Raw genomic sequence first — 144,179 nt, forward strand, 5'->3', positions numbered from 1 at the left:
TGGAGAGAGTGTAGAGACGTGCAACTAAACTGGTAAAGGGGATGGAAGATGTAAACTATGAGGTTAGACTGTCAAGGTTGGGTTGTTTTCTCTGGAAAAAAGCCACTTGTGAGGGGATATGATTACTCTGTACAAGTACATTAGAGGGAATTATAGACAGAAAGAGGGTGTTCTTTTTTCCCTTAAAAATGGCCAGCGCATCATAAGCCACCCTAGAGGAACAGAACTTTCATTTGAAGCAGAGTAGGTGGTTTTTCACAGTAAGGGCAGTGAGGCTGTGGAGTGCTCTTCCGAGTGATGTTGTGATGGCAGCTTCTCTTAATGCCTTTAAGAGTGGTTTGGATGATTTCTTGAAATATAAAAATATTTAAGGTTACTGGGATACTAAAATCTAAAATTAGTATTGATGTTGGTTTATATAGTTTAAGCACAGTATATGAGAGTATGGATAGGTCAAGATAGGTTTATGTGTGCTGAGGTTCACTCGGAGGGGTTGAACTTGATGAACCTGAGTCTTTTTTCAATCCAACTAAATTATGTAACTGCCCTTACTGTAAAAAAAACACCTAAACTGCTTCAAATTAAAGTTCTGTTCCTTTAATCTAAAGGGGTTGCCTCTGGTGTGATGTCTTATATACAGGCACCCCCTATCTGTATATACTGTAATTCTGAAATCTAGCTGTAATGTTGCCATTTCATCAGTAAAACTATCTCTTCCTGTCCCTGCTTAATTATTCACACTGGGCCTAAAGCCACACTGAATTGCACATTTTTTCAAAAGGTAAGTGGCAAGATAAGAGGCATTTGCTTTCACCTCCATAAGATAATTGGACCCTCCAGCTATACACCCATGTTGTTTTTAGAATTAACATGGCTATTAGGTTTAACATTGAAAGAGATTTACACACTCCAAAGTACCCCTATGGCAAACATTCACCTAAAATGTCACTGTCAAAACAAGACACTAAAGACAAACACCAGACAGCCCTTCTAAATTAGACCCTCACATATAGTGCAGAACAGACAACAGAAGCAAAAGATGACTCATTTTAGAAAAACCTGGCAACAAAAATTGAGAAGGGCTGGAAACGGCCCTGCATTGAGGAACAGCCTACCTATACCACATGATTAATTTGAGTAAGCTCCTGCAAACCATAGGCTAGCCTATGTACACAAAATTAGTACAAAAAAATTATAATTAAAAGACCACAGACCTTTGAAAAAGAGCATAGGAGGGGCTATATATGCTGATAACGATAAATGGGAATATCTCGCTGTGTGCAGGCACCCACCCAGCAACAATGAAGCAGAAAAAAACTGGCTGGAGTGTAAGAGAGAATGTGTAAAATGTCAAGCAGTTACAGAACAAAGCATGATCATCTGCAGCTACAGCATCATCTGTTAAAAGCACAGCAGACTGCATTCGAGCTCAGCATTCAAATTCTGCTGCTCCACAGATTCAAATAAAGGCTGTCCTTTGGGTGAGTGACAAAAAAATGCATTGCATTGTCTAGCTCAATTTCTAACACACTGTGAAACTGTTTTTTTTTTTTTTAATGAAAAGCTACTGTAAAAACCATAGGCAATTAGGAAAGAAGGGATTCAATAAACAAATAGTTAAACAAGTAGAAATCACAAACACATACGCTTGTGTGCTATGCTCTATGGGTGCACATATTACAGAAAATAAAATTACAAGCTATTGAGTGAGGTTATTATGTGGATGCCCATGAACTGACAAGGGAGGCAGTACATAAAAAGGGGTGGGCAATAAAAATAACGAGAGAAAACCAAAACACAAGTCTATTTTGTACTGGGTAGGATGCTCTTTGTTCATGCCAATATGTTCCTTAACGCCCGCAAAGTGCCATATTATACAATTTATAAATATTATTCAGGATATGTTGTGACTAAGCATTCAGAAAAAAATATGGCTGACAGCACACTTGCTTATACATTTAGACAAAATGGTTTTCAAAATATAATTCAGCCACAGGATCAATAGCCATTTAAATTCCTTTTTAAACATATCTTTCACATACAAAGAAAAAGTATGCAATTGGGGATTTGCTTGCAAATTCAAACATGTGATCAGCAGTGCTTCACACACTGTTAGCGACTGTAGCTAAGAAAAAACTAACAAGCCGTTATATTGTAACCTCCACTGCAACAGGAACTGATGAGCTGTTTAATCTCTATAAAGCTCTTGGGAATGTGTCAGCACTATATAAAGGACAATAATAATAACAAACAGGGCTAATTTGCATGGGCCATATGCCTAAGGCTGATGTCCCATTGAGAGATTTAGTCGTCTGCAACAGATCTCTGCTAACGGAGGCAACTGATCTCTCCAAAATGCCATTCCACCAGTAACAATACAAATTGCTTCAGTTTTACTTCTGCAGGCAACTACGCTTCATTTGTATTGCTGGTAGAAAGGCATTTTGGAGAGATTATTTGCCTTCGGTAGCAGAGATCTAAGTGGAGAGCTGTAAATTTCCCACTGAAGAACTACTTACAGCTTTGATAAATATCCCCCCTGAAACGATGGGGATATTTATCCCCAGATGTAAATGTATTTTTCAGTGTGCTTTAATCCCTGGGAGTTGTTTGCAATGCCATGTACTTTGCACTGCCATGTAACTATTATGCACTTTGAGGGTTACAACATGAGCAGTAATGGATAGGATACCTGGACATATACATATATGTGATTTTATATAATTGCTTCAGTCTAACAGACAACTCTGGATTACGCAGATGCTCAGAGAACACTGCCCATCACAATGTATCATGATGACATAAATATTTGGTTGAGGAAGAAAAGTCATCTGGGGTTGTTATCTGTAGTTTGGGAAAGAGCTCCTGGTTACAGTAAAAGGAAACCTTAACACACCAACATATACTGACATTCTTGAGAGTTGTGTGCATCCTACTATGAATATTTTGCCATGTTTTGAGTGGAAAGTCTGCTTCCCCTGTCTAAAGGGGAGGCCTCTTGTTATTTTTCCTGTATTTTTTTCTGTCAAAAAAAAGCTCCTGTTATCTATGTAATGCCCTCTAAAGTACTTATAAAAAGAAATCATGTCCCCTTTTCACCAGAGAAACCAACTGCAACTATAATAGTCTTTCTCGAAGTTTAATTATGCTGTTTACCAGTCTAGTTGCACATCTCTGCAATATTTACACCTCATTTATACACATCCTACTCACTGGGGCACATAACTGCACTGTATAATCAAGAAAAGGCCTTACCAAGGATCTATAAAGAGGCAAAATTATATTTTCAACCTTCAAGTCAATGCCCTTTTTTATGCAAGAAAGTATGTTGTACTAGAAGACAACGACTGGCATTGCTCAGTTGCAGTCTGTTGTCCTCAAAAATCCCCAAATTCTTTTTAGATAATAAGACCACTTCCTTAATTTGCTTCAAGAAGCTATCTAGAAACCATATTTCAGAGAGGACTTGCAAAACCACCAACAGTGCTCTCAACATGTTAGAAAATTCATTTTCCATTAAAAAAAAGTAGAAATGCCTCTGTAAAAGCTAAATTGATCTCTCTGGTCTTCTTCCTGGTTTTCTGAAAGGATGTGTGTGGCCTATTTTGAACCTGACACACTGAGAACTTCCTATATTCTTACATTTTTCCTATTAGACCAATGCATTGGTTGTTTCTGCACTCAGTTGCATAAATTAAAAGATCATTGGTTAATGTTTCCCGTGGCATAGGCAAACAGACTCAGGATATCACAAATTTAACATACTGTTATGTTAGATTGGCAGCACTCAGCAGGCACAGGAGCAATGTCAGACTGAGAGGAAACATACCCAATAAGAATTAAGTATGTTGCCAGTACTATGCATGACATCATATAAAGAAGTAAAAAAGTGAATGGAGTGGTTATAGGGGTCACTGTTACAGTGTTACAATAAGTTTTACAGGCCTCTGCCTCTCAAATTCCTAGCAGTTATGGCTTACGACAGAAATATCAATCTGGGGGATCTATCTACCAAAGCAGATACTGATCTCATTAAATCTACCCTGGGATGTTTTGGTACCCCAAAAGTATATCATTTTACTAGCCTTTCTTGTGTACATTGTAATAGTTTTTATATTTTCACATCCACACCTAGGAATAAAGATTCCCTTTAAAGACATGCAATATATTATACATGTAATTAGTCATCATATATTTATAAATACATAAAAAAATAAAATTAAACAAGATAAGTAAAATATCAGATGTGGACATACATGCTTCCCTATTCCTGCACATGGTAGACATTTTCCATATGCTGGTGAGTGGGTGTGTCCTTGGGGACTGAATCTAAAAATAAACTGTATATATACCTTCCATTTGCTAATCTTGTTGTGTGTTTCCCTTTCAACAGATTGGACAATGGAAGATTTTGTACCCAATTGTGATCTTGTACAGGGACCATGTATTTGCATCTCTGATGGAGAATGTGACATCCCAGGAGAAACTAATACTTCTGGAAGCCAAATGTTCATAGATCCTTGTAGCTTATTAGAACAGCTTGACCAACCATTAACTGCAAATGAGAAATACAATTTTCATGACACAGATACTTTGAAATTTGCATGCTTAGTGTCTTCAGAAAGTTTTAACAACCCAGATCAGGTGCAACAGAAATCGTGCAAAAGAAACAAACATTATAACTGTAGTACATGTGGGAAAACATTTGCTCGCAGTTCTAACTTGGTGATGCATCAGATTATCCACACAGGGGAGAAACCCTACGTTTGTGTTATATGTGAAAAGAGCTTCACTCATAGTTCTCATCTTGTCAGACACAAAAGGTTACATACTGGAGCAAAGCCATATGTATGCAAAGAGTGTGGGAAAAGCTTCAACCAAAGCTCCAATCTTGTAACACACCAAAGAACCCATACAGGAGAGAGACCATTTTCCTGTACAGAATGCGGAAAACGTTTCACTGACTACTCTGCTCTTGTTAGGCATGTGAGAGTTCACACGGGTGAAAAACCATACTCCTGCAAGTCTTGTGGAAAAGGCTTTTCAGATCGTTCCAATTTGATTGTGCATCAAAGAACACATACTGGAGAGAGACCATATGTGTGTATTGAATGTGGTAAGGGTTTTACTGACAGCTCATCCCTTGCCAAACACAGAAGAACCCATGAGGCAAAAAAGCTTTATATATGTTCTGAATGTGGCAAAAGCTTTATTGACTACCAGTCACTTGTTAAACATCAGAAATCTGAGACATCAGACTGCTCTATTTAAACGTGTTCCCCTAATGCACAGTAGTGCAGTATGGAATTCATAAAATGAGGCACTCTTTGCACTTATTTCCTCATGTTCTGGTTCTGTTCTACATAACTTTATGAATAAACCACATTTGCCTGGCTTCGATTACTATTAAAAAACTATTTGTTTTGAATATGCAAAAAGTGCACAAACCCTGAGCTGCAAAAATGAGGGTTGAAGTAAAAACACACCCTATTTTAAAAGCATGGCATATAATATCCAGTAACTAGTGCATATCTCACTATGTATGTCCAGTAATTATGACAATATTTGATATATTTGATTCACTTTCTGTGTTTGCAACATATTACTTTTCTGCATTTCTTTATTCATATTCAAGAACCACAATATTGCTTGCTACAGCTGTGCCATTGTCCATACATGTTAACAAATTATCACTAATACTGCTGTGAATGCTGCTAGACAAGGGACTTTCAAAAAGGAATGTCACCAGAAACACTTGACCACAGAATGCTGAAGGCACATATATTTCTAACTCTTAACGTAATATTGAAATGAAAAAAACTACTTTTCAAAATATTATTGTACATTAAAAGTTACCTATAGATCATGTTGATCATTTGTCACCGACAGTTTTGTTTTTGTAATTGTTACATTCAAGTTCCTAAACCTGACTGTTTTTCCAACCTGAACCTGTCACTTCTCAACCTGTCAATTATAGCTTCTAATGCTAACGGACTACAAATGCAACTTAAGGGATGGAAATTGGAATTTGAGGAATCAGATGAGTAATATATAAAAAAGTTTAATTATGTTTAATTTATGTCTCTTAAAGGAAACAATCTTTGTTTTGAGCTCAAATTTATTGCACCATGTAACAAAGTTGACAAATTCTCTCCCCTTTCAATGGTCCTTTACCACAAGGGGTACTAATCTCATAGACCTCCTCTAACTCTCCCTAGCAGAGAGCATGATAATTCAATGTCCACTCTTTCGTCAGTTTAATTGTCTTCTAAGCAGTATAGCGTGTTTTTTGTGCAATAATAATTTTGTTCATGACAACCATTACTACATTAAACAAATTGGGACATTTATGTGTAAAGTAGTGGTTGGCTTTCAGGACCCTCTTCAGTTGGTACTAATTCATATTTCCATTTGAGATGCAAAACTCCCAGCCCTGGTGTGGACAGGTTTGCTCGTTCCTGTAAGTGCAATACTGTTAATAAAACTTCTTCTGTCTTGCTGCCTATAAACTCAAAGCATGAAGTTTGGTCATCTTGAAGTCTATATAACATGTATGAAATGTTTCCCACAAGAATTACTGCCAAAACTTAGCTCTGATTTTGCCATACACTGTTACATATTTCATGCAATGTAGTGGCTGCACTGCTTGAAGGACCAGGATTTTTTACTTGCCCATGATAACCAGTCAGTGTATTTCATGGCATCTTCGCCTGATATCTTTTATATTCCTTAGTGCCTCTGTCATTCCTCTGATTAACCCTGCAGGTACTCTCCTGCTAAAAATGGGCTCATTCTTTTGATCACCCCCACTATTTATTCTCATAAATCGGTAACATTCCACAATTATATCTCACCCATTTAAAATTAACGCAAACCCAAAAAATGTGAAGTCTTCCATCTTTTCGTGGCCTCCCTATATAGTATGTGCATTCAATTCACACAGCGAGTTTATATAACCTGCCTTAGGGTTTATGGTACGCCACTAGAACTTGCAGTCAATAACATTACTATTATCAATGCGCTGCAGTGGATTTTGCAGCCTACTACGTAATGAAAGATCTGGCATCCAGCAGACTGCAGCCCTCTATAAGCAGCCATCCTTACGGTTTGTGTGACTGCCCCCTCCCCCCCACCTTCGCCTGTACAAGCCCGGCCAGCGTTCTGTTCATTCACACAGGCTCGCAGACACAGCAGGAGAAGAGAAATTCTCCTTTAACCTCCCATCCCAATCCCCGAACTGGCAAGAGAAGCCCGGTTAATCACGCACAAGGCAGACATTGCACAACAAGAAATGCAGGGAATTAACTTCCGGTTTGAACCGGAAACCAGGAGAGGATGCACGAAGGGATCTGCAGTCTGAAGGGTGCCTGACTGCTTTATTTGTTTTGTTCTCTTAATCTATGGTAATGTTTTTTATTCAAAAACCACATCATATAGAAATGTCTTTATGATATAAGGTTAAAGAGTTTAGCAGAGATTTTTTTCAGGTAAAATATTTGTTACAGTTCTTTAAATCTGACTTTGTATTTTATTGAAGCTATCCCTTTTAATATCACAAATGTGATTTATTTTATTTAGTTGCTCTCTTTTTGATAGTATTAATTTTGACATTTGTATGGTAATTATCATTCTCCTTACAAATAAGGAGAATGTAATAATGTATGTAATAATGTAAACAATTCTATAACCATTGTTATGATTTCCTTTTTTTTTTTAAGTTGCGCCATTTCTAATAATCACAACTGCTACACCTCTGTATAAAGTCGTTTTTAAAGATGGAGGAGATTACTTTGATGAAATTCTGCACATGGAACAAGGATGAGATGGAAACTGAAATATTAGCTGCCAAGGTATCTATTTATCTATCATCTATCTACACTATACACATTATACTAGATCAGTGGTTCTCAACCTTCCTAATGCCGCAACCCTTTAATACAGTTTAATACAGCCATGTTGTGGTGACCCCTAACCATAGAGAAGCGGTGTTTCGGTTCCTAAAACCATTGGAAATATGTATTTTACGATGGTCTTAGGCGACCCCTGTGAAAGGGTTGTTCGACCCCCAAAGGGGTCCCGACCCACAGGTTGAGAACCGCTGTACTAGATGATACATACCACACTTACAAGCACCAAACTAGTTTTAATGGAATCATGGGATTAGTGGCATGCTTATTTGGTGTATATATAATAAAAAGTGTGACAAAATATTTAGAAAATTGAAAACATATTTCTACATACTGTTCAAAGAAAGGGGCATGCTGTCACTCACTGAAATGCACACATTAAGATTTTTGTAGTAATGCAATGTAATGTAATACTAGACATTTCAGTAATGCTCAGTAATGCTAAAACATTTCAGTAAAGGTACTTGCATCAAACATTTCCATATAGCTGCATTCAACTACATTCAATTCAATACCTTCTGTCTTAAAGGAGACATATTGGATTAATGGGAAAAACCCTAATTTTGTAGGCAATTATGAATAATATCCGGTGCTGGTTTCACTTTGTGCTAAAAATTAACCCTATCTGTAACAATGGCCCCTTTATTGGAGCTCCCTATAGATCCTATCACTTCTCCGTCCAGTGTGAAATGAAGAGTGGGCGTGTCCTAACGGTCCCTGCCAGAAGCACAGTAGGAGGCGGAGAGCCAATCACAGCCCAGCACTCACTCAAGCAAAGACAGGCTTCAGTTCCCTATCAGGTCAGCCTAGCTGCTGATTGGTTCCTATCCTACAGTGCAGTGTATGGAGGGCTGCCGGCTCCCCAGCTCATCCAGACAATTCAGCCAGCAGGAAGTGGAACAGATGGGCGGGACTAGTGGGGTTTTTGTGGAATTTCTCAATAAATCAGTCAGAAACACAACTTTTTAAGCACAATCCTTCTATATCTAGAGGAGTATAATTCACTGGTACATTCATAATTTTCATAGGATATGTCTCCTTTAAATTGAGGGCTGCTGCACCTATTGACTCAGGGAACCCTGGAGCTAGGCGGTAGCTTCAGGGATCCCTTCCTGGCCAAATTCATTAGGCACAGTACACTTGTGCCTAAAGATTTAGGTGCAGAAACTTATGCTATCCAGATTGCTTGGGACCTCAGGTTTTTTCAGATAAGGGATCTTTCTGTAATTTGGATCTCCATACCATAGGTCTGCTAAAAATCATATTAAATAATCCCAATAGGATTGTTTTGTCTCCAATAAGGATTAATTATATCTTAGCTGAGATCAAGTACAAGGTACTATTTTATTAATAAAGAGAAAAAGGAAATCATTTTTAAAAATTTGAATTATTTGCTTATAATAAAGTCTAGGGAGATAGCCTTTCCATAATTCAGCACTTTCTGGATAACAGGTTTTCAGATAAGGGATCCTATACCTGTATAAACTTTGCTAAAAGGTTTTGACATTTTTCATGTAATTTTTTTTGAGCTACTAAAAATACAGATAGGCTGAGAGAGCATGTATTCTGCATACACTAGTACCTTGATAATTTATTTGTATTGTTGTTAGGATCTTGCTTCAGAAGAGCTTCCTCCAAAACGACGAAGAGGAAGGCCAAAAGGAAGCAAAAATAGGGGTTCCTACAGAAAGGTAAGAAACCAGCAGCAGAAATATAATAAAAGGGTTTAGTATATTCAAAATATGATGCTATGGATTCTTTTTTTTTTTTAATTTGTAGGTTCATTTATTAGGAAACCAAGGTCTTGGGGCCACTTTTTAAATCTTATGGTTTTACATGCATGGGGATGAAGAAGGTGGGGCTCATAAAGCAAACTAACAAATGCGTTGACCCATCTATCATCATTAGACAGTGACAGGAGACCAAGCGGCATATTTACTAAAGAGGGAAAGCTACAATTTTTTTGGGAGTGAATTATCTTGCACTGCCCAACATTTACTTATTTTTCCTAGGTGAAATTTCTCCAGTTTAAAAACTGGTTGAAAGGTTGAGCTGCAACTTTGGTTTGTCATTGTCTATGTCATCTTCTCCATGCTGACATCCCACATTTCTTTATAGGGTACATTCTAGAGCAAAAATTCCACACTACAACTGTATGGGGAAAATACACTGACATAAAAAAACATGTGCAACATTTCTCTCACAACAGCATACTTAAAAGCTTTTTGTAAATATGAAATGTTGTGAAACTATGCCTGCTGTATTAAAGCGAACTTTGACAGAGTTAGATGACCCAATTTTAGATTCATGTCTGCTGAATATTCACTCAGGATAAATTAGTCCTATAAACTATTGATATGCATCATTTGGAAGCAAACAAGTAATTAATAAGAGGTTTGTACTATAGATGAACTTGTGCTACTCTACTTGCTTGTACAGTGGAAGATGATTTATGGCACAAGGGTGGGGAGGTCCCCACTGCACAAAAGGTTTTTTGCATTCCTGGCTCCCTGCCCAGCTGCCTTTTTCATCTTCCGGAACGGGGGGGAGGGAAGTTTCTGGGGGCCACCATTTGACCATCAAGTATGACTGATGGCAAAGAGGCCACAGTCATCATCTTAAGCTGATAATTTTGCTGGTAGGTTGAATTACTTATGAAAGCATAATTTTGAGTGACAAGCAATACCTTTCTCCCAGCACAAACTTCAAGCAAAAACTTCAGCTACAGGAATGTTAAATAGATTTAAAAGACAATACCTGCCATACTGGTTGTCCAGAGGTTAATAGAAAGGCTGCAACATCTCCTTAATCACTTAGATTTCCTTCTCCTCCTGTAACTCACTCAGCCCCCCCTCAGGAATTTGTTTTGATTCCTGGCTTGCCAGACATGCTCAGTTGTTCTAAGCTCAGATGACTAAACACACCCTGGTTCCCATAGAAACTCAGATCTAGCTGGCTGCTTCAATTTTTTTCCTCCTGAGCTCAGCTTTAACATTACAGTGGTCAAATAAAGCAGAACTTTTATCAAAGACAGTTCTGCCTGTGTGAGCCTGTATTCTTGATGAAATGTATGCTGAATTAAGGTCTTTGTGTGTGTATGCTGCTTGCAGATTTAAATGTAACTGATTATGTATCAGAGGAAAAATGGCCACCGGGCTGCTATTTGCTTTAGGAAAATGTGATGGAGCTGGCAAGCAGAGGGGATATCTGCAGTACAAATTATCCCATTTGGGTGGGGGAGATGTGCCCAACATTGTAGGCAAATGTAGGCTTTACATGTCCTTTAAATATTTTTGTGTTTCAGGGACCCATAAAGTTTGAGGATGTGGCAGTTTATTTCAGTGAGGATGAGTGGAATTATTTGGAAGATGGACAAAAGAACCTTTATAAAAATGTCATGATGGAAAATTATTATACCGTCAGCTCAGTTGGTGAGTGAGATTTAAAGAAAAATAAAATATATCTGCATTTCTTAAGGTTTCTTAAAATTTACCTTTCTAGGTGTTTGTATTACTAACATTGAAATGTAAAAAGAAGGTCGTTCTTTTTACATTTCAATGTTAGTAATATAAACATGCATGCAGATCTTAATAACAAATACTTATTACAAAACTCTTTTCCGTATTACTCTACAGGTTGTGCAAATGAAAAGCCAAAGATTATTGTTAAAATTGAGCAAGGAGAGAAAACTTATTTAGGTCATACACCTGAAAAAAGTAAGTACTTATACTCATTATTAGCATCTTAGAATTTTAATGTGCTTACAGCAATATAAAAACCCAAGTGGTACAGAGCCAAAAGAACACTATGCAGCTGTCCAGAAAAAAAGAAAACATGCATTAACACTAAGGGGCTGATTTACTAACCCACGAATCCGACCCGAATTGGAAAAGTTCCGACTTGAAAACGAACATTTTGCGACTTTTTCGTATGTTTTGCGATTTTTTCGGATTCTGTACGAATTTTTCGTTACCAATACGATTTTTGCGTAAAAACGCGAGTTTTTCGTATCCATTACGAAAGTTGCGTAAAAAGTTGCGCATTTTGCGTAGCGTTAAAACTTACGTGAAAAGTTGCGCATTTTTCGCGTAAGTTTTAACGCTACGCAAAATGCGCAACTTTTTACGCAACTTTCGTAAAGGATAGGAAAACTCGCGTTTTTACGCAAAAATCGTATTGAATCCGAAAAATTCGTAAAGAATCCGAAAAAATCGCAAAACATACGAAAAAATCGCAAAGTACCGATCATTACGAAAAAAACGCAATCGGACTCCATTCGACCCGTTCGTGGGTAAGTAAATCAGCCCCTAAGATTAGCATTGTAGGATAGACTCTTAGAGGGCTGCAATACCTACTGACACCGTAACACAGATAAATGATTTAAAGGGAACATTTAGATCTATGGTGTAATAGTTCTGAAAAAATGGATTATGGGAATTAGCTTAGCAAAAGCCTTTTTGGATTAAAAGGTAAAAGAAGGGTATGGAGAATAATAATAGTCAGTAGTAGTAGGTTGTAGTATTGATCTGACTTATGAAAAAGAACTGCATCATTGCTTTGGTTGCTTTTTAATGTAAGACTGCTTCTTAGGTTCTGTTAGTGTTACATAGACAGAAGTGTTTTGAAGTGCAAACAAGAACTTTTTTTTAAAGGTGATGGTAACTTGAAAATATGGTAACATGAAATATTAACCAGAGGAAAATAAACTAAATTCAAACTGAACTTGTAACTAGGCTGGAAAATGGCTAACTGTGGAGAGTAATTTTGCACATGACTGGGACAATCAGATGTAGAGTTTAAGGGGCAGATTTACATTATCTTAATCCTGCTCACTGCTTCTTGCATTAATTTCTTTTTTTTTTAATGATTGCTGTTTTTTTGGACATAAGTTTGTTTGCTTTTGACTGGCAAGCTTTTTATTTTTGGGATAAAAAATTGTCTATTACACAAAGTGGGAGACAAAAGCAATTGATGCAAGGAAACATTAGCAAGGTTAAGATCACTGTCAAGTTTTCTTACATTAATATAAATGGACCTACAACCAATAGTTTACATGTTCCATAGATTTCAGTGTTATCTATGTAAAGATTCGTAAGAGAACAGATTTCACCAGACTGTTTTAAAACAGTTGCTAGAAAAGGATTATTATTTTCTTTTCACTAAAGGTGCCTGATTTTTGGGCTGCCAATTGTAAAAAATATATTTACTAATGTTCAAAAAGTAAGAGTGAATTGGCCCTGGTTGACCAAAGGATTAACTTTGATCCCTTTTTTTATATTAGTTGTCATCATGAATTGTGAGGCACACCCTATATGCATCTGCCCTTTAGTTTTTAAATAAGCTTTATTACTAAATGCACACTTTTTCCTTTCAGCAAAATATGTTTCCATGCTGCGAAATGCTAGAAGAGATCAGCCTTTAGAATTACAATCCTCAAACTTGAATTTAAAAAATGTTCAGACGCATAGACGAGAGAAAAGATTAAATGTTCCAAAACAGTTACCACAGGAATGTGAATCTTCTCATAATCCTCAAGTGACAGATGCCAAATCAAACCATCCTGATGTATGTACTGTGGCTAAATTGACTCATCAGAAGAAAGGATTTAATGCAAAAACTCCAGTAACCTACCAAAATACTCAAGGAAATGAAGACAAAGGTTTTACTGATGATGATAATGATGATGATGATGATGATGAAGTGAAGGAGGAAGATGATGATAATGATGATAAAGATTATGTGATTAACTCAAGTACCAAAATAAAAAGACATTATATATGTAGTCAGTGTGGGAAAAGCTTTGGTCGCAGCTCAGTCCTTCGGAGACATCAAAGAGCTCACTCAGGTGTAAAACCATACCTCTGTACTGAATGTGGAAGAGACTTTGTCCAAAAATCCCAGCTTATTGAACACCAACGAACTCACACAGGGGAAAAACCATATGCATGCCCTGAATGCAACAGAACATTTAGCCTCAGTTCACATCTTGTCCAACACAGAAGAATTCACACAGGAGAAAGGCCTTACATTTGCTCAGAATGTGGGAAAAGTTTTATTCGGGGTTCCGATCTTGTCCAACACCGGAGGACCCATACAGGTGAAAGGCTGTTTGCTTGTACAGAATGTGAAAAAAGGTTTACCCATAAATCAGCCCTTCGCCAACACCGTAGAATCCACTCGGGGGAGAGGCCATATTGCTGCGATAAATGTGAGAAGAGCTTTAATCACAGCTCACACTTAGTAAGACATATGAGAACTCACACTGGAGAGAAGCCATACAAATGCACAGAATGTGGGAAAACCTTCACTGATAGTTCACATTTGGTTAATCACCAGAGAACACACACCGGTGAGAAACCATATATTTGCAATGAATGCGGAAAAAGTTTTACATACAATGCAGGTCTTATACTACACAGAAGAACTCATACTGGAGAGAGACCATATATATGTAACAAGTGTGGGAAAAGTTTTAAAGGAAGCACACACCTTTTAAGGCATATGAGAATTCACACAGGCGAAAGGCCATATGCATGTTCCGAGTGTGGGAAAACGTACACTGACAGTTCTCATTTGGTCAGTCATAAGAGAAAACATACAGGAGAAAAACCTTACTCTTGTTCCATATGCGGAAAGTGTTTTGCTATGAAAGCACACCTTACACAACACCACATTATTCACACTGGGAAGAGACCATACGAATGTAGCGAGTGTGGAAAAAACTTCACTTGGTACACTGCATTAATCCAGCATCAGCGAATTCATGTTGGAGAGAGACCATATGAATGCAGTGAATGTGGAAAAGGATTTGCTCAGAAATCCACTCTTTCTGTTCATAAAAGGACTCACCGGGAACAGTTGGCCATGTGCAGTATTTAATATGAATGTTTTATTTACATTTACTTGGGTAGGATAATTTGCCTTGTAACTGTATTTTTTAAACCATGACACAACCACCAGTAAACTAAACTTTAGAGCTCTTGCCTGAACTGGTTCTCATCCTTTTTTCTTTAAAGAGCTTGTTCACCCGTGCATTTGATATAACGAGTAATATTCTGAGACTATGTGCAATTGGTCTTCATTTTTTATTATTTGTATTATTTTTTTTTAAATTATTTCAGTGTTCAGCACCTCTCCAGCTTGGAGTTAAAGCAGTAATTTGGTTGCCAGGATCCAAATTACCTTAGGGTGTGGTTTGAAAGAAAGGCTAATATATGAATAGGCGTGGACCTGAATGGAAAGATAAGTAATATTAAGCAACAATAACTATTAAACTGTAGCCTCATAGAGCAATAGATTTTTTTGCTGCAGGGGTCAGTGACCCTGTTTGAAAGGTGCAAAGAGTTAGAAAAAGAAGGCAAATAATTAAGAAACTATAAATAATGAAGACTAATTGGAAAGGTGCTTAGAATTGGCCTTTCTATAACTTACTAAACATTAACTCAAAGGTGAACCACCCCTTTAACTGTCAAGTTATGCCTCAGTTCAAAACATTCTGGTGGTTATTTACCAACATGCATATATTTTTTGGAATTTGAGTTTATTTGCATTATTAATCATGATTTTGAATTATGGTTTTAACATTTATTTAGCAAAAGAAACATGAAACATCTAAAAACTCTAATAAGCATCTGAAAGACTGGCGCGTCAAGTAGAAATCAGTGGGAGCTGTCCTTGGCAAAATGTAAACAATCTCATAAATGTGAGTTTTAGAATTTATCAAACATTGCAACACATTAAAAATGAGACAATTGTTGAATTCTAGGTATTTGGGAATTTTTAATGAATGAGGTAACAGTCATGTTTTTAAAAATTTTGAGGTTGTTCGAAGTAGAAACAAAATACAACAATTTCACAAATATGAATGTTGGTAAACAGGCCTTCCTGTGTTGTAGTGCTGTAGCCCATATTTATTTTCAACATTGAGCCATAAATATACCATGTAGTCATTGTAGCATGTAAATACATAATATATATAGGGAAAGTATACAATAGTAAAAAGTAGAGTTTTGTTATTTATTGACTTCATTATATGTGCATTCATTCCTTCTTTTTATTATTTTACTGTTTGCTTTTACACCTATATCAGTGGAGAAATAATGAATTACTAAACTATATGCTATGCTATACAGATGATGGTGCGGTTTGCACCAATCACAAAACTTTCATTTTTGCAGTGATTGTTCACTCATTCGCTATTGGTGCATGATGTGCTAAGATCCATCTGTTGTATTGTGCACCATTATTAGATTGGCTTACATTGTTTTAAAAAGCTTTACTATGTTCCGGTTTGTTATCATATAACTTCCTATGTAATAAATTATTTTTTATTTTTCAATGCAGTTTTTCAAAGATTTTAAGACACATATGCAAACATTACTTTAACTCTTAGGGGCCAATTCACTAAAGGTCGATAAGACTTATCGCATGCTTTTTTCCGTTAAAAAGCATGCAATAAATAAGTAACGATTCATCAGTTACAATAAGTAAGTTCGCATGCGTTAATCCGCATATCGCATGCGCGAAAAAAACCGCATTGTCGCAAAGCGTTATTTCTAATGCATTGCGTTAATTAGCGAATATAAATAGTACTAACGCATGATTCACAAACATTGCGGTTCGTGAGCTTTTGGCAACACAACATGGAGTTTGCAGTCGGATTTTTTCAAGTATGTCATCGTCCTAGAGTGATGCATCCTCCAGTTTTCAGGGAAATTGTAATTTTCAGAACAGTAGTTTTCAGAAAGTAATGTTTAGGTGCATAATATCGTGCGCTAATGTTGCACGCGGTACTAGCAGCAAGCGGCACTAATAGTGGTCCCAGTGGTGTCACCAACTCTAACTGACAATGCAGTCAGTTAACCCTAAGGTTGCTGAAACTGACTTTCAAAGACAGCTGCTGAGCTGAGAGCCTGGAAATAATTTAAAACTGCTAATATCTAAACATAGACAATTGTAAAAGTCCACAGAGAAGCACTGCAAGCAAATTTACAACAATTAATTTTGGGGGTTTAGAATATATTTCATGTAGGCAGCTGTACTATCAAATCAATACAGCAAACTGTAAAAGTAAAAGGATACTTTGGCACCTTTAAGAGGAACCATATGAAATTATTGTTCTTTTTACATAATATCAAGTAACTTGCAATAGTTGGATCAAACTTGCAGTTTACCACAATCTTGGTGATGGTTTGAACGCAACAGCATAGTGCAGGCATATCGGTAGCAGTAATAACAGCAGGTTCAGCATATATAACTGCAGCTGTATAATACAGGTATGGGACTTGTTATCCAGAATGCTTGAGATCCATAGTTTGTATCTCCATACCTTAAGTCCACCATAAAATCATTTAAACATTAAATAAACACATTAGGATTGTTTTGCCTCCAATACGGCTTAATTATATCTTAGTTGGGATCAAGTATAAGCTACTGTTTTATTATTACAGAGAAAAAGGGAATTATTTTTAAAAATTAGAATTATTTGCTTATAATGGAGTCTATGGGAGACAGCCTTTCCTTAATTCAGAAATTTCTGGATAATAGGTTTCCCGACATCGGATCCCATACCTGTAGTAGCTGTGATTGGAAAAAAAAGACATTTTTCAAGTTAAAACTTTTGTCCAACAAAACCTTCCTAACTGATAATTGATCTTTTGTGTATTGCATGTATGCAAGGGGCATGGTCAAAAATGTTGATACACTATTTGTGTACACATGGGGGCCCAGACAAACAATTTGTATGGGCCCCAAGGTTTCTGATGGCGGGCCCTGTTCATCCATGCCTTTCCTATACTTAATAACACTGATCTTTGCTGCAAGTTATTTCTTACTATGATTAAAGGATAACAATACTATAAGCCCCCCGACCACACCCATGTACTGAGATATCTTTCTTCAATACCCAAAGTTCAGATTTTAAAGGAGAAGGAAAGGCTAGTAAAGAGTTAATCTCAAGCTGCAGGCATACCTTCAGTTGTCTCAATAGTGCCCTTAAGTCTCCCCATATTTTGCCTGTTGAGAAGATCTGAGGCAACACAGGAACAAAAAAACACTGTGCTGTGTATTACAGATTCCCATAATTCCTGCACCCAGACCAAGACCAGTGATACAGGCTATGAGGATGCGCATGCGCATTTTGCACAGTGTGTGAGTGTGTTTGCAATATTAAAGCAGGAGCACTCGCCCTCCAAGTGCATGTATGGCCCTCCCACTACGAGTGCGTACTAATAGTAACCGTCCGGTTGCTATGGTAATGCGCAATACACGGCAGGAATACAAACAGCGCTCACGTCTAGGGGGAGGGAGGAGATTTGCGCAGGCGCATTTGGTTAAGCAGCGCCATGTTGAACTAATTTAAATATCCAATATGGCGGCCACAATAAGAGATATATAGTGTTTAGTTTAATTGGACAGTGCAGAGAATATACAGGATATAAAGGTAAAAAAATTTAGCGATCAGCTACAGGGACATTAGGGGGCACATTTACTAAGCCACGAACGGGCCGAATGTGTCCGATTGCGTTTTTTTCGTAATGATCGGTATGTCGCGACTTTTTCGTTACGAATACGATTTGTGCGAAAAAACGCGAGTTTTTCGTAGCCATTCCGAAAGTTGCACAAAATCTGGCGATTTTTTGTAGCGTTAAAACTTGCGCAAAAAGTTGTGCTTTTTTCGTAGCGTTAAAACTTGTGCGAAACGTTGCACCTTTTAAGTTTTAACGCTACGAAAAAGGCGCAACTTTTCGCGCAAGTTTTAACGCTACGGAAAAATTGGGCGATTTTGCGCAACTTTCGGAATGGCTACGAAAAACTCGCGTTTTTTCGCGCAAATCGTATTGGTAACGAAAAAGCCGCGACAATTTCCGAAAAGTCGTAAAGACGCCGAAAAAATCGCAAAAAATACGAAAAAGTCGCAAAATGTTCGTTTTCAAGTCGGAATTTTTCCAATTCGGTTCAGATTCGTGTCTTAGTAAATGTGCCCCTAGGACTTTGCATTAATGGGGTCTAGATTTTAACCCTTTCCTTCTCCTTTAAACCCTCTACAGATGACAATGTCGAACTACATTTTGTGAGAAATAAGATAAGATTGCAGATTCATAAGTATGTGAATGAATTTACTCAACTTGCATGCCACATGCTTTATGTATACCATTATGGGACATAAATCAAATTGTATGGGTTATATTTGTAATTTTTTAAGGCCACACATTGAAAACACACCTCGAAACCTATTGGCCAGTAATGACAAAGGCAATTTCCTTTGCCAGTTGCAGGTTAACCATGGAAATGTAATTCTGTATTCAGGGTGGGTACTGCACATGTGTTTTCATTCCCTCCCCCCCTCCCCTCTGCCATATCCGCTTCTGATTGGCTGGTGGGCATGTGTAGCTCAGAACAGCAGACAGGATCAAGTTACACACATGCTCAGAGAATAGGAAGGGTGCCGCTGGCAGCCTACAGGAAGGGAAGAGAGATTTCAGTGATGTCACTGGAGTCTTCACACTGCTGTAGGCTGCCAGCACCATATCTCAGAGAAGCAAGCAGGGATCTGGGAATTTAGATATGCAGTAAGTACTTAAAAAGAATGCCTTTAGACTTACTTTTAATTTATATTAACCTTTCATTGTCCTTTAAAGGGGAGGGCATTTCTTGGTAGCTTAATGCACAGAAGGGTTGATTCACTTAAGTGCGATACCGCATATCGCATGCTTTTTTGCGTTAAAATTGACGTGAAAAAAACGCGATTCGCTAAAGTATTATCGCGTGCGTTAATTAGTGTGCAGCCCTATGCGTTAATGAGTGCGCAGAAATAATACTAACGCATGATTCACAAACACTTAGATGCGCTAAATATCGCATTACTATATGCGAAAATTAACACCTACTTGGAGCAGGCGGTAATTATAGAAAAGTACAGTTAATGAGCTTTTGGCAACACAGTATGGACTTTGCAGTGGGATTTATTCAAGTATGTGTTGGCCCTAGAGTGATGTAGCCTCCAATTTGCAGGGAAATGGTCATTTAAAAAAAAAAAAGTAGTTTTCCGAACGTAATGGTGTGTATGGCTAATATGGCGTGCGCGCGATAAGTAGCGCACATGCGTTAATTAGCACGCGCGACAAGTAGCGTACTGAGTTAATTAGCACACGTTGCATCAATACCACACAAAAATAGTCTTTGCGACTTAAATAACGCAAACAGCATTGCGTCTAAATTAACGCAAATATACTTTAAGTGAATTGTGCGTTGACGCAAAAAATTAGACGTGATAAAATTTTTAACGCATGCTATAAATAGCGCTCAAAATATCAACCTTTAGTGAATCAACCCTAGAATGTCTTAATGTCCTATATATATTGATAATGGGTGAGTGCAGAGGATTTCTTGTTGTTGTCTATTATATTTTATGGTCACAACCTCATTGCACCCCCGCCCTAATGGTTTAAAATGTAGTGGTTGAGCACAACTCTTTTTTTTTTTTTTTGCTATATCAATAGATTGACCACTACTATGGAAATGCTTACATTTGTGCTATAAATTCCCTAGTGAGTCACTCGTCCCGATGTGACAGAACAGATGCAAGTTATTTAAATGTGTAAAAGGCCCCTTAGCACTGAATGCATATTGGCACTACTGTATAAAAATTATTTTCTTAATATAAAGCATTACTTTTTTCCATACATCATCTGGCTTTATTAGTATTATTTTATGGGTGTGAAACTCCAACTTCATTGGCAGCTGGCATGCTGTAAACAACATACATCTGTTTAAAGAAGGCTTTTCTTCTACTGCCAAGGTACGATTGAAAATGTTCAATACAGGCTGTTACTTTATATGGTCTGCTTGATATACTGTGACTTCTCACAACTTATATTAGTAGTGAATAAGGGGAACGCCTTCATTCACTTCTCAGTGCACAGTAACTTACATTATGTATTTAGTCACTTGTTAACCTTCATTGTAGTAACTACTTTTGGGGGCAAAAGTCAGGACTGCCCCAGCAACAGATAGACAGATGGGAGGTATGCAATTTTGATTAAGGGTTGTGGGGTGTATAAAGTTGTTTCTGTTAGGCCTTTTGCATAAACTTGATCCATCATTCTCCTAAAGGACGCTGTCTTAAACCAAGGTCAGAGTATAAGGATCTGTGTCGATGAGAGCATAAATGCATGCCTACTGACAGCTAGACCCACTGCCAACTGTCCATTTCCACAGGGGTTTTTTTCCTGTCCTGAGTTTTGAAGGATGCCCCACCACAAAATACTAGATATTTTATTAAAAAGCATTAATTTTTTTTTAGAATCAAATACTTTCTCTGATTTTGATTATTAGAGAATATCAGGCATCTCAAAGCCTGATATCTACACAGCTAACTGTAATAATAATGTGGGACATTTTATTTCTTTTATCCTGAGTAAAAGGTTCCTGGGTTGCCAACTGCAATTTTCAAGGGTTGGTGGGCAACTCAGCAGAACCTTACCTATGAATCAAAGACATATTATTACTCCAATCTTATCTAATTCGGTATAGTTTTTTACTTTCAAGGGGGACCATAAATTAAATATTTAGCAGCTTCTGAGTTTTAGCAGTTTCATCATTGAATCATTTGTATTTAATGCTTTTGAAAGGTTGAAATTTTGTACAATTTGTTTTCCTGATGATTGTTTTGGCTTAATCCCTCTTCACTTTATGCTTTAAAGTAGACATATCCTATAAAAATTAAGAATGTACCAGTGAATTATACTCCTCTAGATATAGAAGGAATGCGCTTAAAAAAAGTTGTGTTTCAGACTGATTTATTGAGAAATTCCACCAAAACCCCACGAGCCCCGCCCATCTGTTCCACTTCCTGCTGGCTGAATTCTCTGGATGAGCTGGGGAGCCAGCTAGACTTACCTGATAAGGAACTGAACCCTGTCTGTGCTTGTGTGAGTGCAGGGCTGTGATTGGCTATCCCCCTCCTACTGTGCTTCTGGCAGGGACCATTAGGACACACCCACTCTTCATTTCAAACTGGAACAGAGAAGTGATCTATAGGGAGCTCCAATAAAGGGGCCATTTTTACACATAGGATTAATTTTTAGCACAAAGTGAAACCAGCACCATATATTATTTTCATTGCCTACAAAATTAGGGTTTTCCCATTTATCCAATGTCTCCTTTAATTTGCACCCAACAAAGTAGTTTAGTCTGCCTGAAAAGACATTCAGCAATGCATTTAGCAATATTAAACCTATGAATCTTTACATCTGTAATGTTTCCTTTCAAATGTTTTCTGACCTGAAACAGGAATTTTACCTGAGCCCTCTATAAAAAAATGTGGGTTGTAAAAAAGTTGCAAGTTATTTGAAGGCTTCTTAAGGGATCACACTCAAAATTATGTTCTGGAGAATGGCATTATGAAGGACCGTTACAGAATAAGAGGAGAGCACCTTCACGCAGGTCAACTGCTTTAGCATTTATTTAAATAATAATAACCTGCGTAAAAGTGCTCTCCTCTTATTCTGTAACATTCCAAAGGGCCAGGCGGTGAGACATTGGGGATTGATGTATCATGTTTGTGAGCAGTAAGGCTGAGCACTTATTTTTGGATATGAAGGACCGGTCATGATAGACAAATTTGATTGCTTTTTATAATGAAGGTAGTGAGAGGCTGAACAGTGGGGTTACAGTAGATGTGATCTATTTGAATTCTGACAAAGTGTTTGATACCATGCCCCATAAACAACTGCTTTCTAAACTAAGGACAGTTGGTCTTAGTGAAGTCATTTGCACATGGATAGGAAACTGGTTACAGGATCGGGTACAGAGAGTAGTTGTTAATGGTACGTTCTCTACATTCATTAAGGTTCTTAGTGGGGTCCCTCCACATTTATTTAACTTGTTTGTTAATGACTTAGGGAAAGGTATGCAAAGTAATGTATCAGTGTTTGCAGGTGACACAAAATTTTCCAGGCCAATTAATTCCATCCAGGATGTGGCATCCTTGCAGCAGGATCTTGACAAACTGGCAATCAGGGCAGCTAAGTGGCAGATGAGATTTAATGGAAAAGGACCTTGGAGTCCTTGTAGGGCAAACAAGGTTTTGAGCTGTATTAAAAGGGGCATGGATTCACAGGTGGAGGGGGTTATTCTTCCCCTTTACAGAGCGCTGGTAAAGCCCAATCTACAATATGCTGTGCAGTTTTGGTCTTCAGTGCTCAAACGGGACAGAAGAAACACTGGCCTGGTATGGATTGTTTACACTGAAGGATGGCACATCAATGTGAGCTGTGGCAAGAAGGTTTGCTGTGTCTGTCAGCGTAGTGTCCAGAGCACTGCCAGAGTAGGAGGAGCACTGCCAGAGCCCTGCAAAATGAACTCCAGCAGGCCACAAATGTGCATGTGTCTACTCAAACGGTGCATGAGGGTGGTATGAGGGCCCGACGTCCACAGGTGGGGGTTGTGCTAACAGCCCAACACTGTGCAAAACACCAAGATTAGCAAATTCACCACTGAAAGCAGGTTCACACTGAGCACATGTGACAGATGTGACAGAGTCTGGAGATGCCGTGGAGAATATTCTGCTGCCTGCAACATCCTCCAGCATGACCGGTTTGGCAGTGGGTCAGTTATGGTGACCCCTCAGGAGACCATCCACCACCTCATCAGGAGCATGCCCAGGTGTTGTAGGGAGGTCAAACAGGCACATGGAGGCCACACACACTACTGAGCCTCATTTTGACTTGTTTTAAGGACATTACATCAAATTTGGATCAGCCTGTAGTGTTTTTTTTTTTCACTTTAATTTTGAGTGTGACTCCAAATCCAGACCTCCGTGGGTTGATAAATTTGGTTTCCATTGATAATTTTTGTGTGATTTTGTTGTCAGCACATTTAACTATGTAAAGAACAAAGTATTTAATAAGAATATTTCATTCATTCAGATCTAGGATGTCTTATTTTTGGGTTTTAGCAGTTTATAAAGGGATCATATATACAATCTCTCTAACGCTTTATTTACCAGGTGGTCCTTCCCAAGGGCACCCATATACTGATTACAAATATTTTTACTGTGCCTGAATCAGTCATACTAGTTGATACATTATAGCTTCAAAGTATTGGATGGCTTTTTAGCAAGTGAGAGAATACAGGGTTATGGGAGATAGCTCTTAGTACAAGTTGATCCAGGGAAATTCTTTTCCCTTTAATTCTAGTCACTAATTATATTGTAATATATAATGTGATGCATTCATATTACTTACATGCTTTGATTTAACCATCCTAATTTTGCCCAACACATTGGTTGCCAAATCAGATTGAAAACAAGATGTTTGATATCGCTGAATGAGGATATCTTATAGCATAAGCCCAGTGGTCCCTTAGTTGTGAAAAATATCAAAATAACTGAAAGCCGGTTTATGGGTAACCAAACTCCTCCATGAAACCCCTGCCACCACCAGTGTTCACTGACACCCATTTGGGAATGTACAAGGAGTTTGCACACTTTGGAGTTAGGACAGAGTAAAGGAAAAATAAACTATTTTATTTAGACAATTTCACCCAGCTTTTTCCTAAATTAGCACTTGTTCTATCCCTGTTTGCACAAAAATCAGCCATTGTTTTTTCACTTAATTGTGAAAAATCTAACCCCTGGGGCCTTCCAATACCACCATGAAAAAAAAGCATAAAAAGTAAAGATTGCTGTTGCTATATTTTACCCATTATATTCACCTAAATCAGTGCATATTTTGTCCCTTAATTTTGAAAAGTATTGCCCCAGTCTTCATATAAAGTAAAAGATTCCTTTTGGTAAATATCACCCAGTCCTCTTGAATTAACCCTTGTTCTTTCCCTAAATTGTGAAAAATCAGCAAAAACAAAAACACAGGGACCCACCAACACCCCCATAGAGCCTAAAATGAAAGATTACTGTTAGTATATTTCACCCATAACATTCTCCTAAATAAGCTCATATTTTGTCTTCACATAAAACACAGGACCTCAACTCAAAATAATGTCTGTTTATGAGTAACTGTGGGTGGCAGCTGTTGCTAACTCCTCAGAAAAACCCAGGCCCATCTTTACCAATGCCCTTTTCGGGCCCTGGAACGTTCTGCTGCAGAACTTACAGGGAACCTGTGTTAGTGATGTGCGGGTCAAGATTTTCTCGACCCGAACTGGCTTGCTTCCTTCATTTATAGACCCGCCCTGCAATGACATCACAGAAGGGGCAGGACTTTCAGTCATGTGCTTATAAATAAAGTAGTCGGAAGAAGAAGTGAGCAGTGTAAGGTTGTGGGCGGGGAGGGCGAGCAGAAGAGCTCAGCCCGAACCCGCCCACAACTCGCAAATGATGTGCCGAGGTCAGCCCGAACCCGCCCGACCCGCAGGTATTGGCCTGGCCTGCACATCTCTAACCTGTGTACTCTAAAGTAGGTAAGAGCACTTTTGGTCAATTACACCTAGTCTTCTCCTAAATTAGCCCTTGCTCTGCCTCTAAATTTAAAAAAAAAAAAAAAAAAACCTGGAGTGCATATTAAAAAACCCACAATTCATCTAACCCTAGTTTGCACGAAAAAAAAACTTTACTTTTTGGAAAAAACTGGGAGAAGATCTGATGGCAGCAGAAACTCTGAAAAACGGTACTTTAGGAATAGAGTTTCTGAAAGTGGTATAGCTGTCAACCACCAACAAAAGAATGAACTGCAAGAATCGATATATTTGTAAACTGAGGACCCCAGTGTCATTCCCAACACAGACTAAAGTGTAAAGTCAGCTACATGTAGTGTCACTACGCTTATATATGTTTAGCTGTGATGGCATATGACATGGGCAGGGCTTAATACCTGCCCCTCTCCCCTAACTACAGACCTAGAAATAACCACCAATTACAACTTGGTCTTAGTTGGAATTTGCATTAGCCCAGCTTTATTACATGACAAACAACAATACATAACAGGTACATAACAGTATTGTTAACTTGAATATTAACAGTGTTACTTAGAAGCTCTAAAGTTCCTGGCTATGGACCAAACTTGGTGCATGACAACAACTCAGTTTCCCTGCCTGACATCACTGTCTGCGTGGAAAATATTAATATAACCCCAGTTCCACAAGCTTGCTGTCTAGGAGTCACATTTGACTCTGCTCTCTCTTTCACTCCCCACATTCAAACGCTCTCTAAATCCTGCGGTTTCACCTCAAAAACATTGCACGCATTCGACCTTACCTCACACATGAGACTGCCAAAATTCTCATCCATGCCCTTGTCATTTTTTGCTTATAACCTAAACCCTCAGAAATGCGATTACCCACTGAGCACAGGGATGCTTTCCTCAAACATTCGCTAACCATTGTTTTTCACCTCTCACTCCGCACTTACTGTCACTTTACACACCTACATAAACTCTAACGCCGTGCTAGTTACCCTGACCTTATGTCTCAGCCCTCCCTTTTAGAATGTAAGCTCTTGCGAGCAGGGCCATCCCCCTAGTGTCTCCGATCCTCATTTAACTGAAGACCATTTTTGTGAATTGTTTATATGTACATGTTAACTGTTCTGTCTTTTGTACCCCTCTATTCTGTAAATCGCTACGTAAATTGATGGTGCTATATAAATAATAATATTATGTCACTTTCACCAAAGCCTTTGTTGAATGAAAAGCCCCATAGATGATGGATCAGGCGAAATTTGCCAGCCTCCTTCTCGGGCATCATGCCTAGTGGTGACGAAGGCAGATTAGGTATGGGAGAATCCTTAAAAGGGCCTGCCATTCTGCCCAGCTTTACTTCATTGCCAAGTTTTTCCTTAATTACCTTTGGGTTGTCTGTCATCATACTGCCAGCAGAGGCCAACAAACCTGCACTGGCAGATCCACCAACGACCTCCTGAAAGGGATTTTGACCCATTCTTATCTCGGGTTTTAACTCCCAGGGGCCCTCAAAGCAAATGTAGGTGCTGTCCTTTGCCGAATCAGATCGGTAATGGCTTACCAGCCTGTTCCTGTCCTTTTTTTGATCAGACTCCTTGGTAGCCAGAGCATGTTTGCCTCAGCAGCCCACATATTGCATGCCTGGACAGGTGCCCTGTTGATGGGACAAAGGATTATGATCGGGTGCCATTGAAGGCACCCAAGCAAAAGCTGCACGCAGGGCTGAATCAGATAGGGGTAGAATTCCTATTGTTTCTACATCCATATGGGATGATTCAGCCCTGAACATTAGTGGAGGGTACGAACAATATTTCCTGCGACCAATAGTCGTAATTGTAACGTGTATGGCCACCTTTAGGCTGGTCTCCCCACTTACTACTGCACCTCCTGCTGCAACCCCTTCCCAAACATCCTAAGAGATAACTCACCCACTGATGAACCTGTAGAAGACCCTTTTGCCACTGTTTCCCCACATGCCAAAGATGTTTTGTGCACTGCTGGTGCTGCTGTCAAGCTGGGTCCTGCCACTCCTCGTGCTGGTCCTGTGCCGTTGTTCTGTTCCTGTCCACTTAGTCCATGTCTTAAAGCTGCCTGTGGAGGCAAAAGAAGAGCGGCAACCCCTCCAGCCCAGCTATCCCCAACAGGAGGTTCTTCCATACTCACACTTGCTGGCTCTCCTCTCCTTCCACCTGCTTCTTCATGCCTTGATGTAGGCCTCTTGTCCCTGTGCTCATTTCAGCATCTCACCAAAGCGCGTTTGCCTCATCTGCTGGTCTAGTCTTCCTTTTGCTGCTGTCGCACCCTCTCCTGCCTGCCACCTCCTCCCCCCCAACTGCTGTCGCTTACCAGCTCCTCTCCTCTTGGCTGCAGATGTCTCATCACGATCTCCGGGGCCTTCGATCAGCAATTGCGGTACTGGGCTTTCCTCTCGCGATAAGATCTGTGATGTAAGGATTACTTGTCAGGCAGTAGCGAAGGAGCTGGAAACCAAATGCATTTTGGGATGCTAAAGCAGCAGCGTTTAAGGGTTGTATCTACCAAAACGTGATCAGTAATTGCGTCAGTAAAACAGAAAAAAATAATTGTGCATGCACTTAATGTGAGGGTCAGAGAGGGACCTTGCAGAGCCAAAGCGTTAATACGAATACACTTATCGTATATGCTTAAACGGTTCTGTGCAACTGAATGGGCAGAAAATGCTGAATCTCTAAAAGTCAAAATACTATTCTTTTAATAATCTTGTTTCTGTTAAAATACCTAGTTCCTGCTTTGTGCCCTTACTTTCTAGGTGTCACGTAAGCATTGAATGCAGCTGTTACTTACATATCTCCAGAGGAAATACATAAACCTAGAACAGCCCATCTAATCTCACCACTGTACCTCCCACACTAGACTAAGTACTAGACTAAGTAGACTAAAAGGCCCCCATACACGGGCCAATATAAGCTTCCGATATCGGTCCCTTGGACCGACTCGGCAGCTTATCTGCCCGTGTAGGGTCAGAAACAAGCGGGCTGGCCGACCGATATCTGGCCTGAAATTGACCAGATATCGATCAGCCAGGTTAGAAAATCCAGTCGGATCAGGGACCACATCGGCTCGTTCATGCGGTCCCCGAACCGACTGCCCCATTGCCGCCTACATAATAATAATTTTTTTTGTTTGTTTAACTTCAACCTCCCCGATATCGCCCACCCGTAGGTGGGGATATCGGGGGAAGATCCGCTCGCTTGGCGATCTCGCCAAGCGAGCGGATCTTACCATGTATGGGGACCTTTATACTATCTAAATAGTCCCTGTAGGACTCACCCAATACACCCAAAAAAGGGCAACAAAAAAATATAGCAAAAAAAACATCAGCACACTTCAAACTTCTTCCCCACAGCTCAAAATTTTGCAACACATCAACCCAACTTCACCTGAAAATACCAGACTACACAAATAAAAATCCCCACCACCCCACCTTGAAAAAAAAAAACAAACCTTTACCCCAAAAACTACAAACAGTCCGCGTATAAGGAGGCTGAAATAAGCCCCTAATAGTTGGGGCACATTCCTTAGACGTGGTAGTGTGTAATAGATCCACAGCCACCACCGAACAGCAAGTGCACCAGTATTCACACAAGAACCGGATAAAGTCCTGCATTTAACCCTGTCCAAGACAACAAAATTCCTCCCCACCCATGCACTAGTAACCACTGAAGGCTAAGCTCCCTCACATGTAGTTTATTTATACAGCCATTGCAAGAAGGCGTGGCTGCGGAACGTCACGTTTGGAGATCGGTCACGTGATCATAACGTCACTACTTGCGGCCATTCGCAACTAGGAACTAGCGCTACCAACGTTTAAGGGACTGCGGGCTGTGTAAAGAAAATGATGAGAAAAGCGGTATTGTTGGGCGGTATGTAGTCATAGCTTACAAGAGGAAGCCTATGGCATTTGATATAGTTACAAGTGGATGAAATAAAGCATGTGTGTATTTGGTATGGTTGCAGACAGATCGAAGAGAAGTCTGTGATTTTAGTGTATTTACATGCAGACTGAGGGAAACAGGTGTAGTTACAGCCAAGTAGAAGGGAGCAGGTAGAATATTATTTGCTTACAGGTAGAAAGAAGGACCAGGTGCTGCAAGCATAGTAATATTGTAAAATTCAATAAAGACAAAATTTCACAGGATTCTTTTCAGGAAAAATGATATATAATAACACAGTAACTTATATAAGCACAGATCTGATGTCTTATCTAAAGGTGGCCATACACGTGGCAATCTGACGATTCCCACGAAACATCGTCAGATGTGCCACACACCATTCAGGGCTTAATCGGCAGGTAAGGAGGTAGAAACAATAGGATTTCTACCTCCTTCTGCCGATTCAGCTCTGAAGGGAGATTTTGATCTGGCGCCTTCTATGGCGCCCGATCAAAATTTTCCAACTGGTCCGATCGGCGAGTCGGCCGATATCAGAAGTTTCCTGCGATATCGGTCGACTCGCCGACATACCATACACGCACCAAATATCGTACGAAACGAGGTTTTGTACGATATTATCGGTGCATGTATGGCCACCTTTAGGGTAACTACTATTGCTGAAAATGAACTTTTTGACATATCTTTGTTTATAGGATGCACTTTGGTTGCTGTTCACTAAAAGTGAAAATGGATGCCACTTTACCAGATCTGCCTAGCCTAGAAATGAAGGAAAGCCATAATGATGAAGATAATTCTAGAGCTGCTTCAGAAACCAGCAACGGGCAGCCAGTCTCTTCTAGAAATTCCAGTGAAGGATCAAATTCACCAGCTGAAACTGGCTCTGAAGCAGAGGGAAATCTTCCAGGGCAGAGTGAAAACACGGACAGTGAACTCTTGGAAACGCCAGATTTATTTGATGATGATGATGAAAGCGTAACTGGAGAAACAAAAAAGAACGATATTTGCAAGAAAGTGCTGGCAAAATATATGTGTATGGTGTGTGGCAAAATGTTTTATAGGAAACCAGATTATACAGTGCATCAAAGAACACACACTGGAGAAAGACCGTATTCATGTACCGTTTGTGGGAAAAGGTTCACACAAAGCTCCAGCTTAGCTCGACACCTTCGAGTTCACTCTGAAGTAAAACCTTTCATGTGCACTGACTGCGGCAAAAGCTTTAGCCAAAATTCGCATCTAGTTACACACCAGAGAATTCACACAGGTGAAAGGCCCTACAGTTGCAATGAATGTGGAAAATCTTTTAGTGGTAGCTCAAATTTGGTGAAGCACAAAAAAGTTCATGCGGGAGAGAAATCTTGGCACTGCCCAGGATGTGGGAAAAGCTTTACTTGTAGCTCACAGCTCCGTACACATCTTCGGGTACATACAAACGAAAAACCATATGCATGTGAAATATGTGGAAAATGTTTCAGCAGTAGTTCTAACCTGGTAACTCATCAGAGAGTTCATACCGGGGAGAGACCTTATAGCTGCACAGAATGTGGAAAGAGATTTACTCAGAGCTCAAGCCTTGTAGTTCACTGGAGAGTCCATACAGTAGAAAAGTTGTTTACATGTTCAGACTGTGGAAAAAGCTTTAGCCACAATTCTCTTCTCATCAAGCACCAGAAAACTCACACTGAAGAGAGGCCCTACGTTTGCATGGAGTGTGGGAAGGGTTTTACTGGCAGCTCAGCTCTTGTTAGACACCAGAGAGTCCATACAGAAGAGCGGCCTTATACATGCAGTGAATGTGGGAAGAGGTTTAAGGACAAGTCGAGTCTTGTTAGGCACAGTAGAGTGCATAGTGAGGACAAGCCTTATGCATGTGCTAGCTGTGGGGAAACTTTCAACGATGGCTCTAATCTTTTAGAACATCTCAGGACCCATACCGATGAAGAGACTGTAACAAGTTAATTAATTACATACTTGTATTTGGGCATTTCTCTCAAACCCTTTAATTAGGTTATTAAAAACACAAGGACAGAATTGCACAGTAGACAGTTTTTTTGACCCAAGGACAGCATTGCACTGTAGAGAGAATTTTTTTTTAGAATTGAACGGCAATAAATATCATCTCTCAATCCCACCATTGTCTTCTCAGTTTTAATGAAAATGGAAATATAGATTCGACTGCTTCTAATAACTTCTGATGATCGGAAATGTCCGCTTACGAAAAAATCGTAATAGTCACGATAAAAACGCAGAAAATACGCACAGTTCTATAAATTAGAAAAAATAGGAATTTTTTGTATTTGTAATCAAGCGTACTTTGATAAATGTGCCCCTATATTGGTGTGATTTGTTCCATATGGTAGATCTATGTTCAAGAATGAAATGGTATGTAGGTAATCACAGATGCTAAACTTGGAGCTGCATCTATTATAAAAATAGTTTCACTGATAATTAGATAATCATATACTGAACTAAATGGATTAGGGTGATGGCCCATGGAGAGATTAGTCACCCCGTGGTTAATCTCCTATATCACTGGCAACTAATCTCCCTGAAATGAATTTCCCCTGGCAATAAAGTGAATCACAGGTGGGAAGGTATACGTGTTGCTTCATTTTTCTGCAGGAGGAAACTTTGTGCAACTTTGGAAAACAAAGCAACGTGTATGACTTCCCACCAGCGATTCATTTTGTTGGCGGTGGAAGGCATTTTTGGGGGAATAGGTGCCTGCGGTAGCCAAGATTTAACTGTGGGCAACTAATCTACCCTTGGCCATCACCCTTAGGGGAATCCATATTGCCAACTTCTCCTAATTTAAAAAAAATGTAAATATATTTATTTTAAATGAACCTATTAAATTAACTTATATTTTTATTTAAGTAATATGTTTAAAATATATAAAAATTTAAATTAAATATTTTAATGCCCCAACATCCCCTAACAGCTGTAGTTTAATGCCCACAGGTTTGAGAGTCTTTAATGAACAGTTAAATATGACTGCCACCAGTTTAGTGCTGAAAAATCCATTAAATAGAGAAGGTAAAAGCAAATGCTTTACAAGAAATTCTCTGGTTTTAACTAAACATCAATGTTCAAGAAATAATGACTTATTATTCTTCAGTATTTATAGTTTGATGAATTCTGTAGCTACAGTAGACAAGCACACTTATTTTAAAAACTAGGAGAAATGTTTGAAATGCCAGTTAAACCAGTAATGATAACTATAGGCCCCTGTATATGTTAATGCTTTTGTGTTGTGTTAAGGGCACCAGAAAACCTATAACATTGTTATTTATTTTTGTTAAATGTAAAAATCCAGGTGATCATTTCTCACATTTAATGTGGAACATAGGTAGTTATTTTCCTGTAGTAATTAGAGTATTTATTATAATTTTTTGTTCTGTGTTGCTGCACTGATCTAGGGAGAATGTAAATCGCCGGTGGGATGTCATACGTGTCACTATGATTTGCCGAAGTTTCCTCTCAAGGCGACTTCGGCAAATCGTAACGATACATATGCCATCCCACCTGCGATTTACATTATTGCCAGTGGGATGGCATTGCGGGGAGATTAGTTGCCCACGGCAACAAAGATTTGTTGTGGGGCTACTAATCTCCCTGTCTGCCACTGCTCTTCGAGGTCTGGGTTATAAAGCTATGTCAAATTTTTGCCATTTATCTTTAAAGGAGAAAGAAAGGTAAAGTCACTTGGGGGTGCCAAAATATTAGGCACCCCCAAGTGACTTTAATCGCTTACCCCGTACCCTGGGCTGGTGCCCCTGTATGGAGAAAACCGCACCAGCCCGGGGTAGCAGTGATCGCTTCCTCCTTCCTGGTTCCCTGCGCGCGCATGCACAGTAGAGTGAAAAAACTTTTAACAGAAAAGTTGGCTTTTAACTCTACTGCGTATGCGCCGACCGCTGGCATTTTCAGAAAGGAAGGAGGAAGCGTTGCGCTCCAGGTACCCCGGGCTGGTGCGGTTTTCTCCATACAGGGGCACCAGCCCGGGGTACGAGGTAAGCGATTAAAGTCACTTGGGGGTGCCTAACATTTTGGCACCCCCAAGTGACTTTGCCTTTCCTTCTCCTTTAATGAACAATTGCCTTAACTCAGCTCACAAGAGACAAAGGGAGGCAAATCCCAAGTAATGTTTTTCCAGTCAATGTTAAATGAAGAATATACTATATACATCAGATGTCTCTCATCAGAAGATATGTATTATAATTATAACTGTTTAATAAATGTCTTTAAGATATAATCATATTTGCGTTGAAATAATGTTGTATTATTGTGCATCATTACACTAGTAATGAACTCAATGGTGGCACTCATGAAGCAGGAACATGCCTACTGGGCTAGAACAACTGGTTAGCATTCGTGCCCCATGCTGTTGATTGCCACCATAATTACCAAGGGGTCTGCTCTCAGTGTAAGTAATGTCTGACCTGTATGTATTAAACAGATACTGGCATCCAAGTCTCAACAACTAATTGTCTGTGTCACCCACACATTCATAGTCCATATCATAACTTGTATTGCCTGCTTTGCGAGTGAGAATGTATAATTTATTTATATAAGCAGTCCTTAGGCCTCAGTGTTACTTAACATTGCCATTCTGGCAGCTACATTGCAAAAGATTGGTTTCCATGGACCTGCACACATTAAGGAGCAGATTTATCAGAGTCTAACGGTAAAGACACACAGAACTACTTAGCAGCTACATGTTATGGCTACTAAATGCCAGAAAATACCCTGCCATAGACAATACTGAGAATTGCCTCTGCTAAAACACACAGAGACAATTATCAGTAAACGATCAACATTGTCTGTTTAGTAGCTGTGACAAGTAGCTGCTACTAGTAGCTGTGTGTCTTTACCCTACAGAGAGAAAATTCAGAGGTCCCAATTTAGCAAAATTAGCATATTGTGATAAAGTTCATTATTTTCTGTAATGTACTGATAAACATTAGACTTTCATATATTTTAGATTCATTACACACAACTGAAGTAGTTCAAGCCTTTTCTTGTTTTAATATTGATGATTGTGGCATACAGCTCATGAAAACCCAAAATTCCTATCTCAAAAAATTAGCATATCATGAAAAGGTTCTCTAAATGAGCTATTAACCTAATCATCTGAATCAACAAATTAACTCTAAAAACCTGCAAAAGATTCCTGAGGCTTTTAAAAACTCCCAGCCTGGTTCATTACTCAAAACCGCAATCATGGGTAAGACTGCCGACCTGACTGCTGTCCAGAAGGCCATCATTGACACCCTCAAGCAAGAGGGTAAGACACAAAAAGAAATTTCTGAACAAATAGGCTGTTCCCAGAGTGCTGTATCAAGGCACCTCAGTGGGAAGTCTGTGGGAAGGAAAAAGTGTGGCAGAAAACGCTGCACAACTAGAAGAGGTGACCGGGCCCTGAGGAAGATTGTGGAGAAGGACCGATTCCTGACCTTGGGGGACCTGCGGAAGCAGTGGACTGAGTCTGGAGTAGAAACATCCAGAGCCACCGTGTACAGGCGCGTGCAGGAAATGGGCTACAGGTGCTGCATTCCCCAGGTCAAGCCACTTTTGAACCAGAAACAGCGGCAGAAGCGCCTGACCTGGGCTACAGAGAAGCAGCACTGGACTGTTGCTCAGTGGTCCAAAGTATGTCATTCGGAAATCAAGGTGCCAGAGTCTGGAGGAAGACTGGGGAGAGGGAAATGCCAAAATGCCTGAAGTCCAGTGTCAAGTACCCACAGTTAGTGATGGTCTGGGGTGCCATGTCAGCTGCTGGTGTTGGTCCACTGTGTTTTATCAAGGGCAGGGTCAATGCAGCTAGCTATCAGGAGATTTTGGAGTACTTCATGCTTCCATCTGCTGAAAAGCTTTATGGAGATGAAGATTTCATTTTTCAGCATGACCTGGCACCTGCTCACAGTGCCAAAACCACTGGTAAATGGTTTACTGACCATGGTATTACTGTGCTCAATTGGCCTGCCAACTCTCCTGACCTGAACCCCATAGAGAATCTGTGGGATATTGTGAAGAGAAAGTTGAGAGACACAAGACCCAACACTCTGGATGAGCTTAAGGCCGCTATTGAAGCATCCTGGGCCTCCATAACACCTGAGCAGTGCCACAGGCTGATTGCCTCCATGCCACGCCACATTGAAGCAGTCATTTCTGCAAAAGTATTCCCGACCAAGTATTGAGTGCATAACTGAACATAATTATTTGAAGGTTGACTTTTTTTGTATTAAAAACACTTTTCTTTTATTGGGCGGATGAAATATGCTAATTTTTTGAGATAGGAATTTTGGGTTTTCATGAGCTGTATGCCACAATCATCAATATTAAAACAAGAAAAGGCTTGAACTACTTCAGTTGTGTGTAATGAATCTAAAATATATGAAAGTCTAATGTTTATCAGTACATTACAGAAAATAATGAACTTTATCACAATATGCTAATTTTTTGAAAAGGACCTGTATATGCAGTATATTTGGGGAGGATATAACTGCATGACCACCAATGAATTAAAAATCTTAGGTAAACTCCACAGACCAACAATGAACTGACTGGCTTATTAGCACATTCATTAACTGAAATATTTATATGATCTGTTTAGTTAATTATATAATCTATCCACACATGAAATTTGGAGCGGTTGAATGACTGTAAAGGCATATACCCCCTCATTAAACATGAGTGCAATGAATAGGGCTTGTGCTGAACATACTATTTGCCACATATTGAATCCATATTCACCTGGATGCCTTCACAATAATTACAATTTATCTAATTCTGAGATCCGTCTATCCTTGGACATATATATTCTGAATCTGTATCCACCAATGGGACAATTAAGATAGCCGGAAAAGGAATACACTACTGCTGCTAAAGGCTAAAATGATGCAAGTAATCTGACAGTACATAAGGTGATATCTAAAGATGGTCCTTGATCCTATAAAATATAGTCAATATGCAAAGTAAGGAAAAAAATATTTTCATTTATCACGGCATATGTTCTCATCAACCAAGATAAACCCACATTATAAAGGGATGAATAAATGAATGAATTTTCATTTATTATCTTTAATTTATATTCTATAATTTAATGGACCCGGCATTTAGGTATTAATGATCCTTAGGATTACATTATTGAATCACATAAAAAATTCATAGCTTAATTTAAGTCATTCAATATAATATTGCTGAAAATTAAGGTTAATGTATATGTATTTAAATGTATAAGTGAATTGAACAAAAGCATTACCCTACTGAATTAACCTTGTCAAACAAATATCCACTCCAGGGCATCTTATAATTAACACACAATCCACCCTAAATTGGTTTAAAAAAAGGCTTACACAGGCAGAGATTCTTATCTGGTATGGTTTATTTAACTTGCTGTAATTAGCACAGGCTTTCTTACAATTCCTAAACACAATCAGACCTATAACAAATATTACTAAATATTTGGTGGAACTTTGGCAGAACGGGGGGAGCCGCTGAAGGAAATGTGGCAGAATGGGGGAGCTGCTGGTGGAACTGCAGCAGAATGAGGAGCCGCTGGTAGAACTGTGGCAGAAGGAGGGAGCCGCTGGTGAAACTGCGGTAGAATGGGGAGCCACTGGTTGAACTGTGGCAGAATGGGGAGCCGCTGGTGGAACTGCAGCAGAATGGGGGGGGTGCTGGTGGAACTGCAGCAGAATGGGGGGGGGTGCTGGTGGAACTGCAGCAGAATGGGGAGCCACTGGTGGAACTGCGGCACAAGGAGGGTGAGCCGCTGGTGGAACTGTGGCTGGCAGAAGGGGGGAGCTGCTGCTGGTAGAACTGCAACAGAAATGAGGAGCCGCTGATGGAACTATGGCAGGAGGAAAGAGAGCCGCTGGTGAAACTGCGACAGAAGGGGGGAGCCGCTGGTGCAACTGAGACTGGCAGAAGTGGGGGAGCCACTGGTGGAACTGCGGCTGGCAGAAGGGGGAGCCTTTGGTGGAATTGGGGCTAGTAGAAGCAGGGAAACCGCTGGTGGAACTGCGGCTAGTAGGAACTGCAGCTGATACATGGGGAGAGCCGCTGGTGGAACTGCAGCAGAAGGGGGAAGCCACTGGTAGAACTACGGCAGAAGGGAGGAGCCCCTGGTGGAACTGCAGCTGGCAAAAGGGGGAGCCGCTGGTGGAACTTTAGGGCAGTAGTTCATGGTAGTGAAGATTTATCGCGGGCAATTAATCTCCCCATGTGCCACTGCCCTTAGTCAACCACATCTCTGTCTCTCTGTCTCGGCTTTGTGTATTTTATCTTTTTTCTTTTGCCTGATGACACACAGGTAGGGGTCAGCCATTTGGTCACGTGAGCCCTAGAGAATACCAACAGACATTAAGGTTTTAAGTGTTTTTTATTAAATCCACATGGTTCTTGCCCTGCCCACCTATGGGCCATGTGTTTTATATTTACATTAAAATGTACTATACTCTACTCAGAGGAATTTAAATCTGAGGCTTCAGGTGGGTTTTTACCTTCCTCAAGATCCGCCAGCAGTTAGACAGCTTTCATTTTCTACTAACCTACTATGTTATACATGATATAATGGGAAAAATGCAGGATCCTTACCTTAATCCAGGTGCCTTATAATAGAATGAGCAAGGTGTTTTGTGCACTAGGAACAGAAGCCAGATGGATAATCTTTCTCTGGCACTTTTTCGGTCGCTGACGGTCGCTTTCTGATGCACATGAAATAGCAAAGATTCTTACTATTTCACTATAAGCAGAGGAAGTGAGAAATACGCCTGTGAGCTCTCATGAGACTGACCCTCTCTGACATTTATTGCAGTATGGGGTTCCTTTTTGCTATCACTCCCATTTGTACAGCATTACTGTATTTGTTTGCTGCTCTATAAATAACCAGTATCACCAACTGGTTTAAAGGAGAAGGAAAGGTGAAAACTAAGTAAGCTTTATCAGAAAGGTCTATGTAAATACAGCCATAAGCACTCACAGAAAAGCTGTCCTGAGTCCTCTATCAAATGAAACACCGGATTTCTTGTCTCCTTTTTTGTAAACATGTTCTTAGGGTTCTCTTTCAGTGCAGCTCTCTTCTCTCTCCATTCTCCTGCTTCCCCCTCCCATAAGAATTCATAGAACTCACAAGGGATTCTCTGGGAATATAGAGATGATCCCTGCATTAAAAAGACAGATAGTAGGACATTGCAAGCTTGAAAGGCCATTATCTAAATATTATACTTGTACATACCACCAAATGAAAAAAATGCAATCTACTCAATATTGTAGGCAGCAAATCTCCTTCGGTGTCATTGCCCTAATGGAAATTATAATCAGAGAATGTTACTATCTATCTGGCATCGTGGCCTTGATTTTTTGTTACTATCTATCTGGCATTGTGGCCTAGATATTTCATGAAAATGTCATTCTGTTCCTCTTCCAAGGCCATTATCTAAATATTATACTTGTACATACCACCAAATGAAAAAAATGCAATCTACTCGATATACAGTATATTGCAGCAGGAAGCTAGGAAGACCAAGCTAAAATGGCAGCTGCATTCTTAAACAAACAGAGGGAGCTTCTAGTGCTCTCTATTCAGGTATGGTAATGCTTTCTGCAGAATAAATATAGCATTCTAGGTGGCAAACTCCATAGTGATATGGAGTTTGCCACCTAGAATGCTATATTTATTCTGCAGAAAGCATTCACCATGCACTGTGACTTCTATCATACAGAGGTGTTAGTAAATTAAATAAAATTTATCATGGGTAGGCAAAATTTAGCCAGTGGATACACAAAAAATTAGATAATGGCCTTTCAAGCTACTATTTTTTAATGCAGGGATCTCCATATTCATATAGTAGACACAAAGTACAAAGCTACACATTTATTTTTCTGATCTTTGCTACTTCTCTTTCTACTCAAATCTCTCTTACCCATCATTTACTCTAGTGCTGAGGTCCTGATTGTCGCTAGGTTAAATGGGGCCTTAGCAACCATATGTCTATTGGCATTGAAAGCTCTAATTTTTTGTGTATCCACTGGCTAAATTTTGCCTACCCATGATACATTTTATTTAATTTACTCAGTGGCATAGTAAATTACTGAAGTTTAAAAACATCAACAAGTAAACAGGAAACACTAAACACATTGTGTAAAACTCAGCCACTGGAAGTCACAGGGGATGCTGGGAATTGTAGCACAGCAAGCGTTAGAGATGCACTGGTTTAAGGTCAGTGAGGCAGTGATTATGAATTTTCAGTTTAACTTTTTTCTGCAGTTCTCAACTTTGGGATTTAAATAGTTATCTTTTTTCTAAGGTCTCCCCCCTAGCAACCTAAAAGTGGAGTGACTAATAGGAAGGGAAACAGAATTACATTTTTATCCAAAAACCAAGGCCACGATGCCAGATAGATAGTAACATTATCTGATTATAATTTCCAGAAGATTTGTTTCCTACAATATTGAGTATATTGTCTTTTTTTTTTTATTTGGTGGTATGTACAAGTATAATATTTAGGGCCCTTATGCCATATAGACAAATACAAAATTTTGGTTTACAGGTCCAAGCAATGATAGGGCCCCCTGCAGTTCTACACTCTGTACACTATGATGGATACCACTTAAAATGACCCCTGTTGCCAGTTTGTCAAGTGAATGTAAATAACAATTTCACTCGTACAATTAGTACAAAGGGGAAAGAAAGGATAAGTCACTTGGGGGTGCCAAAATGTTAGGCACCCCCAAGTGACTTAGATCGAATACCTTGTACCCTGGGCTGGTGCCCCTGTTAGGAGAAAAAAGCACCAGCCCAGGGTACCTGTAGGAAGCGCTTCCTTCTTCCTTTCTCTTCTGCCAGTGAAATCCGTCGGCCGGCGCATGCGAAAAGGAAGGAGGAAGCGCTCGCTGCTACCCCGGGCTGGTGCTCTTCTCTTCGTACAGGGGCACCTGGAACATGTTCAGAGCACTCATATTACTCATAAAGTGTTTCTTTTTTACCTTGGACATCTGGTGGGGATTTATCCTGTTTGCTGATTATTTGTCTTTGTTGCAAGCCACTTCCAGTCCCCCTTACTATTACTATTGCTTTATGCAAGCAGCAGAGTTAAATAAGTAATAATGCTCTAAGGGCAAATTGTGTGCCACTACTGCAGAAGAAGTGGAGTGTAGAGGACATCAGAGGCCCAGGACACACCTTCAGCAGCAAGATGGTATAAATATGGGGCCTTTTTACTATGTCCCAGTGTTTTTATCTTATAGTTTGTTCTTATCTGCTGTGAGTATATTTTCACAGGTATGTGTGTATTTGTGTCAGCCAAACAGGCATTCATTTCAATTCTGCTTTCACTGTGGCTGTGCCCGTACATTAGCAGTGTTTTGGACCACAATTATAGCATGGAAGCTTGGGGAAATAGGACATGAGTTTATAATGTGAAATGAGCAACTGAGTATACAGATAGAGCACCATCATCGTAATTAGGAATAGACAAAATTCTTTATAGGTTATCACTTGGTGTAAGGATCTTGACTGCAGACACAATTTTCTATTCTGTACAAATGTTTAATGTCAAAATCATGTAAGAATTTAAATACGTATAAAACATGACCTATGTTTTGGCAACCAGACTCTTGTACACAGAGAGGTCAATCCACAGAAATAACACAGATATTGTAGCAATGTTCTGAATTTAAGAGGGATTTGTGCTCTAAATAAAAGAACATATCAGTTCTTTGAATGCACAACAGTGGAAAATTTAGTAATAACAAATGATTTCATTGGAACCAAGTAATATAGGCTAGTATTTTACCCAAAAAATTACATCAGAACATGTCACTGAAAAAGTATAAAATTCTTACTTTTAAGGAGCAAAACTTTGAAAAATAATTTCACCATCCACAAAAATAAATGCATCCTATTCTATTGCTGGCAACTGAGGGAAAGGAGGTGCATACAAAAAGTTTAGGCATTCTCCACAACACTTTTCCAGGGAGTAACCTAATCTGTATTTCAGACTTACAACTCCTAAAGGCTACAAAAAATCTATTTGCTGAGAACTGTAGCACAAAGTTCTGGCACTCAGTGTTCTTTAACAGAAGTTCTGGAATGGCTAAACTGCTGTAACAAACAAATTTGTGTTTTCACCCACCAGTCCTTTCTTGACCAGTAGCTAAATACTAGTAAAGTTCACCCTGAGGAGAATAATTTGGGTTTGATCATAGTGGAGTGCAACAGGCACATGTGGGAGAGAAATGATTCTCCAATTAAATATAACAGGAAAGTAATAATTCCTCTTTGTTCCTGCTGAAAATGACCAGATGACCAGTATTGGCGGCTCAGTCTTTATCTCACTTCATCCAGAAAATTGGATAGAAAACATGTATTAGGGAGGGAGGGAGGCAGTACAAAGTAGAGAAGATGTTGAGAGGAAGTCAGATAGTGCCATTTCTGTCATAGAGAAAGTTGATAATGGTGGATCCTGAGCCTTTAAACCAGGCAGCAGGGGCAGAGTTTGCTGAGAAAAGTTGAGGCTGATGAGGTCACCAGTGATTGGAGGGGATTCTTGATAGCCACTGGAGTTAGCACCAGATTGCCTTCTCATTCCACAGGAACAATGGTCTTTGCTGCAACTGCAGGTGCTATAGTTTGGAGAGTTTCTCTGTGTAATAGCTAGAACCCAAAAGTCACCAATCAGTAGGAGATAAATATGTAATAACTAATATTCAAATTAGCATCAAAGAAAGGTTTTGTGATAATGAGAAATAATTTAGTTAGGAAGTATCAAGGGTGATGGAAAATACCAACTAAGAAGCAGTTGGAAGTATAGACAGAAGCAGTGTGTTTTGGAAATAGTTTGTATGAAAACCTCCACTACCTGTTTGTCCTAAAAGTTCTCCTCTGAATACAGATTTGTGCACCTTTGTTGGACATACTGGTTCTGGTAGTTCAAATTCATTCTCCCTACAGGGGGCATTAAAATATTTAATTAAATCACCCATACATGGCACATTAAGTTCTGCAGTTTATACTTATTTTAAGTATCACAAAAACTTACACAGATGGTGGGTTCCCAAACTTCCTCTTCCCCAAACGGGACTGTCTAAAAAACTCATAACGTTCAGACTTCTTCCAGAAGTAATAGTACTGAACACACTCACCTACTGATCTTGTTCGAACCTAGAATATAAGAAAAGGTTGGTTTTAAAAAACACATAGCCAACACGGCCTTTGTACAAAGAAATGGCAACTTTGCTCAGAGATTAGGAGACTATAATGACATTATGGACCTACTTTATTGAGCTGCCTGTCAGTGCAATGCACAAAAATGTATGCAGTATTGTTACCCCAGGAAAACCACACAGAAAAGTATCTTGCCATAACAATGCTGTATTGTGAAAAAGTTACTGTATTTGAAATAATCAACTAATATATCCATTTAACTCCACATCCTGGATTTTAGGGAAACCCTGGAGACAGAAAAGAACCCCCTGCATCCACCGCCTAACCACTGATAAGATTATGTACTCAGTATGCCAAGGAAAAGCTATTTCTTACTTGTTTAAGAACAACAATTTTTAAAAAATTACTGCATTGCACCAAAAATACTATATAAAAATTGTTTTATCCTAACAAAGCTGGGGTGTTTTGGCCCAAAATGAGCTGGTTTTACATTCTGATACTAGTCTGAACAACAGTACTGGCTGACCATATTATTGCCTGAGGCTTTGGGTGTCTTGTCAGAGAGAGCCCAATAACCAAGTCAACTATAAATGGCACTCTGGGTGTGGCCTAGTAAACCACAGACTGGTAAGCTTGTGTGTCCTAAACTTTAGCCCAATACATACAAACTTAGTGAAATTCTTTCTTCTCTTTTTCAGCTTCCCTTTGGGAAAAATCATCATGTTACAACAAGTTGCTTTTTATTAAATTATTCCCAACTCTGTTACTTGCCATCAGTTTATTTCTACCACTTCTCAGCTCACCTTGTTAGCCTGGATAAGGTGGAAATTCTTGCCATGAACACGGAAACCATGCTCAAAATGTCTGCGCTCATCCTCGCTCCAAGCACTCAGTCCACCTAGGTGAAACACAGGAAAGCAGAAAAGAAGGTAGAAGAAAACATCAATTATAGCATTTGTATTTGTAAATATAAGTCAACCAGCAGGTTGTTCTGCTTATGTCTTACAGATACAAACAGTGCAACATTTGTCTGTTCTAGATTTAACACTACTTTATTAATTTTATTACATTTATTTATTTCTGCGAAGTTATCATGCCCCCCTCACCTTGTACAACTTTCACATTAAAATGCAACCTTCGAAGAGCTTCCTCTGAGTTAAATCCACACTTGACCAACTCATAGAGTGCCTAAAACAAATAAAACCTTTTATAAAGAGGCTGAAGGAATTGTGATTGTATTGGAGAAGAGGTGAGAGCCTCAAAAACTGAAATAGTCTAACCCAGCCAACCAGAAGTAAAAATAGAGAAAACAAGGAATGTAAAGCAAATAAAAGTTGAAAACAACATACCATTTGGGTAATCAAAGTATAGCACTTCTTCACTGTTGACCATTTACCTGCTCATTATCTGCATCACGAACATATGCGCCTCCTGCTCTGTGCTGAAGCTCAGAGACACGAATCAGGTATTCCTCCACCTCTTGTTCAGGGAGGACATTAGGATCCCATAACAGCTGGTCCTTTTCATCAAAATCTATAAATAACATGCAAGAAAATATACTGACTATTGATCTCTACAAAGGACGTAACACTGGAATAATTGTGTATTACAAGACTGCAGGTTGAGGACACAATTTGAGATAGAATGAGAGAACTCAGATTTTGCCAAATGGATATGAAATGCTCAGAACTTATATTTGGACTCAAGAGAATGTACACTGCTCAAAAAAATAAAAGGAACACAAAAGACATCCTAAATCTGAATAAATTAAATATTCTTATTAAATATTTCATTCTTTACATATTTGAATGTGCTTACAACAAAATAACACAAAAATTATCAATTGAAATCAAATTTATCAACCCATGCAGGTCTGGATTTGGAGTCACGCTCAAAATTAAAGTGGAAAAAAACACTACAGGCTGATCCAACTTTGATGTAATGTCCTTGAAACAAGTCAAAATGAGGCTCAGTAGTGTGTGTGGCCTCCACGTGTCTGTATGACCTCCCTACAACACCTAGGTATTCTCCTGATGAGGTGGTGGATGGTCTCCTGAGGGATCTCCTCCCAGACCTGGACTAAAGCATCCACCAACTCCTGGACAGGCTGTGGGGTTGTTTTATCTGGAAATTGGGGTTGTTTTCTCTGGAAAAGAGGCGCTTGCGAGGGGACATGATTACTCTGTACATGTACATTAGAGGGGAATATAGGCAGATAGGGGATGTTCTTTTTTCCCATTAAAAAGATCAAGGCACCAGAGGTCACCCCTTTAGATTAGAGGAACTGAGCTTCCATTTGAAGCAGTGTAGGTGGTTTTTCACGGTGAGGGCAGTGAGGTTGGCCCTGGGGCCAAACGATCGGATTATGTGGGCGGCAATGGGGCAGTCGGATCGGGGACCGCATCAACGAGCCGATGCGGTCCCCGATCCGACCGGATTTTCTAACCTGGCCGATCGAGATCTGGCCAATTTCAGGCCAGATATCGGTCGGCCAGGCCGCTCTGCTCTCCCCATACACGGGCCGATTAGCTGCCGAATCGGTCCAAGGGACCGATATCGGCAGCTATAGTCGGCCCGTGTATGGGGACCTTTAGATAAATCCTTAAGACTGCAAGATTCTTTTTAATTTTAATTTTGTCAGAGAGTGTGAGTGTGTATCATTAGAGTGAAAATGAATGCCTACATATTATGATCGTACTACAATACATAGAGCACCAAGCTCCCTCCATATACTGTATATTACCTGCTTGAAACGGTGTACTGATTATTATTCCAATATGCAGTCGTATGAAAACGTTTGGGAACCCCTTTCAGCCTGCATAATAATTTACTCCACTTTCAACAAAAAAAGATAACAGTGATATGTCTCTCATTTGCCAGGAACATCTGAGTACTGGGGTGTTTTCTGAACAAAGATTTTTAGTGAAGCAGTATTTACTGTAGTTGTATGAAATGAAATCAAATGTTGAAAACTGGCTGTGCAAAAATGTGGGTATCCTTGTAATTTTGCTCATTTGAATGCATGTAACTACTCAATACTGATTACTGGCAACACCAAATTGGTTGGTTTAGGTTGTAAAGCCTTGAACTTCATAGGCAGGTGTGTCCAATAATGAGAAAAGGTATTTAAGGAGGCCAATTGCAAGTTGTGCTTCTATTTGACTCTCATCTGTAGAGTGACAACATGGGATACTCAAAGCAACTCTCATAATTTTTAGGCTGATGGCAGACGAGGAGGATGAATGGAATACGCTCGGGTGCAGGCACATGTAGCCGAAATATGCATAAAAACTCGAGACTCCGGCTACATGTGCCTGAACCCGAGCGTATTCTATTCATTCGGGTGCAGGCACACGTAGGAGGAATAGGGCGGTATTTTCAGCAAGCGCTTTTCCGCTTGCTGAAAATATCCGCCCTATGCCTCGTCTGCCATCAGCCTTAACTGTGTTATGCAGGGGTTAGATATTCCATCAAGACAATGACCCCAAACACAGTTGGAAATCTACAACGGCATTTATGCAGAGGGAGAAGTACAATATTCTAGAATGGTCGTCACAGTTCCCTGATTTGAATATCATCGAAAATCTATGGGATGATTTGAAGCAGGCTCTCCATGCTCGGCAGCCATCAAATTTAACTGAACTGGAGAGATTTTGTATGAAAGAATGGTTAAAAAATACCACTATCCAGAATCTAGACACTCATCAAAGGCTACAGGAGGCATTTTGGGGCTGTTACATTTGCAAAAGGAGGCTCAACTAAGTATTGATGTAATATCTCTCTTGGGGTGCCTAAATTTATGCACCTGTCTAATTGTATGATGCATATTGCATGTTTTCTGTTAATTCAATAAATTTTATGTCACTGCTGAAATACTACTGTTTCTATAAGGCATGTTATATATTAAAAGGAAGTTGCTACTTTAAAAGCTTAGCTAATGAACAAAACTTCAAGGAATTAAGAGGGGTTGCCAAACTTTTTCATACGACTGTATCATGCAGAGGGCTGCAAAATGATGAAGAATGTCTAATAATGACAATACCTTATTACTTAATGTCAAAAATTAAGATCTGTTTAGTGCTGTACTCAAGATGTACACACTTCAAAGCATTATAGAATATCTAATCCACTAACACACTAATAAATAGTAGAGTCCCTCACCTCTCTCAGCAGGTGGAATATAACGCAGATTTGGAAGCTGGGCCCGACAGCTGTGCAATGTCTCCTGAAACAAAAAACATACTGCCATTGACTTATTTAAAAAACTAAGGCTTCTGACACACAGGGCATCTGACCATTGCAGTGCTCACATGGAGAATCGCTTTGGCCTTCCGGCAGTCACTTCCCATTCATATAAATAGGAATGTGCCATCAAAAACTTTGGGGCTCTGTACAAGTTATATGTCTGTCTCCCACCCCCATGAACAAAAGCATGTAGTACAAAGATGTTTGGCCACCCCTCTTGTGTGAACAACACAAAAGTTCCACTAAAAAGTAGGCAGGTTTTGCTAGGAAGAAAGGTCAAATTTGATGAATAGATCATTAATAGACAATTACTGAAGATTACAGGGAAGTATTTAAAAGAAAAATGAACACAGAATGTGATTAACTGATATGTCAAGAGACCAGCAGCATAAATGTTTAGTACCAGCATAGAATTTTTAGACATCGTAGTTAATAACTTACTTCTTCAACCCTAGATGATTCCAGTGTCCAATCCTCTTGAGCTACAAGAATAAAAGAAAACAAAATGAAAACTAGTATTGAATACTCCACAATCGATTTAACTGAATAGTAAGGGCGAAGCCACATGGAGCTACTTAGTGGCAGCTACTTGTCACAACTACTAAACGCCAGAAAATACCCTGCCATAGACAATACTGAGAATTGTCTCTGCTAAAACACATGCAGAGACAATTATCAGCAAATGATCAGCATTGTCTATTTTTGTAGAAATGAGAAGTATCTGCTACTAGTGTCTAAATGTACTCAGCCCTAATATGATCATTCACATTTAAGCTAAATCAACACATTATTTCATTTTAAGATGTCCACAGTCACATTACATAGTCCTATAAAACCAAAAACAAACTATGGATTTCACCAAATCCGAATCCTGCAAAATGTGCTAGGATACAGCCAAATCCCAAACCAAATCCTGCATCTAGTGCATCCCTAAATTAAAACCAGCTTTAAAACCCATGCTAAACAGCACCATTTAACGGGTCTGAATATTACAGATACACACTGCAAACTGCTTTTCAACTGACTTTCCCTTTTCTCAAAGCACCAAAAGGAATACACCCTTTGCCTGCAAGGGTGCTGTACATTTGCAAGAATGTTTTTTTTATTACAGAGAAAAAGGAAATCATTTTGTAAAGAATTGAAAATTATTTGATTAAATGGGACTCTATAGGAGATGGCTCCCATAATTTGGAGCTTTCAGGATAACAGGTTACTGGATACTGACATTTACTGTCCACAGGGTAGTAATTTTTTACATATTTAAGGACCAGTAACACCAGAAAATATGCAATAGAATAAAAAATCTCTCTCATTGAAAATAGGACATTTTTAAAGAAATAATTTGTAGGTGCTCAATCAACAGATACAAACACATGTAAAAAAATATACTTTCAGCTAGCGTATTTCACTATGGTTTTACTGTTCCTTTAGGGCCGTGACAGACGGGGGATTAGTCGCCCACGAAAAATCTCCCTTGTCGCGAGCGACTAATCTCCCCGATATGCCATCCCACCGGCTAGAATGTAAATCGCCGGTGGGATGGCATACGCGGCACGGAGATTTGCTGAAATCGGCAAAGTTGCCTTGAGAGGAAACTTCATTGATTTCGGCGCTGCGTATGCCATCCCACCGGCGATTTACATTTTAGCCAGTGGGATGGCATTTCGGGGAAATTAGTCGCCCGCGACAAGGGAGATTTGTCGTGCGCCGACTAATCTTCCCGTGTGCCACAGCCCTTGAGAGCGGATTGCTCAATAACGCAATCTACAGTTAGTAGGCATTGACTGCTTCTAGTATTTGACCCTACAGCCTGAGGTTAATTACATTAAATCCAACAAAAAAGCATTGCAGCACTTAAAGGTTATTGGATGAGACAAGTAAGATAAGGGTTTATTAGCTTGTAGGTGCCTAAGGAATAGATTTTATTGTACACTTTTACAGTGTAATTAGCACTCATATTGCTTGCAATCACCCTGGATTGCTGCAATACCTTTCTCATGGATCTAATTACATACAATTCCACCAGAGCGCCTTTAGGAAAATAGCAATCTTTCAATATTGTCAAGCTTTCACTTAAGACAATTAAGGTGAACCAAATAAATTGTACATCATAAAATTCAGTTTACTATTAACCACTGAAACAAAACAACAAATGTACAAAATATAGCTAGGTTTACAAAAAACTTGTGCATTTATGCATCTGCTAAAGACTCCATAGCAACGTTTAGTGTACAGTTGCCAGTAAGGGCTCATTTACAACACACCACACAGTGTGCAAACTGCATTTTAAAAACTGCTTAGTGCATTGTGTACAAAGCCACAGGCCTCAGCGCTCCAATTCACAAGTGCTCTGTACGCACATAGGGGTGCGGTCTTGCACCCCTGAATTTCATAAATGACCCCTGCATCTCCCCCAAAACTATGTAAGAATGAAAGTTCACGTAAATTTGCTTAAAGGACATGAAAAGTCTATTTTACTGGGGGGTGCAGAATATTAGGCACCCCCCAGTGAAATAGACTGCTAAGCATTTCCGTGGGCTGTTGGGCACTAGCCCATGGAAAAGCTACCTAAGCATTGTAGTAGCATCTCTATACCTTCAGTCTTCTATTCCTTGGCGCTTGGCCTTCTGCACATGCGCAGTAGAATAGATCTGCTGGGTTTATATTACTGCACATGCATGAACAGGAATTCTCATAATGGATGCCTGGGACACCAGTAGAAGGGTAAGTAAAATACCAGCACAGTGTTTATGGAGGGTTTTCAACAGACTTATGCAGTTCTCTCCCAACAAGAGCACCAGCCTGGTGAAAAAACTTAGTGACCTATTTAACTGGGGGGGGGGAGGGGGTGCCTAATATTTTGGAACTACCCAGTAAAATACACTTTACATGTCCTTTAACTCCTCAATCCTGACCAATAAATAAGTTAAAGAGGATACAGACCTAAAAACCTGGCTCTAACATTTTAAACAATGTTGCAAAACTCAGCTTGCCTCAAAGACAGGTATATTCACTAGCCTGCTTCTATTACATTATTTAAAGTCAAGCCACCCTGGCAGTAAATAGCAAAGGGATAGTGATGTGTGGGTCAGGAAAAACTCAACCCACACCTGACTCACCTCTGACCCTAACCTGCAAAATATTACCATAGTAGGAATCGCATCCAACCCATACCTGCGTCTCTCCCCTCTATATGATACTTCTGCATGCACCTTAGGTTCCAAGGCAGGGAAACTTCAGGAGCAGGGCAACAGCCCCAAACTAACCCACACCGAACCCAAACCCACAATGGTCTCTCAAATTTCGACCTAAGGGTAAACCCACACAACTCTACAAGGGGCAGACAGTTGCTCCTCATAATGACAATTACATTCACAAATACCTTTGAAAATCAATACTCAACATTTAATGGAAAATTTGGCAAAATATAATTTTTGGCCTGACATCCCCTTTAAAATATAAAAAACATCCATAAAAAAAGTAAACATTCTACCAGAAGACCAGGGTGAGAGATTAAGTGAGTCCCTGGGAGGCAAAGAGGGGGACATCGGTTCATCTTCAAGGGGCACATCATCTACTGGTTCCTGCAAGTAAACAATAATAATTCATTTGTCTAGACCATCTCAGGCATGGGGTAATACAAGTCATAGTTATGAAGAATGATGCATTACTAATTAGTAGAGAAGTGCCCTTTGTATAGGCTAGTAAATTGTACCAGTTCCTGGCTACTGTGGTGCAGCTCAGAATCAGATCCTTTGATGTCACCCTCTTGGTCAGAAAGGGGATCAGAAGCTTCATAACCATAGAAGTCCAGTAACTCCTGGAATGCCAGATCATCCACCTAAAACCCAAGTAAACTGATTAATTCCAGTACTGTACAGACACCATGCTACATTAAAGGTGGCCACACACGTGGTGAAGGAAGGTAGATTTTGCTCAGGCACCTTCAATGGCGCCCAATCAAAATCTTTTAACCCGTCCGATCAGCGAGTCGACCAATATCCGCAGCCTTCTGTGATAATGATCGCCTCGCCGAGTCGCCATACACGCAACAAATATCGTACGACATCATTAGTGCGTGTATGGCCAGCTTAAGGTATCCACTGTCTCTATTCCCTATCTCCTACCTGTGTGCCTCCATTACCCCAGGATGACTCCTGCTTCTCCAGGATCCCTGCTATCTTTAACTCCTTGCTGGCTGTGACCAGTTGTTGATCCTCTCAGGACGCGGGCGGAGGGTTGCGCAGTGCTGCAAACAGGCACCAGGTGTCTCCAGTGCTACACAACCGCTTGACAGGTAAGGCAGGTTCCTAAAAGTAGCAGGAGGGTTTCTTGTTAAGCCAAAGAATACAGCTACAATTGTTCAGTATTACAGGTATGTCACCCTGCTAAAGCCTAGGATATCTGTGAATTCCTGGGGTGTTCGTGGGGTGTAGGTTATGAACCCAGTTGAAAGGTACAGGTTATACATATATTCGCTTTCCTAGACCCAAAAGACTTTGCCTCCCTTCTAAGCTTACTAACTTATCAACTCTATAGAATATCGCATTTATTAGCCCTTTACCTTTGAGGTCAGTTGAGACCTAAGTAAGTAATGGTGTATTGTGTTTGTATGTTCGCTTGTCAAGATAGTCTAAGTTAATATGGAGGTGGCGTCATTATGTGCTGAACAATTTATGCATAGCGATACACACTGGCTTTATTGCTTAGTGCCTGTCTCTTTCCTTTAATGACCGTGACGAGCCATTAGCACTCAGAATTACCCACTTGTATAAAACAGATACTGACAACCTCCGACCCAATAGGGTGCCCGAGCGAAACAATAAGTCAGCCCCGCTTCTCCACAACCACGGTACCGGTTACCTCCAAAAGCAGAGCATCAGACTAGGAGGAGCAGCGTTGCCCGGATGTGAGAGAGAGCGCTGGTTGGCTGCTGAAATGAATGAGGGGGTGTGGCCCAGGTAAGGAAGTCACGCGAGGCGCTGGGGAGGGAGAGTGGAAGAACTCGGTAATGGGCACAGGAGAACGTATAGTTACATTTATGGCACTGGCGTTGTTAGTTACGGGGCACATGCCCCGGCTTCAATAGTTATGTTCAACAGTATCAGGGCAGTCGGAAAAGCGCTCTTTAATCTAGAAGTACCATCTCCGAAAACGTGTTGTTTGCAGTTTCTTGATATTATTACTTCAAGGTATTGCTGGTGACGTACTTAATTGTTACTTACTCAACGCGTAAGACCCGGCGCGGAGGAGCCTGTGCAGCAATTGGGTAACCTGAAGGTAGAACTGCGCCTATCCAATCGCTGTGAGCCTATTGCGCGCAAGAAAGCAACAAGAGTAGTACCTGCAGCCGTGCCCGCAAAACTAAGTGCTTGTGGCGTGTTTGGGAAACGTAGTGCTCTCCGCCAATGCGCTAGCGATATGTATCAAACAGGTACCTTTGTACTCAGGTGTCTCAGGTGGGGTAGGTCTTGTTTAAGGGTCAGTAACTTGGAGAGGTTTGTTATCAAGGAGCAATATTTAAAAGAGGAATGATGAATTTACTCTGTGGTGACTTTGGCCCTCAAATTACAGTAAACCTATATATATATATATATATTTAGAAGAGGAAGGATGGATTAACCATTGTGACTTTGTCCCTCTATTTACAGTAAACTAATTTATATATTTAGAAGAGGAAGGATGGTTTAACTGTTGTGACTGTCCCTCAAATTACAGTAAACTAATATATACCTTTTAATACAAAATAAATAAGATATACTAGTTATACTATTGGTTTAATTATATGTAGAGAGAAAACTAAACCAATAGTTACAGTCAGAGTGGGATGGCAGGGGCCCAACAGAAAACCCTGGACAATCGGCCCACTCTCAAAACTTTAATTCCTCCTCTCCTCCCTCAAACTATTTATTATCCTATTCTCCTTTCTCTACATACTCTATTCTTCCATCTATTAATCTTCCATGGTCCCATACAGAAATAGGGAATGACCATGAAATAGACTAAATAATTAGAAGCAAGAGCGTCCACCTGGAGTTTTCCTGGTATACTGGTGGGCCAGCCCGACACTGAATAGTTAAACCTTATAGCTTATTCATTTTGTATTAAAGGTTAGTAACCTTCAAGGGGCACCCATTATACTGTTTCCATTATGCTGGTTTGCCATTTAAGTTCCAGTAGGGCTGCAAGTTCCACTTTTGCACAGTAGATAAACACAGGTCTGCCAACTCTCCTATCAGGAGCCACCCTTTAAAAATACCAAGCCAAGGTGGAGCAAGGTGTGTGGTCAGGGTGTGGCATGCCATGGGCCTAGACTAAATCCTGGAGATTGGTCCAGGGAACAGTGTCCAAAGAAAGACCCCCACCCTTAAAGGAGAAGGAAAGGCTAATAAAGAGTTGCTCTCAAGCAGGCATACCTTCAGTTGTCTCAATAGTGCCCTTAAGTCTCCCCATATTTCTCCCATTCAGATGATCAGAAGCCTCAGAGGAAAAAAAAACACTGAGCTCTGTAAAGAAAGTTCCCATAATGCCTTGCTTCTGCACCAAGACCGGTGTACATGCTCAGTTAGTAAGACTGTGAGGAAGCTTCCTGCTGATTGGCTCAGACCACACATTCCTAAGGGGGGAGGGAGTTCTTAGCATTCTTAAGGGAGGGGGGAGCAGGAGAGAGCTGTGTGTCTCTGGCACAGGAAAACAAAGAGACAACAAATCCTGTTTGTTTTGGCAGAGAAGTCAGTGCAGTGTTTCTGTGAGTGCTTATGGCTGTATTTACATAGACCTTTCTGATAAAGCTTACTTAGTTTTTACCTTTTTTTCTCCTTTAAAGGACAAGGAAAGGACAAGGAAAGGCAAAAATGTTAGGCACCTCCAAGTGACTTTAATCGCTTACCTTGTACCCCGGGCTGGTGCTCCTGTTAGGAGAAAACAGCACCAGCCCGGGGTACCTGTAGCGAGCGCTTCCTCCTTCCTACTCGTGCTGCTGCTGAATGTCTGGGTCAGGCGAATGCGCAGTAGAGTAAAAAGCCGACTTCTCTGTTAAAATTCGGCTTTTCACTCTACTGCGCATGCGCGCCTAGCGAACAAGGAAGGAGGAAGCGCTGCAGCTACCCCGGGCTGGTGCTGTTCTCTCTGAACAGGGGCACCAGCCTGGGGTAAAAGGTATGCTATTGAAGTCACTTGGGGGTGCCTAACATTTTGGCACCCCCAAGTGACTTTGACTTTCCTTCTCCTTTAATCGCTAGATAGCAAAGTGATGAAAGGGGCAAAACTGGCAATGCCCAGCGGTCACTACCAGAAAGGTTAATATAACTCTGATAACTGTATGTCACAAGTGTTGCACTGCCTATTTGAGCATTTTTAGGCCAAAATCCACTTGTGACCAGTGGTGACATCAAAGGGTGATTGGTAATGCCAAAAATAAAATGTACTTGACAGACAGAACAACAACTGCAATAAATGCCAAGTGGATACAAGAAAAGGAGAAAGGTTTTAAAGAATAAGTAAACCTTTTTTTAAATCTCTAAAATTACTCTGTACAGCCCCCAGAATAACATACCTTTCACCCTGCATGCAGACTTATTTTGTTTCTTTATTACAAGCAGCTGGAAAGTTCTTTTAGATAGTTCCTTGTTTAGCATAAACTCCACCCCCTGCTTTCTGAGCACTCCTCTCTCGACTATGATGACTTTAAAGAGATTGGAGCAGAGGCAATGATTATGCCCTGTAGGTTTCATAGAGAGGTCTGCTCAGAAAGCAAAGGGGGGGCAAAGCTTCAGAGGAGACAAGAAAGTAATGTTATTCTGGGGGCTGCTTAGAGGATTTTAAAATAAAAGTTTACTTATCATTTAAAGTAGAAGGAAAGACTAAGTCACTTGTTGGTGCCAAAATGTTAGGCATCCCATGTGACTTTAATCGTTTACCTTGTACGCTGGGCTGGAGCCCCTGTTAAGAGAGAACCTCACCAGCCCGGGATAGCAGCGAGCGTTTTCTCTTCCTTGTTTGCGCCTTTCCACATGCGCAGTAGAGTGAAAAGCTAACTTTAACAACAAAGTCGGCTTTTCACTCTAATGCGCAGGGCCCAGGGATTTTGCCGGCAGAAGCCATACAGAAGGAAGCGCTCGCTGCAGCTACCCCGGGCTGGTATGGTTTTCTCCTAACAAGGGCACAAGCCTGGGGTACAAGGTAAGTGATTAAAGTCATCGGGGGGTGCCTAATATTTTGGCACCCCGAAGTGACTTAGCCTTTCCTTCTCCTTTAATGAAAATAACATATGAATGCGTGTGATATAGGATCAGTCAGTGCATCCCACAATCCTATAATACACACATTTGCATAATGATAAAGGCGGTCATTTGCTCATTATGAGCATGTGCCCCAAGATAATCTCTTGCACTGTAAGTTTCCTCCTGGTGTAGAGGGAAGAGCATTTGCTTCTTCACTTGGGGGGAAACAATTTTTAGATGATTGGTGCCCTTAAACCCTTTACTGTCAGTTTTTTTTACTTTTTCTGCTGTTTCACTTTATAATCAATATAAAATTCTATATTATTTCTAAAATAAAGCTATTCTTCACTTCGCCCATTCGCAATTCTGCCTTTCTACATGCAGGTTTTATTGACAGTTAACTCTAGTAAATCATTCTACCATGCTGCATTTGCATAATTATTTATTGAAGCTGTCTTTCACAAAATTGACACAGCCTGCAGGTAAAAAAAACAGACTGCTGAGAGCAGCTTTTGAAGTAACTTAATTATTTCAGAAAGAGTATATTTTTAATTTATTATATATAGAACATTTCTTTTTACATGAGATAATGAGCTTATTTTGTTTTTTTATTTTAATGACAGTTTCCTTTTTACTACAGTTTGATGTTTTAAAATTAGAGGTTATTCTTCCTTGACTAGCTGGGAATTGTGATGATCTTGTGCAGATTATCTCCAACATGCTGTGAACAGCTGTAACGAACAACAGAAAATTGTTACAATATCTAGTGTGGCAAATGACCCTGATTTATGTTGCCAAGATCTCTGATGTCATGAAGGGGGCGGGGTGGAATAGGTGCATGCCTACCAATACAGGCTGCCGGATGTCTGGTGCATTGTAAAGTTGTATTGTGGTGCATTGTAAACCCACCTGTTACCCATAAAGAATGTGACTCCTGAGCAACTCCTTAAACAACAAATAAAAAACTATATAACCAGAACATATAAAACAATTAATAATCTTCCACTGGTCATTTTTTTGGAGAACAGTTTATAATACTGACCTTAAAAGGATAGGGCTATCTATCTGAAAGAGAGTTTGGGGTTTGGCACACCTGGGTATGATATGTGCATAATGGGGGCCTTATCTTTAAATGCAAATGCTACAATAGCAAAATGTACACCTCAAAGGGGGAAATCCCTTTGAAAAATTAGTTTTTTTTTTTTCAAAACAATGGGGTTTCCTCACCTTTTTGACCATTGTGTCTGCTTTAAAGGAGACATATTGGATAAATGGGAAAACCCCTAACCCTGTAGGCAATTATGAATAATATACGGTGCTGGTTTCACTTTGGGCTAAAAATTAACCCTATCTGTAAAAATTGCCCCTTTATTGGAGCTCCCTATAGATCCTATCACTTCTCTGTCGTCGGAGTTTGAATGGGGTGGGCGTGTCCTAACGGCCCCTGCCGGAAGCACAGTAGGAGGGGGAGAGCCAATCACAGCCCTGCAGTCGCAGAAGCACAGACAGGCTTCAGTTCCCTATCAGGTCAGCCTAGCTGCTGATTGGTTCCTATCCTACAGTGCAGTGTTACTGAAGGCCGCCGGCTCCCCAGCTCATCCAGAGAATTCAGCCAGCAGGAAGTGGAACAGATGGGCGGGGCTAGTGGGGTTTTTGGCGAATTTCTCAATAAATCAGTCCGAAACACAACTTTTTTAGCACAATCCTTCTATATCAAGAGAAATATAATTCCATGGTACATTGTTAATTTTTATAGGATATGTCTCCTTTAAACAATATGCTAATTTGCATTGTGAACACTGGTGGTATGTATATGCAATTGTTTGTAATGTAGATTTATTGTATACATTTTTGTTTTTGTATATACCATGGTGTGTTAAAATTGCTGAGATCTGCATTGGGCTATTGTAGAAGTTGTATTTTGTCCCATTTTGGTCATAACTGACCTAAGGAAAACAGTATGTACCTTTGCACTAATACTAAAATATGAAAATATGTATATGTTTCTAATATAGAATATGAAAAAAGTAATTTTCTGTTTGAGTGCTCTCCTAACTTCAAATTTGTCAAGTTGGGCTTATATTTAATAACTTGATCCACCCCTAAAAATGAGCTGCACTTCCATTGAACAATCCAGTCAACTGGCTTGAAGCCCCATTATTGACCATACTACATTAAAGAGATACTGACACCAGAAATTAAACCATTTTTACATCTGTCATAACATTGTCTTTGCATGCTATTTATAATTTTGCCATAAAAGTATTTGTCCAAGCTTTTACATTCCCTATCTGATCCCCCATGTTCCTCTATGAGGGGGCGGCCATATTTGTCCAGCAGGAGGCCGTTAGCATTAGAAGCTATAACTGACAGGCTGAGAAGGGACAGTCAGGCTGGCAAAACAGTCAGGTTTTGGGATTTCAAGTAACAATTACTTACAAAAGCAGCCCTATCAGTAAAAAATAATCAACATGACCTATAGGCAACTTTTTATGTAGATTTATATTTTAAAAAGTTGTTTTTTCGTGTCAGTATCGCTTTAATATGCAGCCAATCAATCTGTGGGATGACTAGTCAGATATTGCTACAACTTTCATACATTCATCTTGAACTGACAGTAAAGGTTTAAAACAAAATATAAAAATATGAAACTATATTAAAGGAATACCGTCACAGGAAACATTTTTTTTTTTCAGAACACATTAGAGCTTCTCCAGCAGAATCCTGCTGTTAAATCTGTTTTTCCAAAAACACAGATTTTTTTATGTTTAATTTTGAGATTTCATATGGCCATATTCTTCATTTTCCAGGGTACAGCCATGTGACCTGTGCTCTGATAAACTTCAGTCACACTTTACTGCTGTGCTGCTCCCAGCAGCTGATCTGCAGAACAATAGGAAGGTAGCAAGATAGCAGCTCCCAATCAGTACAGCACTCAATAGTAAAAAATCAAAGTCCTGCTTTTGACTCCACCAGTTACATTGGAGTATGGGAAACAATAGGTTATTTGAAAGCAGTTCTAATGTGTAGCGCTGGGGCTTTCTGAAAACTCAGAATCAGAAACAATGTAGTTAGTTCTAGAATGCATTTTTTAATGGCAGAGTGAATTATTTGCTATATTACCTGTAATTTAGAAATAAAAAGTACACCATAAAATTTATGACAGAATCCATTTAATCTTACACAGTAAAACTATTAATCTTATACAGTACTGACAACATACTACAGCCTAAAGATCTACATTTCAAATTCTTTGCAAAAATCTAAGCCTCTTCATGACTTTATTCTCCCTACACATGAACACATCATCTATCCTGGCAATCATTGATTGCAGACTCCATGTTGCATAGAACAAATTTCCCTTTGGGTCAGTAGATCCAACTAATACAGGACCCCTGGCTATACTGCAGAACATACAGAGCATGCACCAAGGCAAGTCGATCGTTATCCTCACTATACATCCCAAAAACACTTCATCTGGTGAGTTTGTGCAATGTAATTTGCAAATACCTTCTTACCTTGTTATTGCTGAAGTTTTTTTTACAGTGAACACAGCAGTAGTTTTATTTCCTGTGCAAGTGAGGACATATTACATTTTCTCAAAAAATTCAGATTGGTATTTCGCTTGAGTTAAACATTCACCATTTATCCAAGTATCAAATACACTACAAAAAGTAGCAAGTTCTGCAACAGTGCTATAAATGGTTAACCTGCAAGTGCACCTTTCACTTCACTTTATTATCACAAAACCTCTGAGTCAAGGTAGTAGATGATGCTTTTAATGGATGTAGTTAAAGGTTTTGAAGAATTTACATCTTTTTTGAACGCTGTCTGCGGGCTGGAGGAGTGCAGAGCTCCTGGATACGGGGTGAAGCCTCTGCGTGTTTGGCAGCAGGTGAGATTTTATATGGGTCATACACATCAGAGATTATCCTACGAGGGCTGGGTTTAGCAAGCTGGCAAACTCGATCTGTTGCCTGTGTGTGAAGGGCAGATGACGGTACTGGTCTTACAACAGGTAAATCATGCTGGTACTCAGGATGCTCTATCTTATGAACTAGGAAAGAAAAAGTCATGGTTAGCTTTTAGGCAAATAGGCAATGCGGCATGTCCAGCAATTGTATTCTGTACCACCCTACCGTCAGATATTATGTCAAATAGAAAAGCAACCATAAGATAAAGAAATAGCTTCTACACCTTGCTTCAGAGGTTTGAGCTCTCTGTTCTTGTGTCTTTTGGTTGGTTGAGACAGGCAGCCCAGAGGAGTGCATGCTCACCAAGCAACACTCTATTTCCAACTATATTTCCAGAGATAGAAATTCACAGAGAAGGTATGTCACACATACAGAGAAATGTCACACATTTTTTCACTGGCTTAAAGAAAGGGTCTTGGATCTAAGATAGAAAGTGTTACCATATAAGGAAGAATTAAGAAAATCACGTATCTGCGTTACCTTGGCAAGATCGCCAAGTGAGCGGATCTTCACCCGATATCCTCACCTACGGGTGGGCGATATCGATGTTGCCTCCTCTCTGGGAGGCCGGATGACAGAATAACAAACTGCCGGGAGAGCGCCTCCCTTTTCCCAATATTAGCAGTAGGTACAGTTTTAGTGACCAAGCTTATTAGAGATTACTTAACAATATAGGGTGGGACTCCCAGTGCTATCTCTATAAAACAATTTGACTATATCACTGTCCTGCACAGCTGGTTTGCATTGGCATTCGCCCTGGAAGTACTTTATCAAGTGGGCTTTATACAGGAGCCTTCTTTTGTAAGAGATTAAGCCATGTGTATGGTTTCCTTAGTTCATCTGTTAATAAATCCGTCTCGGGAAAGGGACAGGTTCGGGAAAGAATAAGGAAGTGGTTTAATTTATTCAAGGGTGCAAGTGCTAAAAGTGCATTCCCTTTATTGCTCGATTAAGAAGCACTTGAACCCAGGAAAAGCTAAATTTTGCTCCTTGTGCCTTATTCCGCATTTTGGGCACTGTGTCCTGCAATGTAAACAACTGAACATGGCTGTCCAGGTGACAGATCCTTATATAGCTGTGAACTATAATAATAATGCATAATAAAAAACTGAAGAGGGACAGCTGATATAGCTATGAACGACCTACCTCCTAGGAAACAGGATGACAAAAAACTGAAGAGGAACTGCTAATGCATCCCTATAGTATCTGTGCTGTTAAGGGACGCTTCAAGAAAAACAATTCTTGAATCTGCTGGCAGAACATGATTTTTGTTCACTGAAATCAATTTATGAATGATTAAGGCCACCCTTCTTAGTTCAAAAGATGTGGTAGAGAAATTGAATGTCAGAACCTTTGTCTGGTTATTTTTTTCTGCTCAGAAAAATATAGATTTTTTTTTTTAATTCCAAGAAATTTTATCTCTAGGGATATAAGAACAATACTTATCTGTGAAGGTAAAGTTTACTTGTCAAATGCAATGGAATATGTCTTGTGTGTGAAAGGCAAAACCGGGGCACATGCAATTGTGATAACACTTGCATAATGTACCATATACCTGTATAAGTGAAAATTAGGATGTAATATGATGTAACAACGTTCTTAAAAATATGCCTTATTTATAAGTAGGGTTATAGTAATACTGACACAGTTTTCCACACATAAGTTAACCATTAAGTATTGTTGTTAGCCTTAGGATGGTAATTTGCTTTGTTATAATTGCTAAATGTTAGGTGCTGTAGCAGCCTGAACATCCACTGCAGCGTACAAAAAGTCAGGTTGCTTCTAGTTGTTGACTGTGGGATTGCGGCAGCCCAAGAACAGTAATACCATGTTACTAATATCACTTTAACTGTTTATTTTCTTTTGGGAAATGCAGTAATAGGCATTTTGGGCCCTTCTGGAACCAGTTTTGTAGAACTGTAGGCCACACTTAATAGAACAAAGTGCTAGCAAAACTGCTGCACATTGGTGCAAGATTATTGTTTTAGTATGAGATTTGGTAAGTAACATAAGCTTATTTCCTATGCCTAATGTGATATGATTCAATCAAGCCACATCTCTGACACCTGTACTAACACTGTCTTTTGGTGCTGTATTAGCCTGCTGCATCCATACAATAACCCACGTCAAGAGACACTGAGATCATAAAAGGATGCTCTGTGGGCAGATTGGGGGTACTGTATAGCACTGGGTGCAATTTGATTTCTTGTTACTTAAAAATAAAGCCATAACAGTAGCTAGTATTCAGTACAGAATGAACCTTCGCCTCCAGATTTTTTTGTTTAATAAAGGACAGGTAAAAGTCAAATAAAATGACGGTGCATGTTCAGCTTATTGTTGTGGAAAGGCATTTTGGAGAGATTAGTCGCATGTGGTAGCAGATATCTATCGAGGATGACTAAATCTCTCTATGGGACATCAGCCTAAAAGTATTTGTGCAATGCTTTTACATTACCTATCAGATCCCCCATGTTCCTCTATGAGGGGGCTGCCATATTTGCGCATTAGTAATCCATTAGCATTAGAAGCTTTAACTAACAGGTTGAGAAGGGACACTCAGGTTGGCAAAACAGCGAGGTTTAGGAACTTCAAGTAACAATTACTTATAAAAGCAGACCTATCAGTGAAAAATTATCAACATGATCTATAGGTAACTTTTAATGTAGATTAATATTTTGAAGAGTAGTTTTCTGGTGTCACTTTAAAGGGGACCAGTCACCCTAAGAAATAATTCCAAATTATTTTTATTGTGTTTGTCAAGCAAGATAAATTTCACTTGCACAATAAAAACTAGAAAGGGACATTTGAAAACAAACTTAATGTTGGTTTGAAAAACATGAAGTCACTGAATGAAATCTGATCTATTGTTGGCTCCACCCCCTTTTTCTAACCTTGGACCTTAGTTATATAGTAAAAACCACTGTTCAAAGTTTGTGGACCCTGGTTTTAATAGCAGCAATTTAAATTTCCCCACTGAAAGTCAACGAGTGACATCTGATTGGCGGTTGGTGGCTCTGCCCACTTAGTCTAACCTGGAACTGCAGTTACCCAGTAACTGACTAACTGCAAAGTTAGGGACTCTAGGATTAATAGTTAAAGAACAGCAGCAGTTTAAATTTAAACCAGTAAAAGTCAATAGGTAAATTGTGATTGGTATGTGTGCCCCCTTTTTCTAACCTTGAGTCGAAGTCACCTAGTGACAAACAGTGAGCACCCTGGTATAAATAGTGTGAGAATGACAGCATTTTAAAATTAAACCAATAAAATTCAATGGATAAAATTTGATTGGCAGTTAGTGGCCCAACCCACTTTTCCTATTTTTGAACTGCAGTCTCCCAGTGACCAACTTTGCAAAGTTTGCATAAAAATTGTGAGACTGACAGCATTTTACATTTTACCATTGAAAGTAAATAGGTGAAATGTGATTGGCTGTTGCTGGTTCCGCCCACTTTTTTTTACTGGAAATTAATACTTAAATAATGGCATCAATTTAAATATAAACCAATTAAATTAAATGGGTGGAAATGGATTGGCTGTTGGTGGCTTAGTCCACTTTTTCTAACCCTGAATACATAGTCAGCCAGTGACTGACTGTGCAAAGTTTGGGAACCCTGACATAAATAGTGTGAGAAAGGCAGCATTTTAAATTTATACCAAAAAAAAAAAATCAATAGGTGAAGTCTGATTGGCTGTTGGTGGCTCCAACCACTTTTTAAAACCTAAAAATGCAGTCCCCTAGTGACCCTGGTGTTAATACTGTGAGAATGGCAGCAGGTTGAATTTCCCCATTGAAAATAAATAGTTAAAATCTGATTGGCTGTTGGTGGCTCCACCCACTTTTTCTAACTCTGAACCACAGTTACCTGGTGACTAGCTCTGCAAAGTTTGGGGACCTTAGTATTAATATTTAAAGAATGGCAGCAGTTTCAATTTAATCGTATGAAGTCTATAGGTGAAATCTGATTGGCTGTTGGTGGCCCGCCCACTTTTCTAAACTTGGAACGTAGTAACCCAGTGACAAACTGCAAGATTTGGGGACCCTGACATTAAATATGTGAAAATGGCAGCAGTAAAAATTTCCCCACTGAAAACAATGAAAGAAATGTGATTGGCTTTTGGCAGCCCTGCCCACTTCTAACCTTGAGTACGTAGTCACCCAGTGACTGACTGTGCAAAGTTTGGGAAGCCTGGCATCAAACCAATAAAATTCAATAGGTAAAATCTGATTGGTTGTTGGTGGCTCTGCCCACTTTTCAAAACTAAAACTGCAGTCCCCTAATGACCAACTGTTAAAAGTTTGGTGACCCTGGTGTTAATACTGTGAGAATGGCAGCAGTTTGGATTTCCCCATTGAAAGCCAATAGGTAAAATTTGATTGGCTGTTGGTGGCTCCACCCACTTTTTCTAACCATGAACCGCAGTTACCTGGTGCCTAACTCTGCAAAGTTTGGAGACCCTGATGTTATTACTGTGAGAATGGCAGCAGGTTGAATTTCTGCCAAGTCAATAGGTAAAATCTCATTGGCTGTTCACAGCTCTGCCCACTTTTGGGCATCCAACAATCATCATATTGTCATTCAGGCTGAGCCCATAATGATGTGATTCAAGTTTGGGGAATGTAGCTTCAAAGCTGTAAGATTGGGAGCAGTTTCAAATTCCCAATTAAAGTCAATGGGTGAAATTTGATTGGCTGTTGTTGGCCCCTCCCACTTTGGGTCATCCAACAAATGTCACTGTTTCATTCGGGGTGACCCCATGATTACGTTATTCAAGTTTGGGGGGTGTAGCTTCAAAGCTGTAAGAGTGGCAGCAGTTTGAAAATCTTCCCAGTCAAAGTCATTGGGGAAAATTGGGGTGTTCGGAGCAGCGCCACAAAAAGACGGGGGGCGGAATCGGTTATAAAAGCACAAGCAACCTGCTCTGCTATAGGGCGAAGAAGTGTGGGGAGTTTGGGTGTTGTACCCCTAAATCTGTAGGAGGAGTAGCGTTTAGAAAATGGGGGGCGCTAAGAATAAGAAGAAAAAGTGGAAGAATAAGTTGAAGAACAGTATGTTGGGTTTTTTAACCCAACATTATATCAACCTTGTTTCCATCAGTCTTGGAATTACACAATCACAGCAAGAAGGCAGGTGCGCTGCAATTAAGACAAACTTTGTATCACCCCAAATCTTGTTTATGTGCCAGAAATTGGGAACCTAACGCCCATGCACAGGCTACACATTTAGATGGTGAAGAGTAAGGGGAAAAAGTGAGTGCTGAATGAAAAGTGTAGGTAATTGTCTGCTCACCTCTATGCTTAAAGCATAGAGGCAGGGAAGGCTATATATAATAAAAAAAGGAATTTGGGTTTCATGTTTAATTTAAAAAATATTTTTATAATATAATTTTTTATGTCTGGGTGACAGGTCCCCTTTAAGCATTTCTGTAATTAGACTCTGAATCCTTTATTTACAGTGGCTTGCAAAAGTATTCGCCCCCTTGAACTTTTCCACATTTTGTCACATTACAGCCACAAACATGAATCAATTTTATTGGAATTCCACGTGAAAGACCAATACAAAGTGGTGTACACGTGAGAAGTGGAATTAAAATAATACATGATTCCAAACATTTTTTAAAAATAACTGCAAAGTGGGGTGTGCGTAATTATTCAGCCCTCTGAGTCAATACTTTGTAGAACCACCTTTTGCTGCAATTACAGCTGCCAGTCTTTTAGGGTATGTCTCTACCAGCTTTGCACATCTAGAGACTGAAATCCTTGCCCATTCTTCTTTGCAAAACAGCTCCAGCTCAGTCAGATTAGATGGACAGCGTTTGTGAACAGCAGTTTTCAGATCTTGCCACAGATTCTCGATTGGATTTAGATCTGGACTTTGACTGGGCCATTCTAACACATGGATATGTTTTGTTTTAAACCATTCCATTGTTGCCCTGGCTTTATGTTTAGGGTCGTTGTCCTGCTGGAAGGTGAACCTCCGCCCCAGTCTCAAGTCTTTTGCAGACTCCAAGAGGTTTTCTTCCAAGATTGCCCTGTATTTGGCTTCATCCATCTTCCCATCACTCTGACCAGCTTCCCTGTCCCTGCTGAAGAGAAGCACCCCCAGAGCATGATGCTGCCACCACCATATTTGACAGTGGGGATGGTGTGTTCAGAGTGATGTGCAGTGTTAGTTTTCCGCCACACATAGCGTTTTGCATTTTGGCCAAAAAGTTCCATTTTGGTCTCATCTGACCAGAGCACCTTCTTCCACATGTTTGCTGTGTCCCCCACATGGCTTGTGGCAAACTGCAAATGGGACTTCTTATGGTTTTCTGTTAACAATGGCTTTCTTCTTGCCACTCTTCCATAAAGGCCAACTTTGTGCAGTGCACGACTAATAGTTGTCCTATGGACAGATTCCCCCACCTGAGCAGTAGATCTCTGCAGCTCGTCCAGAGTCACCATGGGCCTCTTGGCTGCATTTCTGATCAGCGCTCTCCTTGTTCAGCCTGTGAGTTTAGGTGGACGGCCTTGTCTTGGTAGGTTTACAGTTGTGCCATACTCCTTCCATTTCCGAATGATCGCTTGAACAGTGCTCCGTGGGATGTTCAAGGCTTTGGAAATCTTTTTGTAGCCTAAGCCTGCTTTAAATTTCTCAATAACTTTATCCCTGACCTGTCTGGTGTGTTCTTTGGACTTCATGGTGTTGTTGCTCCCAATATTCTCTTAGACAACCTCTGAGGCCGTCACAGAGCAGCTGTATTTGTACTGACATTAGATTACACACAGGTGCACTCTATTTAGTCATTAGCACTCATCAGGCAATGTCTATGGGCAACTGACTGGACTCAGACCAAAGGGGGCTGAATAATTACGCACACCCCACTTTGCAGTTACTTATTTGTAAAAAATTTTTGGAATCATGTATGATTTTCGTTCCACTTCTCATGTGTACACCACTTTGTATTGGTCTTTCACGTGGAATTCCAGTAAAATTGATTCATGTTTGTGGCTGTAATGTGACAAAATGTGGAAAAGTTCAAGGGGGCCGAATACTTTTGCAAGCCACTGTATGTAAAGAAGAGTTTGAATGGGTAGCCCACTCTGATCCAATCAGCACAGTTGCAATAGTCTATGGATGTTGACTTACTGGAGAGGTAGAGGAGTGCCTAGGGCACCACCAAAAATAAATCCAGCACTGTTGCAACCCAAAATATTACCCATTCAATAGAGGCAGAGTTTGACATCATTATATTTTTATACGCCAGAACAGGTAGCAATTCAGACTACTATATGGGAACAATTAAACAGCACTGTTCTAAAGTGTCTAAAATTAAAAAGCGAGCCCATTAGTGATGTGCGGGTTGACAAATAGCCAACCTAATTATAACTCACTCAAATTCTGCACCCAACCTGAACTGCATCTGCATGTCTATTTATAGACCCACATCAGATGATGTCACAGAGGGGTGTGTGACTCGCTTCTGATGTGTGGATGTTGGCCCGAACCCATCTGACCCGCAGGTAAACCCACATGTCCCCTGGATTCAGGCCAGCCCACAGATCAATAGAGCCCATATCAATATCTTTCATATTGTTAGCTCTTGTATCACTTGCTTTTTGTATGTAATTGGTATGTTCAATGAACACGCTTATTTACTGTACACAGCTTTAAAACAAGTATTACTATTTCATGGGACAGATGGAGTCTTCTTGCTGTATGCCACCACAGGATGTTTATAAACATGCCAAGCAGTGGTGTGCAGGTGTTCTTACCTGCTAATGATTCAGTCCTTGCTGTTGGGGCTGACTTTATAGATCGGGAGGATTCCTTCCCAGAGCTTTGGTGGCTGTTTGGTGTCCCTGGCAGGGAACAGGAAGCCTTGTGCTTCGGCTTTGCTAGATGTAAGGTGCGCGGGCTGGCTGAGGCTTTTTTAGCTCCTTCGGAAACCTAGTGGCCAAGACACAATGATTTAATGTAAATTAAATGTAATATGTGAAAATGGCAATTGTTTTTATATGCTGGTTAGATTTACTCACTATACTGTAGGCAGGTCGATCTTCCATCCATTCTTGACTAGTTTTCTTTGGTTGTGCGAGATTCTGCACACGGGCTGAAGGAAAAGCAGAAAGGGCGCTGGAACTCACTGGCCAAATGGGTGATGGTCTGCACGGAGAGAAATAAGCAGTAATTCTTAGCCGCAAAAAGGGCATTCAGGCTCCAAATTAAAACCCATTTTAATTATGCACAAAATAATATTATTTTTGCAATAAATACATATTACTTTACTTCCCATTAGTTCTATTGCATCTGGAGCTGGAGCAAATGAGCCCCTACAGGTCCACATTTTCCCCTTTACATCACTCGTTCTATAGTTCTTGTTCAGGCTGTTTGATTTTTCCTGTCAAATCAGGGACCTCATGGGGTCCTTGGTCAAACGGCCCATATACCTGTTGTTTTAACTGCGCAAACAATTGAATTAGCCTGATATTAGCATATTGATAGAAGAACCACTCATTTGGCGACCTCACCAAAGGAGCGGATTGGTGTTTGGCCACCTTAAGCTGAATGTTTTTCTATGGGTGTGACATGAGTCTATGATATGACCATTTGCATTATCATTGCTGAAAGGCACTGGCAGGGAGGAAGCTCCTAAAGTTGCTGCAAGCAAATCAGAAAGCATTATTCTCAACATCAATAATCAAATAATTGTCACTATCAAGCTATAGTTGCCTGATCCACATATGCCTTTAAATGGTTAATAAGATAATTGAATATATTGGAAATCACAATATGAATATGTGCCAGCAAGGTTTTATGCTTTCTATGAGGAGGTGAGCAGGAACTTAGACTTTGGGATTGCAGTGGATGTGATCTACTTAGACTTTGCTAAATTATTTGATACAGTACCACACAGAAGTTTAGTGGTTAAATTTAAGGAATATTGGCTTGGGACATAATATTTGTACAAGGATAGAGAACTCCTTTCTAATTGGACCAGTGTTTTTAGTACAGTACCACAGGGGCCTGTCCTTGGCCTTTTCCTTTTTAACTTGTTTGTTAATGACCTGGAGATAGGCATTGACAGTACTTTCTTTTTTTTGCTCATTTCCCCATTGCACTGAATGTAATTTGTAATTGTGGGCAGGGAATATGACACCTGTATTTGTGGGAAATAGAATATCTCCATTGTTAAAATCTCTAGTTATTACTTGTTAGGAAAAGACGAGCAATGTGTCACTGAAACTCGTTTTTAAAAATCACAGCGACTAAATCTCCCCGTGTGACATCTTGCCGGTATCTTACCAAACTCTATTACCTAATGTTAGGATGTCATATGCAGCCACTAATTCAGCCCCCAATCACCCTGTGAATGAATGCAATCCCCAGTGACTATGCATATGGGGATGATTTGTCCCAAAATACACATTTTTGTGGCCTGAAATCTGGTAGGAGGTAGTTTTAGTGGCTGCATGTGACATTAGCCTTATCTTCAAACAATGGGAATCTCACCTGTCCTCATTTATTGCTATTACTTTCTTGGGATTTGCCAGTTCCTCTTGTCTTTGACTCATTCCTATAAAAATTAAACAAAATATGTTTTTCATTTTTGCAATTTAATGGCTCATAACACACTACTATATTCTCTAGTTTTCTGGCTTACAGTTTACAAAGTATTCATTTAAAGGACAAGGAAAGTCAAAATCTATTAAGCACACTATTAAATAGTACTACTATTGCTGTGTAAAAACGCTATATTCCTGGCTTGCCTAATGAAAGATTTACAGAGATACACATACTAGAACCTACATACTTGTTTCAGTGAACGGCGCCGCCATCTTGTCCAGCATGTCTGTATGGGCTATTGCCCACCGCTACTCGCTCCCCCAGAGTTTAGCAACCCCCGCTCTCCATGTCACCTCTGCCACCCCCCGCTACTCGCTCCCCCAGAGTTTAGCAACCCCCGGTCTGCATGTCACCGCCACCCAACCCCCCCCCCCCACTCGTTCCTCCAGAGTTTATCAACCCCCGCTCCCCGGTCTGCATGTCACCTCCGGCCACGACCCCCCCGCTCATCGCTACTCGCTCCACACATCTGCCGCCTGCTGGGTCTGCATGTCACCTCCACCGCTACTCGCTGCTCTCTCTGCTGTCGGCTGCGTCACTATGGCAACTTCCAACACTCCTGCTGTTTGTGCACATGCGATCTATGGATCTGGTCGTAGTCTTAGTGCAGGAGCGATGCATTATGGGAATCCTCTTTACCCAGCTCAGCGTTTTTTCTCCGTGTTTGGCTTCAGATCTTCTGAACAGGTGAAATATGGGGAGACTTAAGGGCACTATTGAGACAACTGAAGGTATGCCTGCAGCTTGAGATTAACTCTTTATTAGCCTTTCCTTCTCCTTTAAGCTTGGATATCAGCGGAAATAAGACACCTTTCTCCAGCAGAAGTCTGTTCGATGTGACAACAGCTGCTTAATGAATACAGAAAGTCATACTGTAATCACAAGTTTAACCCTTGTCAGCAGTTTGGCTAATTTCTATCATAATGTATAAACATTTGGGCATAAATGGCCAGATGGTAGAGATGCTTTGACAGACAATTATGTGATCCTGGTGGAGAGATCATTATTGGTCCTGCTGAAAAATTTTGGTTAGTTCCATACAGGTCAAACTGTTTATGGCCACTTTATGGTTCATACACTTAAAGGGGATGTTATGTCAAAATCTTAAAGGGGTTGTTCACCTTTGAATTAATTTTTAGTATGACGTAGACAGCATTATTCTAAGATAATCTGCAATAGTTTTTATTATTTTTGGTTTTTCAATTATTTAACCTCTTGTTCAGCAGCTTTCCAGTTTGGAATTTCAGCAGTTTTCTGGTTGCTAGGGTTCAAATTCCTTAGCAACCAGGAAGTGGTTTGAATGAGAAACTAGAATATGAATAGGAGAGGCCCTTAACAGAAAAAGGACTAATGGAAAGTAACAATAACAAATGAAATTGTAGCCTCATGGTGCAATAGTTTTTGGCTACTGGTGTCAGTGACCCCCATTTAAAAGTTGGAAAGAGTCTGAAGAAAAAGGTAAATAATTTAAAAAAAAACTATAAAAAATAAATAATGGAGACCAATTGAAAAGTTGCTTAGAACTGGCCATTCTAAAACATGGTAAGCGTTTATTTAAAGGTAAGCCACCCCTTTAACTTAATGGCAAAGCAGCTAAAACACGGTTAAACACAGCTAACTGGAGCTCTGTATTCCTCAGTGTCTGCAGCTGAATGAGGAGTGGGCGTGTCTCTCTGCTCATATTTCACTTTCTTATCTGTGCCTGTCTTGCTCTTATCAGCAACTGACCAATGACAATCCAGTAAGAAAACTCTTCTGTTTTGTTTCAAGTCTTGTATAGGATAATCCCTGCTTTTGTTTTTTTCATGTCTGGTACTCTGGTACTTTTTTCAGTCCCCTGCTTTTTTTTCACATCAGAAAGGGCACTGTAGGATTCCAGATGCTGTGATCAAAGTTCATTTCAGGGGAATAGCATGAGATGCAAAATACAAACGCATCTAAATGAAAAACAGTAGAGAATTTTTAATGGGTTGATATTTGGATAAATATATATGGATTTATATTTCAGTTGGACTAAATAACACACACAAGGCTTATGATTTTTTACTTCATAGCCCCTTTAAATAAGTGGTGCTTTCTAGTTCATATGCAAGGCCTACACAGCTGAACCGATCAGTTTTTATATGACTAGTAATAAAAAAGATAAGTCTTGTTGGATTAGTAAGTAAATTGAATAAGTAAGTAAGTTGGATTAGTAAGTACAGTAAGTGTAACCAGATGTTTTTGTTTTTTTTTAATTTGTTAAGACATTTAGAATCCTATATTTTCCATAATATAAACTAATATACCAGAAACAAAAATGATTTTATGTACAAAAATAAAACTGATTTGGAAAGTCCCATGTCTCTTGAATGCGCCAATACCAAATATATATCATTTTATGGAGATTTCTCACTTGTATAGGTTAAAAACTCCCAGCAGTACACTACTAACTTTTCAAAGCACTGCTTCAGAAAGCTGCATACTTTAGATTTCAAGGGCAAAAGTTAACAGAAGGTTTATCCCAGAAAATTATACATTTTTGGAACGATCAGATTCTGGGGAATCCAGAATAGGTAAAACTGTCTGCTCCAAATTACCAAGTTGCAATGCTTTCCTAAAGTTGTTGGTTTTTATCAAAATTTGAGAAATTTTAAGTCTATAGCATCTTATCTCCTACAGGTTATATGGTAACTAGATAAAACATCCTAAATATGAATGCCAGTTGTCCACTGAACAGTTTGATGCCCAATATGTATAGTTTTAACTAAGTATGTGGAATGTAGGGGCCCTAAAATGAAATTACCCCTATATGATCTATCATTTCTTTCATTTCAACTCCTGCAAAATCAACACATTTACATCATTTTATGTGGGATAAAGCTACAAAAAAGTATGCTCACCCCAGAAAGCCATATATTTATGGAAAGTACACATTCCCCTGAATTTAAAATGGGTAAGCATGTCTTTTTACTCCAAGTACCAAGCCGTAAAGCTTTCCTAAAGTTGGCAATTTTGAGGACATTTCCAAAAATCACCTCAAAGCTTATTCTTTGCAGCATCTTATCTCCCACATATAATTAAGTACCAAGATAAAACAATTTGAATGCCAGGGGTCCACTGAACAGTTTCATACCCAATATGTACAGGCTTACCTAAGTATGTGGCTTTTAGGGGTCCCAAGGTGAACATACCCCATATTATTTATCATTTCTCTCATTTCAGCTCATTTCAGCATTTTATGTAGAATACAAAAAAGTATGCTCACCCCCAAAAGTATGCTCACCCCCCAAAAGCTATATATTTTTGGAAAGTACACATTCCCCTGAATTCAAAATGGGTACACATATCTTTCTATTCTAAAGTACCAAGTGTCAGCGGGGGCCTTCGGCACCCACAGGGGGGGTGTTGTCAGGATCAAGGAGGAAGTCCTTTTCCAGCGAGTCCAGGCAAAGTACAGTTTCAGGGGAATCCAATAGAGAGGTCAGGTTCAGGCAAAGGTTCAATAAGGCAGGCAGCAAGGTTCAAGGTCAGGAACAGGCAGATGAACAGCAACAGATGAAGCAGGCAAGGCTAAGAGACCCAGGAACACAATAGCAATATTGAGCTATACTCGGGCATTGAACCTGGGTCTCCGGCGTCCTTTTATTTTTGAATTTGGCGCCACAACGCGTGACGTCACCGCGCCGGCGCTCTGGCGCCCACGTGGAGTCCTGGGCGCCGCCATCTTGGATCCTGCGCCGCGCCAAGAAGGAGGACGCCGCCGATCACTCGTGGTGGGTAAGGAGCGGCGATCGCTCGTGACACCAAGCCCCAAAGCTTCCCTAAATTTGCCAATTTTGATGATACTTCTAAAAATCGCCTAACATTGTCGCAATTTATCTCACAGAATTTCTTACATACAATGACACATCACCTCAAATATGAATGCTAGAGGTCTTCTGAATAGTATATTAACTAATAGATTTACCAAAGTATGTGATATGTACAGACCCCAAATAAAATTAGTGCAAATGAATTTTCTTGGGTGCCAACTCTACTTTGGCAAACAAGACCCCTTGCTTGTGTATTATGTGTCATAAGACCCCCTAAATGTACAGTGACCCCTGAAAACCATATGTTTTTTTAAAGTAAACGTTCTGATGAATCCAACATGGATAAAGGGTCCTTTCTACACATCTGCAAAGCTTTCCTAAACTTAGCGGTTTGAATGACATTTCTGAAAATCGCTTAAAAATGTTGCAATATGACTCATTTATCTCACACATTTTCTTGCATACAAAGGCAAATCCCCTCAAATTTGAACACCAGAGGTCTACTAAACAGTTTGATGCCCAATATATATAAATTTACCAAAGTCTACGGTATGTATGGACCCCAAAATGAAAATAGTGCATATGGATTTCTCACCTGCCAAATCAGGTTGTAAGACCCCCTAACTGTACCAAGACCCCCAGAAAACCATATATTTTGGAAAGTACACATTCTGATGAATTTAAAATAGGTAATGATAGCTTTCTACACCAAAGTACCACATGGCAAAATTATGCTAAAAAAACAGATCAGGAACACTAATAAAAAAAATACATTAAAACCAAAAAGATTGTGCAAATCAATAAAATAACAAAATAAGTCACATGACAGAGTAATTAGTGGTCAGAATACCTGATCCAATAGTCATGCTGTCATAATAAAATGTTTTTAGGGGGAAAACAAAAGACAAAGGGGTAAAATGAATAAGTGAAAAAAAAGTGTGAGTTTGTGAGTGTTTGTGTATACATGTGTGTACACATCTAAAAATTGTGTGATGGTGTGTAAGTGTGTATATAAGTGTGCTAAAATGTGCAAAATGAAAAAAAAAAAATAAAGTTGTGTGCTGTATTTGTGTGTAAATGTATGTAAGTGTGTGTAATAGTGCGAATAAATTTCACTTACCAGTTCTGGAGCAGGAGGGATGCAGGGATCGCTTGGGGGTCTGAAGAGTCATTTCTGCAGAGTCCTCCTGTGCAGCAGGAAGTGAGTGGGCAGTGCTGGGGGGAGAGAAAGAAGCAGAACAAGCTGCAGACAGGATGCGATTGCGTCTGCTGCTTGGAGGTCGGTCGTACAATAATCGCATTGCAGGACCAACATGACAGCCCCACTGGCTTGTTTCCCAGGGCGCCGTCATTGCTCCTGACTCTTTGCAGAGGTGGAACATGCTGCCTCTGCAAAGAGAAACCTCTATCTGCCCAAGATAGGCAGATAGAGCCTTTTTCTGCCAGCAGGTACAGCGTATGTGCTTGGCAGTGAAAGGGTTAAGCTATAAATCATAATGATAAATATAAATTTGCACAATCTAATTCATTTGTAAATCAATGGTAATAGCATTCCCCCACCCTCAATATAGCAAAGAATGGTAATGCGTATAACAATATCAGACCTAGTTAAATACTGGACACATTAAAAAATATTTTTAACTTGAAAACTCCAGGCAGAAAGATATTCCTGAAGATATGTATATACTTTAGGCACTGGTTTAGAGCACTGCACTGCTGTGGCATTTCTTAGAGTTGCTCAACGCCATTGTCTACCATAGGCACAGCATTTCTTTAGTGGAAACCAGTGCCAGGTCATAAGGGCAATTGACCTGAGTTTTCAGACGGAGCAAGCACTACACAACAGAACTGTTTTCAGATGGGATATTGTGTCTCCAACTCAATGCATTTTCAATATGACTCAAGTCACATAATAGCAAGACAGATGTCTCCTTTTTGGCTGCTATTCTCATGTTTATCATTAGGTGGGGCATGTGAGCATGTTTAACAATGCAAATGATTTCTGAATTCATTTGATCTCTACAATGCTGAAATCTTATCCAGCCTTTAGGAAGCCTGCTTTTTGAAAGGGTGTTTGGTGTGTCAGAAATGATTGCCTCTCATTGTATTTCATGTATTTGGGGTTAAAGTTCCCACTGCTTTTAACTGTAGTTAATGTATTTTATGTCTCACTACGCTCTGTCTCTCGCTATATTTAATGTTTTTGGGTGCCACTTCTTCTGCCCCTCAATGTACAATGTACTTAGGATCTTGAGTTATTGTTTATAGATGTTTACAGAAGTCAGTTTACCGTTACTGTGTGTTTATATCTATATATACTTTACTGTACAAGCTAATTGAGGCTAATGGCACAAGGAACAGTTTTTCCACAGTGTATTTAGCTGGCAGAGAATTGCCTGAAGCCACCATAGATTATTGGGAGGCAGAATAGGCAGTTCTGCCTGTATACCCACTCGTTAAAATTCAGAACTGTACCAGAGGTGCTATTAGCCCATGGAGGGATCAGTTCAGACAACTAAATCCTTCAGAAGAGGTTCAGAGAATTGCTATCTTGTTACCTGCCCATTTTTCTTCTGATCGGCTGTGGGGGAGTGGGGGGATGGGAGTGATATCCAACTTGCAGTGCTGCAGTAAGGGTGAAGACACACAGAGCTACTAGTAGCAGCTACTTTTTTCGTGGCTACTAAAAAAGACAATGCTGATAATTTTCTCTATTTGTGTTTTAGCAAAGGCAACTCTCAGTATTGTCTATGGCAGGGTATTTTTTGGCTTTTAGTAGCCTTCAAAAAGTAGCTGCTACTAGTAGCTCAGTGTATCTTCACCCTAAGAGGCGAAAACAGATGGGGCGATTAGTCACCATGATTTAAAAAATTTCCTAGCTCAAAAGTCACAGTGACTTGTAGGCTGATGTTCCACAGAGTGATAGATCTTCAACAATAGGAGTTGCTGGTGGAAAGTCCTTTGCATCGCTTCAGTTTTCCGAAGTAGCTCTAAGTTGCCTACAGGAGGAAACTTTGCAACTTCAGAATACTGAAGAGATGCAATGGCATCACGGGGGACTAACTCGCTCCTTGGGGCATCAGCTGTACCGCTTAATTTTTAGTCGCTGGTTGCAGGTTTTACATCTTTTTAAATCTGAGTACGTCACATAGCTGTCACCTGGGAAAGTTAAGAAAATGGCTAGCTTCATATCAAATTTCAAAACTAAATATATAAATCTATTTTGACTTGGAATGGGATCCATTATCCAGAAACTTGTCCAGAAAGTTCTGAATTACATGAAGGCCCCATAGACTCCATTATAAGCAAATAATTTTAATTTTTAAAATGATTTCCTTTTTCTCTGTAGTAATTAAACAGCACCTTCAACTTGTTCACAAATAAGAGTCATGCATTAGTTAGAACAGGGATCCTCAAACTATGGCCTGCAGGCATAAAATGTTCTGTATTTTACATATTGTTTTAACTTTTAAATGAGGTTTTAATATAAAACTGCTTTGTAACCCATTTTTAATTGGGCGCAGAACCCATTTTTGATTGCACATGCACTTAGCCTGCCATTCTTAGATAACACCAAAGGCCAATAACACTATATAAAAGGTAAGCAGACTTACCACATGTAGAAACTGAAGGCACCTTGTCCACCCAATATACAGAAGGCCTGCAATCACAAATGTACAGTTGACAAAAGTATGTGCTATAAAATATATTTAGGCTATATAATACACATCAAAAGTTGCAGGCACCAAGGAGATTAATAATAGATTCACAAATCCAGCTGCTTTCTGATGCAAGCTGCAAAGTCCAAAACAAAGGGGCTTATATACTAAAAAAAATGCCATATCCCTCATGCTGAGAAGATGTTTTTTTTATTACTATTGACATGACCAAGAACTTATAAGCCTGCACACATGCTTTGGGCTGGGCTGTAAAGGTGAAACTGAATGAAAATTGCATCCTCCATCTTTAAAGATTGGAAATGGTCCTGCCAGTGTATTAAAGATTAGGACCTCAAGGTTTCTACTGTATATCATTTACAAACACTTTTCAGATAGATAAATTTAACATTTGGCCTTTTGATAAAACACACCTTTTTATAAATACACCATTTATTTGACTTTGGCGAGAAGCTGATGTCCCACGAAGCGGTTTAGTTGCCCGCGATAGATCTCTGCTATCGTGGGCGAATAACCACTCCGAAATGCCTTTCCACCGGCAACAATAGCAGTCACCAGTGGAAAGCGCATTGCTTTGGTTTTCCAAAGTCGCGTTAAGTTGCGTGCAGGTGGAAACTTTGGCACGACTTCAGAATACTGAAATGATGCAATGGCCTTTCCACTGGCGACATCTATTGTTGCCTGTGAAGGCATTTCAGAGCGGTTAGTCTCCCGCGATAGCAGAGATCTACTGCAGGCGACTGAACCACTCCATCGGACTCAGCCTTAAGGGGCATTTGTTTATGCGTTTACAAACACATGCCAAGTGTGAAAAAACAAATGTTGTTTTTAGGTGCAACTAAAGCTGGCCATACAAGTATTTTTCTTTGCTTAACTACCAATTTCAGTCAGACAAAACCATCTAATAGTGTGCACCAAATGATCGTACATCACCAATTGATCTTTCATCCAGTCGACTCCGACTTCTCCGTTTCTGATACTTCCGACTCCATGACTCCAACTCCTCTGTTTTTAATATGCTAATTTATTTTATACATCCAGGAAGGGGAAGGGGCACTTAAAACACAACTGAACTGATAATAAACTGATAGACAATTTTATCTATACTTCTACTCCTAATGATTTCCCTAGAATCCCATAGTCATGTTTAAAGTTTAAGCTAACATTACAGCTGAATTACAGCAGTTTTTCAAATGTTTTAAAGCTTCAGTCTTAAAGGAACAGTAGCACCAAAAAATAAAAGAGCTTTAAAGTAATAAAAATATAATGCACTGTTGCCCTGCACTGGTAAAACTGGTGTGTTTGCTACAGTAAAACTACTATAATTTATATAATAAGCTGCTGTGTAGCCACGGGGGCAGCCATTCAAGCTGGAAAAAAGGAGAAAAGGCACAGGTTACATAGCAGATAAGAGACAAGTTCTGTAGAATACAATGGTGTTTTATCTGTTATCTGCTATGTGCCTGTGCCTTTTCTCCTTTGAATGGCTGCCCCCGGGGCTACACAGCAGCTTATTTATTTAAATTATAGTAGGGTTTCTGTAGCAAACACCCCAGCTGTACCAGTGCAGGAATGGCTGCCCCCAGGGCTACACAGCGGGGTATTTATATAAACTATAGTAGGGTTTCTGTAGCAAACACCCCAGCTGTACCGGTGCAGGAATGGCTGCCCCCAGGGCTACACAGCGGGGTATTTATATAAACTGTAGTAGGGTTTCTGTAGCAAACACCCCAGCTGTACCAGTGCAGGAATGGCTGCCCCCGGGGCTACACAGTGGGGTATTTATATAAACTATAGTAGGGTTTCTGTAGCAAACACCCCAGCTGTACCAGTGCAGGAATGGCTGCCCCCATACTACACAGCAGCTTATTTATATAAATTATAGTAGATTTTCTGAAGTAAACACACAGTGCAGGGCAGCAGCACATTATATTTTAGTTACTTTTATACACTTTCATTTTTTGGTGTTACTGTTCCTTTAAACTATTGACTATCCATTCCCTTCACGTATACAAGTATTTCTAGTCCTGCAATTTTTTTTTCTTAATTAGTTATCAGTGAGAGTTAGTTACGTCCCATTTAGTGAAGCATACAGTCAATGAAAAGCTTCATGGTGTTTCATTCGTGTTTGTTTATGCACTGCGTGCATTGGGCTTTATTCTTATAGCAGAGAAGTAATTAATTATGACTGTTTGTGAATTGGGACATTTAAACTTGCTTTATTTTTTTTTTTTTTATTCCCATTTAAATTTAGTAGGAGTCGGAGTCGGTTCATTTTTTGCCGACTCCGACTCCAGGTACCCAAAATTGCCTCCGACTCCTTGACCTCGACTCCGACTCCACAGCCCTGCTTTCATCTGACATCGGTCAGAAAATCGATCGGGCAAGTTTAAACATTTTCGTCATTAACATTGAAATGTGTCCATTGTCCAGGGCCAAGCAGGCATTACTAGACATTGATTAGTAGATATCACTTGAAATAGTCATTTTTTTCTTGATGGACAATTCATACTTTTCACGAAAAGCCTAACCCCTGATTCGATTCGGCCAGAGGCAAAGATTCAGATGAATTCAAGAACAGATGAATTCATGAGTACAACCAGGCAGAATAAATTTGAAACATTTATCTGATCGGTTTAGGTGCACTTAAATCTGTGCCTCAAACTCCTGCACAAAAAAAATACCCGTGTAAGAACCCTAGCTTCCTGTAGAACCAGAACAAGGGCATTTTGCCAAATATTTCAATAATAATTTGTAATTTGGAAAAAATGTATTTCGTTTTTTTGTTCTCTTGCACAGTAGCTACATATCACACCGCCAAAATATAACACTGGTATAAACACTGTCTCATTTTCTCAGTAAAGAGAAAAGAGATGAGAAGAGTCTGTATTGCCACAGGTATGCAGGAGAATCCAGGGAAGCTATTATACAGGTATATAGATAGCAGGGGGAGTTCTCAACGAATAATTTACACAGTATAAGTTGGAGAACAAGAGCTAATAATTTAAAGCAACTATTTAATCAGCGCTGTAAACAGCATGGCAATAGAGGGATTTAGCTTGCACACTGTCTGTCTGTGGTATCATCTGCAGTCTGTATCCACTGCTCTGAGCTTAGACATTGGAGGTAGGAGGTTCTGAGGTATTAAAAAACAAAAAGGTGAATACTAATTAAATTAAAAATTAAGGGTGAAAAAAGGGCTACAGAAAAAGACACAAAAGGGAGCAGAATAGAAAGGAGGATGTGTGACAAGAAACCATGTTGCATAGGGAGGAAAAAGAGAGGGGCGGGGACAAAAGGAGATAGGAAAGCATGAGAGAGACGGAGAAGTGGTGAGAGGAGAGAAAGCCATTCCCAGAATTCAAAGATTAAGAATAATAAATAACATTTTAGGTTAAAATTTACTGGCACAGCTTTCAGCTATAAGGCAACAGTTGTAAAACATATGTGCTGTATAAATAAATTCTTGCCTACGGAAAAGTATGCTTAGCTTGTTTTGCAAGGAGTTTGTCTTTACAACTGGAAACACCCTTTGAAATAAGATCTGATTCTGCCTTGCTGTGTACTGTCTTCAGAATTTAGCTGAAATGCTCATGCTGTGGTCGCACACAAATATATTTCTTTTGTCGTCACTGGCGGATGGAAGCAGACAGCTTTAACTGAACAAGCATTCATACAGGCGTTGGTGGTATAGTGGTGAGCATAGCTGCCTTCCAAGCAGTTGACCCGGGTTCGATTCCCGGCCAACGCAGAACTTTAACTTTTCTAATTTTTCATTAATTTTTATTATTATTTTATAATTTGTATTTCCACTTTTCTACTGTAAAATATGTTAAATATTTTTTTTAATTCCCTTATTAGTCTAACATTTACAAATACAGGAGTATTCAGTACAGCGATAAACAATGATATCTCTCTATTTACTTATTGGAGGCCTGGTCCGCAGTAGAAAAATCTATGCAATAAAATTCAAGTATTACTAACACTTAGCTCTTGAAGTGAAGATCTGCAGATTCAAATAAAACAAAAAACACGTTCCCTGACCGGGAATCGAACCCGGGCCGCGGCGGTGAGAGCGCCGAATCCTAACCACTAGACCACCAGGGATTCTGAGTATGCTGCTGTTCCAATGTATTTAGACTGTTACATGTCTGTTCTTTAGCAAGAAAAACTTTAGATAGTAAAGTAAATACTTAGCATTTCCTTCTAGTACTCCCTGGCTGTAGTTCTGTATTATTTAATATGACCACTCAACCTGAGGCTGATATTTAAACTGGCAACTGATAGGTTCCATTATTTCAAATGTGGCAAGTTAAACAGATAATTAGCAGCTATCAGTTTCCAAGAGTTGCCGTACTCTGGCAAATTTAAGTTGCTGATTTGGGCCCTTCAGATCGATTCAGAAGATTATCTGCCTGTGTATGGGGCCCTCAGATGGGCCTATCCATCCGATATCTGGCTAAAAATCAGTTTAATTTTGGCTTGATGCAGTTATCACTCCAACAGCTTGTTTTCCCATTATTGAAATCTGATTGTTTGGCCCTAGAGCAGATGATCTGATTAGCCCAGTATTGGCCACCTTAAGGTGGCCATACACGGGCCGACTATAGCTGCCGATATCGGTCCCTTGGACCGATTCGGCAGCTAATCGGCCCGTGTATGGGGAGAGCAGAGCGGCCTGGCCGACTGAGATCTGGCCTGAAATTGGCCAGATCTCGATCGGCCAGGTTAGAAAATCTGGTCGGATCGGGGACCGCATCGGCTCGTTGATGCGGTCCCCGATCCGACTGCCCCATTGCCGCCCACATAATCTGATCGTTTGGCCCCAGGGCCAAACGATCAGATTATTTTTTTTTTAACCTAAATGCTCCCCCATATCGCCCACCCGTAGGTGGGGATATCGGGGGAAGATCCGCTCACTTGGCAACATCGCCAAGCGAGCGGATCTGCTCGTGTATGGCCACCTTTAGGTGGGTATATCAGGGGAAAGACCGGCTCATTTGGTGACCTTGCCAAACAAGTGGATCTTATAGTGTATGACTACCTTAAGGCTAGGGCCAGTTGGGGCTGGCTGATGTTTCTTAGCATTTTTTTGCCCACCCTCTGAGCTGGAAAATATCTAGAATTGCCACGTTTGCCATTACACTTTGGTTAATCTAAAGTAGTGATCCCCAAGCAGTGGTCTGTGAGCAACATGCTGCTCTCCGCCCTCTTTGATGTTGCTCCCAGTGGCCTTAAAGTAGGTGCCCATTTACATTTCTGGCTTGCAGACCAGTTTTGGAAGCACAGAGACCCTTTTTATGCTTGTGTGGCTCCCCAACACTATTTACATCTGTGTGTGGCTCACGAGTAACAAAGGCTGGGGATCCCTGATCTAAAGCTAGCGCCAGACAGTGCTGTTTCTCAGCCTACAAAAAAGTGCATGTCGAGAAACTGCCTCCCCACTCAAATCTGCTCTATATTGTGTCTGCACATGGAGTAATTGCATCAGACTGGGTGCCAATACACACAAAGTGACTTTCTGTACTGAATTTAACAAGTATGCATTTTGATGCCAAAATTCGCTAAGAATCCGAGCAGAGGGGCTTTCTCTCGGCCTGTGGTTCTCTCTTCTCTCGTGTGGTTCTCTTTAACCCTTCCATGTCTTAATTTGCACATGCAAATTAGGGTTCATATTTGGTTCGGTATTCGGACGAATCTTTCACAAAGGATTCGGGGTTCAGCCGAATCACAAAATATTGGATTCAGTGCATCCCTAGCTCTAACACACTAATCTTTCTGCCCCCATAGTGGATCTTTTCTGAGTTCTACCACAGGGGAACACAACTTGATATGTTCCACCTGTGTTCAGCACATGCCTGCACCTCAGTGAGTACAAAGTTATTTGAAAGAAGGGGCACCACAGTTGAATGCAGACAGAAACACCTTGGGGGTCATTTATGAACACTGGGCAAATTTGCCCATGGGCAGTAACCAATGGCAATCAATAAAAATGTTGCATTCATTGTTCTACCTGCAGCTGACTGAAAAAAGCCAATTGCTGATTGGTTGCTATGGGTTACTGCCCACAGGCAAATGTGTCCTGTGTTGATAAATGAGCCCCCTTTTGTGTAACAGCCCTAATGGTGTTCTGTTGTTTTCTGTTGTAACAGCAACAGCCAATCCTGGAAGCAGTGCAGTACATTTTTTACATGTTGCTTTTGTTTTCTTGTTCTTGAGCATTTATCTGTTTTACATGTGTTTTGCATATGGTGATACACATTTTAGTTATAGGTAAAAGGTATTTTCAGCTTTGTCTCAAATAACAAATCACCTTTTTGTGCCATTGTCCTAAAAAGAGCCAATAATACTTACATCAGTATAGTCAAACTTCATGGCATTATGCAATTATTATATTGTTGTCAGGAAAAAGTAAACACATTTCATTGTGACTTTATCCCTTTAAGGTCTACTGTGTGAATTGAGCTATAAATGGCATTTTACCCCTGTTGATCACTAAAAATAAATTATCATAATCATCTATTTGTAAATAGCTTATCTATTTATTTTTTATGCAAGATTGGGCTTACTCCATTACAGGACTTTTCATAGCATATACAAAAACAACAGATGAACAGGTTCCCCAAATCATATAAACATGTAGTTTAAATATTTAGTGTAAATTTACTTTATCTTTAAGTAGATGTGAAGCATTAAAAAATGTCACTTTATAACATACAAGTAAGCTCTAATGAACAAGCAGGGACGTTGTTATAACAAATGGAGCATGTAACATTTTTGTTATAATGCTGTTGGGGCTGGCAGAAAACTGGTACAATGAACAAGGTATGTGGCGTGTTATGTAAATGAAAGAGGCACATTGTAATTACGGGTTCTCTGTCAGCATTCTGACATTTAAACGCTTGTTATCCAGGGTCACCTATAATTTCAGCCTTATTGTACACTGCAGGGGATCTGTGATTAATAAACTATAATTACATGACACATAATAAGTAAAAATTCACAGCAAGCTTTAAATAATAACAGCGGTTGTCAATCTTCTGGCTGGTATTTCTATAACCAACTAGAATGCCAAATATGATTAGAACTAGATTTTGTGAGGTGGAATAAAACAAAAAAATACATGATTTTAAATGGCAAAAGCAGGGGTTGCTTAACAAATGTCAGAAGGAAATGTATACTAATAATAAACACAATCCTAGCTAAATTACACAAGTACAGTATACACCCACTAGAGTCACTGGGGGTCATTTGTAAAGTTTACACGGCACATTTTTTTTTTCCCGCAAATGGTTGTTTGTGCACATGTTTCCCTAAACACTTCAAATTTTGCACTGCTGTGCATGACAAGTTTCTCGTGATGTCATCATTTCTTTTTCTGCAATTCAATCAATGATCCTTTATCATCACCAATTTGTCACTCATGTGCCACACAAATAAATGACTGCTGCTATCAGTCTCCATGGAGATTAAACATTGTAGCTTACGCTCTCTAATTTTATATGCCATTTAAAGTCATGTCAGGTTTAGTTTCTAAGGCCTAAGGGATGCATATTTTCCTTCAAGTAATGGGACAATTATTATTATTATTATAATCATTTGAACCATTCAAAATGTCCCATGAGGCCACAGAAATCAGATTCACTTGTACCATTTAAAAAGTTTTTTACACAAATGAGTAATTTTAACCCTTTTAGGGTGATGGCATACCAGATGTTCTAATCCCTGCACCTAACCTCCTTCTGCATAAACAACAAAACACTGCGAAAAGACCATTTTGCCGCAATTGTGTTTTACTTGTGGCGATCCAGTACACACAAGGGAAAGACAATTTTAGATTTGTCACCCACAGACAGCACAGATGTACAGCAGGAAATAGATGTTGTGTGCCAGTACCCTTGGGCAAATTGTGGCAAGAGAAAGAAAATGCCTTCTATCTATATGCCTTCTATATAGACATCTTCTATAAGCTTTTATATGAGAAGCCAGAGTTTACAACTTGCCACAGATGTACTAAGGTTAAATTCCAATAAAATTGTCATTTTTTTCAACAAGTGGTAGTGTTTCCCTATTTATCAAAAGTCTAGTAGAAGTAGAAACACCACAGGCCCTCAGCCTTAGTGCAATTTAGCAGACCACAAGAGATAAAAAACCGTAAACAAAAGCAAAAAAAAAGGTAGGATGAAAAACACATAGGTGGTGAGATAACTGAAGATCAAGTAATGCTGTAAATCTAAAGTCGGAAATACCTGATAGTGCCCCTGTCACTTCACTTTAATGTAAACTGCCGGAAGGTAGCACGCGCAAACCACCTTGTGAGGCAGATGCCTATGTCCATAAGGGCTCTGACATACAGGGAGATTAGTCGCCCACAACAAATCTCCCTTGTTGCATCCCGCCAAGCGAGCGGATCTTACCGTGTATGGGGACCTTTAGGCTGAGGGCACGTGGAGCATATGATGTGCTTTTTTTCTGCCCTGCATTTTTCCTTCGGGCTGAAAGAAGCAGATCCTCTTCCCTATGCTGCTCTGTGTGTCTGCACTGAAAATAACAGTATCCACCTAAATGCAGACACACAGAGCAAAACATATGTCAGCCTGTCGGGGCAACCTACGTTTCGCTCCGTGCACCTACACACTCGTCATTTTCAGCACAGGCACCCAGAGCAGAGAAGGGAACAGGATACAATTCTTTCAGCCCAAAGGAAAAATGCAAGCTGAGAGAAGCGGGAATTCAGACTGATGGGTGGGGAAGGCTAGTAGAAGGTTGTAGTAGTCCAGGCAGGATAAGGTGAGAATAGGGTCGTGCTTTGGCAATACTTGTGTGGTAATTACTTTTTTCCTGTATATACAGTATATGTCATACAAACACATATTTATTTATATATATATATATATATATATATATATTGACATACATAAAAGCTGAAATAAAAACTTTTTAAAAAATGTTAAAATTTCACTTTTCTCTACCTAGTTCCTGCAAACAGAATGCCACTATACATACTCTAAAAAGTATTGTTCCAGATTAGTATATAAAATAATAACACTTGTAGTAATAAAATCACTCCAGTTGCACACATCACGTCCCACAGGTACACTTTGTCTCTCACTGCACTGACCTGTCTTGATGTTTCTTGAAATTCACTTTGGGGCGAGCTAGCAAATCCAAACGACTCCCGTGAGAAACTGCACACGAAGCCAAAGACATTTTAAATGGGAATAATGCTACCGTAACCCACCTGGGAGGAAACAAAGGGATCAATAATGAAAATAAGACAGGAATGTACCATGTAGCCCAAAAGCCCAAATGTAAAATTGTATTTTATCTTGAAAAATTTAGTTTTTAGGGTAGAGGTGCAAAGGGATATATGTATGGAGCCAGATCATACAGAGAAATATTTAAATACAGTCCCAAAATAGCATGACACATTTCATGCTCCTAGGCGGATCCGCTTCTCTCAGCCAGGCAGAAAAGCGCAGGGCTGAGAGAAGCAGATTAACGCTTGGTCTGCCCTCGCCCTTAGGAGATGCTCGCTTGTGTGTGGAAAAGTCACAGGGGATGTCTCTTCTAATTGTAATACACAGGAATAGCTATGTGCCTGAAAAATGGAATGGATGTATTTTTTTTAAGGCTCACGCTTAAACCTGGCCTCTGGCCCAGGATAGGTAAATAATAAAATTTTCTGAAGTATATTCCCATTGTGTGCTGTGTTTCCATCACCGGGAGCTCACTCCTGGTGCAAGCGGCCACATTGAGGCACACATATATATGAGTGAGGGTCCAGGCCCACTCAGTATGTGTATGCGCGTTGCCTAATTTTCACATTTTGTGCATCGGGTATCCTGCATGTGTAAGCGCATGCATGGCTGCCCACACTGGAAAAGCGTTCTTGATGTGGAAGCCACAGTATGATGTACAGATATACCTAAGAATATACAACTGTTTTCCCCATTTTTTGGTGCAGGCTAAATAGTCTGCACCTCTGAAAGGGAAAAAAAAAAGTTGTATTTTCTTACGTATTTCCCTCTATCATATGCTATGCCTCCCGAAAAAAATGTCATTATATTAATACAACAAATCCATGACTTGCACTTGGGCATACAATCCCTCATTTGCACCCATTAGGCTCTTCTGCACTAGAATTTAATTTCTACACATACGGCATGTACTCATAAGTGCAAAGACACACAGGCAGACAATAATAAAGAATTGGGGAGGCTTATTCTCCCCAAAAAAGCCAGTTTTTGTAGATGATACATAATAGATAGATATATAGATGGATGATAGAGAGATATGTTCTTCGTCTTTCTATTAATAGCACTCCTAAACAAAAATAAAATACTGTACAGTATGTATATCTGGAATGTTGAGTTTTTATGATAAAGAGTCTTACTGTAATCTGTAAAACCAACATTTCTATATCGAATAAAACTATCTGTTTGGCTATCTTATGCTAGCTCAGATTCCACAAGGAATGAAAAACTATATTTGTCAAAAAATAAAAATTGCTTAAGCGGGACTCTATAGATTTCTGGGTACCCGGTTTCTGGATCATATATTCCACACCTGGATCTGCACCTTGCACATCTCATACATTACAGAATAGGGCAATGCATCCAGGCGCAGATACAGCATTTGTCACACTTTTACAGTGCTGCTAACAACCACTGATGGCACAGAGGAAACCATACCCTAGTCATAGGCAAACAATAATGAAGGCTTAGCCTCCCCAAAATAAGTTGATTGTTTAATATAAGCTCTCAAATTGAAAAAAGACAGTATTTTTACACAGCTGTTTAGTGATATACAGATAATAGGGATCAAGAGAAAGCATTCATTTTAATGGCATTTTTTTTAAATAGTACTTTGATAAAACGGTCTCTCAAACTGTGCTCAAACATCCCTCATCGGTCCCTCTGTATTCTGTTGCTTACAACGTTAGTCCTCGTTAATGACGTTGCCAAACTTGGTATTTGCCAGTTACTAAGAGCCAGCACGCACCTCACTTACTTACCCAAGTCTCTTCTCCTTTTGATTCGTCTTCCCCGCGCCCCTGTCTCAATCGGCTAGCCCTCCCACCTCCCACTGCCTCCGTTGCTAGGAAACATGAACGCTCGTGTTTCCACGGCAACTTGCAGATTCACGTGGGAGCAACCTCCGTGTCACGTGGTGAGCAAATGAAACCCGGGGAATAATGGGACGTGCGTTACATGATATGGGTGTTGAATGCAAGAAAGGACGTCCGAAATGTATTCTCTCACCTTCTGTCGTTTCTCTCAGGGTCATTTAGCTGCCTGTTTTAAAGTCTAATGTATTTTGTTCGTCCAGCTGTGTCTGGCATTTGGAATCATTTGACCTAGATAAAGTTCAATATGATAAGTCACCCTCTCGACACCAATTCATCAGTTTATAACTAGGTAACAGAAACAAAGCCATTGTACTTTTCGCAGCACTCACTCAAGAAAATGCATAAGCGTTTACCTCTAGTCTGATACTGACCCCACCCCATCCCCAGCTTTGGGCACCCCTAGGGGCAGTTCACAATCTGGAGACCAGTGGCGTAACTATATGTTACTGCAAATTCAATTAAGGGCCCCACAAAATTGGTAGTTTGATTGAGGGCAGTGGCACACGGGAAGATTAGTCGCCCACAATAAATCTTCGATATTGCAGGCAACTAATCTCCCCAAAATGCCATCCCACTGGTAAGAATGTAAATCGCCGGTGAGATGGCATACGTATCATCCAAAGTTTCCTTGAGAGGCAACTTCAGGTGACTTTGGGAAACCGAAGTATGCCACCTCACCGGCGATTTACATTGTTGCCGGTGAGATGGCATTTCGGGGAGATTAGTCGCCCACAATAGCAGAGATTTATTATGGGTGACTAATTTCCCATGTGCCACTGCCCTTATTCTACCTTGATATATTAAATTTGTTTGTTAATTAGGGTGAAGACACGTGGAGCTACAGAGTAACAGCTACTTGTCAAGGCTACAAAATGCCAGAAACATTGCCATAGACAATACTGAGAATTGTCTCTGCTAAAACACACATAGAGACAATTGCCAGTAAATGATCAGCATTGTCCATTTTTGTAGCCACAACAAGTAGCTGCTACTAGTAGCTCTGTGTGTCCTCACCCTTAGGGCCTCACTGGGCCCTCTGCACTACTGGGCCCCTCTGCAGCCACAGGGTCTGCTTCGTCTTTAGTTACACCCCTGCTGGAGACCCAAGCACTGGTTATTGGTTAACAAACCTATCTATAATTATGAATTTAAAAAAAGAATACATTAGACACACACATATGTATACATTCTTACTGTGTCATATCAGTCCATTTATAGATATGATACATGTGTTGTTTGTAGCAGGAATAGACTTAGGGGGATATTTACTAATCCACGAAAGCTCTGAGCGTTCGTTCGAACGCTCCGAGCATATTTTCCGCAATTTTTTTGTCGCTTGCGCGACTTTTTCGTACCTTGTACGACTTTTTCGTACTTTGCGACAAAATTTGTGCGACAAAATCGTATTGTCGTGCTGAGTACGAAAGTTTCAGATTCATTCAAGCTTCGTTATCGTGACTTTCCTTGGGCCAGGTTGGAGTTGCACAGTGCGATTGAGTCCTATGGGAGGCTTCCAAAATCATGCACAGAAGGATCAAATTCGGAAAGGTTTTCCTGCATTTTACGATTGTTCAGTATGAAAATTTTGTGACTTTCGGATTGCCAATACAATATTATTGTGACTAATACGATTTTTTCATAAGCATATTCGTGATATTTGCGATTTCAAGAAATTATCGTATCCAATCCGAATTTGTCCCATTCAGGATTCAAACTCGTGTTTTCATGAATGTGCCCCTTAGTGTATCTTCATTATCTTAAAGACATCTCATATAAATGCCCTCCTGTGTTTTACTATGGCATTTTAGTCCGGAAACAGCATCCTTCTACAGAAAAAATAAAATGACAAGCTCAGTGAAATTTGCCACCCGGCGAGCTGTCTCTTAGGAAACAATAAACGCTATTCAAATATATATTGTTAATGACAGGAGAACCATTGAATAGTCTGTCACTGTGTAATTAATGGAAGAATGCAGACCTACGTGTATGTGTTGGCTATAGTCACCTCACTCAGTAACTGTATAAACAGTAGAGGTGACAGTGCTCCATGTTTAAAAGCACTAAATGAAAAACAACAAAGGAAGAAAAAAACTCATAACAAGGAGAACTTTTATAACAATTATATCAAAGGGAAAAAATATAAGAGTCAAGAATAAATATATTTTTCCTTATACTTTTAATTACTTTTTTTACACAGACATACTTGATTCCTCATACTATGATAGCCCCCATTCTGGGACATGAAGCAGAGAAATCAGAATCCTTCACCTTTGGTGTTGCATCTGAGGCTACAGGTCATCAGTGGGGGCCCTGAAGTTTTTGTTTGTTTTGTGTAATCTGTAATTATGTTAGCTGCAAAAATGAAGAATGAAAAGTACCATATATGCAGGACAGTTGTTTCTCCTCAAAATTGATTTTAGGTTTTTACACATGTTATCTTACAGCCAACAATAACAAGTAATAAATCTTATACAGTCTGGGCAGACAGTGCTAGGGGAGACAGTATTACGGATGAAGCACATAATGGTACTGAACTAGAAAACAACAGTATTTTAAAGTGCACCTGTCACCCTGTCAACACTGTCTGAAATGTTCCCCCACCAGAGGCACAGGCTAATAGGCCCTGAATTCTGGTTGTGGAAAACAATATTTCTTTAAAAAAAAACATACAGCCCCCACCATTGCTAGGCTGCCTGCACAGGGAGGGAGCTCTCAGTGCAGGCAGCCATGTTGTTTGCTGTGCATGCGCATAATGAGCACATCTCCCTGTTCATTATGTGCATGCGCCTGATGTAGAAGCTGTGGATGCGATTCACCCTCCTACTTCACACGCATTCGCATAATGAGCGAGTTGTGGCGCATGTGAGTTTCACAACATGGCTGTCTGCACTGGTAGTTTCCTCTAAAAAAGCTATTGTTTCCCCCATCCAGAGTGCAGCCCCCACCTTTGGTAGGGGAAACAATTTAAGGGTGATAGTTGCCCTTTAAAGGACAAGGAAAGGCTAAGTCACTTGGGGGTGCCAAAATGTTAGGCACCCCCAAGTGATTTTAATCGCTTACCTTGTACCCCGGGCTGGTGCCCCTGTTAGCTCTGTATTGCTTTCAGTTAAAAAAGCATTACAATATTTACATTTATCTCACTGGAGATATGCCCTTGCAATGACAAAATAGCCGTGTGTGTGTGAAATATCATACCTTTAAAATACATAAGGCATTATTAAAATTTACCCTTCCATACATCAGCAATAAAATCAAAACATTTTTGCAACTATAAAAAAATGACAGATTTTAAGTCACCCACACAACATAAGGCTTTCTCAACCATTAGTGCCAATTATTTATCAAGGTGTTGTCAAACCTTTTCCATGTTGTAAACCTGTCTGAACAGTCTGATCTGCAACATATTGCAACATAATCGAATGCCATGTTATATTGAAATGATGATCTGATAAAAAGACGTTAATAAAGCTTATGAGGATTCTGGGGGCCCAGATCTCTTAAAGGAACAGTAACACTAAAAAATGAAAGAGCTTTAAAGTAATAAAAATATAATGCACTGTTGCCCTGCACTGGTAAAACTGGTGTGTTTGCTACAGTAACACTACTATAATTTATATAATAAGCTGCTGTGTAGCCATGGGGGCAGCCATTCAAGCTGGAAAAAAGGAGAAAAGGCACAGGTTACATAGCAGATAACAGATAAGTTCTGTAGAATACAATAGTGTTTTATCTGTTATCTACTATGTGCCTGTGCCTTTTCTCCTTTGAATGGCTGCCTCCATGGCTACATAGCAGCTTATTTATATAAATTATAGTAGACTTTCTGAAGTAAACACACAACTTTTACCAGTGCAGGGCAACAGCACATTATATTTTAGTTTCTTTTATACACTTTCATTTTTTGGTGTTACTGTTCCTTTAAAGGACATGGAAAGGCAAAGTCACTGGGGGGTGCGAAAATGTTAGGCACCCCCAAGTGACTTTAATCGCCTACCTTTTACCCCAGGCTGGTGCCCCTGTTGGGAGAGAACAGCACCTGGATAGCTGCAGCACTTCCTTCTTCCTGGTTCGCGAACGCGCGCATGCGCAGTAGAGTGAAACGAGAAGTCGGCTTTTCACTCTACTGCGCATGCGCCTATCGCATAGTCGCAGCTAAACAAAGCAGGAAGGAGGAGCGCATCGCTACAGGTACCCCGGGCTGGTGCTGTTTTCTCCTAACACCACCAGCCCCCCCCTTGGCACCCCCAAGTGACTTTGCCTTTCCTTGTCCTTTAAAGGTCACCGATTTTCTGAGCACCAACCTCTGTTTGGACAGTGTTAATTTGGGACATCACATAACATTTTGAGGGTAGTATACTTCAACAGAATTCAGGCAAATTGATGTATGTGTATTTTTTGACATCTTAGTGTTATAGCACATGGGGCGCATTTTCATATGTAGTAATTGCCTCTCCCTCAAGAAAGCACCCAAAATAATGCCATAAGGAATTGATGCATATAAAATATATTGTATAAAATATATAATTGTGCGAAATTGCCTTCTTCTGCAGAAGACATATAATTTAGAGCAAATCCAGGGACAGAAACATGGGATTGCACATGTAAATTAGGAACCAGCTCACAATTATGCACATGAGGTATACTGTAGCTATCTTTAAACTGCATAAGATAAGGATAGCTTATATAGAGCATGTTCTGTTTTAAATGAATACTGTCATGGGAAAACATGTTTTTTTCAAAACACATCAGTTAATAGAGTTTCTCCAGCAGAATCCTGCATTGAAATCCATTTTTCAAAAGTGCAAACAGATTTTTTTTTATTTAACTTTGAAATTTTACATGGGGCTAGCCATATTCTTCATTTCCCACAGTGCCACAGCCATGTGACTTGTGCTCTGATAAACTTCAGTCACACTTTACTGCTGAGCTGCAAGTTGGAGTGATATCACCCACCTCTCAGCAGCCGATCAGCAGAACAATGGCAAGGTAGCAAGATAGCAGCTCCCAGTAGATATCAGAATAGCACTCAATAGTAAGAAATCCAAGTCTGGCTTGGGACTCCTCCAGTTACATGGGAGTAGGCAAAACAATAGGTTATCTGAAAGCAGTTCTAAAGTGTAGCACTGGCTTTTTCTGAAAGCTCGGACTCAGGCACAATGCACTGAGATGGCTGCCTACACACCAGTATTACAGCTAAATAAAATTTTAAATGGTAGAGTGAATTATTTGCTATGTAAACAATGTAATTTAGAAATGAAAAGTACACAATAAAAATCATGACAGAATCCCTTTACCATTCATGTTTGCGTGTGTGATTACCAGATGCACTGGAATAAACAAAATGTGGTAATTTAAACCAATAAATTGCTAACACCCAGGGCTCTTCAAAGAATGAAATTGTCTCCTTGACAACTGGAGTCTTCCTCACTTATGATTTTTGGGTTGAACTAAGGAAATCAAATTAATTGTCCTATGGAAAATTCCTTCTTATTACAGGGTTTTACTGATAAAGGAGGACATGTACTTGAAACTAGATATCAAAATGATAAAAAGCATAAGATAAATAGGTATTTATTTTTTGTTACCAGTGCATATCCCACATATTTCATGGTTGCTAACTTTGCTAGACACGAATAAGAATATGTGCTTTCCTACAGTTAAAGCAGCACTTTATATACACTTAGAGGATTATGTAATAAAACGCACTAAGTTTGCACAGAAGCAGTAACCCATCGCAAGGAATGGCTGCATCGCTAGTGCAGAGAACACAAATTGCAATCTCTGCACTAGAAGAGCCAAAATTCTGCTTTAATCAGAATGTTAGCTTTTTGACAGCAACAGTGATCTCAACTTGCCTCATGGCTGGAGTGCCCCAGCTTAAAAGAAGTGAAAACAGCCTTAGCGGCCAAAAGTCTGATGAATATGGTTTCCTCTATGATCAGTTATTCTACAGATATATTAAGTCCAGATAACCCCTTAAAATGTTACACATATATTTGCAATGATTTATCTACACTGGACAAATTTGCCCATGTGCAGTAACCTATGGCAACCAATTGTTGCATTCATCGTTCTACCTACAGCTGGCTGAAAACGCCAATCTCTGATTGATTGCTATGGGGAACTGCCAAATTTGCCCAGTGTTGATAAATGAGCCCTTGAGTAATTTAGTTTATATAATCTAAAGTTGTAATTTTAGTTATGTATCATGTTTATACGTATTATTAACATTTATTATTAACATTTATAAAGTGCCAACATATTCCGCAGCACTGTACAATAAGTGGGTTTCATACATTGGACATACAGAGTAACATATAAAGCAATCAATTACCGATACAAGAGGTGAAGAGAGCCCTGCCCAAAAGAGTTTACAATCTACAAGGAGAAAGGGTTGATATCAAACGTACACAGTTTAAACATTTTAGTAATGTGTCAAAACATCATAAGGTGATGAAAATATGCTACAGGTATGTTTTGGTAATGCAAAAAATCCACTATGGCTACTGCATGTCATTCATAAAGAAGAACTGGCTAAACTGCATGTTTTTGAAACAGGTCTAACCTCTTGCACTGTTCTCCTATCATTTAACCAATCAGTCTCTTAGGTAAAGCTACTAATTTAGCCAGACTATACAATTACAAATAAGGAATATCTAATTCAATAGATTTGATCTCTGTAGTTACTGTGTGTAGTTACTATTATGTGAAATCCATAGGCAAATCCTTTATTTTTTTGTAATCTTTATAGATCAGGGATTTGTGTTAAAAATATGGATGCAAACAACTTTTTGGATTTGGTCAAGAACCAAATCCTTCTGAAAAGATTCAGCTAGATACAGAACCAACTGGGAACTGTAATTCGCATATTTAAATTTGTGAAAAATATAAAAACTGTTTTACAGGATTTGGTCTTTGCCCAAATCCTATGTGTTCAGCAAATTCAAAGCCTCAGCATCATGTGCTGTTGAATCTCTGCACAGCAGAACCCAATTTTTCTTTATTGTTTTTTTATAGCTCATAGATGTTGCAATTTTCGTAAAGCTTACAAGGGGATTACATGATTTGGCCATGGGCAAAAGGATTTTTTATTTACACAGTTCACAATAAATTTCTTGTAGGGTTCAGTTTTGGATAAGTATTTGGCCAAATCATTTTTGGAGGATTCAGTAATTTAGCAAATCCAAAAATTACAAACTTGACGTATCCCTTGTAAAATACTGGTGAATATGCAGAAAATGAAGTTATAGTGGTCACCTTACTCTGAGTAATGTAAACTTGAGATACCAAAGAACATTTGTACAACTTAAAAGTGTACTATTAAAACTGTAGGGATTATTCAAATATTGTTTTTCACTGGAAAAAAAATTACTTTCAGTTCTACATGCTGGTCACATATTTTTCAGAGATCTCTTATCTACTATAGATGTGCATCAGCCCAATTCATTTCAAACCCTTCAATAAAGCACCAATCATTTCTCCTAGCAACCACAGTTAAAATACAGAAATACTTTTGAGTCTGTTTGACCATGAGTGTAATGTTTAATAATAGGTTTTTAACTTGAAATGTGCCAGGAATTTGAATTACTAGTTAAAATCTAGCAGATGTGTAATTTTGAAATGGAAAATATGACAGGCTTACAATAGTTTGTACTCTAAGTAATTAACTTTTTTTCTAATTTTAGCACAGATAATTATGAGCAGTCCAAAATGGAAAAGATAAGGACTAAAGGCCAGTTTGGAATCTATATTTGCAGGGGGAGGTAAGTAGAAATCATAGCACTTCAGCAGACCTTTAGGTCATTTACAATACCAACTTGCAGTTGTAGACCGCTAGACTGGCTGCAGCCAATTTCTACTGTCACCTCCGAACCAGGTGGTAGCTTCAGGAATTCCACAGTGGCTTCATTCAGTTGCTGCAGCACAGTAGTCTAGATACTTTCAAACTAGAAACTACTTTCCAAATGTGCCAAATTACACTTTGTACTGTTTCACCCACGGTTATCTATGATTTATTGAAAAGTTTTACGCATACTTAAAATATCTACCATTAAAATAAAGTACAATGGCTTGCAAAATTATCCATCCCCAAGTATTAAACTCTGATTTTAGTGGTTTTAGAGTTTTTTGAAACCACGAAAAAATAAATTTCCACTAAAACAACAAATGTCTAGTCGTAAGATCCAAATATAAAAAGCATAAATGAATTAATATGTGAAACGAATATGAAAGAACATGAAAACCTCAAAACCTAGAATTTTTGTGCACTTACAAAGGAAAAAGAGCCTCTAAAACCACAAATTAAATAAAGATTGTTACAGTTTGGAACAGCTCCCATTGACTGCTACTTGACCCATTTGATGGCATAGTTTTGTCTTTTTTTGTGTGTTGTTTTCGCTTAATAATTTTTTTTTTGTGTGGATAATTAGAATAATCCAGGATTTTTTGTCCTAAAAAGCATGATTTGTAAAAATGAAAAAAATACGAACATTATTAAAAGGGCTCCCTAGTTTTTAGTGTGACATTGTTATATCTCACAAAAAACAAGAAAACTAAAAAACAGAAATATTTTGTTTATCCATTTTTGAAACATTTTTGGGTAAGACAGAGCCACAGATTCTCAGCTGGAGTTCTCTGACTGGGCCATTGCAGGACACTGGCATTTTTGTTCTTGAGCGACTCTAATACTACTTTGGCCTTATTTTTGGGATCATTGTTCTGCTGAAAAATAAACATTCTCATAAAATTTAAGAGCTTATTTAACAAAACAAGTGCAGTGTTTCAAATAAATAGTGCATATAAATTTTCTCGGCTACCAATGCAGTTTCTGCAAAAACCGCACACTGTATTATGGGCCAGAGTACATTGTGTGCAAAAGGATCTCATGGTTTATCACACAATTTTTACATACAAAAATAAAACACAATAACTATGAATGTCAGGGGTCAGCTGAACAGTGTGATGGCCAAAATGCGTAGCACCCTACCAGCATATAATGTGTTAAAAAAGTATGAAACCATATATTTTTGGAAAGTAAACATGCCTTTCTGCTGTAAACTACCAAACTATAAAATCATAAAATAATTTTTAAAATAAATTTGTTTAAAATAATAAAATAGCATAATCCATAAACTTAAGTAGTGGTCAAAATACCTTATTCAGTGTTCATGTTGAAAATCCAGTGTTGAGTCACAGAGTTCATGTTGAGTCATTTTGTTACCATTTTTTGTAGCAGGTAGGACTCTGACAGCTATGGAGCTCAGTGGTCTTGCAGAGTCCTAGTAGCAGGAAGTGCGTGGGCGGTTTAACATCAACATCAAATTTTCATAATTTGTTTTGACAGATTTGTCCAGTTTTTAAATGGTACTGCACATTTATAAAATGTAATGTCGAAGCGTGCATAACTTACCTTTCAAAATGATAGTTTATGACCAAAAATTTTCCTGCAACAGTTACTCCAGGCTGCCTAACCCATCACTTATTTGCCCCTCACCCCACTGGGGTAACATCCACAAAGTTTAGGTTAAATCACTAGGAGATGCATATTTGCACTGGCCGAGAGATCAAAAAATTGTGCTCTGTGTTCAAATGCCACCTTTCTTTATTTACCCAGTAAATACTTGACATGGAAGAATTACAAGTTAGTTATTGTGTACTGTGTGTGCTCCCACCACAAAACAGCTTAAGGACTACCCAGAAAACTACGAATAATGCCCCAATCCAATGTGGTTTTATAAGATTGGCACTCTGTGAGCAATTTGACCTTTCCTTGTCCTTTAATGGTTATCTGTCAATTTGTATGTTTTTTTTTAAACTGTAATGCTAATATATAAATAGTTACCTCTACTGGAAATTTTCTCAAGCTGTAAATAAAAGTATGTAGCGGCTTGTGCATGCGCATGTATTTAAATGCAGATCATTGAACCTTGGCGAACTCTATTTCCTTGTTATCATTGTTGAGGAAGAATAAGCACTTTGAAAGAAGTGGGTTCACAAAAGATTATAATTGATTGCCATGGAAACACAATAGTTAATATAGGGAATACCTTTAATGTCATTATTAATTTGTATAACTGGTCAAACAGTTCAATTCAGTGAAAAGTTAAGCATTGCACTTGTTATTTGTTTGAGTTCTTGAGGTTTTACATAGATACATAGTTGCTAAGGCTGAAGAAAAGCATTCATCTATTGAGCTTAGCCTTACATACTGTAAATCCTGTCCTTGTTGATTAAAATGAACTCTGAGAAATGAACATTGAAAGAAATGAACACCAAGGGCTTTTGACCGACACTGTGGTCTAGAAGAGAACTGTTGTGGTCAAAATGCCCAAAATTGCCTGTCGCCACTAACCATAGCAAAGCAAGGTTAACACAGCCAGTGGACACCCAAAATAAACATTCCTGAGTAGTGCAAACCTGTCACCCCCCAGTGTCATTTCCCATGCTCTGCTCTAGGAAACAGTGACAGATTTAAGCTGCACAGGCCTTCTAGTACACCAGTGCTGTCCAACTTCTATGGTGCCGAGGGCCGGAATTTCTCTAGCATACATGGTGGAGGGCCGCTAATGGAAGCCAGTTTTGACCACTCCCCTTTTTGAAACCACACCCACTTAAAACCACACCTATTTTATCACAATGGTGGTAGCACAGCAAAATCCCAAATGCTTGGTCCTTACTGTGGGGATATCAACCATCATTCATATGTGAAAGAATTATGTCATATTAAGATATACCCTTAAATTCCATATGCCTCCTCCTCCCCTGTGGATAGCAGAGCAACCCCCCAGTACATAATTACACACCTTATGGACCATTTAATGGCTATTTCCAATTGCTAACAAACTCCCACAACAAACCCCTGCCAGGTTCACCTCCCACAAGCAGCATAGGGCAAGCAGAGTATGGCACACACAGGCAGCACTCTGCCTGTCCTATGCTGTCTGTGTGTGCCATACTCTGCCTGTCCTACCCTGCCTGTGTGTGCCATACACTGCCTGTCCTATGCTGTCTGTGTGTGCCATACTCTGCCTGTCCTACCCTGCCTGTGTGTGCCATACTCTGCCTGTCCTATGCTGTCTGTGTGTGCCATACTCTGCCTGTCCTACCCTGCCTGTGTGTGCCATACTCTGCCTTCCCTAAGCTGCCTGTGTGTGCCATACTCTGCCTGCCCTACCCTGCCTGTGTGTGCCATACTCTGCCTGCCCTACCCTGACTGTGTGTGCCATACTCTGCCTGCCCTACCCTTCCTGTGTGTGCCATACTCTGCCTGCCCTACCCTTCCTGTGTGTGCCATTCCCTCCCTGAGCTATGCTGCCTGTGTGTGCCATACTCTACCTGCCCTATGCTGGCTGTATGTGCCATACTCTGCCTACAGTACCTATGTCTGAGGTGTGAAGAAGTGAACAATGGGAGTGATTACAGGCTGAGCCTGAGGTGTGAACCCTGCAGGGGGTGAACAATGCAGATATTAAAAGGTGTGAAAAACAAAGGGGATTACATTTTTATACAATACAGAGGGATTACAGCCTGAATCTGAGATGAGAACCATGCAGGGGGCCAGTTAATGTCAGTACTGATACCATTTAATGCTTACACAAAGGTAAGTCATCAAAGCAGCCAGACAGAGGGGGGGGGGGGGGGCACACAGAGGGGGGTCGGGACAGCACTGTAGTACACCAAAGCTATTAAAGAGAACCCCTTCCCTAAAGGTGCATAAACACCACACATCTGAGAATACATATATACTGTAGTATTTTTATACACAAACTTACATGGATTCCCAAGTTGAAATGAAACCATTACTGTTTGCCTCTGACTTGTAAGAACCATTCCCGAGTGGTGGCTTTATTTGGGTTTTGAGTTCCACTTCATGGAAAACACATGAGTTAACAGAGCCTAGTCTTCTTTGTTTGTGCCTGTACCAAAGCTCATGAGATGCAGTGTGCAGCATCATTCACCTTGGTCTTGTCAGTATAAACCCATAGTTAAAAACTGCATTCCTGTGTGGTGGAGCACTAATGCACCCCATACACGGGCCGATAGAAGCTGCCGATATCGGTCCCTTGGACCGATTCGGCAGCTAATCGGCCCGTGTATGGGCAGAAACGAGCGGCCTGGCCGACCGATATCTGGCCTGAAATTGGCCAGATATCGATCGGCCAGGTTAGAAAATCCGGTCGGATCGGGGACCGCATCGGCTCGTAGGTGGGGATATCGGGTAAAGATCCGCTTGCTTGGCGACATCGCCAAGCGAGCGGATCTTATAGTGTATGGGGACCTTAAGAATATACTGAAACATTTATCTAATTGTATAGTGTTAATAAATCATGCACTTCACATAGCCTCCTGTCTTACCATTTTAATCTGACTTAGTAGGATGCAGTTTTGTATTACAAGTCTTAACATTTGCACGAAGTTTAATAACTCATTGTAGCTAATCAGCAGGTAGCATTTTTATGTCTGAACATAAACATCTGGGAGTACCCCATACTCTCAGCTCTGCAGCCAGATTTACCTATCTACAGGGAGTGCTATTAGGTTTTTATATAGGCATCTAAACCGTAAGCCCTCAGGCCTGAACCCTGAACATTCAGGCACTTATACAGAAAATATAACCCTGCTTATGTTCAGAACACCGTGTGCATAAACCGATTCCTGCTGCAATAGCTGGTTATGTATCCAGTGACCTACAATGTGACACTGTCTGCTCAGGGAATGTGCTGTCACTGACTTCTTTTCAAAGTGCGACATGTGAGAAGCTGTGAGAATACCTACAGAGAGGAAATTAGCTCCTCTGAAGCAGTAGATTATTCATCAGTAACCAAGAATGGATCAAAGTGCAGTAAACAGTAACAGCAATTAAGGTGCAAGCCCATATATACCTGAAGAGAAAGTTGGATCTCACATGAGATCAGATGCAGAAACAAGATACTCCCTCATCTCATTAGCCCCATGACTCAGTGGGACCTTGCACAAATATAATGTACTATTAACATCTAGCATACTAGCCAAATTAACTTGTATGCAATGGCCTAAAAGACTAAGGCATGCACTGAATTTTTTTTTAGTATACATTTGTGTTCATTAAGTCCCCATACACGAGGCGATTTCACTCGTTGTGCGGCGAACGATTATATCGACAAAAGATCGTATGGCTATCGGGTTTCCATTCGATATGCCATCCACGGGCAACGATAATTTGCAAAAGATTTCATCATTATCGTAAAATACGTACGATCGTACATCTACGTACGATCCAATGTCGTGGCAGAAGCGGTATTTATTTATTTCGTTGACTTCCGCTGCTGGCAATCATGACATGCGCAGGGAACAATCGTTCGAAGACAAATGTCTGACACTCACACCAACTGGCAGATTTTATCGTTAAACGACTAAAAGTTTTAAACCTGGCCGATCGATTTTGGGGACGATAATGTTGGGTCGATTAGTGGGCCGACGATCGTTCGCACACCATCAACTATACAATAACTTAACGATAGTATCGGATCGTTCGGGAATCGGTCGTTTGACAGTAAAAAATCGGCCTGTGTATGGGGGCCTTTACTTAACTTCTAGCTAGTCTCTGTTGTCTGTGTGTATTCACTGCTATGCAAGTACTTACCAGGTGATGGCAGACAACAGCCATTATTTATAACAGTTACCATATATAAATAACATTCAGTGCAATTCATCTTACAAAATACTATGATGTCTGTAGCACTTGTGTCTCATGGATGACCTGTGTTACCTTGGTCTCTAGCACTGGTCTATGGAGATATAAAAAGGACACAGGCATCCTAACTACTGTAGGGAAATGCTGAAACTACAAGAAAGATTCCATCCAGGCAGAGGTCAGTGCAGATGGGAAAAATCAGAAAACAAGTGTAGTTTGTGGCATTCGGTGAGAGATTAAAGCCCTTACAATTAGATTTTGAGAAATACAAGCCTCCATGTTTTCAGTGTGCTTGTGGTTGCAGATTTCAGACAGTGATAGGTCAGCAACAGGCATACAGGTCATAAATGGGCACAAGACAGACTTGGTAAGCACTTCTCCCATTACCAGTCCCATCACAAATGTGATTGCTGTGTGTGTGTGCATAGACTGGTGCATATGAACAATAATAGACTGCTAACCTTCCCCATGTAAAAATATTCTTACAGCCTTCTAAACATGCATATCTGCAATAGACACGGCAGTTTTAAACCTTCTTAACTGCATAAGAATCCACATCCTGCATGGCTAGTTCGCAACTGATTTGGATGCATGGCTGCACAAAAAGATGTCCAGTCTGCCACATGCATCTCAATAAATTGCTTATTAGCGATGCAGGATGTGCATTCAACATGTGGCTGGTATAAAGGCGGTGAGATGGCAACCCTAGCCTGGGAGCTTAGTGGGGGTGTCTTTAGAAGCTTTGAGAATGTAAAAGCTGTCACAAATAAGGGTATAATAGACTGAAGGGCAAATTTATCTGCCCTTTGTGAAGATCAAAATAGGGCATCCAGGAGCATTCCCTGTAATTCTATTTTGTACAATTTATCAAAACTATCCTGGCTGCCAAAAAGTTTTTCTTTTCTATTTTAGATTAAATGTTAATCTAAAACCATCATTATCTCTTTAACAAGCAGTAGGTGTTGGTGCCTGTTGTAAAAGTAATGACTATCAGTACTATGTAAATAAAATTCTTAATAAAAATTATTGCAAAAAGTTACTATTTGAATAATGAATAGAAACACACAGTTTCCATTCACCTGGGGAAGGGGAAAAGGTTCATTTGTGCATTAATTCAGTGTGATAATGAGACAGATACACACCCAGAAGAATAATTTGCTGGAAAAGAACCTATATAAAGAACCTATATTAAAAGAATAATAGATAAATACATAGTATAACAATAAATACAAATAAATACAAGGTACAGTTGCAATAAGTTAAAAATAAAAGAGACAAGAGGATAGAGCTCCCTTCCTCGTAGAGCTTACAATCTATATGGGAGGGTAACTTACAGACACAAGTAGGCAAATACAAGTGCTGTAGGTTACAGTGGGTGACACTGCAATATAATGTAAGTGCTAGTTCCTAGATCAGGTGCTGCGTGAGTGGCCAGGAATGTATGGAGACACAAGAGTCCAGCAGTGAAAGGGCCTGAACTCTCCTGGATGAGAGACAGAGAATTCTGGCAGCAGTGTTTAATACATACTGTAAGGAGCAGAGATGGAAGTTAGGGAGCACGGTTAGTAGCAGGTTACAGTAGTCAAGTCGGGATAGGTTGAGAGCATGCATGACCAGCCTAGCTGTTGCAGTAGAAAGAAAGGGATGGATTTTGGCAATATTGTGTAAGAAAAAGTGACAGGTTTTGACAGTGGTGTTAATATGGTCTGAGAAGGAGAGACAGGAGTCATAGATCACCCCCAAAAAGAAAGAAAGGGATGGATTTTGGCAATATTGTGTAAGAAAAAGTGACAGGTTTTGACAGTGGTGTTAATATGGTCCGAGAAGGAGAGACAGGAGTCATAGATCACCCCCAAACAACGTGCCTTGTCGACAGGGCTGATGAGCGTGCCATCAATATAGATAGTAAAGGGGGTATGGTAGAACTAGGCTTAGGCAGAAAGATCATTAGTTCAGTTTTTGTTAGGTTCAGTTTGAGGCAGTTAGAGATTTGAGTCTCAGTCTCAACTGTTAATGAAAAAAAATTTGGATATTATCAGCATACAGATGATATTTAAAGCCAAATGAGTGGATGAGCTTTCCCAAAGATAGTGTGTAGAGGGAGAGCAACGGCCCAAGTACAGAGTCTTTGCGTACCCCCACATTAAGTGGAACTGGAGATGCGGTTTTGTTAGCATAGGAGACAGTGAAGGATCGGTTAGAGAGGTAAGAAGAGATGCAGGATGCAGCCTGATCACGGATCAGAATCGAATGCAGAATTTGCATCAGGAGGGAGTGGTCAACCATATCAAATGCAGCCAATAGGTCGAGTGACCTTTGGCTTTGGCAACCTGAAGATCATTTGTAGCTCTGCACAATGCCGTCTCAGTAGAGTGTGCAGGCTGGAAACCAGATTGCAGCGGGTCCAACACATTATGGGCATTAAGAAAGTTAGTAATATGGGAGAAGACAATAGGGCTGATTCACTAAAGTGCGTTTTAACGTGCGCTATTTATAGCGTGCGTTAAAATTTTTATCGCGTCTAAATTTTCGCGACTTAACGCACGATTCACTATAAGCACACTTGCGCTAATTTACGCGCGATACTGCATGCAATATTTTAGTCGCGAAAACTCTACACGCGTTAAATAACGCATGCGCAGCGCTGTATTTTTTGCGTGCACGCTAATTATCGCAAGTGTGACATTATGCACGCAGCAATCGGCAGCATAAAACTGGCGACTTTTTGCCCTGGGAGAGCACAGAAGTGCTAGAGAGGTGCTGAATAAATGTTCATTTGCAAAAAAATAAAAAAATAAAATAAAAATATAAGTAACAAAAACAAAAGAAGTGCTAGAGATAATAAAATGGGGGGGGGCATTTAAGGATATTTAGCCAAATACTTAGGGGTCCGTTTACTAAAGTGGCTTAAATTAAGTGGGATATTTTAGACACAGAATAAATGGCAAATATGTTATGGGCACTTTATTAAACGGGGACAAATATAATCTTGCAATTATTCTGTCAACAAAACGTTTGATTGGCAGTTATCACACTCGCCAGAAAATACGTTACGTAATAATTACCACAAGCTTTACTATTCAGCAAAATGGCCTAAAGACACAATTGTTGGCAGAATATTTGCAAAAATTTAAACCATATAGCATATTGATGCTGTTACTGATAAATGTAAGAGTGTAGGAGAAACTACATGAAAGTATGTCATAACAGGATTCTGGGAATAAATTCCTTAAGGCTCCTAGAAAAGTCTATGGGCTTTGTCCCATTTGCATGGGTTTATCCTATAGGCTAAAGCTCACCCACTGGGTTTAAAGCAGAAGCCAGGATAATAGCTGATCAGATGCCCAACTACAGACCGGTTTCGCCCTTTTTGGGGCTCATCAGTGTAGCGCAGGGTTTTCTGATCAGCTTAGGTAGAGCCAGGAGTGGGGATTCACGAACAAGCTAAAAGGATTGAGGAGACCGCCTCATACGTATGCAAATAAGTCATAACAGGATTCTGGGAAGAAATTCCTTAAGGCTCCTAGAAAAGTCCCATTTACATGGGCTTTGTCCCATTTTTGACCCCAATGGCCCCTTCCCCTGTGAACCCTCACATCAATACAAAGGACACACAGACATTGTTAGCCAGGGCCCCCTAAAACATTTGTGGTCCTTCCCCAAATGACTCATACTATGGGCCGCTCCCTGCTGCTTCCCCCCTGCTTTAAACTTATTTATGCATATGTATTTGAAAATAGATATATATATATATATATACCATACGAAGTGCTGGGAAGCTGCACACCATAAGGAACAATAATACCTGAGTGCCTGTGCAAATCAAAATCTAGACAGGCATGGGGTGACGGCACACACAGGATTTTTACAAGGAGTCAAGAAGATGTGAAATAATATTCAGAGGTTTATTGTGACCAACGTTTCAGTTCCTCACAGGAACTTTTCTCATCCCTGACATTTCTTACATTTGTACTTTTAGTTCAAATTACTTGCTAAATCTTTTACTGAACGTATTCTGTAAAAGCATAATAAAGTACAATAATTACCTTCCGCTATTTCAGCGACCAGATCTGAATTCCTGCGCTTCAGGTCCGACCATAACCGCTGGAGCAGCGGAGGTCCACATCAAGGGCAAACCTGGCGAGCAACCCGTCTTTGAGCTCGTGCAGGATCGCCCTCTTATTTTCATGGACCCCTAAGGGCCCCAGCGGCAGACTATCATATCCTGAGCACAGGAAAAAGGTCACAATGTAGCGCCATTCCCCCGGTAGCAGATCAGAAACCCCAGGCATGATGCCTCAGTCTAATACAGCAGGCTCAATGACACAAAATGGCCACAAGTCGCACATGTCACGAGATTACAAAGTCGCTACAAAATGGCCGCAAGTCGCGAGATTACAAAATCGTGACAAATAAATCGCCAAAATATACATAGTATTGTATTTGTGCGACTAAATATTTACCGCTATAGTACTGCATATTATGGCGACTAAATATTTACCGCTATAGTACTGCATATTATGGCGACTAAATATTTACTGCTATAGTACTGCATATTATGGCGACTAAATATTTACCGCTATAGTACTGCATATTATGGCGACTAAATATTTACTGCTATAGTACTGCATATTATGGCGACTAAATATTTACCGCTATAGTATTGCATATTATGGCGACTAAATATTTACCGCTATAGTACTGCATATTATGGCGACTAAATATTTACCGCTATAGTACTGCATATTATGGCGACTAAATAGTAGCGAAATTACATACATGCCAAGACTTTAGTAAAATTTCGTAAAAAAACACATACTTGAATAAATAACACTGCTAAGTCCATATTTTATTGCCAAAAACTCATTAACTCTACTTTTCTATAATTTATCGCCTGCCTGAATTAGGTGTTAATTTTCGCATAGACCAATGCAATATTTAGCGCACCTAAGTGTTTGTGAATCATGCGTTCGTATTCATTTCTGCGCGCAAATTAACGCATGCGTTAAAACTAACGCATGCGGTAGCGCGAAATTTAACACATGAGATACGCGACTTAACGCACGCGGTAATACTGTTGTGAATCACGCGCTAATTGTCGCGTCTTATTTAACACAAAAAAACGTGTGCTAAAATTTATTGCACTTTAGTGAATCAACCCCAATACGTTCTAAGAATTTGGAGGCAAGCAGAAGAAGCGAGACAGGATGGTAATTAGAGAGACAGGATGGGTCCAGCATGGCCTTTTTAAGGATAGCCTTGACACAGACCTGTTTGAACAATAGAGTCTATGGGAGATGGTCTTTCCATAATTCAGAACTTTTTGGATAACCAATCCCATACCTGTATTGTGTAGGGACTATTACCTGACTCGCATTTTCACCTTTTGCTAATTATAAATTCCTTCTATAGATTGTAGTTCACCAATACACAACTCTAACAAGCAGCCGTGACTGTCAGCAAGACTTTTAATCAAATGGTTTGCTTATTTTGCCATTTAGTACGCTTCCCTTTAAATAAACCATGTGGCTTGACTGGCTCCAATGCAGTCCACTGCAATCCCTAAAGCTGGCCAGTAATGTAAAGATATGCTAATTTGGAAAGGTCACCAAATCATCCCAGAAATGTCTTTAAATCTATAAAATGGTTTTTAGAGAAAAAGTTATACTACTTTGTGGGTTATATAGACCACTTATATAGAGTAACTGGAGAAAATGTAGGGGTGATATATGTGGCAAAGCAGTAAGTAAACAATATATGTAGTTGTAAAAGGAGATATAAGTAATTCAGACAAAATAATATAATTAGTATTTTTATTAAAAGATTCTATATACTACAAGAGACAATAGGAATGAGAACAGGTTTTCCACCTTGTTCGCTTTTTATGGTTAATCCAACACCTTCTCCTTTTTTTGTATGTGTGGGACTCAGTAGAGGGTGAAAATGTATTCCGCCCCTACCCATCTAGATCTAGTGATTAAGCCATTACTGGAATTAATGATGTGCTAGAATGACGTGCATTTCATACAAACGTAACTGTATAATCATCCTAGAATATAATGTATCTTTCTCCTGACACCTGGTGCAGAAAGAGTTAATTACTTGAAGATTTTACATTACAAATTTTGCAAATCTTCACCCTAACTTCCTATATCCCTCAGTATGACAGGTTGTCACTAGCAGCTGAAGATAGTCCTGTAACTATAAAGAACATGTCGTTATTATTAGACTTGTAGGATCACATTGCCCCTACGCGGCCCCCAAATGAGTAGTACTTACCCCTTTTGATATGGAGCCACTGATGTGGAGAGAGAGTCCTGTTTTCATGGATATGCTGCATTGGTGGCAATCCTTTCAACAGGCTGTAGTGTAACTGCAAACAGTACTTCTGCTCTCTGTGCTTAGGCAACTCTAGTCTGATTGGAATATCACAAAGGAGTATACACTAGGATAGCAGCAGCTTAATAGCACCTTTTAAAAAAGGAGAAATGTAATGCAGCATTTCTAATAATACAGACATGTTCCTTATAGTTACAGGTATATGTGATTGTAATTGTGTGGTAAATAAATTTTATCCTACAAAGCTCTACACAAACGCTATGTTCCCGTTTAAGCTAGCCAGTAGGAAGCCCTGGACAATACATAAAGTTGGGCTGCAAAATCAGTAGACCTCAACAATGCAAGAAATTAACACTCAAATACCTACTAAAAGTATGAGATGTTAATTACTGTAAAAATACACTTTGTAATAACCAGAGATAAAATGTGCTCCTCCTATAATAGCCCATAGTAACCAGTCAGCAGGAAATTTATTTACTGATGGTGTAGCAGGGTACGTAGTGCAAAAGACAGGTGCAAGCCACCATTTTTTGGTACTTTGCACCCTGCCTCGCCATTAACTCTTCAGCAAGGACCTGCATTCCCACCATGAACACAGTGCTGCCTGCATTTAGTAGTGCTGTATTCATGATGAGTAGGGGAAGCGCCGCCTTCCTCCCAATCCCTATCTGTCCCCACTCTTGCGTGTCATTTAATCCAGCACAAGTTGCAGTGATCAGCAAGACCCCAGGTAAAGTGCTTTGTGAATTAGCACTGAAGGTTGAGATTAGTTCTCTAGCAATTACATCTTGAGTCATCATACATTGCCTCTGATTTTTTGCTCTTGCCTAGTGATAAAGAAATCTTACCCGCACACCCTGGCACTCCAAAACAGTGAAGCTTGGTGCACAAATGCTGGAGGGGTCGGCACCCTCCCAAAAGTCCAGACTAGAAATAAGCACCGGCACTCAAGTCAAATCAAGTAGGGCAAGCCCTTGCAAGTTTATTGCGAACGTGCAACGTTTCAGAGCACAAAAACCCCTTTTGCTTATTTCTTGTTGCTCTTGCCTACCAGACCTGGAGGAAACATGAAATGCAGTACATTGCCCAAATTTTAATTTCGAAAGGCAGAAAATATGAATCTAAGGATGCATCAAAATAGCTTTCTGCATTGTAACAGTTATGTAGTCAAGGAGGCATTTTAAAAACTACTAATTCTAAACAGTTTCTCTAAATTAACCATATATTTGTAGATACAGAATGTGAATGATATAAACCCATGTTGTCCTTTTTTGGCTGGATTTTTCTGCCAGATAAAAACTGCATTTTTACTACTGTACCTTAAAACGAAATAGAGATTTCCTTGATTATACAGCACTTCTGCAATCTGATGACAAAAGAAACAGCCCCATTTATTATTCACTTGAGATAACAAGACTGTGTTCACGCTTCCCATGTGTATCATTTATGAATCCTCTAAAAGTAAATTAATTCCTCCTTAAACCTTATCCTATCCAATTCCGCACCCACCTTCTCTGCAGAGAATAAAAAAAATTATATCATGTTAAGGGAGTGTGGTCAGTGAAGAAACAACCATAAATTATTTTAAGTTAATTAAACCTAACGTATTTGATTTTCTTATTGATTTTAATATTTTACTCTTCTCCTTCTCATCTCCGATAGCGAATCTTTCCCATTGCTGTATATGGTTCTGCATTGACCTTTCTTGTTTCTAAACATGGTGTCCTTGGGCTGCCGTGTTATTGGAGAAGCAAGGATGAAAATTGTGGGACTATATAAGTGTAGTGATAGAGACTCTTGATATAAACAAAAAGATACAGTCCCCATCATTTGAACTTGATTGCACATGTTTTAGATCACAATCTGAAAGGCTGCATACCCCTTTTGTAAAACAAAGAGTTAAACTTCACCCCTAACTGGTTGCCTACAGTGACAGCTCAGTCATCCACCCCCTATGATTTGCACCTGATTTGCATCCAGATATAAACCAATATATCTTAGAAACAGGTAGACCTTGGAGTAAGATCAGAGTGTGTGGTTAGGGGTGGAACAGGGTGCTACTGGGCAGAACAGGGTGTGACGAAGACACACCAAAAATACAAAACCTCTTGCTTGGCGTCTCTGGTATAGACATAAACTAAATACTGGTTATTCTAGGTAGGACCTGAGATTCTTAAACTTATGATGATGTTGATCTTCACCATCATCTTCCTTATTTAGGCAATTTGCATAAAACCTGCAGTTTTGTTCAATGTGTCTGAGACCCTGGTACTAGCTTGTTCCTTTTGTTTGTCAGCCCTGGATTATATCCTACTTATTTATAAATCTATGCTATTACCTATACTTTTAGTCTGTCTTGGTCCTTGGGTTTTCTTTTCTTTGGTACCTTACCTGTCATTTGGCATTGTGTCGCTTATCTGCTGACTTCCTGTACTGTTTCTAATATGCCTGCTTTTCTTTGTCTGAAGTATCCTGTTATTTGGCTGTTATCTACTCTTTTAGTTATTTTAGGATCTATACAGTACTAGCCAAAACAGCACCTATGTTGCAGGAAGGCAAAAGCTCTGCTCATTTATATGTAAAACTACTGCTCTGCACACCAAGTCCTTGAAGTCTTAGACTTCAGTAATGGATAGACTGTTCTCCTGTGTTTGAAAAACAGCATGAGGCCTCAGTGTATATGGAACTGGTGACTTCAAATGTTTTGCCTAAGTAATATTTAATTATACGCCAGCATTTGATGTTCAGTTTTCAGTATAATCACTTTCATGTGTATTCTAGAATGTGTGCTAAGTGATTATTTGTCACAACTGTCAAACATTTTGCCCAGCAATATGTACACTGCTGTCAAATTTACCCTATTATTTCATACCAGATTTTGTTAAGTGCAGTACTCAGGGAGACCTTGCAGGTGGCACTGGTCTACAGCACATGAGAAGCAGCAAACAATGCCAGATTACACTTAATCCTCATTAAACCAGGCCAGCTGTTATGTCTGAACCCCCTAACCCAGAGTTGCTCAACTATACAGTACTCCTGTTAGAAATACAACTCCCATAATTTCCCACAGGAAGTTGCAGTTCAGCATTAGATTAGTGGGCAAATGACTCAATGCTGGGGAGGTAAATTCTAAAATTGGAAGTAATCAAATTGTTTAGATACAAATGGCCTCATTTAGCATGCTGGCATGGCCCAAAGGTTTATGCCGATGTGCAGTTTTATTTTCCAAAAATGCCTATGTCCATTTGTCCTGTCCCATGCTAACCATCTAAATCTCCCCTAGTAGGACATCTCTGTAGCCTGTTATTTTCTGCCAACCTTATGTCTCCTAGAGTAGTGGGCACACTCATCAACTGGCTGGCGTCTGGTCATGGATTATTTGTCATTAACTAGGATCAATAGTGAAAGCTAATGGAGCATGGATTGCTTCTATGTGTTACCATAAGATATTGTGGCACACTCAATTCTCTAGCAAGCATATATGTTGGTTCTAACTTCAGTTTGATACAAATCTGACTACATAATTTCATTAGCCTTTGCATTGTTTTCATTTATGTTTTTATGAATTAGTTACAGTCTCCATGAGTGGCAAATCCCAAATGATAGGATTAATTGCAGTCGCATGTATAGAATTAGCAGCTGCATCAAAATCTTGCTAGAGGAAAACATGAATATGTATTATTCATATCTATGCAAATTCTTGTCACCTTTTGCCTTTGTGAAATTAAATTACAGAGACTTAAGGAAATCATATAAATTAGCAGGAACCTTTATGCACTAAAGAGATTTTTAGGGTTGTACGTGGATACATAGCAGGTATGACAGTTGCATCAAGAATATACACCCCTGCTATAGTGTGATTTGCATATTTGCATTGGTTTTACCAATCTGTCACAAAGCCCAGGGTTTTTAGCAATCTCCAGTACAAAAGCCTACCATAAGGGGGTAGACTGTTGTTACTGGGATCCATGCCATCTCTTGATTTTAATAAATAGCAGGTTGTTAAAGGGATAGCATGTGGACACCCATGTGATGCCCAAAATGTCACCCCTTACATGGTAAGTTGAGTTTTCCTGCAGCTGCAGGAAATATTGAGTAAATGTTGAGTAAATATATACACCAAACAGACCTGGCCAAAAATACGGAAGAACTACCTGCATTGTTGGGTACTGTATGGATGAAAAAACAGGTATTTATCATTGATCAAAACATTATTTTAATTTAATGTAATTAGTAACTACCTTTTAAGGGCTCATATGTATTCCTTCTACAGCTAACATTCCCCTAGCAAGCTGAGCACAAAGAAAGATGCTTAAAGTTCTAGTTCTGCTTTATATGTTTTCAGGTTCCGGAAACTGGCTTTGTTGCCTGGCAGGTAGCCCTGTAATAAGGGTACCAGTGATAAATGTATTTATTGGTACAGATCTACCAAAATGAAGATAGAGAGCCATTAAAGAGAGAGTCATTAAATTGGGGATGTCAACCTCAAATCTCACCCATCTGTTGTAAATGGCAAATTCCAGCAGCATCTGAATTTGTCCCCTCCAGTAACCCATAGCAACCAATCATCTGTCAGCTCTTATGGGCAAATGCAATTAGAATAATGACAACAAACACAAATCTGGTAGCTACGAGGACCTGTGCGAACCTTGCTCTTGTCATTTCAAAAGTATTTTAGCATGCAGAACATGCACCAATGTCTTTTAAAGAGATACGGACACCTGAATTTAAAACATTTTTTTTTTACATCTGTGATAACATTGTCTTTGCATGCTATTTATAATTTTGCCATAAAAGTATTTGCTGATGCTTATTACATTACTTATCTAATTCCCCATATTCCTCAATGAGGGGGCTGCCATATTTTTGCAGCAGCAGTCCATTAGCATTTGAAGCTATAGCTGACAGGTTGAGAAGGAACAGTCAGGTTGGCAAAACAGTCAGATTTAAGAACAATTGTTTTTAAGTAACAACTGCTTAGAAAAGCACTCCTATCAGCGAAAAACCATCAACATGATCTTTTAATGTACATTTATATTTTGGAACAGTTTTTTAGTGTCAGTATCACCTTAGTGTCAGTATCACCTGTAGGCCAAATTTACAAAGAGCACATGAGGGACACAACATGGCCATCTTCTTATTGTTTCAAATTTATACACCAATTTCAATTTACTTTTATGTGTCTTATAACTTCAGCTGGGTTGTCTAGTGCTTAAAGTTTCCCTATGATTATATTGAGAAGTCATCTGCAACAATTCTTCAGTTTTGATGATATGCAGAACAGATATAAAGACAACTTGCTATCAAAATCTTTTCTGTAACACTACCCTAAAGGTAGAGGATTTTTGTCAGACTTTATCTGACCCACAGGATCTTGTCATAAAACAGCATGAGATATGATGGGATGCTAAAGCTTATCCTCCATTGCTGTAATGTAAAATCTGATCAGATAAAGTTAGAATGTTGCTTGTATTTATCCGTCTACATCCAACAGTCTAGCTTTATCTTGTCAAATGAATATACAGCATTCCCAAGAGGCTCAAGTTGTTTTGTTTTAGACAGCAAATCCTTAATTATGTTTACAGATCAGATTTTAGTATTAGATATATTATTTTTAGACATGTGTAACTACAGGAAGCATTCTGCTAATCCGGCCACCTCCATGAAAATCCCTTTGTAGTTGTACACCAATACTTACTTGGCCTTAAAGAGATACTGATGACTGAAATAAAACTGTCTTTTAAATAAATCATAAAATTGTCTTTGAATGAGCTTTATAATTTTGCCGTAAAAGTACTTCCTGATTCTTTAAGTAGTTAAATTAATTAATTATATTAATATTTTCATTAAGTAGTTTTTTCACGTCAGTATCACTTTAAGGTTGAGTTAAGCTATGCATGTTCCCTTAAAAGATAAGTTTAGACAAAAACATCTTTTTAGGGCCTATCTTTGCTACTGCACATGACAAAATGTCCCTTGTTCCAGCCTTGTTTCCTTCCCACCAGTTAACATGCCAACCGGGCTATCTCAGAAAGCCAAAGCGCTGCATATGTTTTCCCACCCCCAATTAGGATGTTAGCTGGTGGTATTGAAACAAGGGATGTTTTGTCGCCTACGGTATCAAATATTTATCGCGGGCAACAAAACTTCCCTTGCACCAGGGCCCTAAGTGTTACTCAACCAGAGCTCTTTTCCATAATAAAAAATACCAGCAGTGACATGTGGTCAGAGGTGTTTTCAACACTGCTGTTTTCCACCAGATGCTAACAGTGGTCGAAACACCCTGTGTGCCATTAGCCTTACAGTGATCCTGCATGTCTGTACGCTGATAGTGAATCAATTTTACAGGGTAATGACAATGAGAATCTATATATGGGAAAAGAGCACAATGCTCGGTATAATGCCTCTGACACTCTGCACCGATCATAATGCCACTAGGCTGTACTGCGATGCTGAGTATTGATGTACTGATAATGAGCACGCAGCTCTGTATAATGATGCTGACTTTCTATACATCCGTAATGAACCAAGTGAAGTAAGTCAATGATCTGAAGATTAACAGGTTTCACTCTATACTCTATTGCTGAAATGTCAAGCATGATGTGCTTCTGCCTCAGTTGAACTGTAAGAACCAGCATCACCAGCCAGACTCAGACTCAAGGATCTGTAGCTCAAACCGAATAGAAGCAAATTTGCTATTTTTGTATTAATGAAGTATGTCCTATTTAGAGAAGAGGGTATGGTTTGATATTTGCAGATATATAGTAGGCTGAAAATATAAGTAGAATAAAGTTTGCTCCTTTTTTTCAGCAGACAAGGGTTCAAGTAATGTAACATGTACATACAGACATCTTGCAAAATAAAACTAAAACAAAAAGGTTTGCTGCTTTTCATACAAAATGCAAACCCCCCAAAAATAAAAAATTTGCTTGATGAAAGAAAATATAATCAACATTAATTAAAATGATAATTGGTTTTAATTTTACGCCCATATTTATCAAAGCGTGAACTCTTACTTTAAACCTTTCATAAATATGCCCTTCAAAATTTCATACAAGTGAATGAGAGTGGTAATATCTTTTTTTTTGTTTTTAAAGGGACAGTGACACCTAGGGGCCCATTTACTTACTCACGAACGGGCCGAATGCGTCCGATTGCGTTTTTTTCATAATGATCGTTTTTTTGCGCTTTTTTCGGAAAATTATCGCGACTTTTTCGTTACCAATACGATTTTTACGGAAAAACGCGAGTTTTTCGTAGCCATTCCGAAAGTTGCGATTTTTTCGTAGCGTTAAAACTTGCGCAAAAAGTTGCGATTTTTTCGTAGTGTTAAAACTTGCGCAAAACGTCGCGCCTTTTAAGTTTTAACGCTACGAAAAAATCGCAACTTTCGGAATGGCTACGAAAAACTCGCGTTTTTTCGCGCAAATCGTATTGGTAACGAAAAAGTCGCGATAATTTCAGAAAAGTCGTAAAGGCGCCGAAAAAAATCGCAAAAAATACGAAAAAGTCGCAAAATGTTCGTTTTCCAATCGGAATTTTTCCAATTCGGTCGGAATTCGTGTCTTAGTAAATCAGCCCCTTAGGGTAACTATAAGCAGGTCGCAGGTCTTCAACTGTGTTTTATTTGCCTGTTTTTTTTTTTTTGTTTTGTTTTTTTTTGCAAAATACGTTTCAAACACACATAACATGCAGCAAGCAAATTCAAGTTAATTCCTCTGAAGCTAGAGTTAACTGGCTCATTAGCATTCTGAGCATCTATGAAACCTGCTCTCTGTAGTGAATATTTGTACTCACAAGCTTTTTCCCCCAGCTTTCTTATCTGCAGGGGCACAATCCCTACTTCCTGGCAAAGCTCACTCACAGCCCATCCCTTTTATTAATTCCAGCACCTGTACTGTATTTTCATGGTAACTGAATACAGCCACTGTTATTCTGTATATCTGCAGTTTCACATAGAGTATTCTGGGAGAGACATACTGTATATACTCGAGTATAAGCCTAGTTTTTCAGCACCCAAAATGTACAGAAAAAGTCACCCTCGGCTTATACTCGAGTCGGGTGCCATGGGCCCCTCTAGACTAGCACCCTCTCTCCTTTGTGTGCAAATTAGGCCACCCGCAACCAGACCCTCCATTGCCCTGGCCTAGGCTCCCACTAGCAATACTTATTTCCCCTTACATCCCCCCAGGACTGGGTCTGCTGCCAGTTTGCCAATGTGCAATGAGCGTGGGGGGTACTCATATTGTTTTTGTTGACCCTCTTCTCCGCTTACAGAGCTAGTTTACTGTTTTTCTTTTAAATAAATATTGAAAAAAATATACCCCACTGATGCCTCAATTAATGTAATTTTATTGGTATTTATTTTGATTATTAAAACTTAGCAGTAGCTGCTGCAGTTTCCACCCTAGGCTTATACTCGAGTCAATAAGTTTTTCCAGTTTTCTTAGGTAAAATTAGGTACCTCGGCTTATATTCGGATCGGCTTATACTCCAGCATATACGGTACCTTCCCTCTAGAGTTTTACAATCATGATGCCACAATATCTGTCTGTCTATTATCTATCTATCATCTATCTATTTATCTATCTTTCATCTATCTAATCTATCATTATTTAATCGTATCTCTGGAAACAACTGACCAATACAACACGTGTTTGATGTAGTTGTACAGTTACTTAATACATTTTGTCTTTCAAGTGGGTGCCTGTTAATTAGACATAGATGCAGAGTGATTGAAATATATACTGGCTTGAACTGCTTCGAAGTGGGTGGGCATTAATTATACTGCTTTCATGGATTGGGATAAAATAATTTAATGCAACAGACTAATCAAAGATATCCTTACAATATCTCTTCTGCCACCTGTTAGCCCTTTCCCTTTTCTTTCTATATCCCCATACAAACTAGAAGCTTCCTGTGGATGAAAAGCTAAGCCGTCCCTCACACCCTGTGCAGGACAAAGGCAGGTAATTTCTTTGAAGCTATTAAAGGATGCAGTGCTGAGCTGAAGTTGAAGATGGGGGGGGGGGGGGCTCAATTACATCTTAACACCACCCTCCAGCTATTTATAGCAGACCCCATGAAACCTTCTGTTTTGCCTCTCTGTCATTTCAGATGGGAAAAGGGATATTTTTATTTTTTATGTATTATATTAAATAGGAATCAGTGATGTGTGCACTTTTTAATTACTTAGTTAAAAGCACCTGTTTTGTTATTTTAGGTTAAAATATCCAAAGTTCATAAACAACCCTCTGACTAACTGATATCAAAAATAAGGTATTAACAGTTTTAAGTATAAAGGCCTTAAGTACTTTAAGTGTTACAGATCTGTGTTTTTCCTATTCAGTGCAATGTGATTACAGTAGACAAATATGTACATTTAGTACTGTAAAGGCACACTGCACACACAATTACAAATGCACACTGGCACACATTTCCACAAAGATACACACAGACTGATCTTCTAATATTCATGCTGTCTCTGGGGTCTGTCTCTGCTCCTTTCTCCTGTATCCTGACCGTTACCATGGTTACACAACATCCCTGGGACTCTGGCCAGTTCTGACTGACAAGCGAACTGCGTTGGTTGGTTAAGCCCACAGTACAGTACAGTACAGTACACTAGTACATTATTTCACTGCCCTGCTCCTTCATATTATGTAAAACTGTGCAGGCTACATTTGCATGTTTATTTTACTTAGTTATTTGTATATCTAACTGTATTGTAGTTCTTAGTTGTGTTATTGCAGCCTGTTATATTTTTAAACTTCACCTAATGGAAGGCAAAACAATCCTATTGGGTTTATTTAATGGTTAAATTATTTTTTAGTAGACAGTAGACAAGAATGCAAATTACGGAATAGCCCCTATCAGGAAAATGCCAGGTCCTGAGCATTCTGGATAACAGGTCCTATATCTGTACATACTTAATTAGATACAACATTGCAGCGTAGCTTATTGTTAATTGTTGTGTGACATATTTATGAGATTTTAAGACTGGTCCAATATTCGTGTATATTACTAAATTCTGAAGCCATGTTTCATGATACTCTCTGTATCATACCAGATCCATAATCAGGGTCGGACTAGGGGGTGAAGGGCCCACTGGGGCTCCCGCCCCAGAGGCCCTGCAGGTGCCCAGGGCCCCCCTAACCCCCCTCACAGGGCCCCCCACCCGATGTCCTCCCCGAGCGCGTAAATTTAACGCATAAGGGCAGGAGCAGTTGGGTAGGGGGAGCGCTGGCAAGGGTCGGGTCTGGGCCGCCGGCGGCCCAGTCCGACCCTGTCCATAATAAACACAAAACTTTAAAATGCCACTTTAAAGTAGGTTAATTGTTAAAAATGACAGTACATTGCAGGTTTTTAGTGGTAAAACTTCAGTGGGTGCAGGTAAATTATTGGCCTGTGTATGGGGCCCTTTCTACACCTGCCCTTTCAGGTGAAGACAGTAACTGTGCATAGTGCAGTCCTTGCCTGATGGGCTTTTTGATTCAGTGGCTAAATCAAACAGAAATGTTTGATCAGATGTTTGAGCAGATCATTAGGTATATGAATAGGTTTATTTATACCCTGCTGCACAATTCAAGAGCAACCAAAAAAAAAGATCTATCTGTACTCTGCACAAGCCTCCATCAACTTCAAGGTGGACAGACAAAAACTAGACACCTCTCCTTGCACCTCCTTATAAGTGTGGGCATATCTGTCCATTAAGTGGACTAGCAGAGATTTAAATCAGTACAAATGAAAAGTTTAGAAGCAAGGTCAAGAGATACTTCTAAAGTGTGATAGGTTAATACAATGGATTGTTGGTAGAGGTGCCAGTAAAATAATTAATGAATTATGTATACAATTAGCTCTACAACAATAAGGAAAAAAGAGAAAGCGAGAGAGACAGAGAGAAAGGAAACCCAATAGCAGTCAATTTACTGCCTTGCTTTTAACCCCACCAGGTTTAAGATTTAAACAGTAACCTACATGGCCATTCTTGCAAGTATGCTTTTAATGGACAGAGAGCAATCTTTTTTTAAAGTGCATGTTTGCTTACACCAGGTGTGAGATACCATCACACTGTGCTGCACTGTGGCACTGATTCTTATTATGTGTATACATTTTTCATTTTCTTTTGTGTTTTCAGATGTCAGTCATTTATAATGAGTTTTGGGGACCTATTTGGTTTTGTCCCCCATGCCCTGTCGCTGTTCTCTGTAATTATCAGAATCCCCAGGATACCAAAAGCGTGAGGTATGTGGGCACAGAATGAAGGGGAACATGTAGGAGTGGGCTGGAAGGGAGGTTAGTGTGAGTTTGTGTAAACATAAATTTTGAAAATTTGCATTATTATGGCTGGAAGTCTTTAACGAAGGTTAAAAAAATTGCATGTATTTGTATTTTGCATTACCACAATCTCTCTAGACCAAGGGATTTTGTCTGCCTGTAATAACGCTTGATAGAAATGGTCTCTTATGACTGGGTATTCAGTAAGGGTTAGGCAACAGAAGTCCCTAAGCAAAAACACATCACTAAGTATGCCTGAAGCAGGGACCTAAGCAGTCCCAAAAGCTCACATATGTTAGCCAATAAAAGGTTCTCATCTACTTTATATTTTCTAAGCATCTTTCCATCAGTTAAAATACAAATTACTTTATTCTTAAAGTGTGATAAAACAGATATTGTTACTGCATAAGCTCTGCAATGCTATGGTATGTAATCTAAAGAAAGGGGACAAGGAAAGAAAGGAAGGAGAAAAGAAATGGCACAGCAGAGACAAATGGGCAGGGGGCAGAGAGAGACACATACAGTACGATAACTGTCTGATTACACTCTGAAGGAGTTATTTTAAAGGACCAATAACACCAAGTTTTTACTTTTTAATAGCACATATTAATAAATGATTTCTTGAAACAAATGTGTTATTTTAAAGTTTTTACTCTATAGTTCTGTAGAAAGCCATGAATGAGTAATTATAACTTAAAGTACTCGTATTCATTGGTTGGGTGGGAATATGGTCTAGAAAGTTTTGCCTTCGTACTACAGCATACAAAATGGACTTGTATACTATGCCTACCTGAGACACTGTCAGGCGAATAATTAAAAGACAGCTCAGTTGGAGACTTTCAGGCACATTATCAAAGTATGATTGTTTTGGAATGCATAAAATTTTTTTCTTAGTTTTCGCACTGTGTGTATTTTTTGCGACTTTTTCGCTAATTTGCGCATCTTTTACGTACTTTGCGACTATTTGCGCGACAATTTGTGCAACAAAATCGTATTTGTCGCGCCGAGTACGAACGTTTCGGATGCATTAAAGCTTTGTTATCATGACTTTCCTTGGGCCAGGTTGGAGCTGCAGAGTGCCATTGAGTCCTATGGGAGGCTTCAAAAAACATGTACAGAAGGATCAAAGTCAGAAAGGTTTCCCCGCCATTTACGATCGTATGGATACGAAAATTTTGTGACTTTCAGATCACCAATATGTTATTATGGTGACTATTACGATTTTTTTGTAAGCATTTTCGATCATCAGAAATTATTGTATCTTATCCAAATTTTACCCATTTCGGGATTCGAACTCGTACTTTGATGAATCTGCCCCTTTGAATCACAACAAGGTTGAAATTTATTCTTTAACATTCTATTTGGGAGGCAGGTGGCAGGCCTACTCATTGTTAGGAAGACTGAACTGTGTTAGTTAGTTAAATGGCAAGGAGTGGAATTTTAATTTATGCTGTTATCCCCTTTAAAGTTAAATAAACTTTCATAAAAGTTGCTTAATTGCTCCCTGGACCACCTTCACAACTTTCTGCTGCATAGACACCTGCCCACCAACTTATGTTCCCAGGGTTGTTTCTGGCTCCTAAGCCACCTACTCCTCCGATTGCACCCATTCCCCCTTGGCCCCCCCGCGCTTACTTTTACAGCGCCGGAGTGGAGGGGGAACGCATCACTCTGAGCTCTACCCAGTAATAAAAGTGCCCCTAATATCCTATTCAAGTGAATAGAAATGTCAGCTTTGAAATTGCAGCAAGATTTGCATAATATTTAATATACCCTAAATCTTTTAGATGGGAGGTATTATAAGTTTTGTAATATCAAATAATAAAGTAATTATTTTGTGAAATAAAAACTATATTAACCACAGGAGGATCTTATTTTAAAAATATATATTTGAGTGTGCATAGAGGGACACGGTATATTTTTCCACTATGAAATAACACAAACTGGTTCACATGTCTTCCAGGGTTAATATTAGAGGACGTTGGATAATGCATTGTCTTAATAACAAAGCAAAAACACTACTGCAGGCACATATTAGAAGAGAGAAATGAAGTAATGCATTCGAATTACCAAGAGAAATAACAGTTTACAGGAACTCATAATGTTTGCAAAAGGATCATGAAGTTGAAAGAATAAGGAAAGACTTCGTTAATGGAAGTGTAATAAATTGAATGCATGTTATTTGCAAAAATATCCAGTGGCACTCTTATGTTTGTTGCTCAGTGAAAAAAGTTTCATTTAGCCCATATACATACAGGTAAGGAAATGTTTCAGGCTATGCTGGGCCCTTTATCAAGTTTAAGAACATGCATGCCGACACACTGTGAACATTCATTAAAGTACAACAGGTCTGATTACAAAAAAAATCCTATTTTTTCTAAAGTTTACAACTTTTGCGTATTTTCTGTGATATTTTCGTTCATTTGCACAACTTTTTTGTGCTTTGTGACAATTTGTACGAAAGTTTTGGATTCATTCAAGCTTCGGTATCGTGACTTTCCTCTTGCTAGGTTGGAGCTGCAGAGTGCCATTGAGTCCTATGGGAGGCTTCCAAAATCATGCACTGAAGGTCCAAAGTCAGAAAGGATTTCCCGCCGTTTCCGATCGTTTGGATATGAAAATTTTGTGAGTATCGGATCTCTATTCGCAAACGAAAATTTCGGAACTTTCGGATCGTAAGTATGAAATCTTTGTATTCAAACGAACGGAATTTTTGTGACTTTTGCAATGATCAGTAATTATCGGATTTCGTGATTCGGATTTGTACTTTAATGAATGTGTCTCACTGAGTGGATCTTCTCACAAAAATGCATAATTTCTGTTTCCACATCAATATCAAGGTCGGTGCTGTGCCTGGCAGTGGAGCATTGAGTGGATGGGAGCGCATCGGCTTCTCTTCGCCTGTGGGGAAAACCCTGGCATAGAGAAGCCGAGCCTGTGCCTCATGTGCCCAGAGGCTACTTTTTCTTCTGCCCATGCCACATAGCAAGAGTGGCCTTGTCCCTTGCATTGCCCAAAAACTATACATGTGCCGTAAAATAATTACTATAGTGCTTATGTGGTAGCACAAGAAATCCTTGTGAGAATCAGAGAAACTGGCACACCACAGTGAATTGGGGTTTAATTTTTCTTTAAACCCAAAGTAAATGTACAGTATATTCATCCATACTTGGCATATCAAGGTGGTACTGCAACAATGTAAAAGCAAAAATGGCACATGGGTTTTACAACATGGTTTTGAGTTCTTTGAATAGAATTATGTACTTTGCATTATATTCAATGATGCACTATTATTCTTTTTCTTTTTACCATTACAGTTAATTTTCTTTATTTTTATATTGTAAATGTATAACTTATAAATGTTAACCTTGACAAAATCTGGGGACTGAGAGGAAATATTGCCTTCTGTTTTATATTAATGAAAATTTCTGCTCCATTTTACTTCCTGGGAGTGTGGGTCCTTCATCTGGATTATGGACAGTAGCTGGTTGCAATGGGATAGTGACCTCTCTTATTAAAAGACCAGTAACACAATAAAATGAAATGGTATTCTATATTTCTGTTTCTGTAATCTGGCTGCAAAATCTTTGTGCGCGTACACAAGCACATATCTTAGAGGGAATATTGATCACATCTAATATTGGATTATGCATCCCCTGTTATACAGGGGTGCAAATTATCCTAGAGAGCAGGTAGCGGTTTGTAGGTCAGACTGCAAGATTACTAAAAATCAAGACTGGGAAGAAGATACGCTTCCCCTTTAAGTAATTTACGTTTATATGTGTATCTTAAAGTGTATGCTATTGCCATGTTATTCAGTATTGCAATAAAACATTGTTTTTATAGCAATGCACTAATACCCTAAGGAGGATTACAGAAAAGTAAAGTATAAAATTTGAGCTCTAGGTCTTTATTACAAACATGCTCCAGGCAAGCACACACAAAAATGATACTGACACTACTGAAGACTATGTACAAACGTAACTGTATTAAAAATGTTTTATTTAGACTGAAAACTATTATGTAAATGGAAAGCACCTCTCTCAATCTTCTCTTACGTGATTTTGCCAAATGCTACCTTATACAGGTTCAGTTGTATTTGTGGCAATATATAATTCAATATGTTTTGGTTTTTTTCAAGCTACCCTATTTCTAAATAATGTTTTTACACTACATATTTAAAGCTTGGGTTCTACGATCTGCCCTTATGTAACAGGATGCAATAGACTGACCAGTAAGTAAAATATTGAGGGCTGCACTTTTATGCTTTTAAAAAATCAAGCAAATCAGTTATTTTTCATTGCATCTTTGTTAGTTGTTTGATGAAACCATAGCAACGCCAATTAAACTTGGATTTGTACTGTGCTGACCACAGACTCCACAATGCCACTGGGTAGAAATAAAATATTGTTGGTTAATATATGAGTAAGCATTAAACACTAAAATGCCAAATACATATGTAATACTGTATATAAAATGATAAGAAAGAGTTTAATTGACTGCTTATACAACTACACAATAGGGTCTCTGGCACTCCCTGTTAAATCTCTAGTGGTTCTGATACGGTAGTGAGGGATCATCACCCCCCTCTAAAAGTTTATTCAAATATAGAATAGGCACATAAATATGATGCTAAACAAGGGATATATCCTGTTGTTCATTGTATCAAAATAATTAAAAGAATGCTTTTACAAGTATTAATATCGTGTGACTAAGAATTTGTAATAATATGTTTTTTTAAAGCAGCCCATTTATTAATAGGTCTCATTCAGATGATCTTATATCTATTTAAAGGAGAACTAAAGTCTAAAATCGAAAATCATTAGAAATACTTTATTTTGTATACTGAACATAAATATAAAGATTCTGAATTTACTGTACAAGCCCAGAGGTGCCTAATTAAAGTAATGATTTATGCTTTCAAGGTTGTCCAGAGGGGGCCGCCATCTTGTTACTTTGTTAGACCATCTTTTGTAAGATTTAGGGCTTGCACATGCTCAGTGAGCTGCTGTTGAGAGGCTGAGCTTAGGGAATGTAGTAAATTATCAAAACAGCACGTCAGGTAATATCTGCCATAGAAGCTGACTAATAATTAGAATCATAATATGCAGACTGCACCAGTTCCTGTGTTGCCATGTAATGTAATGTGGGTTTTAGAGTTTTTTTAATATTGTTTAATAAAACTTTTCCCAGCTCTCCAGAGCCAATGGCTGCATAAATATGCAATATAATCCTCCGATGAGAATCCCAGCTGATCTGTGTAAATTTTGTTCCCTGTTCTTTGTTCCTGCAACTGGAGTTGGGAGCAATTGTTAGGGTTCCTGACCGCAAACTGTAAATTTAGAAATCCGTGGGAGACCTCCTGCCAGGACAAGGACGTATACGGGAACAAGAAGGACACAACCACAATGGAAGTTCAAACATGTTCAGTTTATTCTTATGTGATCACGTGCAGATACAAAGGAATCGTTATAAAAAAAAGATGGAGTAGAACCTCATTAGCTTCAAAAAAGATGGCCTACTTCATTAGCTTCAGAGATAGCCTTCAAGGATGGCTAATGTGGGACAGAAATTTTAAGGAGGACACAAGGAGTAGAAGATGTGTCAGTGCATAGATAAGATTAACTTGTTTTTCAAGGCATATATTTAGCAAGGTGCAAGCTGTGCAAGGGTACTATTTGGGAAAAACAACTATTATGGGATGTTCAAGCCTTGCTGGTTGCTGTTACAAAATGGAGATACATTTCTAAAATGGAGTATGATATGCTAAGCATCAAAGTTATCAAAATACATGCATATATGAATATATGATTATATCGATATGAAAATATAGGATATTATATCAAACCTCACAGCAATAAGCACAGTTTCCCAGCACTGAACAAGTCTGTCCCTTTATCCCCATGTCTGATTCCTGTGTAACATTATAAAGCTCAATATGATGTAATTATCTCTATATGTAAGATAATATCAAAATGGCTGATATAGTGCTGGGAATCTAATTAGCATTCTCATTGGTCAGTCCTCTTGTGTATATAATTTTTTCTTCAACCTCCATAGAGAACTAGGTGGAACCTAAAAATGATCCCATTGCCACAGAAACACAGGTGTATCATGGCTACATATAAATTAGTGCTGCCCTATTATACACATTTTATTACAAGATATAAAAAACAGTATTTAGAAATAACTTGTTTACAGACTCCCAAATATTATCATATCTTCATCACCCAAAATATCAGTTCAGGAGATAATTGTGGCTTTTTCTAACTGAAACACATTCTGAATTCTATCCTACAAACAACTTTCTCTGACACTTGCATTACACTGACCAAAGCAAAGGTTTGCTGAGCAGACTGGGGGTTTCATACACAACCTGTTTATAATAGCGAGAGCACAAACTCTGAACTCAGTGTGAATCACTTTGCATATGCAAATCAGCATGTCTGGGAAGGAACATAGTGTTTGTGCAGAGGTTGACAGTTTGGCCTCTCCCCATGTGTAATGCACAGAAACCAAGTAGAAACTAAAACATTGGCACTCAGAAGCTTCAAACGGGACTAGCCCTTTAGAAATCTTTATTGCAGAAATGCAAAATTGTGCACCAAGCGCTAAAGTATCTTGGAGAGCAAAGGGTGTGCGAGAGGTCTTCTGTTCGTTTAATGCACAGAAACCCCATGCAACTGGCTTCATAAACACTTTGAGAGAAGTTATTGGTCTGTTGTGTGGTTGTATATAACAAAAGAATAAACAACCCAATTCTAAAGCTGATAATGTTTTATACTTTAGCCGTGGGGGAGGGTGTAAGGTGCATATGCAAGTCATTGTATTACACACAGAAAAACCTTTACAATGGAAAAATGTATTCCCAGATGGACTGTTTTGTAATAACAAAGTGACTAAAACTTTTGTCATAGCTTCTGCCTATGTTTCCAAACTTTGTAACTTATATTTGTAACACAGCTCAGTATTTGGAATCATTACAAGGTGGAAAGAAAAGTCACACAATAAGGATTCAGCTAAAGTCTCGCCCAAGCTCAAAGTACCAGAGCAGGACTTCAGTTTTTTTAGGGAGCAGCCAGACAGGACTCTGATTGGTTGGCTTATATGCATGTTTAATAGTGACCAGGCAGTGACTAGAGCAAGCAGGCAGGGGAAAGAAGAATATTGTGAGTCGATCCCTAAGCTCAGGTCACTGACATCAGCCAAGAGCAGACTGAGCATGTGCAGTAGTTGGGCAGGGCAAAAGATGGAGAGCTATTGTGGGCATCTTCAGAGGCATGGGGCTTTATTTCTATAGAGCTTTGGTGACTTTGGGCTGGTACAAGGGCTCAAAACACATAGCTAAACATTTCTAGAAATAGTGGTTTTTTTTAGACTTTAGTTCTCCTTTAATGTCTATTTATCTTTAGTCCAACACTGGAAAACATATTGGTGCCTATTTCTAAATTTCCTGTTGACTCTTTATCAATGATCGAGTTTGATTTTTTTTTTGCGCTTAAAAAACTTGAATTTATTAAGTCCAAAAAACCTTAAAACTTGAATGTAAAAATTTGCAATGTAAAAGCTTGTGATTTTCTATAGAAGTCAATGGGAGTTGTCCTAGGCCAAGTCAAGCCATATTCTCAAACTCTAATTTTTGAGATTTTAGAACTCCCAAACTCTAAAAATTTGAGATATTCGAGTTTTTTATTCAAACAAGTTTTCCTTATTTATTAATAATTCGATATTCCCAAAAATAAATAAGCCTATTAGTGGGAACATCCTTGTTTTCTTTTTGATGTAGATTTAACCAACTTTCTTTACCCTAGCTGTGGCAGGCATTACCTCCAGCTGGTCACTTGAGAGATGGAATTATAAGTGACAGACATGGTCATACCTTGGCATCCCCAGGCCATACCACCAACCACATCTCTAGCCCCATGCTCCCGTCTCTACAGTACACCAATGATTTGTGTTAGTGCTGGTTGTTGGTGGGAATAACTAATCATGAGACATTGCAGTGAAGGGAGTGGGTTGTTACTGGGCCTCCTGAGACTGCAGGTTGATGCTTTCCCCATGTTTACACCAGTGGTGGCAGGTCTGCCCCAGAAATCATGGGAACTCATAAAAACTTGGATGGCAGGCTTTGAGAATTCAGAACTGTTGCATCTCCAAGGATTCTTGATCCTTTCCCAGGCATGACTCCCTGCTGGTGGCCTTGATGAATGGAAGGGTAACTACATTGCAAGGGAGACTTTATACTGGATAGGGACAGAAGTGTGCTCAGTTTTGGTGCTAAAATAAAATATGTAAAAATGAAAAAGAAGTTTTGAGCTTGATTATTAAGTTAAAGGGATTCTGGGAACAAATTCCTTAAGGCTCCTAGAAAAATCCCATTTACAGTGAGGAACATAAGTGTTTTAACACCCTGCAATTTTGCAAGTTCTCCCACTTAGAAATCTTGGAGGGGTCTGAAATTCACATTGTAGGTGCATTCCCACTGTGAGAGACAGCATTTAAAAAAAATTCAGGAAATCACATTGTATGATTTTTAAAGAATGTATTTGTATTGCACTGCTGCACATAAGTATTTGAACACCTGAGAAAATCAGTTGTTAATATTTGGTACAGAAGCCTTTGTATGCAATTACAGAGGTCAAACGTTTCCTGTAGTTGTTGACCAGGTTTGCACACACTGTAACAGGGATTTTGGCCCACTCTTCTCTAGATCTATCCTCTAGATCTGTCAGGTTTCGGGGCTGTCGCTGAGCAACACAGGGTTTCAACTCCCTCCAAAGATTTTCTATTGGATTTAGGTCTGGAGACTGGCTAGGCTACTCCAGAACCTTGATATGCCTCTTACGGAGCCACTCCTTGGTTATCCTGGCTGTGTGCTTCGTGTCATTGCCCTGTTGAAAGACCCAGCCACGACCCATCTTCAATGCTCTGACTGAGGGAAGGAGGTTGTTGCTCAAAATCTCACAGTACATGGCCCCATTCATCCTCTCCTTAATACAGTGCAGTCGTCCTGTCCCCTTCACAGAAAAGCACCCCCAAAACATGATGTTACCACCCCCATGCTTCACAGTAGGGATTGTGTTCTTGGGATGCAACTCATCGTTATTTTTCCTCCAAACACAGCGAGTGAAGTTTAGACCACAACGTTCTACTTTGGTCTCATCTGGCCACATGACTTTCTCCCATGCCTTCTCTGGATCATCCAGATGGTCATTGGCAAACTTCAGACGGGCCTGGACATGTGATGACTTGAGCTGGGGTACCTTCCGTGCAATGCATGATTTGAAACCATGACGGCGTAGTGTTCTACCGACAGTGACCTTTGAAACTGTGGCCCACAGTTTTACACAGTATATAGCTATATTACTAAATTCCACACAAATTATGGGATATATATATATATATATATATATATATACACAGTATATATATATATATATATATATATGAATCTGGAAGAACAGTTTCACAGGTGTTAGGATTTATAAAAACCCCCAAATATTTTGCAGTGCTGTACCATGGATGTAAGACATGGCTAGTATTGTATAGAAGTGAAGCTGGATTCAGAAGGCCCTACCTATTAGGGCTGAAAGATCGACAGGACAGTGTCTTTATTTTTAGCATCTTCCTGCTAGCTCTTGGAGTTCCTATCAATTTTAAATATATAGGGCCTCTAGATTCACTAGCCATGTTGTTTCCTGATGCTATAACTTGTTTTTATAGACATTAATCATCCTTAGTTCAGAGCTAGGCAACCTCTACCTTCAGAGGGGCAATGCTTAGTAAAAGATGTAGCACATACAAAAAAATATAATGCTGAGAAGATTAAGGAAGCCTTAATCTTCTCAGCAAATATGTAATGCTATACCTTAAGAAAACAGATGTGTATCTTGAAAATTCCAAAGAGTAATCAAAATAGCTATGAATACAAACACTTTGATTTGCCATGTTTTCTTAACCTTTTTCCAGGACACCAAAACAAACTCAATTCAATTTAGTCAAGAATTGATTAGTATGAAATTCATTTTAAATACTGATGACTTAACGAAGACATTTCAATGCATTAAAGAGGGTCATGAAGACTTATTAACAGCTTGGAGACCCCAAATAGAAGACACCTTCACCAATTTCTGCAATACAGCACAAATTTTTTGTTGTTTTACTGTTGTAGGTTTAAAAAAAAAATTAAGATCTCTGAGTGTCAATTATTCATACAGTAACTATAGTGTTTCTTTAGTATTGTTTAGAGCCTTTATAACATGATGTTTCTGACAGATGATAGATGTTTTACATAACACAAAATCAAGAGTCAAATAAGGTGTGATGTTCTACAGATGTAAGAAATGGTAAAGAGAGTTGTGGAAGCATCTTAAGCTGTCTCATAAACTGTTAAATAGTTAATTCAACTGACCCATTCTTAGCTGTGCATTAGAAACGTAATGTCATATTTTCAAAGGGGTTGTCCACCTTTAAACCAATGTTTAGTATGATGTGGAGAGTGATAATCTACAACAATTTGCAACTGGTCTTCAGTTTTCATTATGTGTGGTTTTTATATTATATACTTTTGTTTAGCAGCTCTCCAGATTGGCATTTCAGCAGCTATATGGTTGCTAGGGCTTACATTTCCATAGCAACCAAGCTGTAAATGAGAGACTGGAATATGAATAGGAAAGGCCTAGTTGGAAATATAAATAATAAAATATAATATTAACAAAAACGTTGCAGCCTCACAGACCTTCTGGTGTCCATGACTCCCATTTGTAAACTAGAGTCAGAAGAAAGCAAATAATTCAAAAACTAAAAAAAATTTTAAGTCCAGTTGCTAAGAAGTGCTAATTCTATAACATACTAAAAGTTAACCTACATGTTATCTGGGCACTGAGTTGTCCTTACACAAAATAAGGTACAAACGGGGTTTATATGACAGATTTAAAAGGTAGAAGGAAATATGTCAGCTCCCGACTTAGACTAAAGAGATGCTGTTACTTACAGAATTACCAAGAGGATTCTGGGAACTCTCCCTAGGTATAAATAGCCATGAGCAATGGTTGTAATATCATTCCATCCTTACACATCCCTGCAATGCTAATAACACTTAGTGATTCAGAGAGACTGAGAGAAGAGTGAATCACTGACCCCCCTCCACGTCTCTATTCATAATTACACCTCCATAACTTAACTCTTAGAACAAACCCTGCACATACACTCACACACATACACCAGAATCCCTTTCTTGTAACATTACCTTAAATTTTTTTACCCCACCTCTTTAAGAAGAAATCATTCTACACTTAATATCAAGCAATTTTGGGTTCCCCAACAACTTTTTTAAGCATATTGTTAGGCAAGATATTCTTTAATTTAGGACACAATTCTATTCTGTACCTACCCACAACCCTTGGCCTTTAGCGAGAATTTCTTTAACCACTATATTCTTGGAATTTGTTCTGTGTTACCTCAATAATAAATCACTGTAATAGCTTCAAAATTAGTACAAAGATACTCAGAAGCGCCATTATAGCGCGAAACACATGTTGGGTATTGTTATACCACGCCACCACAGAGACACCCTGGTCCTGAGGGGTGTTATGTAACATAGTGAGTTTACAAATTGGACAGCTGTATGATTGTAGGTGAGTATGACTAAGTATTCAGTATACTTTCTAAACCTGGGCACTACGTTGTATGACTGTAAGAGCTATGTTGTAAGTAAGTGTCTGGACACCTAAGGCAGCAAGGAAGGTGGATTCCTTCCTATGCGCCTCCTGAAAACAGAGCTTATAGTATTTGATAAGGGCAATGTTGTTTTTGATATATATGGTAACGCATTGCTTGACTCTATTTTCCCTGCAGTATAATGGTATATAGATTATATAACATGTGTAACTAAAACTATACTATTCATTTTTTATACTATAACAGGATCAGGGGATATGATTTTGTGCTATAATTTGTATTTTTAACATTTATTAATTAGTGTATTTAACATAGTCACGTCTTTTTATAGGCCAATTTTGTGATCAATAAAAAATACCTTTTTTTAATGTATGAGCCTCCTAGTGGCTTATAATATAAGAAGTCAATCACAATTTCAATATATAGAGCTTTTGTATTTTCTTAGAGCCCCCCACCCTAAATAAACTATTTGATCGGTTGGATCTATACATTGTTAAAGGTGTGGCAATAACTATTTTTATTTATATCTTACACTTTGAGCTTTAAACTATAGATATTTGTGTTATATTGGTTTTATATCTGTGTGCATATTCACTTAAATATTTATCATATTTTGACTACAAGGCTTGCTCGATTGACAACCCATGGCTTAAAATTCTGTTCCCTGTTGCACAGAGAAGAATTTAAAAAAAGAAAAGGTGTAGATGTCACTCTTTAACAGTAACTGATTCAAATTTTGTTTTTACTAGTATTACTGCAGTTCATGGATCTGTGCAGACTGTTTGCTATGAGTTAAGGTGGCCATACACGTGGCGATCTGACGATGTTTCGTACGACCATCGCACGAAACATCGTAAGATCCGCCACACACCATTCAGGGCTGAATCGGCAGGTAAGGAGGTAGAAACAATAGGATTTCTACCTCCTTCTGCCGATTCAGCTCTGAAGGGAGAATTTTGGTCAGGCGCCTTCTATGGCGCCCGATCAAAATTTTCAAACTTGTCCGATCGGCGAGTCGTCCGATATCGGCAGCTTCCTGCGATATCGGTCGACTCGCCGACATGCCATACACGCACCGATTATCGTACGAAACGAGGTTTCGTACGATAATATCGGTGCGTGTATGGCCACCTTTAATACTGTGGAGTTAAATTACACCTAGGGCTCCTAGCTGTTCCAGTGTTCTTGTAATTACCCACTTTTTAAGCCTTTTGTCCTGGCGTCCTGACACTTATTATACAGGAGTCTTAAATGTTCTGGGCCAGGCTAATCTTTTCTTATTTAATCTCATTAGCACTTCTGCCTTTATCTTCCTCCAGATTTTTTCTCAAAAGTTTATTGAATACATAAGCCTCACATCAAATTTATCTTAGACCCCCCCATATATATACTGTAGTAAATGTATAAATATGTAAACATAATTGGCCATTTACTATAATCAGGGGTAAAAGTCCTAGAGTGCTTTGCAGAACAAATTGTGGACTCTCTTTGAGTGCTTGTAGTTAGTATTTGGACAACTGGCCAGTGAATATCAAGCAAAGTGCAGATTGCAGAGCTCTCAACAAGGACTCTCTTGCTCAAGGTACCGGTGCGCCAGGTTATTTTCAAATTTTGCCCCTCCAGTATGCAGTGCTTCCAGAGGCAGGCACCACCATTCACTGAAGAAGAAGTGCAGCTCTTTGCACAATGTTGAGGTAGTGGTGTTTAAGGAAGCAAGGCACAACTCTAATGTGGCCAAATGCATCAATGGCCAAAAACATTTCGCTTTGTGCTTGTTTTTGCACCGTCACCCCTTAAAAATTAAGAAGCAATGAAAAATTATAATGTTCAAAGATAGAACCAGATTTACTTTTAACGTGTGATGGAGCCCAGTTATCTGTGCATGGGCCCTAAGGGGTGGACCTTTTTTCCACCTTAGTGTTCTAGCACTTGAACATTTGGCAGTGGTAAATTAGGCCTTATATGTGCTCCTGCTTCATATATTATAGACCAGTAATAATTACATTCAGAACAATGGTTTTGATAAGAGTGACTTCATGTTGTTTTCCTGAGCTGCAGAAGGACAGAGACTTCATGTATTAATGGGCTGAACCTATATATTTTTGTATTCATATCTGAAACCTGAAAATGTTTCTGGTACCTACTGCTGTTTTATCATCTCTATTGGGCCCAGCATCATGTAGGCTGCCAGTCAGGAAGAGCTGCGTGCTTGAGACAGCTGTTTTTGTTAAACAGAATATTTTAGGAAGCCAATTATACCAGTTACCTGCTACTTACGTACTAACAATTTAATAACTGCATCAGCCATGCTTTAAAGTGTCTTCTTGACAGAGAGACAGTGAGGGGGTGAAGCACAGAGAAAGGCAGATATGCTGAAACATTAATAAATTAGAGAAGATGAAATATTATATAGTGGCATAACAGAAGTTGAGCTTTGACAGAGAGAAAAAAGAGAGGTGTAGGAAAAATAAGCAGATACAGAAAAGCTCAGGTTAAATATGATTTAAAAAAGATGGATAAAGAAGACCAGATTAAAAAAAATTTGGGAAGAGAGCAAAAAAGGGTATGGATCTGGGGTTTTTCAGAGGGATCATTCTGTAGTTTAGATCTCTATACTATACTGTCTTGTTTTGCTTCCAATAAGGATTATTTCTATCTTTGTTGGGATCAAATACCTGTTTTATTATTATAGAGTAAAAGAAAATAGAATTTTGAATTATCTGATTACAATGCAGCCTGTAGGACATGGCTTTCTTGTAATTTGGAGCTTTCTGGAGAATGGGTTTCTGGATAATGTAACCCATACCTGTAGCAGGCATTATTGTATCTATATTATAGATTATACAGTTAGAAAGTAAGAGACCACCAATGCCTCACCTGTGCAAAGCCGAGAACTGCAACTCGCACACCATTTAATGGAATTCTCACCTCTGTATTTTAGCATTGACTGTAACTAGAAGTTGGCTTTGTGGAAAAACTACTGGAGTTGTAGTTGAGTAAAGCTGAATAGGTTGAACACTACAGATTTACATATAGCTTAAAGTGCCAGTTTCCCAGCATTGTCCATGCTCCTTTAAAGGCTTTTGTATGTATGTATATATGTATAAATTTATATTTATAAAGCACTACAAGGATACGCAGCGCTGTACAATATTACAATACACAATTACAATACACAATTACACACAGGTGAACAAGTATTTTAATAAATACAATAAATAAGTATAAATACACTGAGATAAAGTGACATGTGGTATGATACACAGTAGGAAGAAGGTTCCTGCCCCATAGAACTTACAATCTAAGTATTTTCAAAATAATACATCAGCTCCATAGGCTATGAAAAAAAACAACAAATAACAGAACTTAATACAATATTTTCAACATTCAGTACGAACAACAGGGTGTTACACAATTCTGTGTATATCACAAACCATAGAAAGTCCATGCACAGATATTTTTGTGTTTCTAAAGTGCTGTAGTGATTTCTCCATAGTGCTTTATTCAAGAATAATAGTTGAAGTAATTGTTTTATATTATAATGGTCAAATTACAATTCCAACAAATGCCTATGTCAGCCACAAAGGTTCCCACCATAAGTTGATATTGTTTATCATCCCTCAGATATTAAAGTGGTTAAGTCCACCCCTGAATAAAATTCCAGGAGTTTGAGGTGACAGTGTTGCTGCAGCCTATCAAGGCTGGATTTAGGGTGCCTTTGTTTACTAAGAAACCATAATATAAAGAATAAAGAAGTGCCAGTTTGAATGATTCCTAATGGGAATACAGGAACCTGTATAAGAAGAGTGTATTAGCACTGCAGGGCTTTCTGCCTTTTACAAAGCTTTCCCATCATCCAGAGACCTACCAGTTTAAACGTCTCTCCTCTCCACTAATCTAATTCTCTCCAAACACCTCCCTTCATATCTCAAGCTCAACTCATTTTCTCTCCATATTTCTCACTCCTCCCCCTCCCTTCTCACGGCTTGTAATACATGTATCTATTTCTTCCTTTTCAGGCTACAATGCTTGGATTGTATTATTATCCCTATCCTTAACCCTAGCTATGCCGAGATGCAGCTTTATCCTTATACCTGATACAGCCTTGTTTGCTTTCTGGTTTAGATGTGGCATGCTAGAATTCATGGCCTTATAGCTGTTGTGAACTACAGTTCCTAGTGGCACTGGTTGATTCGACCATTTTGTAGTTTGGTGTGCGATAAACCAATTGCTAAAAATTGCTCTTCCATTCATTTGAACAGGAATTGCCTGAATGTTACTGATTCACTTTCATGATAGGTGATAATCAACCTAAAGCTCTCACTGGTTTTTGAGAATAGATTGGTTGTCTTTAAAGTACAATGGACTCTGTCAAGTGATTTCTGTTAAAGTGGATAATGAATGGAGAGACAATTTTGATCTGATTGTCCACTGACCCCAGCTACAAAATGTTTAAAATCACCCTATATGCCACTGTTCTTAAGGATGATAGGGGTTACTATAGAATTTCTATCAGGCCCAGTGTTTTAATTGGTTAGATAAAGAAAGAGGCAGGGCACACCCTTGCATGTTAAACTTTTGTAGGAAGACATGTATAAAGCATTTTTCCATGAATTTTAACTTTAAGCCTCCAATAAATCTCTGGTCCTTTCGTGTTTTTTCCTCTAACTCAGTTTTCTCTTGCTGTCCTTTCTTCCATTTTTATCCTCTCCTCTACCCTTTTTCTTCTTAGTTTGTCAGGTCTTCACTCTGTCTTCCTCTCCCAAATATATGTTGCTTCATTCTCCCATTTTGTCCTCTTCTGCTTATACATTATACTCTCCAGTTGTATCCTTTTCACTCCTTTCTAAGATTTCCCATGTACCATTGTTTTATTTTCAATTTTGCTACTTTTGTCTTCCCCAATTTGCCATTTTCACTCATTGCCATCCTTATGTGCTATTCTCCCATTCTATCATACATGGTGCACAGCTCAGTCCAGCAATAGCAATGCACAGATGAAGGAAATACTTACTGAACAAAAGCCAGGGCCAAAGGAACAATTAATCCACCCCTGAATCCAGGATTTGGTTTGGGATTTGGCCAATTTGAAACACTGTTTTGAGAATTCAGATATCACTAAATTGTAACTGTTCAGAAGAATCAAACCAGAACCCTTAAAGTTTTGTGAAATTAAAGCTCAGGGGAGCTAAATGTAACAGTTTTTGGTTTACAGTTGATGCTATTGGGTTTGGATATGATTCAACTTTTTTTTAAGGTTTTGATAAATTTGCCGGTGGGAGGGGGGTTTAGTTTAGTTAGGAAAACTATATATTGTTTTTTCAGGAGAATCTGAGCTTTCCAAATCTGCCTGAGTTTTTGTGTATTTCCACTTCTGGAACAAGATTTAGAGCTCTAAATACAAAAAAAAAAAGAAAAAAATATATTTTTCATGATAAAGGGATTTTTACCAGAAACATGCTTTATTTTATGGACAAAAATTCAACTGATTAGGAAACCCTGATGTCTGCCAAACATGCCAGTACCTAATATGTAGTGTTCTATAGATCAAAAACTCCCAGCAGTAACCAAATTTTCAAAGCATTACAGCAGAATACGGCATACTTTAGATTCCAAAGCCAAAAATCCTGGAACATTAGGTTTACCCCAGGAAACCATATATTTTTGAAAAGTACACATTCTGCCAAATCTGAAATGGGTACCCATGTCTTTCAACTCCTAAGTACCAAACAGCAAAGCTTTTCTGAATTTAGCAGTTTCTATAAAAAATTATGAAAATTCTAAAAAAATCACCTCAAAGTTTCTACTTGCAATATAAGATCCCGGCATACTTGGGGTAGGCGGTACTTAAAGAAAATTGTGGTTTGTGAGCTTTTGGCAAACACAACATGGACTTTGCAGTGGGATTTTTTCAAGTATGTGTTGGCCCTAGAGTGATGCATCCTCCAGTTTTCAGGGAAATGGTCATTTTCAGAACAGTAGTTTTCCAAAAGTAATGGTTACAACATAGCAAGCGGCAAAATATATCCCACGCAGCGGGAAATAACGCACATGGTGGGAAATAACGCAAGAAAAATGCTCATCGCGAGTTAACTAATGCAAAGAACATCACGTCTTAATTATGACGCCTGTCCTTTTCATGAATCGAGCGTTACGTTGCAAAAAATAAGAAATGATAAAATTTTTAGCGCATGCTATAAATAGCGCTTGTTTTATCGCACTTTAGTGAATCAACCCCTATGTGCCATAAGACCCCCTAACAGTACAGAGACCCTAGAAAATCTACCACACTAGAAAGCTATGCTAAACATAATGGTTTTTATTAAATTTCTAAAAATCATCACAAAAATTGCATTTTGCCCCACTATGTAACCCACATTTTGTCACATATCAACACAAAAAATTCTAAATATGAACATCAGGGGTCTACTGAACAGTTTACCAAACTATGTGGGGTACAGAGGCACCCAGATAAAAATAGTGCATATGAATTTTCATGTCTGGCGCTCTGGTTGGTGCAATTTTTGCATCCGGTATGTGTATGAAGTGCCATAAGACCCCCTAAAAGTACACAGACCCTAGAAATCCATATATTTTTCGAAAGTACACATTCTGACAAAACAAAAATGGGTAAATACATCTTTCTACTGCAAACTATCAAACTACAAAGCTATGCTAAACAGAATGGTTCTTATGAAATTTCTGAAAATTGTCACAAAGCTTTCATTTTGCCCCATTTTGAACCGCACATTTCCTAACATATCAACATAAAACACTGTTAATATGAACGTCGGGGGTCTACTGAACAGTTTGATGCGCAATATGCACAGATTCACCAAACTATGTGGGGTACATGGGCACCCAAATTGATATACAGCAGACAAAAGTAACAAATAACAATGCGAAATTCAATAAAATCGCTAAAATCCAAACAAAATCACTTAAATCAATGTTTTTTTTTTCACCTAGTGAAATCTGCAGTCAGAATCACGGTTTGAGTATTTTGGTTTGGGCTAATTAGTTCTATGGTCAAAATCAAGCGGACAACACCTATGCATAACTGAAAATGCAATAAAATGGCTAAAAATGAAAAAAATCACAGAAAATGTAAAAGGTAAAAGGTATTGGGCAGTGCGGTTAGCAAATACGCTATCTGCAATGGCAATAAAACATATTTTCGGGCAAAAAAAACCCGATGCGATTACAGAGTAGATATTGTAGATATACATTTAGAATAAGAACATAAATAAAGGCTAGCAGATAGGGGATATAGCTGATAAAATCTTAAAAATCCGACAGAATTTTTAGATTTGTAAACAAGTGTTTTAGGTGCACCAAACTATATTCAATTCACATAGATGTCAGTTGGGTAGTAGTAGTCCACCTCATTGAAAACACTGTGGTTAATTTATAAACACTGGGCAAATTTGGACCTGGGCAGAATTAATTATTTTTTCCAATTGCTTTTATTCCCCTCTCTTTTTTTACTCTAATGGGGTTATGTAATAAAAAAAAAGTAACTAAGCTCGCCTAGGAGCATTAACCCATAGCAACCAATCAGCAGGTAGATTTACTGGTCACCTGTTAAAAGCAAGCATCTTATTAGTTGCTATGGGTTACTGCTGCCTTATGGGCCTTATGCTTACATATGGGGGTTAATCTCTCCCTCACACCCATATGTATGTAGTCCTCTTCACTATATATGACACATAAGTAACTAAAGGATGTCATTATTCCCATGATACCAGAAAAGAGAGCATTATTGTTTCTCTTTGAAAACTGACAGCTAGGCATTTACAATAAAAATTAATTCATTCTTCCTGTCAAATCTGAAATGGGTACCCATGTCTTTCAACTCCTAAGTACCAAACAGCAAAGCTTTTCTGAATTTAGCAGTTTCTATAAAAAATTATGAAAATTCTAAAAAAATCACCTCAAAGTTTCTACTTGCAATATAAGATCCCGGCATACTTGGGGTAGGCGGTACTTAAAGAAAATTGTGGTTTGTGAGCTTTTGGCAAACACAACATGGACTTTGCAGTGGGATTTTTTCAAGTATGTGTTGGCCCTAGAGTGATGCATCCTCCAGTTTTCAGGGAAATGGTCATTTTCAGAACAGTAGTTTTCCAAAAGTAATGGTTACAACATAGCAAGCGGCAAAATATATCCCACGCAGCGGGAAATAACGCACATGGTGGGAAATAACGCAAGAAAAATGCTCATCGCGAGTTAACTAATGCAAAGAACATCACGTCTTAATTATGACGCCTGTCCTTTTCATGAATCGAGCGTTACGTTGCAAAAAATAAGAAATGATAAAATTTTTAGCGCATGCTATAAATAGCGCTTGTTTTATCGCACTTTAGTGAATCAACCCCTATGTGCCATAAGACCCCCTAACAGTACAGAGACCCTAGAAAATCTACCACACTAGAAAGCTATGCTAAACATAATGGTTTTTATTAAATTTCTAAAAATCATCACAAAAATTGCATTTTGCCCCACTATGTAACCCACATTTTGTCACATATCAACACAAAAAATTCTAAATATGAACATCAGGGGTCTACTGAACAGTTTACCAAACTATGTGGGGTACAGAGGCACCCAGATAAAAATAGTGCATATGAATTTTCATGTCTGGCGCTCTGGTTGGTGCAATTTTTGCATCCGGTATGTGTATGAAGTGCCATAAGACCCCCTAAAAGTACACAGACCCTAGAAATCCATATATTTTTCGAAAGTACACATTCTGACAAAACAAAAATGGGTAAATACATCTTTCTACTGCAAACTATCAAACTACAAAGCTATGCTAAACAGAATGGTTCTTATGAAATTTCTGAAAATTGTCACAAAGCTTTCATTTTGCCCCATTTTGAACCGCACATTTCCTAACATATCAACATAAAACACTGTTAATATGAACGTCGGGGGTCTACTGAACAGTTTGATGCGCAATATGCACAGATTCACCAAACTATGTGGGGTACATGGGCACCCAAATTGATATACAGCAGACAAAAGTAACAAATAACAATGCGAAATTCAATAAAATCGCTAAAATCCAAACAAAATCACTTAAATCAATGTTTTTTTTTTCACCTAGTGAAATCTGCAGTCAGAATCACGGTTTGAGTATTTTGGTTTGGGCTAATTAGTTCTATGGTCAAAATCAAGCGGACAACACCTATGCATAACTGAAAATGCAATAAAATGGCTAAAAATGAAAAAAATCACAGAAAATGTAAAAGGTAAAAGGTATTGGGCAGTGCGGTTAGCAAATACGCTATCTGCAATGGCAATAAAACATATTTTCGGGCAAAAAAAACCCGATGCGATTACAGAGTAGATATTGTAGATATACATTTAGAATAAGAACATAAATAAAGGCTAGCAGATAGGGGATATAGCTGATAAAATCTTAAAAATCCGACAGAATTTTTAGATTTGTAAACAAGTGTTTTAGGTGCACCAAACTATATTCAATTCACATAGATGTCAGTTGGGTAGTAGTAGTCCACCTCATTGAAAACACTGTGGTTAATTTATAAACACTGGGCAAATTTGGACCTGGGCAGAATTAATTATTTTTTCCAATTGCTTTTATTCCCCTCTCTTTTTTTACTCTAATGGGGTTATGTAATAAAAAAAAAGTAACTAAGCTCGCCTAGGAGCATTAACCCATAGCAACCAATCAGCAGGTAGATTTACTGGTCACCTGTTAAAAGCAAGCATCTTATTAGTTGCTATGGGTTACTGCTGCCTTATGGGCCTTATGCTTACATATGGGGGTTAATCTCTCCCTCACACCCATATGTATGTAGTCCTCTTCACTATATATGACACATAAGTAACTAAAGGATGTCATTATTCCCATGATACCAGAAAAGAGAGCATTATTGTTTCTCTTTGAAAACTGACAGCTAGGCATTTACAATAAAAATTAATTCATTCTTCCTGTTGCATTCAGCTCACCTTAATCTAAAGCTGGGCATACATATAAAGGACCAAAACGAGCAGAGCTTTGTCTGGTTGGCCTGTCACATTTTGGATGAAAAAGATCTGATCCATTAGTTTAACCCTTATGTCTACAATAGGTTCATAATGGGGCAGATCTGTTGGGAGAGGACAGCATCAATGGACTAATAAATTTCTACCTATATTTCAATAGATTTTAGAAGGGCTGGCACCATAAAGGGGTTAATAAGCTACAAATCTGGCAGAGGATACCTATGTATGACCCATTTTTAGACATTTTAGTAAATGTCACTCTTCTTTTATACCTTCACCACCAGACTCTCAAAATCACACTCTATACTACTGACTAACAATACAGGTATCCAAATACAGCTTCCTTTATAATGTGTACTGTTCACTTTAGAGACCGGTTATTTTTCTGCAGATGGGAATATTTTATGCTCATCCATATATAAATCTTATACTGCATAAGTCCTTTTTACTCCACGAGACTGCCTAAAACTCCCATTAACAAACAGAATTTGTTATATGGTGTTATCCTTAAGGATTCCACTAATCCTAAAGTCAGAGCATCATTTTAATTTGCTTCTGCTTTGAATTATCTCTGAGCCTACTATTTATTGTATGGCTTTTCCCTTAGCCTCTCTCTATATCTATCTTGCTCTTCCCAAACTTATTCCATTCACTGTTACCTGTCACTGTCTCTTTTCTCACTGCCTCAGTATCCACCCTTCAATCTCTGTTTAATTTGTATGTATTTTCATCTCTCTGTCAAGATTGAATCCTCTCAAGTAATTCCTTTATTTCTATTAAATGAGTAAAATAGATGGATGTGAATCAATGAAGACATACTGTCTGTGTGGTGAGAGATAGCTGTGGGCACAAAGGGGGGTAGGATAAGTGTGCCAGAAAGCGATGGGTGACATGAGACTGCATTTCTTTGTCACCCAGGGTTATAAGGCTGCTATGGTGACACTGATAATTCACCAACTGTGTTCACGGTCCAGCAAACACCAAAGAATGATCCCTTCCTAAATAATTAGACTTACACAGAAAAAACAGCAGTAAAATTGCTTCTGCATTGGAATACTGTCTGTTAGGTCATTTCGTTTGTGTCACCCAGAGATGGGAGCCATTCATTTTATCTCATGGCTTTTTATACCTGTACAATGTTTGATTACCTTGCAGCGGGAGGTATAGTCTGCTGCTTAGCAGAAAGGGTAAATTCTGAACTTGTTAGTAGTTACTTTTTAAAAAATGATATCATAGATATATAATATAGACAAACTTAAATAATTATATTATTTGATGCGACAGACATACACAATTAAAAAAATGGAAATGACAACTGTATCAAAATAACAAAAACATTCATAACATTCGTAATTTGTATATGTAGGATCCCTTCAAAAAGGTTAGGTAGGAATTGTGCTAAATGTTTATGTACTAATCTGTGTGGTTATTTGTATTTAGTCATGCAGGGAAAAAACAGAGATCAAAATTATGTTAACTGTTATTGGTATTCTATATTTAAAAGTACTTGAAAATGTGTACATGTGTAAGGTTCTTTGCCCTTTTTTCTTAGGAAAAGCTTAACCTCAACATGGTTAGTTTTAAGATGCTCCCTCTTGTCTCCTATGCTTTAGTTTAATAATGTGTGAATTTCTTTGTACATTACAGTTACTGTCAGAACATGTTGAAATATTGTGAGATGATTCACTGTTTCTTTGAATTATTTCAGCTGCATTAATGTGAGAAGATGACTGGAGATATATATATATATATATATATATATATAATATTGTAGTGTTAACATTGCAAAATTTATAAATGCATTATTCTGTCTACTACCCTTGTACACTAGAAAACCAAGTAACCCATGGACCTGTCTAGTGTGGTACAACCTGACATAGCCAGATACAGTGAGTAGCTAGCTACAGGTGTAAGTGTGGTTTTCAGGTGGCAGAGGAGACAAATCAAGTTACAGTGGCACTCTGGAAAGGCTGTGACCTGTACATCTCAGACTATTGCCCACTGTGAATTTATATACTGCCAACTCTATTTTACTAGCTACTAGCAATGTGAAGGCCGGCACATCTTCTTCGGGTCGAAGGCGGGTTTGGGTTGAGCTCTTCTGCGACCTAGCACTGCTGGCTTTCCGGTTCCGGCTTCTGATTTTATAGGCATGCACCCGACATGCCCTGTGCCTTTTGTGACGTCATTGTGGGGGCAGGTCTATAAATGGAGGAGAGAAGCCGGGTTGGGTAGGGTTAGGGTTGGGAACGGGCGGGTTAGGGTCGGGTGCAGGTCGAGTATTTCTCGACCCACACATCACTACTAGCTACAATTCAGCTACTTTCAGTTTCTAATGTAGCATGAATCATGTTGATGAGGCCTTGTGGTGTCTAAAACTATAACTTGGTGTGTTTAAAGCCCTCAGAACACTGGATTTCAGACATTTTGGTTTCAATTTTCTATTTGTAGTACAGGTAGGGGACCTGTTATTCAGAATGCTTGGGATCTGGGGTTTTCCATATAAGGGATCTTTCCATAATTTGGATCCCCATACTTTGTCTACTAAAAAATAATTTAAACATTAAATAAACCCAATAGGGCCTCCAATAAAGATTAATTATATCTTCGGTAGGATCAAGTACAAGATACTGTTTCATCATTACTGACAAAAAGGAAACACATTTAAATGTTTAATTATTTTATGTAAATCTTTAATTAAAATGGAGCTTATGGGAGATGACCTTCCCGTAATTTGGAGCTTTCTATATAACAGGTTTCCAGAGAACCGATCTGTGTACGGTATACAGAATTTTGTCTGTCGGGCCTGCCTTAATTTATCATAAGCTTAAATACATTCTCTGGAAAAGAGGCGCTTGCGAGGGGACATGATTACTCTGTACAAGTACATTAGAGGGGATTATAGGCAGTTGGGGGATGTTCTTTTTTCCCATAAAAACAATCAACGCACCAGAGGTCACCCCTTTAGATTAGAGGAACGGAGCTTCCATTTGAAGCAGCGTAGGTGCTTTTTCACGGTGAGGGCAGTGAGGTTGTGGAATGCCCTTCCTAGAGATGTGGTAATGGCAGATTCTGTTAATGCCTTTAAGAGGGGTCTGGATGAGTTCTTGAACAATCAGAATATCCAAGGCTATTGTGATACTAATATCTACAGTTAGTACTAGTGGTTGTATTTATAGTTTATGTATGTGAGTGTATAGATTGGTAGGTGTGGGTTCGGTGTGCTGGGTTTACTTGGATGGGTTGAACTTGATGGACACTGGTCTTTTTTCAACCCTATGTAACTATGTAACTACTGTATGTAACTATGTAACATGTAAGAATATTGGTGCATTATTAATCATTCTGTCATTCTTAGGCTAATATCACACATGGTGTTTTTTCTGCCAGTGGAAAAAAGCAGAGGTAGAAACCATTGATTTATGGTATGGCCATCCAAGGGCAGAGTTGAGGTTTACAAGTGCAGAGCTCTTTTCAGCTATTCTACTCTGTGGGTGCCTATGTTTTTGTCAAAAACAGCAAGTCTTGATCTAATTCTTCATCCCCTTGGGTATTTAATAACTCAGGAAGTAGTTAATACATTATTAATGGTAAAAATGGCTTGGCTATGCAAAAGAATACAGCGGTCCATATGCTTCTAATGTTTTTAATACCACCATGAATTTAAAATGCACGGAGCAGCTAGAAAATCTAGCTGCTGGTACTCTGTGGGGAAAAAGCCCTAAGGCTGATGCCACACCAGGCGTAGGGCTGATTTTTTCGGCAAGCGGAAAAACGCTTGCCGAAAATTCAGCCCTACGCCTGCTACTTGTGCCTGCACCCGAATGAATGGAATACGCTCGGGTGCAGGCACATGTAGCCGATATACGCACGAAAACGCGAGAGAATGCAAAGTCTCGCGTTTTCTTGCGTATATCGGCTACTTGTGCCTTCACCCGAGCGTATCCCATTCATTCGGGTGCAGGCACAAGTAGCAGGCGTAGGGCTGAATTTTCGGCAAGCGTTTTTCGCTTGCCGAAAAAATCAGCCCTACGCCTGGTGTGGCATCAGCCTAAAGCCCATTGCTGCAATCAGCTATTTCTTCCCTCTGCAGGTGTGCCACCCGAGCTAGCTGCTGCCC

The 144,179-nt window shown here is 39.2% G+C and overlaps 4 protein-coding genes and 2 non-coding genes across 12 annotated transcripts; 3 read left to right on the top strand and 3 right to left on the bottom strand.

Moving 5' to 3' along the window:
• The first annotated feature begins 7,394 nt into the window (after positions 1-7,394).
• On the top strand, positions 7,395-14,896 carry LOC105945546 (zinc finger protein 883). Its single transcript, XM_018097056.2, has 6 exons — positions 7,395-7,487; positions 7,719-7,850; positions 9,518-9,598; positions 11,212-11,338; positions 11,543-11,623; positions 13,282-14,896. Exons 2-6 carry the CDS (start codon positions 7,776-7,778, stop codon positions 14,784-14,786), a joined length of 1,869 nt encoding a protein of 622 aa, XP_017952545.2. The 5' UTR covers positions 7,395-7,487; positions 7,719-7,775; the 3' UTR covers positions 14,787-14,896.
• Positions 14,897-29,092: 14,196 nt separating this feature from the next.
• On the top strand, positions 29,093-31,382 carry znf420 (zinc finger protein 420). The gene is made up of 2 exons (NM_001016394.2): positions 29,093-29,226; positions 29,949-31,382. The coding sequence occupies exon 2, from the start codon at positions 29,983-29,985 to the stop codon at positions 31,213-31,215; it is 1,233 nt and encodes a 410-aa protein (NP_001016394.1). The 5' UTR covers positions 29,093-29,226; positions 29,949-29,982; the 3' UTR covers positions 31,216-31,382.
• Positions 31,383-40,789: 9,407 nt separating this feature from the next.
• Positions 40,790-51,618, bottom strand: mier2 (mesoderm induction early response 1, family member 2). Of its 4 annotated transcripts, none has more exons than XM_004910937.4 (12): positions 51,536-51,618; positions 50,800-50,982; positions 50,388-50,513; positions 50,166-50,256; positions 47,114-47,154; positions 46,589-46,652; positions 43,824-43,960; positions 43,534-43,615; positions 43,231-43,325; positions 42,303-42,424; positions 42,123-42,208; positions 40,790-41,917 (listed from the first exon to the last, which is right to left on the bottom strand). In XM_004910937.4, exons 4-12 carry the CDS (start codon positions 50,218-50,220, stop codon positions 41,631-41,633), a joined length of 969 nt encoding a protein of 322 aa, XP_004910994.1. In that variant the 5' UTR covers positions 50,221-50,256; positions 50,388-50,513; positions 50,800-50,982; positions 51,536-51,618; the 3' UTR covers positions 40,790-41,630. The 4 variants fall into 4 exon arrangements, with proteins under 4 accessions (XP_004910994.1, XP_012809334.1, XP_002939806.1 ...); XM_012953880.3 differs by having other exon boundaries at positions 42,406-42,424; positions 51,440-51,580; XM_002939760.5 differs by having other exon boundaries at positions 51,440-51,578.
• A 6,435-nt stretch (positions 51,619-58,053) lies between these two features.
• On the bottom strand, positions 58,054-87,058 carry theg (theg spermatid protein). Of its 4 annotated transcripts, XM_018097118.2 has the most exons (8): positions 86,965-87,022; positions 85,069-85,188; positions 75,885-75,931; positions 73,391-73,485; positions 68,363-68,426; positions 66,889-67,015; positions 66,625-66,799; positions 58,054-58,951 (listed from the first exon to the last, which is right to left on the bottom strand). In XM_018097118.2, exons 3-8 carry the CDS (start codon positions 75,887-75,889, stop codon positions 58,704-58,706), a joined length of 714 nt encoding a protein of 237 aa, XP_017952607.1. In that variant the 5' UTR covers positions 75,890-75,931; positions 85,069-85,188; positions 86,965-87,022; the 3' UTR covers positions 58,054-58,703. The 4 variants fall into 4 exon arrangements, with proteins under 4 accessions (XP_017952607.1, XP_017952599.1, XP_017952601.1 ...); XM_018097110.2 differs by lacking the exon at positions 73,391-73,485 and having other exon boundaries at positions 86,965-87,058; XM_018097112.2 differs by lacking the exons at positions 73,391-73,485; positions 86,965-87,022 and adding an exon at positions 86,816-86,913.
• trnag-ucc lies at positions 79,627-79,698 on the top strand. Its single transcript has one exon. It is a non-coding gene; the product is annotated as a tRNA-Gly (tRNA).
• On the bottom strand, positions 79,983-80,054 carry trnae-cuc. Its single transcript has one exon. It is a non-coding gene; the product is annotated as a tRNA-Glu (tRNA).
• Positions 87,059-144,179: the final 57,121 nt, after the last annotated feature.

Source organism: Xenopus tropicalis, chromosome 1, assembly GCF_000004195.4.
Source record: "Xenopus tropicalis strain Nigerian chromosome 1, UCB_Xtro_10.0, whole genome shotgun sequence".
Classification (NCBI taxonomy): Eukaryota; Metazoa; Chordata; class Amphibia; order Anura; family Pipidae; genus Xenopus; species Xenopus tropicalis.

Bases quoted from the DNA above. Each gene is read 5' to 3' on its own strand.
- theg (XM_018097110.2), bottom strand. From the start codon at position 85,157: ATGTCTTTGGCTTCGTGTGCAGTTTCTCACGGGAGTCGTTTGGATTTG. The intron at 67,016-68,362 runs GTGAGATTCCCA...CTCTCCGTGCAG, and splicing joins ATAGCAATAAATGAGGACAG to ACCATCACCCATTTGGCCAG. The intron at 58,952-66,624 runs GTAAGAACACCT...TTTCTTTCCTAG, and splicing joins AAGGACTGAATCATTAGCAG to TTCATAAGATAGAGCATCCT.
- znf420 (NM_001016394.2), top strand. From the start codon at position 29,983: ATGGATGCCACTTTACCAGATCTGCCTAGCCTAGAAATGAAGGAAAGC.
- LOC105945546 (XM_018097056.2), top strand. From the start codon at position 7,776: ATGGAGGAGATTACTTTGATGAAATTCTGCACATGGAACAAGGATGAG. The intron at 9,599-11,211 runs GTAAGAAACCAG...TTTGTGTTTCAG, and splicing joins ATAGGGGTTCCTACAGAAAG to GGACCCATAAAGTTTGAGGA. The intron at 11,339-11,542 runs GTGAGTGAGATT...ATTACTCTACAG, and splicing joins TTATACCGTCAGCTCAGTTG to GTTGTGCAAATGAAAAGCCA.
- mier2 (XM_004910937.4), bottom strand. From the start codon at position 50,220: ATGTCCCCCTCTTTGCCTCCCAGGGACTCACTTAATCTCTCACCCTGG. The intron at 43,326-43,533 runs GTGAGGGGGGCA...TGTTTCACCTAG, and splicing joins TAATGTGAAAGTTGTACAAG to GTGGACTGAGTGCTTGGAGC. The intron at 41,918-42,122 runs GTAGTGGAGGTT...TTTGGGTTCTAG, and splicing joins AGAACTTTTAGGACAAACAG to CTATTACACAGAGAAACTCT.